This window comes from Beta vulgaris, chromosome 4 (genome assembly GCF_026745355.1).
Source record: "Beta vulgaris subsp. vulgaris cultivar EL10 chromosome 4, EL10.2, whole genome shotgun sequence".
In the NCBI taxonomy this organism is placed as follows: Eukaryota; Viridiplantae; Streptophyta; class Magnoliopsida; order Caryophyllales; family Amaranthaceae; genus Beta; species Beta vulgaris.
In genome coordinates this window covers 52,493,797-52,615,692 of record NC_079205.1, presented here as the reverse complement: position 1 = coordinate 52,615,692, position 121,896 = coordinate 52,493,797, and the positions used below count along the sequence as shown (strand labels likewise).

General features: G+C 36.3%; 10 protein-coding genes and 2 long non-coding RNA genes across 16 annotated transcripts in view; 9 read left to right on the top strand and 3 right to left on the bottom strand.

Annotated features, from left to right (window-relative positions):
• Window positions 1-265: 265 nt before the first annotated feature.
• On the bottom strand, window positions 266-5,384 carry LOC104890836 (protein AUXIN RESPONSE 4). Of its 2 annotated transcripts, none has more exons than XM_048641755.2 (2): window positions 4,091-5,382; window positions 266-1,040 (listed from the first exon to the last, which is right to left on the bottom strand). In XM_048641755.2, exons 1-2 carry the CDS (start codon window positions 5,306-5,308, stop codon window positions 783-785), a joined length of 1,476 nt encoding a protein of 491 aa, XP_048497712.1. In that variant the 5' UTR covers window positions 5,309-5,382; the 3' UTR covers window positions 266-782. The 2 variants fall into 2 exon arrangements, with proteins under 2 accessions (XP_048497712.1, XP_057250341.1); XM_057394358.1 differs by lacking the exon at window positions 266-1,040 and adding an exon at window positions 1,361-1,610 and having other exon boundaries at window positions 4,091-5,384.
• Window positions 5,385-16,208: 10,824 nt separating this feature from the next.
• On the top strand, window positions 16,209-31,357 carry LOC104890837 (aminopeptidase P2). Of its 2 annotated transcripts, XM_010676445.4 has the most exons (13): window positions 16,211-16,607; window positions 21,934-22,059; window positions 23,004-23,123; window positions 23,490-23,765; window positions 23,894-24,066; window positions 24,607-24,846; window positions 25,486-25,637; window positions 27,054-27,244; window positions 28,271-28,379; window positions 28,858-29,012; window positions 29,966-30,058; window positions 30,761-30,841; window positions 31,088-31,357. In XM_010676445.4, exons 1-13 carry the CDS (start codon window positions 16,278-16,280, stop codon window positions 31,160-31,162), a joined length of 2,121 nt encoding a protein of 706 aa, XP_010674747.2. In that variant the 5' UTR covers window positions 16,211-16,277; the 3' UTR covers window positions 31,163-31,357. The 2 variants fall into 2 exon arrangements, 1 of the variants encoding a protein (XP_010674747.2); XR_008969100.1 differs by lacking the exons at window positions 29,966-30,058; window positions 30,761-30,841; window positions 31,088-31,357 and adding an exon at window positions 28,588-28,708 and having other exon boundaries at window positions 16,209-16,607; window positions 28,271-28,505; window positions 28,858-28,994.
• A 1,750-nt stretch (window positions 31,358-33,107) lies between these two features.
• LOC104890902 (F-box protein CPR1-like) lies at window positions 33,108-34,235 on the top strand. Its single transcript, XM_010676519.2, has one exon. The coding sequence runs from the start codon at window positions 33,108-33,110 to the stop codon at window positions 34,233-34,235; it is 1,128 nt and encodes a 375-aa protein (XP_010674821.2).
• Window positions 34,236-52,856: 18,621 nt separating this feature from the next.
• Window positions 52,857-72,471, bottom strand: LOC104890838 (long chain acyl-CoA synthetase 7, peroxisomal). Its single transcript, XM_010676446.4, has 23 exons — window positions 71,921-72,471; window positions 70,012-70,072; window positions 69,807-69,884; window positions 69,645-69,716; window positions 69,454-69,535; window positions 68,382-68,487; window positions 68,221-68,297; window positions 67,593-67,637; window positions 67,399-67,485; window positions 60,374-60,463; window positions 60,221-60,300; window positions 60,057-60,150; window positions 59,775-59,863; window positions 59,604-59,692; window positions 58,981-59,110; window positions 58,741-58,859; window positions 57,762-57,885; window positions 57,593-57,679; window positions 54,775-54,878; window positions 54,612-54,697; window positions 54,131-54,217; window positions 53,964-54,050; window positions 52,857-53,445 (listed from the first exon to the last, which is right to left on the bottom strand). The coding sequence occupies exons 1-23, from the start codon at window positions 72,039-72,041 to the stop codon at window positions 53,350-53,352; spliced, it is 2,091 nt and encodes a 696-aa protein (XP_010674748.1). The 5' UTR covers window positions 72,042-72,471; the 3' UTR covers window positions 52,857-53,349.
• On the top strand, window positions 63,819-65,031 carry LOC125496287 (uncharacterized). The gene is made up of 2 exons (XR_007272956.2): window positions 63,819-63,943; window positions 64,895-65,031. It is a non-coding gene; the product is annotated as an uncharacterized LOC125496287 (long non-coding RNA).
• Window positions 72,472-84,349: 11,878 nt separating the features above from the next.
• LOC104890840 (mannosylglycoprotein endo-beta-mannosidase) lies at window positions 84,350-95,011 on the top strand. Of its 2 annotated transcripts, XM_010676447.4 has the most exons (11): window positions 84,350-84,817; window positions 85,660-85,798; window positions 85,996-86,223; window positions 87,157-87,215; window positions 89,082-89,130; window positions 90,005-90,235; window positions 91,254-91,423; window positions 91,517-91,721; window positions 92,532-93,185; window positions 93,275-93,502; window positions 93,850-95,011. In XM_010676447.4, exons 1-11 carry the CDS (start codon window positions 84,672-84,674, stop codon window positions 94,633-94,635), a joined length of 2,895 nt encoding a protein of 964 aa, XP_010674749.1. In that variant the 5' UTR covers window positions 84,350-84,671; the 3' UTR covers window positions 94,636-95,011. The 2 variants fall into 2 exon arrangements, with proteins under 2 accessions (XP_010674749.1, XP_010674750.1); XM_010676448.4 differs by lacking the exons at window positions 84,350-84,817; window positions 85,660-85,798 and having other exon boundaries at window positions 86,153-86,223; window positions 87,157-87,226.
• Window positions 95,012-100,086: 5,075 nt separating this feature from the next.
• On the top strand, window positions 100,087-102,804 carry LOC104890841 (pentatricopeptide repeat-containing protein At3g05340). The gene has a single exon (XM_010676449.4). It carries the CDS (start codon window positions 100,412-100,414, stop codon window positions 102,413-102,415), a length of 2,004 nt encoding a protein of 667 aa, XP_010674751.1. The 5' UTR covers window positions 100,087-100,411; the 3' UTR covers window positions 102,416-102,804.
• A 2,048-nt stretch (window positions 102,805-104,852) lies between these two features.
• Window positions 104,853-107,745, top strand: LOC104890842 (probable microtubule-binding protein TANGLED). Its single transcript, XM_010676451.2, has 5 exons — window positions 104,853-105,094; window positions 105,449-105,543; window positions 106,267-106,350; window positions 106,486-106,628; window positions 106,738-107,745. Exons 1-5 carry the CDS (start codon window positions 105,082-105,084, stop codon window positions 107,624-107,626), a joined length of 1,224 nt encoding a protein of 407 aa, XP_010674753.1. The 5' UTR covers window positions 104,853-105,081; the 3' UTR covers window positions 107,627-107,745.
• A 120-nt stretch (window positions 107,746-107,865) lies between these two features.
• LOC104890843 (uncharacterized) lies at window positions 107,866-112,963 on the bottom strand. Its single transcript, XM_010676452.4, has 9 exons — window positions 112,614-112,963; window positions 111,391-111,478; window positions 110,760-110,873; window positions 110,283-110,365; window positions 110,047-110,161; window positions 109,424-109,515; window positions 108,892-108,957; window positions 108,712-108,805; window positions 107,866-108,262 (listed from the first exon to the last, which is right to left on the bottom strand). The coding sequence occupies exons 1-9, from the start codon at window positions 112,895-112,897 to the stop codon at window positions 108,149-108,151; spliced, it is 1,050 nt and encodes a 349-aa protein (XP_010674754.1). The 5' UTR covers window positions 112,898-112,963; the 3' UTR covers window positions 107,866-108,148.
• Window positions 112,964-113,242: 279 nt separating this feature from the next.
• Window positions 113,243-114,076, top strand: LOC104890903 (uncharacterized). Its single transcript, XM_010676520.3, has one exon. The coding sequence runs from the start codon at window positions 113,243-113,245 to the stop codon at window positions 114,074-114,076; it is 834 nt and encodes a 277-aa protein (XP_010674822.3).
• Window positions 114,077-114,211: 135 nt separating this feature from the next.
• LOC130591188 (uncharacterized) lies at window positions 114,212-116,333 on the top strand. Its single transcript, XM_057394123.1, has 3 exons — window positions 114,212-114,220; window positions 115,618-115,709; window positions 115,835-116,333. Exons 1-3 carry the CDS (start codon window positions 114,212-114,214, stop codon window positions 116,331-116,333), a joined length of 600 nt encoding a protein of 199 aa, XP_057250106.1.
• A 4,125-nt stretch (window positions 116,334-120,458) lies between these two features.
• Window positions 120,459-121,896, top strand: part of LOC125496286 (uncharacterized) — a 2,800-nt gene continuing 1,362 nt past the window's right edge. The window contains exons 1-2 of one of the 2 annotated variants that reach the window (XR_007272955.2): window positions 120,459-120,832; window positions 120,943-121,094. This is a non-coding gene — a long non-coding RNA (uncharacterized LOC125496286). Of the gene's footprint in view, window positions 121,095-121,896 lie in introns of both variants that reach the window. The other variant, XR_007272954.2, reaches the window with a different exon arrangement.

Here is a 121,896-nt window from a genome sequence, read left to right as displayed (position 1 = left end):
GCAGCTAAAAAGTAAGAAGGGGTTATGTTTTGTAATGATGTGTGGTGTTAATCTCAGCAAAGAGGATGCAGCATGACCTGGTGTCAGAGTTCATACCACTATTTCAAAGAGCTGTAAAGCCCAGCGTCCCAGAGAATACACATCTACATGACTACATGCCTACATCCATGATTCAGGATCTGCTCAAAGCATGTACTTCAGTATTTCATGGATGTAGGCTGTGTAGTCATGGTTAATTTTGCATAGCCATAAAAGATAAACCAAATTAACCAAAACATCAGTATTTCATTCATCACACACGAAAATACAAGCTCATTATACAAACAACACTTCGAAAATACAAGCTCATCCCACACACGAAAATACAAGCTCAAACAAAAATACGAGCTCATTGTAGAAACTATCAATTTCTGTCATCCGTACATCAATCAGGAGCAGGGAAAATCCCACAAACCCTATCAACCTAGACAACCATTTAAGAAACCCAGTTGAAGATGCTGAGCACAAGTTCAAAAATGAAGCTCAAGAAAGAAAATAAGAAATAGTATCATAATAAACTAATTTGAGGATTATATATCAAGGTAAAAAAGGAGAGCCTATCTAGCATGTCCATGCTCTAGTATTTTGGATCTTGAATTTTGGCAAACAGTTAAGTCAAGTCATATTCTTCAGACTTACGTATCCATGATGGTTGAATATTAGCGACTTATGTTGCTTTTCAAAAATTTATCTCTAGGCCAGGATCATAAGACTTAGCAGTAATGGAACAAATTGAGTTAGAATCACATTTCCCATCCATGGCCATGACCAAGACCGTAAGCATCCATGTAACCTGCCTGAGCGCCATCACCATGACTATGCCCATCATGGTGGCCATGGCTATCATGGCCATGATGATGGTGATTGCCTCCTGCTTTTGCTTCATCGAGCATCTTCTGGATGTGTTCTGGCAAAGGCTCATGATCATCTTTTCTTTCTGTCTTCGGCAGAGAAGATATCAAACTAATGATATTTTCAGCCATCTCACTTGAAGTGTCATCCTGCAATAATAACAAAGGGTAAGTATTGCATGTCAGGAGAAAGGCTTGGTAACCAACGGTTTGAGTCCAAAAAAGACTCAAACACCCAAAATAAAACACAATGGTACCATTATAACCTGACATTGGTATCAAATTGTTATCAGGACTGGTACCAAGGTATCAATATTTTCGGAGAATGGTACCATTATAACCTAGCATTGGTACCAAGCAAATGTCATCTACACGCGCGTGAAATCTTCCAACACATAAAATGACCAAATTACCCCCGTTTGAGTCCCCTAAGAGACTCAAACGGTTGGTTGCCAAGACAAGCTCTGCATGTCAGTAGGACTTGAATAAGAGATTAGAACTCAGTGAATCTTGTCTATAGAGGAAATAGCATAGCTAAAGGTGGCACTAGATTGTGCCACTGATTCCCCATGCTAGGGCGAGCCAGCGAGACCCATGGCAAGGTAGGGTCATAAAGTGTCAGACTTCCCTGCCACCCTGTTATCTGGTCCACCTTCCATGCATGGTACTCAGCCAACGCAGTGGACCACACGCAGGCCAATACGTTCCAATGAGTTATTCCTACATGATAATACAGTATGGTCATTTGGCCTTTTAAATTCCCAGGTCTCCCTCTCCATGCATGTTCTTGCTGGATAACAAGTTCAAATAACATCATTATCTCTTGTTTCATCATGTGCTTACAGAAAATTTCTAACGCAGTTATTAACCTTCATTACTTTTCAAAACTACATAAGACCATGCAGTAAATCAGTCAAACATTATTTTAGGTACTTGATATTGTTTCTGTTATGTATACTACTTGATATTGCTTCTGTTATGTATTCTCTTCTCAACTACTGCTCCTAACCATTCACATACTTCAAATAAAGAAGTTGACAAAGCAAAACATCCAACAGTAAGTGAACAAGAGAAGAAACACGGAAAACATTCTTGTGCTTGCTCAAGGGCTCTGGTGAGAACATATATCAAACAGTTAATTTCTACAGCCACCCGATCACATAAAATTCGCATTTGACTGAACAAAATGTGATAAATGACTTCCTCCTTCCAACTAAGAAAACTTCTAATCAGGCTTTGAGAGAAGAAAAAGAAATAGAAAATCAACTAGGGTAGGCCATAACTAACACAGTGCGGTTCCAATCAAGAGGCCCGGGTCCGATATCAAACTTGAAAAAGGAGTCATTAAAAAATGCCAGAAACAACTTAACATTGTCTACAATCTCCAGCAATCTAATGGCGTCTAGCCGTCTACTACCAGCCAAAGAAGTGGAGTATGAGATGAGAAAATAAAAATAAAAAAAAAAACCAACAAAAGTGGTATAGTAAGTATGGCTATACCCCCAAGAAGCAGAACATACAAAAGAGAAAAACATGATGCCAATTAGGGCGTCACTATCTTCAGTACTTCATACAGGAACTGCTTATATTTTGATTTTCCTGTGAATAAATCTAAGCTTTTCCATGGGGAGCCAAGAAGAGATTGCCTAAGATTCATGGATTAATTTGTTAATGAAACCTTTGACAAAAGATAAGGCATCTATATCGCTACGAAGTGCAAATGTCAATTAGAACAGCTGGTGAGATCCTTGCAAGGTGATAACCAAAGTTTTGAGAACCACTTGTGGGTCTTTGACATACCCAAGATCTAGGAGGCTGGGTCACGAAAGCATCAACATTATTACGTTTCTGATTACCTATGAGCCCCCAAAAAGAAGTTGATAAGGAGTTCCTCAATCTGCCTACATGTATAGACGCGTTTCAATGACCAATCTGATGTGACAATGATATTCATCGAGTCGGCAGACACTTGTCAGGAAAAACAACATATGTATCATTCTAATGTGAAACCAGTAACTATTATTTCTAAACAAGAAAGAGTTCATGTTTGATGAAACAGGAAGGGTAGTAAGCGTTCATGATCAATGAAATAAAAAGGCAGGCGATCGTTCATGATCGATGAAATAAGAAGGCAGGCGAGCGTTCATGATCGATGAAACAGGAAGGCGGGCGAGCGTTCATGATCGATGAAACAGGAAGGCGGGCGAGCGTTCATGATCGATGAAACAGGAAGGCGGGCGAGCGTTCATGATCGATGAAACAGGAAGGCGGGCGAGCGTTCATGATCGATGAAACAGGAAGGCGGGCGAGCATATATGGCCAATAAACAGGACGGCGAGCAAGCGTTTATGGTCAATGAAATAGGACAGCGGGCAAGAGTTCAGAAACTAGTCGTAAACAGAACATATCCAAATACAGAAGACAATGAACATTTCCTCAAACATTAAAAATCTCATAAATCAGAGTAATGGAAGACACTTTAGGGAGGAGAAATTGGGCACTTAAAAGAGATTACACTGCCATCTATGTTAAGCTCTTCCTTTCTGAATCAGATAGATTCATATCGGAAAGAGGTTGACAAGTCTATATAAACTTCAGAAGATCCAGAATCCAGAGAGTTAGATTCATTTGATGATCCCAATCGATCTCATAATGTTAGGTACTAATCTGTAGTCTATAAGTCATCACATATATAAAGTCGGACATGGATAGTTCAATGTGAAATGAAGAAATTGAGAGGCCACAATTGCTAATATCTGATAGAAAACTGCTATATCAAGTTACCAACATTTTAAATGGAGCAAAGTTATAACAGAAGCAACGAGTTGGAAACTCTTCTTAACTAGAACTCCATTAACCGAGCAATCCTGTATACTATATACATTTTGCATTCAGCTGGCCAAGCTTTCTTAGAGGAGTCAAATCTGTCCCCAACTTACAGAACAGAGGATGTGAACTAAGTCTGACTAGTGACTACAACCCAATCTAAGTATCAAAGAAAGGATTTCAAGTTGTGGTAATATGTGATCCTTGAGTGACTAATCTAAGTTCATGGTAGAAGCTCTATGTGTCATTAAATGTGTCATTAAGAACCACTAAATTCTTTTTTAGCTCATCTTTTACAGCTTGTTTGAATAAGGCTTCAAGAAAGAAGTTGTGATTTTTGAACATAAAGAAGCAAAGGCACAGTGAGATTCTACCTGAGGCCACCTCCCACCAGCATGATTGATGAATTTAGCTTGAGAAACAACATCCGCGACCCGTTTACCCTCTTCATTCCACTCCTGTGACCAACTACCAGACCAAAGCACTTGCATTGGCATACCCTTAATTCCATCCATACTAGCCCATTCAGCCAAATCAAAACTCTCATTCAACTGCCTTCCCATTCCCACAATCGACTCCCTCCCATCTCTACCCTTCAAAAGGACCCTATGTGCCTCCACGCTCGAACCCTTGGAGCAACACGAATCGATCAATTTCCCAAACACAGAATCGAACCTCAAAACAAGCTCCCGAATCACCGGAACTTCCAATGCCCATATAGGCAATGCCATTCCCCTAGGTGTAGTATCAATGAGTGTAACACTCTTCAATAACCCTGTATTCTTTACCACCCAATTTGCCCCCATTAACAAAGCTGAATCATGTAAAACTAAATGAAAAGGAGCTAATCCCATTGAATCAACAACTTGGCCTAAAACCCTACCCACTTCTTGTGCACCCAAATCCAAGGGCTCAACAACCTCCTTCTTCGAAACCCGAACCCTAACCTCTTGATAAGGAAGCTGCCCCTTTTCAATCAAATTATCAAAACCCCAAAAAAGACCTTTCTCCTTAATCTCCTTGTACACCTCAATTAAACTACCTAAACTCCCACCCTCATTAATAACCTCTCTTTCTCTCACCACTGTTTTATCCGAAAAGCCGGAACCCGGCAAATCAATCGCCACAGCAAACAAACCCTTAGTAGCTAATTCATCAACTACTTTACGAAATGTGAAAGAATTACAGCCTAAACCATGAATGATCAACACATTTTCAGACATTTTTGGACCTTGTGAATAAGCAAACACTTCAATTGGGGGTTCATTTGGGTTGATCTGAACTTTTATGGTTCTTCCTTTAGAGTAGTGATCTTTGAGAATGGTGGGTAATCTTAAAAACCAGGTTTTGGGGTCAGGGGAGGAAAAAGAGGAGAGAGAAACGAAGAAGAAAGTGATGGCAGAAACAATTAGTGTAAAGTAGAACCAGAAGATAAATGGGTTATGGGTTGTGGTTGCTCTTGATGGTTGAGATTTGGGTTTTTTTGTGGGTTTAGATTGTGGCTTGGATTTTGGTTTGGGTTTGGGTTTGAGTTTGGAACGGGAAGTTGGTTGGTCAATCTGGTTGTCTTCGTGTTCAGTGATGATCGCCATTGTTGAGTTCTTCGAGTTTTATGTTTAGTGAGTTCGAAGAGCAAAAAATGAAGTGTTAGAGCAACTCCAATGGTGAACATTAGGGACTTGCTAGCAAATAAATAAAAAGTTAAGCAATTAGCCCAACCATTGGAGTGAGTAGCTAGAATTTCATTTGCTAGCCAATGTAGCTTAACTAAGCCAATTGGCTTGAGCTAAAATTGTGGGCCATGAGGAAATTTTGGTGAACAATTTCTATACTCTTCTCTTTAAAAAAAAAAACTATCTTACTTCAAGTGGGACCTACTCAAATTGGCTAACCATTGGGGGGGTTTTAGCTTAAAGTAGAGTTAGCTAGAAAAATCTATGTGGCACTCTAAGCCAATTATCATTTTGCTCTACCATTGGAGTTGCTCTTATAACTTCAAATTCTACTCTCTCTTTTCACTATCCGACGACCGCTTTTCAGTTTTCACTATAACAGGCCGAAAAAGTAATTTCTATTTTTAGGCACAAAACAGTAATTTAGAATTTATAAACGAAATATAGTACTGAAGGGTAAAATAGTACTTTTAAACAGTACCCAATTTCTAAGGACAAATCAGTACTTTCAAGTTTTTTTGGACAAACCTGTACTCCAAATTTCTAAGGGCAAATCAGTAATTTCGATTTTAAGGGTAAAACAATAGTCTCAGTTTGGATTATTTAACAAAATAATACAAACTTTTGCCCGTTCTCTCGCAATACTACAAACTTTTGATTTTTTTTAATAATACAAACTTTTGATTATTTTTTAATAATACAAACTTTTGATCAAAATTTCCTCAATAGAGCAATGTCTGTTGTTAACTTGTTGTAGTAGGTAACAAGTTGAGGTGGTTCAGGGAGAAAGAAGAAAGATCATTTTGAATTATTATTTTTGACCTGTTTTACCGATTACAAGTCAACTTGACCTACTGGAGGATTTTTGATGTAAAGTTTGTATTATTGAAAAATCATCAAAAGTTTGTATTATTGCGAGAGAACGGGCAAGAATTTGTATTATTGTAGATAAAAAAAATCCTTTCAGTTATTAAGAGCAAATCAGTTTTCGATTTTTAAGGGCAAAAGAGTAATTTCCATTTTTAATGTGAAACCATCAATTTCAAAATTTGAGTCGTGCGATCGCATGAGTACTAGGGTTCACAAAAAACATAAATGAAACTTTGTACCGGAAAACTGGTTAAAATGGGTGATTACCAAACCGGAAAATCTGATTGAACGATTCGGTTGCCAAATCGGTAAAAAATACAGTTAAACGGTACGGTTACGATTAGGGGCATTCATAAAAAACCGAAAAATATGTGGTGGTAACCATAACGATAAAAAAAAGTTTTAACGGTACCATTACTGAACCGGTAAAATTAACGGTTAAACGATACGGTTACAATTATGATTTTTGAGTTAACAGTTAATCGAAAAAACAAAAACAAAAATTCCTTTATTTAATTATTGTGAAACATTTTCCAACAACTACATTAATTCTAATATTTGTTATTAAGTACAACAACTAGAGGAAGTACTCCTATGTGATTATTATTCATAATTGTTAGTACTAATTTAAACACTATTATTAGGAAATGGAGTAAATTCTTAGTGTTTTTACTTTTTATGTTCTCAATGGATTTATTATCCACTTTATAATACATTTTATGTTAGAGTATATATAATATTCAAGTATATGCACAAAAAAAAAATATAATAGTTACATCAAGCAAAATATAATATAATAATTTGAATAATGGCTAATGATTAACCGAAAAATCGTACCGAAAAAAGGTTAATCGCTTAAGCGGTAACCGGTTTCAACAGTTACGGTTCGCAAAAAGAACGAACCAAAACTTTCGGTTATCGAATCAAAATATTGTTTCGGGATGGTTAACTACCCATGAACAACCCTAGTTATGGTTAGGGGTGTTCATAAAAAAAACTGAGACCGAAATATCGGTTAAAATGGGTGATAACCGTAACGATAAAAAATAATTTAGCGGTACGGTTATCGAACCGATAACATTAACGGTTAAATGGTACGGTTATGATTTTTGGGTGAACGTTTAACCGAAATACTGAAATATATTTTTTCTCTATATAATTATTGTGAAACATTTTCAAACAATTATATTAATTCTGATATTTGTTATTAAGTTACAATAATTAGAGAAAGTATATGATTATTTGTAACTCTAGTACTAATGTAAACACTAAATTAGGAAATGGAGTGGATTCTTAGTGTTAGTTATATTTTCCAATAGGTTTATTATCCATTTTATAATACATTTTATATTAGAGTATATATTATATGAAATATATGCACAAAAATATAAAAAATATATATGTACATTGAGTAAAACATAATAGTATAATTTATTTAACGATTAATGGTTAACCAAAAAAATCGTATCGAAAAACATTTAACCGCTTATGCGGTAACCGTCTAAATGGTTATGGTAACGGTTCGCAAAAAGAGCGAACCGAAACTTTCGGTTATTGAACCAAAATGTTGTTTCGGAACGATTAATAACTCATGAACACCCCTAGTTACGGTTATGATATTTTATAAAATGGTTAGCCGAAAAACCAGATAAATTTATTTTAGTTATTATTATTTTAATTTTTTATAATAAGTATATTAATTAATTATTTTTTTATTAAATGCAGTAATTTAGTAAGTAAAGTAGTGTAGACTGTATATATAGTCTGTAGACTCATTTATGTAAGAAAACATAAGTCAACAAGTAAGCCAAAAACCAAAAGTCCAAAATATGAGAAAGCTCAAAAGTCCAAGATAGAGTAATTAACTCTCATCACTTGATCAGTTATCAAATTCAGCTCTAACTCTCTAAGCCCTAACTTTCCACTTCGAGTTTCCCTGAGAAAAGATGAAGCAGAATTAGGGTTTCCATTTTCGACTCTCATCACTTCATCACTCTCACTTTCTCTCTCTCATGATTTTTTCTGTTTCGAAGATGACTGTAAGGATGCTACTCTCTGCCATATATAGTTTAGAGATGATTGTGAACTACTCTCATTGTGAATTGCTCACTGCGAACTACCAACTTGTAATAGTTTAGATTTTTGTGCTTGTCTTTTCTTAGAATTTTGAGATATGTATTCATTGTATTGTATGGTGTGGTGTGGAATGTTTTTAGAGATGATTGTCTTTTATAGAGAATATTAATGGTATATTATTTATGTTGAGAAAAATTTGAAGTCTGATATATAAAATTAGTAAAATAATTTGATAAAACTTGAGTAACGGTGAATGGTTAACCGAAAAACCGGTTAACCATTTATGCGGTTAACGGTTTGAACGATTACGGTCACGGTCACAGTTCACAAATATGGCGAACCGATGCATCCGGTTACCGACCCGATATTTTATTTTATGGTTAACCACCCATGAACACCCCTAGTTACCCGTTTGAACGGTTACAGTTCGCAAATATGGCAAAACGATACTTCCAGTTGCCGTCTCGAAATTTTATTTCGGTACGATTAACCACCCATGAACACTCTTAATGAGTATTATACTATTGCACTTACTACGTGGGTTTAGATTTCGTTATTTATCGTCCTAAAAATACGAAACATTGCCCTAATTTTACACTGCATTTTCCAATATACCCCTTCCACCGCTATTTCTCTCTCGTCTACAATTCTCCCTCCTCCATCTACAACCACAAAAATCACCACAACTCCTCCACATACACCATATTACCACCTACTTTGCACCATATAAACAAAAGCCAAATAATCACCTTACTTTGAACTACACCACCATTAAAAAGTGTGTTGCCAGCATCGGGAAAAAAGTGAAAGGAGAATATATATCTTGTGATGAAGGCAAGGAAATGATGTTGGGTCATTAGCGCTTGTAAATTTTTTAAGTAGTTTTTGTCGGAAGATTCAAAACGTCCGAAAAACACACTTGGACCGTGGCTAAAATGCCAAGACGTCTAGACCATGTGTATCTTGTGGGGAAAAAAGGTTGTCCATCTTGCACTCGTTTCGTTCTCCGGTAACTAAGTTATGGTGGTAGTGGAAGGAGATCAGAAGATGACAGGGTAAAGAGAATTTGGAGAGAAAGAAGAGAAAAGTGAAGAAAGTGGGAGGGACAATGTCGTTCAAGTAGGACGGAAGAGTGAAGAAAGTGAATAGTAGCTCACTTTACTAATCGAAAGTCTTGTGACATTGATGACATATATTTATGTTGCATGGAAATTTTATATAAGTAGCATATCCATTTTTGAGAAAAAAATTCGAAATTATTTCGAATTTCAAAAATCTTAAGGTAATTTTTTATGTCGAAATAAAATATCATCATAAACACTCATTACCTGTTTTTCTATTTGATTCTCATATCTAGCATATGTGTACATTAAATATGAAAAGAGCATAAGACTATAAACGAAAATTTTCTCCTTTGCAAACAACACTAACATCGATAAAAAAAAATTGAACTTTTTGCATACACTTACCATACACTATATATTCATAATACAACCTCTTCACGACGGAGTCAATTAATCTGATGTTGTCAGTGTATTCTGAAATGATCTCCCATTACATACTTCACCAATTTCAATTCACTTGCAACATATGGACTTTTACACTATTTATACACTCCTCTTTGGCCATTTAACAGGATTAATATGCAAGGTTAAACATAATATTGTGGGGTCATGTTAGATTCATCTTGAACTAATTTTCAAAGTATCAACTTTTAAAAAAAATTCACTTATACTTCATCCGTTTCAAAATAAGTGCAAAATTTCTCATGTTAGGAAACGTCAAAATAAGTGCAACATAACTCAAAGTGGGAAGTTTATTTTCATTTATTTACAAAATGGCTATTACTTAATTCCCACAACAATCCAATTTATTTATAATCCACCATCCTAAACAACATTAATTAATCAAACCCTTACCCCCGATCTCATCTCACCCACCGATCTCTCTCTTCAACTCCACCCACCCATCTCTATCCTCAACTCAACCCACCCAACCAATCCGACACCACTAGTCCGACATCACCACCCCACACCTCTCTTGTCTCCAGCCACCATCGTCGATAAAGCTATGAATTGAAAAACGTGAAAGTACAAATGTTGCAAATTAATTAGATTAGAGGAAGTAGACTGTAAATTGTGAATCAACATCTGCAAGAAAATTAATTATCTTGAAATTTAAAATCAAAGAGATATCAATACTAATATACCACCATTAGAAAGAGAAAAACAAAAACAACCTACTAGTAACAATTATTTGAAAGGTCTTGGAAGAGACCATCTTAGTTTGGGAGGTGACTCAACCCAAATGTCCATTTTCTACATTCCTCTTTCTTCTACCCTCATTTCTCTTTTTTCTCTCTCACTCCCCCTCTCTCTCTCTCTCTCTCTGCATGACCTTGATCGCCATCTTTGAAGCTTCATTGTCGTTGTATATTCACTAGACTGTCTCTTTCCACACTGTTTTCCACTGCCATTGACATTACTCACAAATCGATTTGATGTCCGATGAATTCTTCCATGGTTTACCATACCCAAAGAATATTCCAAATTAGGGGATTGAGAAAATGCGAAAGTGAGGTTTGATTTGAGAAACTACTTCTTCGAAGCTAAAGGTCTGAGTAATGAGTATATACAGTATATAAAAAACTGAGTTCATTCACTTCTACATCTATTGATCTCCTCTATCTGAGTTGAGCTCTAAAGGTTGGAGGAGATAATTTGTATTGGAAGAAGTGGAAGAATATCAAAACCACATTCATCTTGAGCGCAAGAGCGCTCGATTAGTGAGCTTTTACGCACTCTTTCAAGGGTGGTTGTTGAGCTTAAGAAAACATTAAGAACCTAGAAAAATTTAGAAAACTCAAAGTCTTTTATGGAGATTGAAGTGATGAGGTTGATTCTTTGACAATTGATTATGTCTTTCTCCTTACCTTTTCCCTTTCCTGATGTGGAGTCCATGCCTTCACAAAAATGATCTTTGTTGTGTGGATCCCGCTTCTAAACATAAGGGGGAGGGGCCAGCCTAGTAATATGGGAGGAGGAGAATCTCACTTGAAGAGTACGAGTGCTAGGATACTATTCTCAGTCATTAAATGTCTCTGCCAAGGCATTTTATTCTCTATTCAATAAGGCAACGGAGAGGGACAATAAACCCCCAATAAAAAATAATATCTCAACTTTACCCAAAAAAAGTACGTATAAAAACTCAAAACCATAAACAAATTGACTACTTTACATAGATTGTCAACTTTAATTATTTTCTTTTACAATTCCTAATTTAATGACTTGTTTGATTCACTATTATACACAAGTTTACAAGCTTCTTTTTTTTTTTTTTTTTTTTTTTTTTTTTTTTTTACAAATTAAACAAACTATTGGTTTTTTTGTTCCCTTTATCCTCTCTTCCCCCTCAAATCCCAATAACAATTAACTTATATATTTTTATACTTCCTTTGTATCAAATTAAATACAACAATTCAAGTTGCACGATCTCCTAGGCAAAACTCGTTAAGGGTTGATTAACAAAAGGGAGGGTAAGTGCTTAATGTAATTAACCACCACCAAGTACCACCATCATGCTGCCACCACATACTGCCGTCACCACTACCACCACCACCATCGAGGCACTACACACCACCGAAGCGCCACCACTACCACCAACACCACCGAAACACCACCACTAGGGGTGATAATGAGCTTGACAAGCTCGCGAGCAGCTCGGGCTCGGCTTGGTTAAAGCTCGGCTCGAGCTCGGACTCCCTCGAGACTTAAACGAGCCGAGCTAGGCAAAGCTCGTGAACAACTCGATTATTATTTTATACTAAAAAAATATTTTATATTATAAAATTGTTTATATATTAAAAAAATATTTATATATATTAAAAATTGTATTAAGTATTTATTTTAAGATATTAACTAAGGTATATAATAGAAGAAAGATTAAAAGAAAAGGTAAAAATAATTAAAAAGGGTATTTTCATTAAGATGTGATTGTTTGATCATTCTCACACTTGAAATAAAAAAAAGGAGAGAGAAAGAGAAAGTGGTAATAATTACTGAAGAGAATTCACGCATGGACAATGGGGAGCAATGTTGCAAGATGGAAGCAAGTGAGAAAGAAATTTGGCTTTCTAAAGTCCCACATTAGTGGAATAGGATGAGGGTGTGAGTTAGAGGCTTTACAAAAGAAATCTTTCACTCCCTAACTCTCTACCATTGGCCTGCTACTACTTGCTTGGCCATGCAACAAGTGTTTGTTATTGGGTCTTCGAACTACTAAATGTTCAGGCCTAATGAACTATGACCTTAGACTTGCTTAGGGTTGAACATTGAAGTTATATTCAAACTCGAGCCGAGTTGCAATTGTTGGACTCGAGCTCGAGCCTAGTTAGGTTTGGTTTGGCTTGTTAACACCCCTAGCCGAGCCTAAACGAGTTCACGAGCAAAGCCTAAATGAGCTGACAAGCCGAGCTCGAGCCGCAAATTCTAATCACGAGCTCGAGCTGAGCTTCCCAAACTCGGCGAGCTCACGAGCCGAGCCGAGCCCATGAAAAGATAAACGAGCTCGAGCCGAGGCTAGTGCTATTCGGGCTCGGCTCACTCGATAACCACCCCTAACCACCACCATCAAAACACCTTCCTGCTGCCCCCGAAATTCGAATCCAAAATGAACCAAAGGCGTTCCTAGTTCCTACTGCCTCCACCATCATCCACCACTATCAAAACACCGATAAAACCCATTTCCACCATCAAAACACCTTCCTATTGCCCCCACCACCACCCACCGTCAAAATCTGTTCCACCTCCACAACAACTTGAAGGTGAGAGAAACAAATCGAAGTGAGAAAAAGAGGAGCAGGGAAGAGAACGAAGGAAGATGGAGGTGAGAGAATGACGAGAAATGAGATCAAAGGTGGTAGGGTGGTTGTGTGGTGAGAGAAAGGAGATCAATGGAGGTTTTCGGTGGATTTGGGTTGTTGGTGGAGGAGATCGAAGATCGAAGGTGATGATGATAATGGTGGTGGGTGGAGGAGATCGAAGAACGAAGGTGATGATGATGCTAGTGGCGACGCTGGCGAGATTGGTGGTGGTGGTGGTGGTGGTGGTGGTGGTGTGGTGGAGAAGAGAACAATGATGATGAAAGATGAAGGATGAGAGCATGAGGAGAGAGAAATGGTGGTGGATGGTGGAGTGAAGGTGGTATTGAAGAGAGAGAGGGGTTATGTTTAGGTTGATTAATTGTGATTATGGACATTTTGGTATATTCAGAAGTAAAAATCATACCAAAAATAGAAAGAAGGAAATTGTTGCATTTAATTTGAAACAACCATTTTAAAAAAGATTTTTTAACTAGAATAATACAAACTTTGAGCGGTTTGCTCGTAATAATACAACCTTTAGATTATTTTTTAATAATACAAATTTCATACCAAAATTCCTACAACAAGACAAAACCGGAGGTAACTTGATAAACAGGTCTAAAGAGACACGTGTCACCGATAACACCACATCTCTCCTCCCCCACCTCTGAAAACCACCAAACACAGCCACCCCAGCCTGAAAAGCAACCAAACCAAGCCGCCCCCGCCCCCAAAAACCTTCGCTCTCTTCCCCCCATAATTCTCCTCACATTCTCTCTCCAACTTTCTACCGCCTTAGGGTGCGTTCTGTTCAACTTAAAAAATTAAGTTTCAGGTCCAATAAGTTCAGATAAGTTCAGATAAGTTCAGATAAGTTCAGATAAGTTGCAATAAGGTCTAATAAGTGCAATAAGTTCCAATAAGGTCTAATAAGGTCCAATAAGTTCCAATCAGGTGCAATAAGTTCCAATCAGGTGCAATAAGTTCCAATCAGATCTAATAAGGTCCAATAAGTTCCAATCAGGTCTAATAAGGTCCAATAAGGTCCAAATAGTCAATGTTTAATAAACATTTGTATTATTGTCCACTATTTTGTTATTCATAATTTCATATCACTATTAGCGGATTATGTTATTATTAGAATTTTAATTAAAGTACCACAATGATTATATAGTATTATACTTGTATTAGTGTCTATTATTTTATTATTTTTTTGTATTATGTCTATTATTTATTATTTATTTGTATTATGTCTATTATTTTATTATTCATATTACTATTAGCCGATTATGTTATTATTAGAATTTTTTATTAAAGTACCACAATGTATAGTATTATACTTGTATTATTGTCTATTATTTGATTATTCATATTGCTATTGAATAATATTATAATCATGGTCAAATAATTAAGGTTAACAATAATAATAATAATAATAATAATAATAATAATAATAATAATAATAATAATAATAATAATAATAATAATAATTACAATATTTTGCAATTCGTCTTTAAATAACTAGAGATAACATGTTTTCGTTACTAATAACTATGAAAGATATAAATGTTATCAATTGATTGCTTCATTATCATCACTGGAGTATCTTTCTTTATCGGAGTATATTTATTCATCTTCTACATCATCCTCTTCAATCAATACGTTTTCTTCATCAACAACCAACCATATTTCATCTGCAATTTTCGCCCGAGTTGAAGCTACTGTGACTTTGAACATTTTTTTCTCTTTCTTCTAGTAACATTCAAATAAATGAAAGGTGAAGAAAGCTGAAGAAATGAATGAAGGAGTTGTTGTTACCAATAAATGTTCAACTTATTTTCATTGATTAGGAAAAGGAGAATCAGGCCCATAATCAAGCCTTTTACAATGAAAGTTCACTGCCTTTTGCTCAGCTTAAATTAGTAATTACTAGTATTTTATAAAATTAATTTTTTGATTTTCTACTAGTGTTTTATAAAATTAAAACAACACTATTAGATATATTAGTGATGAAAGTTATGTATAGGCAAATATATAAATAGTAATTTTTTTGTTAAATTAATTATCATAAGAGATAATTAATAATCATTATTTTTTAAAGGACGAATTATAATAATTATTATTCCATAAAAAATTTTGAGGGGTAGTATTTACGTTAGTGGTAATTTTTATGTTATTCATGGTCAATGTTTTTGTCTAATAAGGTCAAATAAATTTCAATCAGGTCCAATACGGTCTAATAAGTTTCAATCAGGGTCAATAAGTTCCAATAAGGTCTAATAAGGTCAATCAGGTCAATAAGTTCAATAAGGTCTAATAAGTGGTCAATCAGGTTCAATCAGGTCCAATAGTTCCAATCAGGTTCAATCAGGTCCAATAAGTTGAATCAGGTCCAATCAGGTCCAATCAGGTTTAATAAGTTCCAATAAGTTCAGTTCAGGTTGAATAAGTTCAGTTCAGATAAGTTCCAATAAGTTCAGGTCCAATAAGTTGAATAGTACACATCACCGACGAAAAATGGGGTGCCACAAGAAGCGCGCCACCACCGCATCGTCTTTGAAGAAACTCTCGGCAAAACCTCCGCCACTTCTGCCGATTTCGACGCTGCAATCGAATGAGTCTCAGGCGAGGGGTTGTTTCGGGGGTGGACTGATGGGGGAGGTGGTGGATTGGTCAGGGGTTCTTTTCGGTTGGGCAAGGGTGGGGGAGGAAGGGGAAATAGAAAAAAAGCTTTTAAAAAAAAATTTACCTGTTTTAAAGGTCACAGGTAAACTTGTCTTGTTGTAGAAAATTTGGTGTGAAGTTTATATTATTAAAAAAATAATTTAAAGATTGTATTATTACGAGCGAACCACTCAAAGTTTGTATTATTCTAGTTAAAAAATCCTTTTTAAAACTGTTGCATTTGATTTGATGTGGTGGACTGCTGCAGGCGTCGCGTGTAACTTTGCCAAAAGGCCAAAATCTCAAGGGCAAAACCATCTTTTCACATGAAGAGGATACTTCATCAATAATCATCCCGTTATATCTCTCCTCTCCTTCACGTTACCACCCAGCAAACTCCTTCCTCACTCCATAACCATGGAAGCTCTTTCTCTCTCCTCTGCAAAGTTCGCTCTCAACTCTACTCACCTTCGCCCTCAATACTTCCGCTTTCTTTCTCTCTCCTCACCCCCACTCTATTACAGATTAAAATCCCCTCCTTCAATTTCCAGAATTTCCCCAAATTTCCCCTCTTTCTCTCTCATCAAATGTTGCAGCTCCTTCACTGCAAAACCCTCGTCGGAGCTCCGAAAACTTAAACAAGTAAATTCAACTGGTGATGCGAAGCTTCGAGAATTGCGGGAGCAATTCACTAAACCTGGCGTTGGTATCGATGCTTATATCATCCCTTCTCAAGACGCTCACCAGGTTTTTCTCTCTCTTCATTTAAATTGAAAATGTCTATTTATGCAGTGATGTGAAACTAATAACGGAAATTCTGAACAATAACTTAGCATTAATAACGCTTAAATTGGTCATCCCAAATTAGTACATACGTACGATGAACATGAAGGACTAGAGTATGGACATAAAGACCAATACTAATGAACATTTATCAATCAAGAGGACTAGAGAATGGACACAAAGACCAATACTAATAAATATTTATCGACAAAGATGTACATATGTTCATTTCGCTTGTTATTCATGTACATGTGTTCATCCGGCTTATTACCCATGCACATTTGGGTTGTTATTAATAGAATGATTATCTTCCTTGATTATTTCCAACGTACAAAGGGAGTTATATATACAAGCTAAGTAAGCCCTATAAATATGGCAACAAACTATTCTAAATATTATACAAGATATACAAGAATATTGCATATTCTATCACACCCCCGCAGTTGAAGCGGGATTAGGGAGCACGCTGAGACTGGAGCGGAATTCCTCAAAGAGAGGCCGGGGGAGCCCCTTGGTGAAGATATCGGCAAACTGATAACGAGATGGGACATGAAGCACACGAACGATGCCTTTAGCAACCTTTTCCCGAACAAAGTGGATGTCCATCTCAATGTGTTTAGTGCGCTGATGTTGAACGGGATTACCGGAGAGGTAAACCGCACGAACATTATCGCAATAAACGAGTGTAGCACGTCGCACGGGACACTGAAGCTCCAAAAGAAGGTTGCGGAGCCAACATGTCTCAGAGACAACATTGGCAACACCACGGTATTCTGATTCAGCACTGGAGCGGGAAAGAGTAGCCTGTCGTTTAGACGACCAAGAAATGAGATTATCACCAAGAAACACACAGTAACCCGAGGTGGAACGACGAGTGTCGGGGCATCCACCCCAATCAGCATCAGTGTAGGAGACTAGTCGGCTGGATGTAGAGGAATAGAGGTGCAAGCCCAAGTGAAGAGTGCCCTGAACATAGCGGAGGATGCGTTTCAGAGCATGAAGATGTGGCTCCCGGGGGTCATGCATAAAGAGACAAATCTGCTGCACTGCATAAGAGATATCTGGTCGAGTGAAGGTTAAGTATTGGAGTGCACCGGCCAGACTGCGAAATAAAGTAGGGTCAGCAACAGAGGGTCCAGAGCAGGCGCTGAGTTTGGCCTTAGTATCAACTGGCGTGGCCGAGGGCTTACAAGATGACATGTTAGCACGAGCCAGAATCTCCTCGGCATACTTCTTCTGAGAAAGAAAGAGACCACCTGCATTTTTAGTAACAGAGATGCCGAGAAAATAACTCAAGGGCCCCAAGTCAGTCATAGCAAACTCCGCATTAAGATGAGACATAATAGTGGTACGGAGAGCATCAGAAGAGGCGGTCAGTATAATATCATCAACATACAGGAGTAAATAAGCAGTGTCAGAGCCATGATGATAGATAAAAAGTGAATGATCAGACTGACTGTGATGAAACCCAAAGGAGGAGAGATATGTGGCAAACCGCTGGTACCAGGCGCGCGGAGCTTGTTTGAGCCCATATAAAGACTTGCGCAACCGACAAACAAAATCGGGATGCGTAGTATCACGAAAACCAGGGGGCTGATGCATATAGACGGTTTCCTGCAGGTGACCATGCAAAAAGGCATTTTTAACATCCAACTGATGAATGGACCAAGACTTACAGAGTGCCAGAGAAAGAACGGTGCGAATAGTTGCAGGTTTGACCACAGGGCTGAATGTCTCCTCACAATCAATGCCAACCTGTTGTGACCTGCCATTAGCAACAAGACGAGCCTTATGTCGCTCAAGAGAACCGTCAGATCGAAACTTATGTTTAAATAACCACATGCAACGAACAATATTCACATCAGAGGGACGGGGAACAAGCTCCCAAGTCGCATTTTTAATTAAAGCATTAAATTCGTCAGTCATAGCTACTTTCCAGTTCGGGTCACGAAGGGCGGCAATGGGGGAGTTAGGAATAGGTGATGGAGCGGTGGAGGTGGCGGAGAGGTTGAAGAGCCGTTTGGGCTGGAAAATACCATTGCGGGCGCGGGTCCGAATGGGAGATGTGGTAGGGAGAGGATGCGGGTCGGCTGGGCGGGGCTCGGTGGCAGTGGGTGTGGGGTTTGTGTTTGAGCTGGGGGCGTGAGCAGTAGGTAGAGGGTTAGTGTTTGGGCTGGTGTCGGTGGTGGGGTTGGGGCCTGGGCTGGTTTGGGGGGAAGTGGATGGGGGGGAGGGTGTGGTGACGGGGTCTGGCGAGGGAATATGAGGGGGATGGGGAGGTAAATCGTGGGTAGGCGGGATGGGTGTAGAGGTAGGATGAGAAGGAGGGCGTGGGTGTGGAGCTGGAGAGGGTGGCGGCGTGGCCTGGGCCACAATGGGCTGGGGGGCAGGAGGCGGATGAGGAGTGAGGAGAGGAGTAAGAGACTCCAAGAAAGAATAAGTGGTGGGTGGAGGGGTGTGTAGTTTAGCAAATGGGAAAGTGTTTTCATCGAAGGTGACATGGCGAGAGATGTAGATTTTATTGGAGCTAAGATCGAGACATTTGTAACCACGATGATGAGAAGGAAAGCCAAGAAAGACACATGGGGTAGTGCGGGCTTGAAGCTTGTTAATGGACGAGGAGGGAAGATGTGGAAAACAAAGGCAACCGAAGGTGCGAATGTGAGAGTAAGAGGGATCACGGTTATAGAGGATTTGGGTGGGAGAGGAGAAGGAGAGGATTTTGCTAGGGAGGACATTATGAAGATAGGTAGCCATTTGAAGGGCGTGAGGCCAAAGGGAGGAGGGAACGGAAGCATGAAGAAGGAGAGTGCGGATGGTGTTATTAATAGTGCGTATTTTGCGTTCCGCTTTACCATTTTGTGAGGAAGTGTAGGGGCAAGAGAGGCGGAAATACATGCCGTGTTGTGCACATTGTTTTTGGAAAGGATGATTATCGAACTCACGGCCATTATCACATTGAAAGCTTTTAATCTTACGTTCAAATTGTGTATGGATATATTCACGAAAAGAAATGAACGTTGATAAGACTTGAGATTTGTGGGTGAGAGGGAAAGTCCAAAGAAAATTTGTGTAGTCATCCAAAAACAAAACATAATAACGGTGACCCGTGGAACTCAAGATGGGAGAGGTCCAAAGATCACTATGCACAATGTCAAAAGGCGCAACTGTATTATTATTAGAAGAATAGAAAGGTAACTTGGTATGTTTTCCAAGCTGACATCCATAGCAAAAACAAACACCATTCGAATTACAAGAGATGAATTTATTAGATTTAAGAGAATTAAACACTGGAGGTCCAGGATGTCCTAAACGATTATGCCATGTAGTTGGGGAGAGAGCAGCGAAAGCCTGTGCGGAAGGAGGAGTGATGGTGGAAAGGGGGTAGAGGTCGCCCGAACTATCACATCTCATAAGAATAGTCCCCGTCCGAAGGTCCTTCACATGAAAACCAAACGGATCAAATTCAACAGACACATGATTATCAGTTGTGAATTTTCGCACAGAAATGAGATTTTTAATAATTTGGGGAGCATGGAGAACATGGTTAAGGGTGAGAGGGGATTGGGGGCGATGCGTGTTTGGGAAAAACATAGAGCCGTGACCATGAACCGGAATAGTATTACCATTTCCAACAACAATATTTTTATTAATGCTAGAATTAAAATAGGACGAGAGAGTACCTGAATCACCCGTCATATGTGAAGATGCGCCGGTGTCCATATACCAATTGTCGTCGGGTGGGTTCAAAGTCATGGTGTGAAATGCAGCATTGATATCCGTGGGGAGGAGCTCGTGTGAGCTGTGATCAGTCGTGGCAGCATATGCCTGAGTGGGCTTTGGGCCCAGCACGCCATGACCAGCGTGAGAAGGAGGACGCTGCTGCTGTCTTACGGGTCCAGTAGGATAAGGGCATGGGCCTGCTGCCCATGAAGGCCCAAAGGCTGGCGGGGGATAAGGCCAGGCTCCCTGGCCATAATAAGGAGATGGGAAGTATGGCTGCTGTCCGTAGGGGGGCCTGTAGAGGTGCTGCCCGTATTGTTGCTGCTGCCGGCCACGACCGCGGCCTCTGGTGGTGTTGTGGCGGCCACCGCGGCCACCCCTCCCCCGTCCACGAACAGAAGTGGTAGGAGGGTGGCGGTGAGTGGTGTTAGTAGACCGATCAAGCCCATTTTCATCGGCCGAATCGCCGTTTGAATTGTCATGAGTAGTGATCAAGGCATTGGTGGAAGAGGAGCCAAGTTGTTGTGCTTTCCTTGATTCTTCCAACGTAAGCATGGAGCGGGCTTTGTAAAACGGCGGAAGCGGATCACTTTGTTGTATAAACGAGGCAACGTTATCATATGTGTCGGTTAGGCCGGCGACTAGTTGAAGGACTAGTCGTTGATTGGACACCGGTGAACCTACTCCGGCAAGTTGATCGGAAAGCATTTTGAGTTTCTGACAATAAGAAGAGACATCCTTGAAGTTTTCGAGTTGGGTATTCGAAAATTGGTTCTCAAGATATACCGCACGGGAGTGCTTATTGTCTTGAAAAATGTCACGGAGACGGTCCCATGCTTGTTGGGCAGTCGAATCTGGTTCGAGGATGGTAAGCATTAGGTCTTCGGAGATTGTCCCATAAATCCATTGAAGTACCACGGCATCAAGACGACCCCATAGAGCTTGATCCGTGACGGTTGGTTTCTCAGAAGGAGGTATAATGTGATGAAGAAGACCGTGGGCACGAGTGGTGATTTTGAAGAGTTCGGCCCAAGAGGAGTAGTGGACCTTTTCCATGTCAAGGGTGAGAGGGACATGATGCTTGATGTTCAGAGAAAGAAGGCTTTTGGGGTCGGCAGCCATGGAAGCAAAGCTGGCAGTGGACAGTTGGGGAAGAAGGGTGGGACGGCTGCTAGGTGTTTAGAAGGAAGGAAAAAATAAACCTAGCTCTGATTACCATAATAGAATGATTATCTTCCTTGATTATTTCCAACGTACAAAGGGAGTTATATATACAAGCTAAGTAAGCCCTATAAATATGGCAACAAACTATTCTAAATATTATACAAGATATACAAGAATATTGCATATTCTATCAGTTATTAATGTACATGTGTGCACCATGCTATGTAGTATGTACTAGTGTGTGCACCATCTAGGTGTTGAATTGTTGATTTGTCATAAGTTCCTAAACTAATACAATACCATTTTAGGAATTGTATTTAATTGTGTATGTAGCTGAGCTGCATTCTGCATATATTAAATCGTTATTTTTATGTTAGTAAATAATTCGGATTTTGTCATGCAGAGTGAATTTATTGCTGAGTGTTTTATGCGAAGAGCCTACATTTCTGGGTTTACTGGGAGTGCTGGCACTGCTGTTGTCACAAAAGATAAAGCAGCATTGTGGACAGATGGGCGGTATTTTCTGCAGGTATGAAAGTAATTTTTTTCCCTGATGATTGCAGGAAGTCTGAATGATTTATGTGGAGTAGAGACCTTCCCACTTTCTAGAATATTGATTCTTCTATCATCAGAAATTCAAAATGATTAAGAAGATTGTATTAAGCTTAATGTTTTTTTTTTTTTTTCCGTAGCTCCTTGTGTTTTACGAAATTCTATGTTATACTCGACCTTTTTGAAATTTCTATGTTGTACCCCTAAGGTTTCTAAATATTACACAATATACTTATATACAAGATATCAAATAGTAGATATTGGCACTTTCACCCTGTAGGCATAGAGTAGGGCTTTTGAGCCTTGTTAGTTGACTGAGGTTTGGGATATGATATGAGAAATTAAATGCTAAGTGAGGTTTGGGGTAGGATTTTCTATTAGTAAAGGTATTTTTTGTGACGTTGAGAAAGTTTAGGGGTACAACTACAACATATAATTTCTAACAACACAGGGGCACAACGTAAGAAAAACCCTAAGCTTAATTTCTTGCTGGAAAGGTTGGGAGAATAACCACTGTTTTGCACCAAGAAGCCTCACTGCTCAATTTCTACAGTGCCACTGAAAAATATCTTATTTTGCTTCTTTGATAACTAAGCTATGGTCAGTTGACGATTGGGAAGGGAAAAGGGACTTGGGGGGAAGTAGAAAAAAGATGTTTTATGGGAATCTCATGAATTAACACTTCAGAAATCTCGATGGTGTTATGATCTAACTGGCTAGCAGATGCTCATTTCAATTCTTTAGTGCATTTCGAAACCTTTAATTGTGTACTAGTATTTTGTAGTTTGTTGAACTTTTTAAATTGTGGTATTTCATGATACCTTGTATCTCTTTACCTTATAGCCAAGAAAGATTATTTCTCAGTTTCATTCTTATACTGGAACTCCAATCTTCTTTTGTTTTGTTTTGTGTCGTGATCAGGCTGAAAAGCAACTGAGCTCTGATTGGATACTCATGCGCGCCGGTAATATGGGTGTTCCCACTATGTCTGAGTGGCTTGATGATGTGCTTACACCTGGCTCCAGAGTTGGCATTGATCCTGTAAGACCATTTTGTGATGTAACTTGTTTAATTGCTGAAGTTTGTTCTGCTGAGGAACTTAATTGATTTTTTTTCTAATTTCAAAAAGGATTGTGGTTGCATGTATGTTTATTTTCCATAGTAATATGGCATTTTTTGTTTGCATAATTGATAATTCTATATCTTGGAGTTGATGAGATCCTTTCTGGTTAGTATGTATTCGTTTTTTTTTGAAGGAATTTAGTATGTATTTTATATTGTATATGTCCCATATCCTCTTCTTCTCTTTTGTATAACCTGTTTACTTCTCTTGCCATTGGTATACAATAGTTAACAGATTATGCTGGTCTTTCATGATACTATATCTTGGTTCTGTGAAGGGAACAGTTCCTCTTTTCCTTTGATGCTGCTGAAGAACTCAGAGATGATATCTCAAAGAAAAACCATGAGTTAGTTCTTCTGTCCAAGACCAATCTTGTAGATGAAATTTGGAAGGAATCAAGGCCAAAACCTCCAAGCAAACCTGTGAGGTTGCATGAGTTGAAGTATGCTGGAGTAGATGTGTCTTGGAAGTTATCTTGGTTGAGATCCCAGCTTGCAAATGATGATTGCTCCGCTATAGTGATTACCAGGCTTGATGAAATTGCATGGTTGCTCAATTTGGTGAGATTCTCTGCCCTACTCCAGTTGCTAAATTATGGGAAATTAAAATTTGTACTGTGATTCTATTTACAAGAGCTACATAAATATAGTACAATTGGTGATTATAATTTTTACTGTATGAATTTCAGAGAGGAAGTGATATTCCTAATTCTCCTGTTTTGTATGCATACTTGGTTGTGGAGACTGATCAGGCCAAGCTATTCATTGATGAATCTAAAATCACATCAGAAGTGATGGACTACTTGCAGAATGCTGGTGTAGAGTTAAGACCTTATGATTCAATCTTGAAGGCAGTTGAGAAGTAAGAATGTATAGATGTTGGAATCGTGCTTGAATATGAAAATATATGTCTTGAGTGTTATCTTTGACCAATAGCCCCTTTTCAAATAAGTGAGAGTCATAAAGAAGCTACAATTATGAGATGTTATGCATCCCATCTTCTTATGTTTTGTTGTTTTTAGTGGTATTAGATGCAATACTTTGTTTAGACCACATATTTCATTTAGGCCATCAAGTTTTCTACAGATTTTTCATGGAGATCAGAGACACATAATCAAGTTAATTGTGATGTACTACATTTGTTGCTTATGGTCTATTTACTCGCTTACATTTTATGTTTTAAGTAGTTAGCTAAATTTTGTCATTTGGAGTCTGACCTTCCTTTCTGGTAAAACTAGCTATGAGTATGAACCATTTGTGGATCCTATCATATGATTTAGAATATTAATTTAGAAAGCATGTGCAAGATATCCTTAAAAACATTTGACATGACAATTTCTTTTTGAAATTTGGAAATCTGTTTCCTTTTGATTTCTTGAGTTTTCTTCTTCTTCTTCTACAGTTTGGCAGTTGATGGGGCTCACCTTTTGATCGACACAGCAACTGTTAATGCTGCTATTGTCAACACTTTTAAGCTGGCTGCTAAAAACTTTGACAAAAAGGAGCGTAAGTCTAAGTTATATGGTAGCTCAAATGGTGGATTTGAAAGAGCAACTGCTGTGCATAGGAGTTCCCCTATTTCCATTGCTAAGGCATTGAAAAATGACGCTGAAGTAGAAGGAATGCGCAATTCTCATTTAAGGTATTTTGGGTGCTCTTCTTATTGTTTAAACTTTAAACATACATGCATAGACTCATCACGTATACATAGCATGTGTAGATGCCACTTCACAATCTAGACCCCTACTTTTATCTCTTGTTGACTACACACGTTTGTCAATGCACTTTTCTGAGCTTAAAAGTCATTGTACATTAGTTAAATAACGATTGAAATATAGTAAAATACTATTTAGAGGAATCAAACAAGACCCCACATGACTATTTTTTCTTATATGTTGAGAAGAACTTGGAGATTCTCTCTATTCGTGAAATACTGTCAAGATTCCAAATAGGAAGAACAAAAAGAAACTCAAAGAGTACTACCTTTTTTAGGGTGGGGGGTGGGGGAGATTGAGGTTGTAGTAAGCGAGGGTCGAGGGTGCCTCTTTGACTCTTTACACTAAACTCTCAAGCATGCAGTTACATATTCAGATGCTCGTTTATATGCAGTTATGCACCCTTGGAGATGATTTTCCATATTCATTCTGTTTTCTTTTCTCTTCTTCTCTCCCTCTTTTACTTGTTGTCTTTAATAGTTTATGTGTGTGATGGATGTGCAAATGGTAAGGATGTGTTGAGAGCATAAATATGAACCTTTTTTCTGTTTAATATTCATTTGAAGGGATGCAGCTGCACTAGCACAATTCTGGTCTTGGCTGGAAACTGAAATTCACAAAGGTGCGACATTGACAGAGGTGGAAGTGGCAGACAAACTCCTTGAGTTTCGTTCCAAGCAAGATGGTTTTGTCGATACAAGCTTCGATACTATAAGTGGTACTACACCTATTGCTCTTTTGACTGCTGAAATTTCCATCCTTTTAAATAGCTCTATCTACTTCTTTGACCATATTATAACACATCAGTATGAGGAACACAAGATGGCTGATGTGGATAGTACCCTGAAATACATGAGAGATAGTAACGGAAAATAACAATGCTGCTACTGGATTTACGTTTTGATTAATTTTAGGTGGGAAAGAGAGCAGTTTCTTGAAAGCATGGAAGATATGACGTGACAGTGTTTCTATTAAAGCCTTTAGGGATTTTATCTTACATAATGACTTATCTAGTAATTTTTGAGAGATAATGTCAAAGCTGTACTTTATCTAAGACTACTGTTGTGTCTACACTCTACAGCTATCCTAACATGCCAGGAAAATTGCAAAGAAACCTGAACTAGTGCCACAAAGATCAATTCTGTATCAGATGCTTAAACTGTTGTATGATTCGAAAATGTTGATTCCATGGTGAAGTTTCGTCATTTCTGGCCTTGAAACTTTCTTCTTTTAGTGACAAGAAGGATATTTGACTATTTTTCCAGCTAGGATTAGAAATGTGACATTGCAGCCACCTATTATTGTACTTATATGACTGGGATTTTGGTGAATTTTCTGGAACTCATACATATAAAGTGCTTCATAAAAGGTTTAACCTCTTTTTTTTTTTTTTTTTTTTTAAATCTGTAATCTATGTTGAAGTTCATTGCTTTTGGAGTGATTATTCGTATTTCTAGTGTTTCTTTTTCTTCGGATTGTAGACTCATCCTCCCATCCGATCCTCACTCCTGTCCCCCAGAATTATTACAAGTTTTTACTCTTGTCCTGGAGTGCTTCCTTATATACTTGAATCTTGTATGGATGTAGGCAAATGAACAAAATCCTATTTAAATAGGCTTACGTTCTATTGATTGGTGTCAAATGCTTGTGTTGACATTTTGCCTTGGAACCATGCATATTTTTTTGGTTTACAAGAGGAAGATTCTTTCATCTGAAGGATGGTAGATGATAAGCTAACATTATGAGACTGTTGGTACATTTGCTTGGGAGTTGGTATCCTTTCTGCAACATGTGACCCATCCACAATTCTCAAGGAAGCTCAACCTTGAGAATTTTTTTTCCATGTGTCCTGGAAGTCTCGTGTAACTTTTCTCATCTTTTGGCCTTCCTGAAAGTCTTGTGTAATTTCTCTAATATTACGGCTTCGTGAAAGTCTCGTGTAACTTCTCCAATCTTTTGGCTTCCTAAAAGTTCCATCACACTTCTTGTTGTGGAAGTTTCTAAGAAAGGATATGTAAGGACTAGCCTCATGTCCGATTACTTCATAAAAGAATAAGGGTTGATAGTTTAATTTTACCTTTCTACTCCAACTAAAGTTCTTTAGACTTACTAATTGCATGGTGAATGATTTCAGGTTCGGGTCCAAATGGTGCAATCATACATTACAAACCAGAACCAGAATGTTGCAGCATTGTGGATCCTGAAAAACTTTTCTTGCTCGACAGTGGAGCACAATATATTGATGGTACAACTGACATAACAAGGACAGTGCATTTTCGTGAGCCTACCCCTCGAGAAAAAGAATGCTTCACCCGTGTTTTGCAGGTGCTAGATACGTTGTCAAAAGTTATTAATCTCTTATGAGAAATGATCACATGTTCATGCTCTCGACATTTTTAGTTATCTGCTGACCATGGCTTCCTTTCAACAAGTAATTTTAAAATAATGCTGAGAGATAATAATAATTATGCTTATATTATATCTGTGACCGATAAGCTAAAAAATTAGGTAAAACTTCCTAACGTCAGCCATCCAAAATTATTATTGAAGTTACCCTAAAATGATGCATGTATGGTATACTTATGATGGATAAATGCTAATAAAGCAGTGTAATCAATGATGTTCCTTTGTTCTTTCCCAATTCTTTGTATTGCCAACTTTTTCGGATGGAAGACTAACACACTACCAATATCACAATTAAAGTAATTTTTAGAGTTGATGTTTTACTAACTTCTTCTTCCCCTGGGCGAGTATTTAACTTCAAATCAGAGAAGGCGAGCCTTCACAAGCATATTTGGAAATCAGTTCATTATCATGGTTTTGATTTATTTCCTGTTATTCAAATGCTCTCTTTCATACTTTTATTCTACTCCTTCAGAAAAAAATAATTTTATGCTGAAAAAATTATTGAAACACTTGATATACCTATAAAGGTTACCATTCTATCTATCTATCATATCTCTTAATGTTGATTATTAATTATAAAAGAGAAGACACTTGGCAATGGAGGAGGAAGAAAGTCAAGTCAAGTATATCTATTCTTCTTTTAAGTAATGATATGATATGTCAATACCAAAAGGTGGCTTTGAGTGGCTGGAAAATTTGTCATTGCTTCCCATCTGTTCTACTTTGGAGTTGACCTGTTAGATTTCTATTTGTATGAATATTTAGAAGAGATTCTTCCTGAGATACATTCTCTTGTGATTTTGTTTTTTTGATGTGGCTCGTATTAGTGCTCAATTTTTTTTTTCTATTTTATCAACTATTATGTTTCGTATCTTATTTAAATTGATGGATTGAACTCCAAATTCTGCAATTATTGGCTAGTGATGCCATTCAGTTTGGTTGCAGGGCCATATAGCTCTTGATCAGGCTGTATTCCCTGAAAATACACCTGGCTTTGTATTGGATGCCTTTGCGCGGTCATCTCTTTGGAAAGCTGGTCTTGATTATCGCCATGGTACTTCCTCTGTCATTTCCTGCTAGGAATTTAGATCAGATTTGTACAAAAGAAAAATGTTAAACAGACTAATCGAGGGTAAAAGGGATAGGATTGAAGTATTATAGATCGCTGAGCTTGCAAAAGGTTGAGAGCTTTCCAATGGTCAATTTATCTCTCTACTTTCCTAAATACCCCTCTCGCTAACATCATCCCCTATTTGTTACAGCAAACACTAGAGCACCCATTCCTGCTAACTGCCTAACAGAATAATCAGCATCTTTGTCAAAGACACTAATAGCCCTTCCAGAGAGAACCCAATTAATTCCGTTCTTCCTCTGTCTTCTCTTGTAAGTTACTAGAATGGGTGGTCTGGATGGTTTCCCTTTTTTCCCCTTCCCTCTGGTTGTCTTCACTGGTTGTAAGCCAGTACTGTTTTCTCTCCTTGTGGAGGCAAGCTTACTATCGTGTTGTAAGAATGGTATTTTTTTGTGTACAGGGACAGGCCATGGTGTAGGAGCTGCACTAAATGTTCATGAAGGCCCTCAAAGTATTAGTTTTCGATTTGGAAATTTGACACCCTTGCAGAAAGGCATGATTGTTAGCAATGAACCTGGGTATTATGAAGATCATGCATTTGGCATTCGCATTGAGGTCTTGTTCTATCTTAGCTATAGCTTTTGCGTTATTGGTCTTTTGTATCTTATCTCACTTGTCCTGACATCGGGCTTTCTCTTTGTTATATATGTTCCCAACTAAGGGTATGTCTGGTATTGTGTTCGCTCTTTTGTTAGTGTGAACATGATTTATATTCTAGAAATATATATCTTCTTTATATTTAAGAGAATCTCTATCAGGACCATTATAAAGATCGTCAAGCCTTCTTGAATACAGCACTGATTTGTTAGTAGAAACATGATCTACATTCTACTTATCCTTTTCATGTTTAAGAGTATCTTCCTACCTTAAATATTGTAGGTTTGTCAAGGTCTCTGAAATTTGTTGTTCTCTTGATCCGGTAACACTTGTCTTTTTTCTTTTTCTTTTTATCTCGAAGGGGTCTCATAACTAGTGATAACACCTATCTGAACTTATAAACAGACCTATGTTAATATGAATATATTTTTAACCTTATCTGCAGTAATCTAAAAAATGCAATATTACAGTAAGTAAAAGAGAGGCCAACTTCATTATAGAAGCTTCCAAATTCAACATAGATCTAAGACTCCTCTATCACTGATACATAAGTAAAAACTGCGACCAGCAAAAAGAGTTTTATAACTGTTTTTATTTTACTTTTCATTGTATATCATGAACATACAACTCTATGGCAGTGTTTTTTCTTAAGCCAGGGTTTGCCACTGACTACTGTGAAGGCACATAATTATAATATTCTGTTGTTGATCACTATGATCAGCTTCACTATATCCCTTCGCTATTTAAAAGACCCAAAACTGAAGCATTTTATTCTATGTATGTCTCATGGAGATCATAGTTTATTTTTGTGCTTAGAAGCTATATTTAACGACAATCTATCTTATTGTATTTCACCTGGGTTATGTAACAAACATGACACGCCTCTCATAATAAGGATCTTTATCATGCAGAACCTCCTTTTTGTGAAAGAAATTGCTACACCAAACCGCTTTGGAGGTGTCGGGTATCTTGGATTTGAGAAGCTTACCTTTGCTCCTATTCAGGTATTGAACTTCTTTAGAGCTCATTTCTTATGAATATTATCAACCTGTATCAATTCGGCTTTGCCAATGTCTTCATATTACCTAGAACTAGAATCTCTATCTCTCCATTAAATTATATAGTCTGCAAATCGATGGGGGTAAATCGTAAATGTCAAATATCCGCCTGCTCCTTGGTTACATGAGAAGTGTTTCTTCATTAGGCTAGTATTTGCTGATGATGTTCTGCGTTCTCTAATTGTTTTCGTGAAGTGTTTACTTTATAAATTACTTGAGCTATACAACCTTATAAACTGTGTTGATATCTTGCTGTCAGTTGACACTCCTGCTGAAAACAGTAGTCTTCTTTAGGCGTTCTGAAGCCTCCTAAAGCATCTTACCATGTGCATTTGAAAGTTTCAGCTTTATATTGACCCAAATGGATACCTCAAAAGAAGAAAAAGTTTTGAAAAGGGTAAAAGCATTGTGCTACAAGATTACAAAATCCTTCCCTTTTCTCTTTTCTTATTCCTTTTTGAATTAGTGGTGAGGGTATATGCTGTTTGTTGGGAGTCCCTGGTTTTATTTATACTTGATCCTCTCCCCAATATTAGTAAACAATATGAGTGCCATGGAAATGGGAGAAACAGAGAAATCTATATTTGGAAATTGTTATCAGCAAATTATCATAGTGTGAAACTAATGTCTAGTGATGGCATTTTGCAGAGTAAATTGATTGATTTGTCTTTGTTTTCTGCTGCGGAAGTCGATTGGCTTGATGATTATCATGAACAAGTTTGGCAAAAGGTAATGCACATTGGAGAAGCTTTAAAATGAAATGAAACTAGTTTTTAGTCCCGGACCATACCCGGGTAATTATTATTTTTATTCATTGTTATCTTACTTTAAAATTATAAAACCAAACATTACTTGGTTTAGTAGCTAAGACTTTTAATATATTACTTGACGTCAGGGGATCGAATCGTATATCATGCATTTTCTAATTTTTTTTTATTGTATGTGGAATAAGTTGTATGGTCTTCATCATTGCAGGTGTCCCCTTTGCTAGATGGTTCAGCCCGTCAATGGCTGTGGGAAAATACAAGACCTCTTATCAAACACAGTTAGCTTATTGCGACGCTTTGTTCTCGTGGCACATACAGTACTATACAGTATACACTGGTTTGTACATAATGCTTGATGGGTACAACATGATCTGCGCTTTGGCTCACAGAAATACTGTAATTTGTACAGATGCTGCACTAATTATTTGTGACTATTTGTGATGAGATTTATGTTTTATTGATGTATTTTAGTTACTAATACTGAGGTTCTGTTTGGTTGGGCAAAACTTTGAAGAGTGTTTCCTGGATAAGTATTCTTTTTTTTGTTGGTAAAGGGTGGAAATAGTTTTTCCAATGTTGGAAATCAATTCATGTTTCTTTCTAAAGATAGACATGCCACATTTTCCTCTTTATTGTGGTATGGTTTACCTTTGTGTTTCTCTTCTATCATCCATCATTTTTTGTTCCCTTCTCCTTTGAAGTTTTCTGGTAAGGAACAAAAAAAAGGAAAATTACTTTACAATTTATGTTTTGTCTTGGAAAATATTATTTTCGATGAAAATGATTTCCAAGAGAATATACAATTATAAGGTAGTTTTCCTTTGTTTGGTTCCTTACAAGAGAATTGGAAAATGGAGGAGAGATGATGGATTGTTAGAAGATGAGGAAGGTAAGTAGTAGAGAGGAAAATGGGGTATTAATTCTTTACAAATAAATATATTTTCCATTAGTAGAAGAAATATTTTCAACCCTTTACAAACTGGAAAAAAATGTGGGAAAATTATAGTACTAAGGAAATTGTGTTGCTTACAAACATACCCACCACGAAACTCATTCTTCTTTCCTTGTATGAAATGAGTTTGTCTTGTAAGAGATCGCATACTTTTAAATTAAAATCAAGCAGTGGTATGTTCAATATTAAAAAGAGAATTAGCTCAATAGCGATTAGGATAATTTTTTTCAGTAACTAGTTCAATTCATTTAGTCACTAAGTCTACTTTTATATTAAAATTAGACCGTCTCTTTTAATAATTTTTGGAATGGAATATATAATTGTCAGTTTGGCAATACTTTTGAATTTAGCCATTAATTTGGTGGTTTAGGCTATATGGTTATTCCAGCCTCCAGGGTTTATATACTTTTTAAGCCAATTAGTAGAATGCTTGGTAAGCATCTAACAATAGTCATAAGGGAAAAGATAGACAACGCCTAGAGTCTGGAGTGAGTAATCAAAGGTGTGGGATACAAGGGTCGCGCTGAGCACGTGCAACATAGGCAATTGCATAGGGTTTTGGATTTTATTTTTTTAAAATAAAAACATGTTGAGAGGAGTTCATTCATCATATTTTTGGTTGTATTATGTGTATGGTTCTTCCAAGACTAATTTATGCGTACATGCTTGAAACTCTTCTTTTTAATATATTTTGCTCATTTAATTTGAATGATTTCAAATGAGAAATGAGCATAAAAAATAAAAACCGCATGCCAGAAATTTGGTTTTTTATTGTTATTAAGCAAAACCGCAACTCAAGTTAGCAGGGGGGATTTGAACCTGTGACCTATTATTCTCAGCACCTCAATTTTGACCATTAGGCCAAAACATCCTTGGTATTTACTGCTGGTTTGTTTTTATTATTAACCACTATTTTATGTAGCGTTTTGTTTTGCCAATAATAAAAAAAATAAGAAATTTGGCGAGCTGTTGTATCATTGTATGTGGACGGTACGTAGGAAATTAACTTTAACTTTAAAACTTCCTTCGGCAATATTTGGGGAAAATTTTCGGCAATTTTAGAAGGAAAAAGAAAGTTATTGGGTGGTTTTGACTCGCTGAAAATCTGAAAGCTTCTAAATTTGAGTAACTGATTTTACGCAAGTCTTTCCAATGAAAATCCCCTTAACTAAGTACTTCTTTGGGAATGTGATAGGTACCTTAAACCCTAGTTTCCCCTCAGAAAAAAGAAGCCCTGGTTTTTCATTCATTCGTCACTTACCAAATACCAATTACCATGATCACCAATTCACCACCTATGAGGAGATCAATACAATTGGTAAATAGATCTCTTTCAGAAATCCCATCACATATGTTGTTGGAAATACTTTGTAGACTTCCTATTAAAACATGTCTAACATGTAAACTTGTTTGCAAAGAATGGTATAACATCATCATCAGTCGTGATTTCTCTACTTTTCGACGCACCCATAATACCAATGTTGCTCGTCATACCTTCTTGTTCTACAAGCGTGCCAATTTTCGTGGACAAGATCAGTTGCAAGGTTTGGACTTTCACTTTGCCGAGCTCGATAAGCCCTCGTATGTCAATGTTGGTGTCGATGCATTGGTTCGTGTCACACCCAAGATTGCTGGCATATCTAATGTTGAATTGTATATGGCTAGTCATTGCAATGGTGTTGTTGTACTAATAAACAAAAACGAGTCGGATCGCAATTTTTATGTATGCAATCTGCTCACAAGCTATTATCTGACTGTCAAACCGTATTTTGATTCGTCTTACCAACTGAGGTATTGTATGTTAGGGTGCTGCCCAACGACGCGCCAATTTAAGCTCTTTATATTGGTTAGAAATACAAATAGTGGTGGTAGGAACGAGACGAGGATACAAACTGTGGGTACTAATAAATGGAGGAGAGTGGTGAATTCGCCGTGCTTGAAATGGGGAAGCAGCACATGTTTTCTCAATGGTGCTGCTCATTGGTTTGCAAGCAAATATATATGGTCCTTTGATTTTACGCGTGAAAAGTTTGTATCTATGCCAGTTCCTAGTGTGATTCGGAGCTACAAGTATAAAGATTTGACGGTTTTCGACTCGTGTTTATGCTTAAGCTGCCTCTCCTATCCTGATGATGGCAATTTTAGAGACATTTGGGTTATGAGACAGTATGGTGTGAAAGAATCGTGGGTGAAGCAATTTGTTCTTCAGTGGGGTGCATGCGATTGGGATGTACCTTTAGTACATATAGATGAGAAGACATTGTTGATTTCGCGTAAACGATCACGTCGTATATTGTATGATCTAAGTGGAAAAGAAGAGCACAAGAAACAGCAGCAGTTACCACAGCTTTCTTCATTTGATACCACCTCATGTGAGGATGTCGAGTTCTCCAAGGTTATTTGATGCTCCTACTCAACGTCAGGTATTCTAAATCAAACTAGCTCTTATATATATATATGTTCAAGAGTACTTCACTAATTGCCAGGACGGGAAGTAGAATTTTATTTGAAGTAAAGTGAAAAAGGAACTTTTTGTTGCAAAATTTAAGGAAGCAAATAACAATAATTTTTTAAAATTATAGACTATAAAAATGATAAAATGACGTAGTAGTTTAGAAAAAGGTGCACCATGCATGTATGCACTTGGGTGCATGTAATCAATGTGTTTTTATCAATCTCTAAGAGATCAAGAGGAGCTGAGTTTACTATGCTGATTATGTTCACTAATTATATCTTTTAATTAATTATTAGAAAATGCTTAATCCCATTTGACAAGGCAAGGCCTAATGCTGTTTTTTGTAATATCTTTCTAGTTCACATTCACAATTCTCAGATTCTCAGTCTAGAGACTTTGAGGTTACACCACATTTTGGACACTCCAAATAAAACACACATACTCAAAGCCTCCACTTGGCTCATGTAAGACTCATAATAGTTTTTAGAGACTTTACAGAAATATGCTGTTTTGTTTTTCTCCACAATTTCAAATATATTGGGTCATTATCAACTTCTGTTTGCGTTATTGTAGTGGAAGTAGATGTATTTGCTCCAGATTCATTCTCAGCCTCAGCACTGGACTCTTTTTGTGCCTCAACCTCCTAAGTAATGTGTCCACTATTGTGCGTCCACTATTGTGCCTCAACCTCCTAAGTAATGTGTCCACTATTAGAAAATATATAGGGACTGAAAATACAGATCAGAGACCACAAAAAAATGAAAAATACAGGTTATGAATTGAACTCGATATATAATCCTAGCTGTGGATTTAGCCCCGCAAGCTGATTGTATCTTCTTTGAAAGTGCATTTGCACGATTCTTTTCACTTCTTTCCTAAATATCATAAGACAATTAAATTCCCACTTTGTTAATATATCAAATACTAAAAACATAAAGAAACAGTTAACAAATAGTCTAAACATGAAAGAACATATGATCTAAACTCATGCATAGCTATTCATCTTATTACTCCTTTAAACAAATTTCTATCTGAACTAGAAATACTAACTGTACTAGGAAATAAACTCTCGAATACTAACTGTACTAGGAAACTCATGAACTTAGAGTTGATTACACAGACCAATCAGCAATACACCACGATTTTAGGTTTTTAATAAGCATGTACTTAAATAAGAAGCTGCACTATTTACCAATTTTTGAGTTTTCAAATAAAATGTCAGGTTTATCTATTCCAGTCATCCACAAAAGGAAAACAGAATCATTCTGATGGATTAGATCAAAGCGAATGTTTAGAACCAGTTTATATTTCCAGTAATACGTGAATTTTGCACCTGTGATGTCAGAATACATAGTCAGGCTGACCAACAATGGTATAGAAAAACTAAAAAGCAAAAGATCATTTCAGTACCACAATCAGCTCAGAATTTTCAGTAGTTAATCTCAAGTGCATTACATTCATAAAAATAACTCACAAATCAAAGGAAAAATCTGATGAACAAATGAAATCAAACTAATCACAAATATAATCGATTCATAAAAATCATTATCCAATCACTAGACCTAAATTCGTCTGATTTTGCGGGGAAAGTTAAGAAATCACTTACGAAAACTAATATTGCTGAAACAATCATCCATACGCATAATTTAAAAAGCGGAATTGAATGATTTACCTGAAGATGAGATCGAATTGGGAAATTGCGAAGAAAAATCTGCGAGAAACGTCCAAAAGTCGCTAGAATTCGAGGGACTGAAAAACCCTAAAACTTGTAGTGAAGATGAACGGTTCCCTTTCAATGTTCGATTGAAGATTACGATTGAAGATTTCTGCCAAAATCACTAGAGATTGAAGATTTATTCGGACAAATTTTGTAGAATGTTCTATTCATACTTTGTTGTTTGCGGGAAGTTCACGAATAGAACGTTAACAAATTTTGTAGAACGTTCTATTCATACCTTGATCTTTGTTGTTTTAATACTTTTTTGTCTTTTTTTTTCCTTGACTATAAGAAGGCAAAACTATATAATTGTTATTTCAGGTTATCAAAGAGGGCAAATTTTGAAATTTGTTGTTTTAGGTTAATATTAAAGAGGGCAAAATTTAAAATTATTGTTTTAGGTTAATATCAAAGAGGGCAAAATTGAAAAACCGTCTTCTTAGTTGATATCAAACAGGGCAAATTTGAAATTGTTCTCTTAAGTGATATCAAAGAGCGCAAAATAATGTAATTGTCTTCTTAGTTAATATAAAAAAAGGGAACTATTTTTGTCTTCTTTGATACTATTAAATAAGGCAATCAACTAGTTGCCCTATTTGATTCAAATAAATTGCCCTCTTTAATTGCATTTTTTGTAGTGTGAGTAATATAATAAAAAAATAAAGCTAAATAATATTTTAATTAGTAGACCCATATCAAATAAGGAAATGAATTTTTTTTTGGGATAGACATAATTGAAAAAAATGAGAACCCTCTTTAGAAATGGTGGAAGTAGTTCATATACCAACAAGTGGATTGTATAATTGCCACTAATATCTACTCCACTCTTTACTAGTATTACTGCGTAATTACTCAGTCAATACAACTTTGCTTCTAGGATAAATGTCATAATAGTTTGATATATTTTTAAATGCACAAACTTTCTTGTTCTTGTGTCCTTATGACAAAAAATTAACATACCTCAAAGTTGGGACTACTCAAAAATAATCTTTAGTTGAGATTAATGGCGAAATGTATATAGTTAGGATTGTTCCTATCAATTTTTCCTTTTTATTAATAAATAACTAAAAAAAAAAAATACTCTCGATACTAGTGTAAAATGCAAATACAAATTATATTAAGAAATGGAGGGAGTGCAAAGTCATTATAGTTTTATAGACCAATTGATAGATTGACTGGTAGAGTTATAGTTCTTGTACGAGGCAACTGGATTATGTTAATGGCATTGCCACTAAGGTCTGTTCTTCAGTCTTGACTCTTGAGCAGTATATCGCGTAGTTAATCAATACACTATACAGTCTAAGATGGATGTAATAAAAGTTTGATATATTATTAGATGCACAAACTTCCCCATTCTTGTGTGCTTGTGTTGCAAAACAAAGAATTGGTCAAAGTTGTATCAAATATAGTTGGCTCTAGTAGGGATGCCAACAGGGCGGATCTAAACACGAGATAATTGCTGCATATGTGCTGTTTTTACCTTGATCTTGGACTTACTATTTATTTAGTAATACTTTTCAATGTTATATGTTCTTATGAATTTCAGGAATTGACGTGAAATAGAAAAACCATGCAATTTGTCTCTAATTATCCAGCTACATTTGTGCCTTCTAAAGGCTGTCTCGTGATGCCTGTCAAAAAAATAAGAAAACAAAGGATATGTGGTGATGGAGGATACTTTTTTCAGGTGCTTTTTCGTGATAGCTAGAGCCCCGAAAATGGAATTCAAAGGGTTAAAAGATGTTTCACTTGTATAGTTGTATAGTTGTATGGGAATCATTTTTATGATATTTGGCTATGCTACATCTTCCTGCAATTAGATGATTTTGGACTTCCAATTATTCCGATTTTCACTTCCTAGGTGAAATCTGTTAACATAATAGCAAAATTACTGCTGGTTTGTTTTTAAAAGCAAGCTCCATATTTCATCATAATGTCTAATGAAGTACATTTTTGGGTAATATCTACAGCTACTCAGCTAGGTGTACCTAAACCTAGTTTCTAGTTACATGTACTCCATTTGTCCAATCGTCCCTAATTAAAGTTCACATTTCTTTTGAACATAAGAATAAATTATAAACTATGATGCATGGGTACGCCTCCTAGGCGGCGTTTCCCGTACCGGGGACGGGTACGTCCTTGGTAGTTCGCCTGTGATTCGTACCCAGAACGAATCCGAAAGGCTGGGTACGCGGGGAGTTTTTGGGGACGGCATGCTGAGGTTCGGGGACGGGTTGGGCACGCTTTTTAGAGAAATGCCACGTACCCACCAGGTTTAATGAAGTTTAAAAGGCCCAAAATCATTTTTTACGGTTTCGAAATTTTCAAAATTCTCTTTCTCTCGCGATTCTGCGAACTGCGAACCTGGACTCGTCGCCACCGGTCTTCTCGCCAGTCACCGGTCTCGACTTGCCGGTTTCTTCGCCTCGGTGAGCAACTTTTGAATTCTAGGTTTCACACTTTCACTTTCCTTGTTGCTTTTTTTCGTTTTTTCTGTTTCTGTTTTAGTGTTTATGTTTGGTTTTTATTTTTTTAGAAGGCAGTAAGTTGGGTTGCAACTTGCATTGTTGGGTTGAATTGTTGTTGACACTTGTGTGAATTTGTTGAATCTGTTGACTTAATTTTGTCGAATTGTTGTGGTGTTGTTGAATTTTTTTAAGAAGGCAGTAAGTTGTGTTGGGTTGAATTGTTGTTGACACTTGGGTTGAATGTGTTATTTTATTTTATTAGAAAAAATCTGACATCCAATCTCAACAAGAAGTATAATATTGGTAGCAGCAGGGATTGGGTCTGGGCCAGGGTCAATTGGTGCGGAATCAACGCAAAGTGATGGTTCTCCTCCATTGTGGAGGTTTGTAACAAGACTTGAAAAACAAGGGGCGGTTGGTGGAACATGGAAATATCGATGTAATTTTTGTAATGAAATTCGAACATCTAGTTATTCTAGAGTTAGAGCTCATTACCCTCCTGTGTAAAACATCCTTGCAATTTCTTGATCCATACGATCCCTAATTTCGATCCCAAAATATCTAGTAATAGGGGATGTATCAGACTTTCTTTTCTTAAATGTAGTATCGGAGTCCAAATTATGAGAAAGAGATTCACTAAGCAAAGGAACTTCTCTAGGGCCCGAATCAAGTTTCTTATTCTCAAGTTCATCATCAAGTTTTTGCATTTCAAGTTTATCAACACGAGACAATTTCTTACAACTTGCAATAATCCACATTATATTAGGGCCTTTACTTTTGCTGCCACCCATAGTATAGCAGGTCACAAACCTCCTGGTTACAACAAGCTTAGAACTACATTACTTGTACAAGAAAAAGCTAATGTAGAGACTTAGAGAGGCTAATGATACCACTAAAATCAACTTGGAGAGAAAAAGGGTAACAATTGTGAGTGATGGATGGAGTGTCCAATAGAAAACCTCTCATTAATTTCATGGCAACTTCTGGTAATGGTCCAATCTTTCTTAAAGCTGTGAATTGTTTTGGTGAAGTGAAAGATTAGTATATCTGCTAATCTCATGAAAGAAGTCATTCAAGAAGTAGGTCATCAAAATGTTGTGCAAATCATAACTGAGAATGCAGCAAATTGCAAAGGGGGGGGGGGGAGCTCATCGAGAGTGAGTTTCCTCACATTTATTGGACACCATGTGTTGTTCATACCCTTAATCTTGCTTTGAAGAATATTTGTGCGGCAAGGAATGTGAATAGCAATCATGAAACTTATGAAAAATGTAGTTGGATCACTGAAATCCACGGGGATGCCATTCAAATTAAAAATTTCATCATGAATCACAACATGAGATTGGCCATGTTCCAAAGGTTTTCTCCTCTTAAGTTGCTTTCAGTGGCCGAAACTCGCTTTGCCTCAATTATTGTGATGCTTAAGAGATTTAAGCTCATCAAACAAGGTCTACAAGCCATGGTTATAAGCTATGATGCACGGGTTGGGGACGTTTTTTAGAGAAAAGCCACGTGCCCACCAGGTTTAATGAAGTTTCAGAGGCCCAAAATCATTTTTTATGGTTTCGAAATTTTCAAAATCCTCTCTCTCTCACCTACGATTCTGCGAACTTGCAAACTGCGAACCTGGACTCGTCTCCTCGTCGCCTTGCCGGCGCCGGTCTTCTCGCCGGTCACTGGTCTTTTCGTTTCTTCTCTTGTAAGCTCGACACTCGCGGTTTGATTCTCTGTTTCTTCTACTTGGAAGCTCGAAGCCTCGACTTGCCGGTTTCTTCGCCTAGGTGAGCATCTTTTGAATTCTAGGTTTCACACTTTCACTCTCCTTTTTGCTTTTTTTTTCGTTTTTTCTGTTTCTGTTTCTGTTTTAGTGTTTTTGTTTGGTTTTTATTTTTTTTAGAAGGCAGTAAGTTGGGTTGCAACTTGCATTGTTGGGTTGAATTGTTGTTACACTTGTTGTGTGGATTTGTTGAATCTGTTGACTTGATTCTGTCTAATTGTGTGGTGTTGTTGATTTTTTTAAGAAGCAGTAAGTGTGTTGGGTGAATTGTTGTTGACACTTGGGTTGAATGTGTTTATTTTTCATTTTATTTAGGAAAATTGACATCCCAATCTCAAAAACGAAGTACTAATATTTTGTACAGCAAGGATATTGGGTCTGGGTCAGGGTCAATTGGTGCGGAATCAACGCAAAGTGATGGTTCTCCTCCATTGTGGAGGTTTGTAACAAGACTTGAAAAACAAGGGGCGTTTGGTGGAACATGGAAATATCGATGTAATTTTTGTAATGAAATTCGAACATCTAGTTATTCTAGAGTTAGAGCTCATATGCTTCAAATTAAGAATCAAGGAACTGCAAGTTGTAAGAAAGTGTCTTGTGTTGATAAACTTGAAATGCAAAAACTTGATGATGAATTTGAGAATAAGAAACATGATTCGGGCTTTAGAGAAGTTCCTTTGCCTAGTGAATCTCCTTTTCATAATTTGGACTCCGATACTACATTCAAGAAAAGGAAGTCTGATAAATTCCCTATTACTAGATGTTTTGGGATCGAAATTAAGGATCAATTGGATCAAGAAATTGCAAGGATGTTTTACACAGGAGGGTTGCCATTTAATCTTGCTAGGAATCCACATCATATGAGGGCCTTTACTTTTGCTGCTACCCATAATATAGCAGGTTACAAACCTCCTGGTTACAACAAGCTTAGAGCTACATTACTTGTACAAGAAAAAGCTAATGTATAGAGGCTAATGATACCACTAAAATCAACTTGGAGAGAAAAAGGGGTAACAATTGTGACTGATGGATGGAGTGATCCAACTAGAAAACCCCCCATTAATTTCATGGAAACTTCTGGTAATGGTCCAATCTTTCTTAAAGCTGTGAATTGTTTTGGTGAAGTGAAAGATAAGTACTTCATTGCTAATCTCATGAAAGAAGTCATTCAAGAAGTAGGTCATCAAAATGTTGTGCAAATCATAACTGACAATGCAGCAAATTGCAAAGGGGCGGGGGAGCTCATCGTGAGTGAGTTTCCTCACATTTATTGGACATCATGTGTTGTTCATACCCTTAATCTTGCTTTGAAGAATATTTGTGCGGCAAGGAATGTGAATAGCAATCATGAAACTTATGAAAAATGTAGTTGGATCACTGAAATCCATGGGGATGCCATTCAAATTAAAAATTTCATCATGAATCACAACATGAGATTGGCCATGTTCCAAAGGTTTTCTCCTCTTAAGTTGCTTTCAGTGGCCGAAACTCGCTTTGCCTCAATTATTGTGATGCTTAAGAGATTGAAGCTCATCAAACAAGGTCTACAAGCCATGGTTATAAGCTATGATGCATGGGTACGCCTCCCAGGCGGCGTTTCCCGTCCCGAGGACGGGTACGTCCTGGGTACGGTACGGATTCGCATGGGATTCGTACCCAGAACGAATCCGAAAGGCTGGGTACGCGGGGAGTATTTGGGGACGGCATGCTGAGGTTCAGGGACGGGTTGATGACGCTTTTTAGAGAAAAGCCACGTACCCACCTGGTTTAATGAAGTTTCAGAGGCCCAAAATCATTTTTTATGGTTTCGAAATTTTCAAAATTCTCTCTCTCACCTACGATTCTGTGAACTGCGAGCTTGGACTCGTCTCCTCGTTGCCTCGCCGCCGCCGGTCTTCTCGCCGGTCACCGGTCATTTCGTTTCTTCTCTTGGAAGCTCGACACTCGCGTTTTCATTCTCTGTTTCTTCTACTTGGAAGCTCGAAGCCTCGACTTGCCGATTTCTTCGCCTAGGTGAGCAACTTTTGAATTCTAGGATTCACACTTTCACTTTCCTTGTTGCTTTTTTTTCGTTTTTTCTGTTTCTGTTTTAGTGTTTTTGTTTGGTTTTTATTTTTTTTAGAAGGCAGTAAGTTGGGTTGCAACTTGCATTGTTGGGTTGAATTGTTGTTGACACTTGTTGTGTGGATTTGTTGAATCTGTTGACTTGATTCTGTCGAATTGTTATGGTGTTGTTGAATTTTTTTAAGAAGGCAGTAAGTTGTGTTGGGCTGAATTGTTGTTGACACTTGGGTTGAATGTGTTTATTTTTCATTTTATTAGGAAAAATCTGACATCCCAATCTCAACAACGAAGTACTAATATTGGTAGCAGCACGGGTATTGGGTCTGGGTCAGGGTCAATTGGTGCGGAATCAACGCAAAGTGATGGTTCTCCTCCATTGTGGAGGTTTGTAACAAGACTTGAAAAACAAGGGGCGGTTGGTGGAACATGGAAATATCGATGTAATTTTTGTAATGAAATTCGAACATATAGTTATTCTAGAGTTAGAGCTCATTTGCTTCAAATTAAGAATCAAGGAATTGCAAGTTGTAAGAAAGTGTCTCGTGTTGATAAACTTGAAATGCAAAAACTTGATGATGAATTTGAGAATAAGAAACTTGATTCGGGCCATAGAGAAGTTCCTTTGCCTAGTGAATCTCTTTCTCATAATTTGGACTCCGATACTACATTCAAGAAAAGGAAGTCTGATAAATCCCCTATTAATAGATGTTTTGGGATCGAAATTAGGGATAAGTTGGATCAAGAAATTGCAAGGATATTTTATACAGGAGGGTTGCCATTTAATCTTGCTAGAAATCCACATTATATGAGGGCCTTTACTTTTGCTACCACGCATAATATAGCAAGTTACAAACCTCCTCGTTACAACAAGCTTAGAACTACATTACTTGTACAAGAAAAAGCTAATGTAGAGAGGCTAATGATACCACTAAAATCAAATTGGAGAGAAAAAGGGGTAACAATTATGACTGATGGATGGAGTGATCCAACTAGAAAACCTCTCATTAATTTCATGGCAACTTCTGGTAATGGTCCAATCTTTCTTAAAGCTGTGAATTGTTTTGGTGAAGTGAAAGATAAGTACTTCATTGCTAATCTCATGAAAGAAGTCATTCAAGAAGTAGGTCATCAAAATGTTGTGCAAATCATAACTGACAATGCAGCAAATTGCAAAGGGGCGGGGGAACTCATTGAGAGTGAGTTTCCTCACATTTATTGGACACCATGTGTTGTTCATACCCTTAATCTTGCTTTGAAGAATATTTGTGCGGCAAGAAATGTGAATAGCAATCATAAAACTTATGAAGATTGTAGTTGGATCACTGAAATCCATGGGGATGCCATTCAAATTAAAAATTTCATCATGAATCACAACATGAGATTGGCCATGTTCCAAAGGTTTTCTCCTCTTAAGTTACTTTCCGTGGCCGAAACTCGCTTTGCGTCAATTATTGTGATGCTTAAGAGATTTAAGCTCATCAAACAAGGTCTTCAAGCCATGGTTATAAGTGATGAGTGGACTTCTTATAGAGAAGAAGACATGGGGAAGACAAACTTTGTGAAGCAGAAGATTGTGAATGATGATTGGTGGGATAAACTTTCTTACATTGTTGGGATAAACTTTCTTACATTGTTGATTTCACAAGGCCTATCTATGACATGATTAGGCATTGTGACATTGATAAACCATGCCTTCACTTGGTGTATGAGATTTACAAGAAAGAATATCGTTCTCATTCGGAGTTTAGTCCCTTCTTTTATGTGGTTTATGAAATCTTGGTAGCTCGTTGGGTAAAAACCAACACTCCTCTCCATTGTTTAGCCCACTCCTTGAACCCGAGGTATATATTCTTTGACATTCTTTTTATCTTATTATATTGATACACAGATTTATATTCTTTTTCTTTTTAAATATTGAAGGTTCTATAGTGATGAATGGCTAGTTGGAGCTCCATCTAGAGTTTGTTGGAGATTTAGAGTATATAGTTTAGTTTATTTCATGATGTGTTATTTGAGTTACTTGGTCATGGTGTTGTTGCTCAACTTAATACATGGATTATACAATGCTATGCAAGCCACGCACAAGGTCGCAGCATATACAATGCTATGCAAGCCACGCACAAGGTCGCAGCAAGCCTCACAGCACTTCGCACAAGCAGCATGCATTGGTCGCAAGTCGCGACCTATGTCGCACCTCGCGAGTGCTTTCGTCAGTGTGTTGTTCGCAAAGTAGAAGGAACGAGAAGGCAGAAGAGTGCTCGCGACTCGCGACCTGGGTCGCACCTCGCGACGGCACCCAGTCGCGACTCGCGACGCTGATTCGCGGCTCGCTGATGCCTTCTGCGGTTTTGCGTGGATTCGTGTATAATGACGGTTTGTCATTGAATGGTTTCGGTTTCTCAGAAACTATTGAGCATTAGTATAAATATGAGTCTCTCATATGATGGAGTGGGTGAATGAAAAATCACATTCTCTCTCTTGCATAAGAATCAAATCAAAAGTTCATCATCATTACAAAAACTTTCTTCCTTTCACTCATTTGACAAATCTCATAACGAGCATGATATTTGTTGTTCTTCTTTGTATCTCGGAAGTGAATTCCTTGTAACCCGTGCTCAGTGTAGGGTAGGAATATTGCTTTTGGGAAAGTGTCTACACACGCCTAGAAGATTCATTATTCATAGTAATCATCTTCATCACCCTTAATCAAGTTCTAACAATCCAAAAGCAATATACTTGAAGATGGCTACGGTACGTGAGATGACTTCTAATTTTCAGAAACTTGACAAGTTTGAAGGTGTGGGTTTCCGTAGATGGCAAAAGAAGATGCATTTTCTTCTCACTTCTCTTTCGGTGGCATATGTTTTGAGTACTCCAAAACCGAGTTTGTGGAAGATGAAACGTTGGAGGCCTCAAGGAGAAGGAACAAGTGGGAGAACGACGATATATATGCCGTGGTCATATTTTAAACGGTATGTCTGACACTTTATTTGATGTTTATCAATTTATGAATCCGCTAAAATGCTTTGGGATGACTTGAGTCAAAATACATGGCCGAAGATGCATCTAGTAAGAAGTTTTAGTTAGTAACTTTAATAACTTTAAGATGAATGAAACAAGGCTGTGATGGAACAATTCCATGAAATTCAAAGGATTTTAGGAAGTTTTAAACAACACAATATTAGTATGGATGAAACTTTTATTGTTTCTTCGATAATTGACAAATTACCACCAAGTTAGAAATACTCTTAAACATAGGAAAGATGATATAAATGTGGAACAATTGGGTGCTCATCTTCGGATTGAAGAGGGCATTCGGGTTCAAGATGGACAAAAGGAGGTAAATCCTAATTCTTCTACCATTAACATGGTGGAGGATGGAAAGTTCAATGACTCAAATCCTAAGAAGAGGGCTAAAATTTCACCAAAGGCAACAACTTTAAGAAGCCTAAGAATGGTGGAGTTGTTCAACAACGTGGTTGTTGGGAGTGTGGCAAGCCTGGACACTTCAAGAAGGATTGCTTCCTTTGGAAGAGGAAATGAACAAAAAGAATGAGCAAGGTGGAGGGAAAGGCGAGTCTAGCCAATCCCAAGCCAAACAAGGTACTTGTACACAACTTTCATGTAATTCGAGTTTGAATTATATGTGTATGATTTCTGAAATCTTTTGTGTACAGGATGATTGTTCATGGTACATCGATTCAGGAGCTTCAAGGCATGTGTGCAAGGAGCGGTCTTCATTCAAAACCTTCAAGGAGGTGGACAATGGAGAAGTTCTATACATGGGAATGACTCTACAGCTCAAGTTCTGGTGTAGGACAAGTAGAGTTGTCTTTAGTTCCGGCAAATCTCTAGTGTTAAGAGATGTTGTATTTGCTCCGGAACTTAGGCGTAATCTAGTGTCGGAGCTATCTTGAATCGAATAGGTTTTAAAATGGTTTTTGAGTCGGACAATTTATATTATCTAAGGGTGGTTTTTTGTTGGACTTGGTTATTTTGTAATGGTATGTTTAAACTCAGCATTTCAAATGCTTTAGAAACAATGTGTGTGTTATTAATGATAATTCTTCTCTTTGGCATTTAAGACTTGGTCATGTTAATTATAGAAAATTATATTCTATGGCTAAGGATGATTTAATTCCTTCTTTTGATCCAAGTATTGAGAAGTGTAGAACATGCATGCTTACCAAAATAACTAGGTGTTCTTTCCCTAATAATGTGGAAAGAGATACTAAATTGCTTGATTTAGTACATAGTGATCTTTGTGATTTTCATAGTACACCTTCTTTAGGAAACAAATATATATAACATTTATTGATGATCATTCACGATTTTGTTATGTATATCTATTGTCTACTAAAGATGAAGCCCTAGAAAATTTGAGATCTATAAAATGAAGTAGAATTGCAACTAAGTGACAAGGTTAAACGGTTTAGAACGATAGAGGTGGTGAATTTCATAATCCTAGTTATTTCCAAGCTTTAGGAATTATACATGAAACAACGCGGCTTATACACCACAACAAAATGGTGTAGCGGAAAGAAAGAATAGAACTTTACAAGAAATGGTAAATTCTATGTTATCCTACTCGGGTTTGAGTGATGGTTTTTGGGGTGAAGCGGTTTTAACTGCTTGTTACATCTTAATCGTGTTCCTATGAAAAAGAACAAAGTAACCCCTTATGAATTATGGTACAAAAGAAAACCAAATCTAAGTTACATTAGAGTTTGGGGATGTAGGGCAATAGTAAAGTGCCGGAACCTAAACGTAAAAAGTTAGGTGAAAGAGGAGTTGAATGCATCTTTATAGGATATGCTCTCATAGCAAATCCTATAGGTTCTATGTTATAGAACAAAACGACTTTTGGTCGGTTCACACTATTGTGGAGTCAAGAGATGCAATTTTTGATGAAAATAGATATTCATCGGTTCCTAGACCAAAGGATATAACTCCAAGTACCGAAATTCAAGAAATTGATCAAAATGATGATCATGAGTTAGATGAACAAATTCTAGATGAAAATGTTGCATCTACATCAACTCAACCAAGGAGAAGTAAACGGGTTAGGAAAGAGAAATCTTTTGGCCCGGATTTTCATGTATATTTGGTTGAAGGATCAAGAGATAGTGTTTGACTAAATTTCCATATGTCTATAATGTGGAAGGGGATCCTTTAACATATGATGAGGCCATGCAATCTCAAGATGCTTCATTTTGGAAGGAAGCTATTGATGATGAAATGGACTCAATCATGGGGAATAACACATGGGTTTTAGCGGACCTACCTCCTAAATGTAAACCAATAGGGTGCAAATGGATTTTCAAGAAGAAAATGAAAATCGATGGAACTATTGACAAGTTCAAAGCCCGGTTAGTGGCACAAGGCTTTTCTCAAAAGCCGGGTATCGATTATTCGATACATATGCACCTGTAGCTCGAATCTCCACTATAAGATTATTGATTGCCTTGCAGCAATTCATAATCTTGTGATCCATCAAATGGATGTCAAGACGCGTTCTTGTATGGAGAATTAGAGAGGAGTTTACATGAGACAACCGGTTGGTTTGTTGTCAAAGGTCAAGAACAAAAGGTTTGCAACTAATTAGATCTTTGTATGGGCTAAAACAAGCACCTAAGCAATGGCTCAAAAATTTGATGAGGTAGTGTTGTCTAACGGATTCAAATTGAACAATTCAGACAAGTGTGTATATAGCAAATTTGATGACAATGGTCATGGTGTTATGATTTGCTTATATGTAGATGACATGCTAATTTTTGGAACTGATTTATCCCAAGTTGATGGACTAAATCTTTTCTATCGTCTAAGTTCTCAATGAAAGATTTGGGGGAGGCGGATGTCATTCTAGGAATTAGAATTAAAAGAAGCAAAGGTAAATTGAGTTTGTCTCAATCTCACTACATGAAAAGGTTCTTAAGAAATTCGATGTTAGTGGTTGCTCTTTTGTGTCAACTCCAATGGACCCTAGTGAGAAATTAATCCTAATGAAGGTAGTGTGTATCTCAACTTGAGTATCAAGGGTGATTGGATGTTTGATGTATGCAATGACGAGTACTAGGCCGGATATCGCATTTGCGGTAGGCAAACTTAGTAGGTATACTAGTAATCCTAGTATCAACATTGGCAAGCTATTCGGTTGTGAGGTATTTAGGAAAACCAAAGACTATGGTTTATCCTACAGTGGATATCCTTCGGTTTTAGAAGGGTATTCGGATGCAAGTTGGATCTCTAACAAAGAAGATCATCTACACAGTGGATGGGTATTTCTACTTGGGGAGGTGCTATATCTTGGGCTTCCAAGAAACAAACTTGCATAGCGGATTCCTCCATGACTTCGGATTATTGCTTTGTCTTCCGCAAGCAAAGAGGCGGAGTGGTTGAAGAATCTCATGATTGAGATTCCTTTGTTGCCAAAACCGATATCGCCCATAGCGATTCATTGTGATAACGATGCTGCTTTGGCAAGAGCATATAGTCAAGTTTATAATGGTAAGTCAAGACACATTGGTGTGCGGCATAGCTACATCCAAGGACTTATCAAGGATAGTGTAATCACTGTTGACTATGTACGTACAACGTATAATCTAGCGGATTGTTTTACAAAGGCCTTGCTAGAGATAATGTAAAGAGATGGCAATCGGTTTAGGATTGGAGCCCCTCGAGAATCACGAATGAGGGAATCTTAACTTAACGCCCAATATGACGTTGGGTCTTAAGTTCAATAAGATTAATTTCTTCATTTAGATGATTGTAGAACTTTATTCATCCTAAGTTTGTAGTTCTATACTGTGTTGTATAAGGAGGTTGTATAACTTAATAGGTCTCTTGTTTGCTTTTCACAATAACATGTATTTTAGAGATCTACCTATGTAAGTGTGAAGTTTAGCCGCTTCAAGGAGCTATTGGGGCATAGCTTTGATACACTTATGAATAGATATGGACACAAGGCTTTATGTGTCGGTTTATAATGAGTTTAAGTAATTTATCTTGTGTGTATAGTATCTTCGGGTTTCCATTATGTATTAAAATTGGTTCAATCGTTATCGACACCAATTGGATACGGATACTTGGAACGTGTACTGTACTATATGGAAGTTCAAGTTTTATACACTTTCATTTATGCATAAGATTGTTTTGTTATGATGATGTTTGTGCATAACTATTATGTATACTCTAAATGGGGGAGGATTGTTGGAGATTTAGAGTATATAGTTTAGTTTATTTCATGATGTGTTATTTGAGTTACTTGGTCATGGTGTTGTTGCTCAACTTAATACATGGATTATACAATGCTATACAAGCCACGCACAAGGTCGCAGCATATACAATGCTATGCAAGCCACGCACAAGGTCGCAGCAAGCCTCGCAGCACTTCGCACAAGCAGCATGCACTGGTCGCAAGTCGCGACCTATGTCGCACCTCACGAGTGCTTTCGTCAGTGTGCTGTTCGCAAAGTAAAAGGAACGAGAAGGCAGAAGAGTGCTCGCGACTCGCGACCTGGGTCGCACCTCGCGACGGCACCCAGTCGCGACTCGCGACGCTGCTTCGCGGCTCGCGGATGCCTTGTAACGAGCGTGATATTTGTTGTTCTTCTTTGTATCTCGGAAGTGAATTCCTTGTAACCCGTGCTCAGTGTAGGGTAGGAATATTGCTTTTGGGAAAGTGTCTACACACGCCTAGAAGATTCATCATTCATAGTAATCATCTTCATCACCCTTAATCAAGTTCTAACAGAGTTGCTCCTCATAGAGATGGTGAAGTATCTCAAGAGAGAATGAAGTGCTTTCGTAGATTATTTGCACTTAGTGATGATGTTGGTAAAGTAATGGATGAATATGCACTATTTTCTATGAAGAGTGGACCTTTTGAGGATTTAACTTGTATTTCAAGGATGCATTGGATCCTAAGAGTTGGTGGGCAAACTTTGGAGCTCAAACTCCTCTCCTCCAATCTTTGGCATTTAAGGTGCTTGGGCAACCTACTTCATCATCTTGTAGTGAGAGAAATTGGAGTACATATTCCTTCATTCACGCACTTGGGAGGAACAAGCTAAATCCAAGTCGTGCGCAAGATTTTGGTTTTCATTATTCACAACAATCTTCGCCTTTTATCAAGGAATTCCGAAGAATATTGGGAGCTTTATACAAAGATGTGGGATATTGGTGAAGATGCATTTGATTCATTGGAGGATGTTGGGTTTCTAGAGTTTGCGGAGCTTTCACTAGATGAGCCGGATTTAGAAAATGAGTTGCTTCTTGAAGATTGATGTGTTGCCTTGCTTTATATACTCTAAGACATTAAATTTAGTTGTTGTTGTATGGTATTTTTTACTTTGAACTATTTATGTATGGATGCTTCATTTAGTTTTTTTTTTTTGCCGAATCCATGCTGTACCCGTTTTTGACAATTTTTATTTTGCCGTTTTCTGTCCCCGTACCCGTCCCTATATCCGTCGCCGTACCCGTTTTCGTGCAACATAGATTATAAATAGGACCTTAGTCAAGTCCGGTCCTAAGGTTGTTTTAAGGGAAAAACCGCCTAGTGCCCATGAATAGAAAGGGTCCATTTTCAGAGAAACTTGTATAAAATAAAGCAACAGTATTATATTCAATGAATTTAAGCTTGGCTTAGTGGTCTGCTATATATTTTGCTACTGTCTCGCTTTTTTTTTTCAAAGAAAAAGTTAAAAGCTTTCTAGTTAAATTTATTCCAAAAGCTTTTGGGCGTTGCTAGTAGTGTTCTAGGATATCATGGGTTTTGCTTACCTTCTTTTACAATGTTTCCATTTACATTATTCTTTTCTAATCCCTTTATCCAATAATAATTTTTACACTTTTTATTTTTATTTGTCCTACACTTTTTATTTCATTGATTAATAAAAAAAGGACAAACAAACCCCTTAGCAGTCTAATTCCTTCTTTGATTTTCTAATTATCTACAACTAGTCCGCAAATTGTTAAAATCTCCTTCTTTGGTTCTCTTTTTGTTGATAATTTAGGATTATTCTCATTATCTGTAAATGAAAGTAAGTTATAATGAAAAGAATAAAATTTAGATATTATATTAGAGGTGATTAGTGGTGATCGCCACTCACTGTAGACTCCTATGTTACTTCGACACGGGTGTCATATCTAATTAGGGATCGGAAGATTCGACACACTACTACAAAAAATTGGCCGATACGGTAACACAATCAAGAAAGTGTCTTGACCAATATTCTAGACACGTCTATCATTGAAAGTGTCAGAAATAATTTCCCGACACTTTATGTTGATAGAAAAATAATTTTAAAATTATCTCTTTTTCAAAATTAATATAAATTCAATTTTATTAAACACTCACAATATATATAGTATACGAAAAGTGAAAGAAAAAAGAAGAATGAATTTTTAAAAAGGAAAAGAAAGAAAGAGGATGAAATGTCACATGGGAGAAGGGAGTAGTTAGGAAATATTTTTTTAAAAAGAAGAACTCATAAGTCATAAGCATTTAAAATAAAAGTAAAAATGACGAAAGAAGAGTTGTAATTCTATTCAGCTTTACAGCTGTCAATGCACCTCACATTTATTTTATAGTTTTGTTGCAGCCCAAGTCCCAAGGACTAAAGCACTACACTATTCATCTTCCCCATCACGCCATCTCCTATCTCTCTTCTCCCTCTCTCTGGTTCTTCTTTTAACCAGTAATGGCAGAACTTTTCCGGCAAATTTCAACTCAACTCGACCGCTGTAACCGATAGCATGCCCTAAATTACAAATTTTGAAGGCAAGTGCAATGAATTAGATAATTGTTCCCCCTACTCTCTCTGCGTTTTTTTCTCATTTTTCCCAAATGGGTGTCTGATAGGCGACACTTTTCCGATACGCGTATCGACACCCATTTCCAGGCGTGTCGCGCGTCGTGTGCGCCGTGTCTAGTCGACACGCGAGGTTGAACAGAGTGTCAGAGTAACATAGGTAGACTCATAGGTAAGTGTTAGATGAAAAAGATACTTAGTGGCAATATTCTAGTTCCGCCACCATATATAAGGGGTTCTAACCTTTTATGCCGCTCCGGGCCTATAAGATGTCAATAACGACCCTAACATTGTATTTAATCATAACTGAAAATTTAAGTGAATACACACTATTCATGAATTGTTTATTGAGAAGGGAAAATATGGATCACTTTATAAAAGAGATCTTTCTTTTTTTTGACAGAAAAGCTGAGCACGTTATTCATCCGATTAACCTCCATACACCACCCCCATTACATCAGACGGAGCTTCTTCAAATCAGACGATAAGTTCATCATACTCTTAAGACTTTTTGTTGGCCAAAACATGGGCTACCTGGTTCCCTGATCTCCTAACACAACTAAAAGAAAAATTCATACAATGCATAAAGAATACTATAGATATCATTTAGAATCTGCCCAAAAGTAGATCTTTCCTTTGTCCTATCTTTGAGAGCAGTAAACAGCATCAGGCTATCAAATAGGGTAACTAATTCTTATGGAAAATAAAGGACCATACATACAAGTAGAATTGTAGAAGGTATCGACACCCTTATCATAATTAATTAATTACAACCCAAGAAGGGAAGGTACTCAAGTAACAGTCTGTAAAATCTTTTGAAATATACAATTGTAGAATTTTATTTTAACCACCAACTAGACAATAGACATGCATCCTATTACAACAGGCATGAATCAAATAACATTAACAAGCCTCACAACATAGCAGGCACTCTTATGATTTATGAGTATTAGCCACCTTCCAGAAAACTGCTAATATACCTTTCTCTTCTTTTCTCTTTTGTGTTTGGAAAGGTGAAGGAAGCCCACACAAAAAATAAATCTAATGATTATAACATCTTGGTCATACTAGAATGAAATACAACTGATGCTAGCATAATACAGGCAAATTTTCTCTTTCTTTCTTCTTTATATTCTGCATAAGATTGCATCAATTAAGTTGCTCCCGCTCCGCTCCGAATAGGTTATTGTCCTGAACTGTTGTTTCACAGAATCAATTTCCATCACAACTTTGACTGTGCTGGATCAACTTTTGAAAGTAGAGAGTACATTTCCCCTATTTCTCTCTCAAAGTAAACCTTTGCTTGAGGTCTCTTTACCTGGCAAAGTTAGACAAGGATAAGACCAGTCAAGAATCTAAGAAATTTATAGGTTAAGGTGCAGATAATGAGCCTAACTTGCTCGCAAATTACTCGAGCTTGAGTTAGTCAAAGCTCAGTGCAAGAAAGCTCACTGAGCCAAGCACAACAAAACTAAGCTTAATTGATCTCAATTCTCAAAGCATGTGAGCAGCATCAAATATATGAAATAAATTAGTTATGACTTGTGAGTTACGAGAAAAGAGTTTGTGATGAAATCTACATTTTCGCAAAAAGTTCATAATGGAAACATTGACTTTGTAACTCAAGTTCAGATTACTTAAGTTGACTTATGAGCCGAGCCTTATAGTTTGGAGCTCGCGAAGGTTAAGCTGAGATCAACTCATATCACCATATATATCAAAAATGAAAAAAATGAAAAAAAAAAAACTCAATGTTCGTGGATAGAAAGAATGTAAATTCCTATTTGTACTGCAGCAAACATTAACACAAATACAGAGGGGAAGGAAGACGACTACCTTAAATGTTGGAGTGAGAAGACCATTTTCGACAGTAAATGGTTCAGGTACCAAGGTAACAGCTTTGACGAACTCAAACCCTCTCAACTGAGTGTAGTGACATCAAGATAAGTTAGAAAAGATTCTCAATGGCCAAGTTGGACCAAACAAACAAGAAAGGAACTCACCCCAGCCTCCCTTCCCAAAGCATCCATCTCAGAAAGAACTGCAGCCTTTGCTCTTGGATGTTTACACAGCTGCCCTAAATCTTCATACTGCATCCGTGCATTTCAAATATATATTAGTGGAAAGATGGTAATATTGGCTTCCTTATCAACAAATAATTAAGAATATAAGCCTGTAATGTAAAATAACCATTGTCTCAACCCAACAATGGCTACTCAGTTACAGGAACAAAATACCCTACTATGTGACACACCAAATGCAATCAAAGACACAGTATCAGCTAAACCAGCACAATATGATGATTAAACAACTAGGTGCCAAGAAAGCATTTTTTAAGGGTACCACAACTGTGACGTAGTATCAGCTACAATATGATGATGCTAAACAGTCAAGTGCCAGCAACTCAGCAAGCATGATTTATTGATTTTATTGGCACTGAGTTTGCATCACTATGTCATGAAGTACAAATATATCATAAACTACCTTCAAGCCCTCCCCCGAAGCCCAATCCTTCAAAACATCTGGATCGACAGAGACAACAGCTACCAAACAGGAATTTAAGCTATCACCTGTCAAAAACGTCGTGCATAAGTAATGCCAATTTTCAACAATGCAGTTAAATAACAAGTGCCTCGTATAATCCTACCATAGACAAAGCACTGTGCTACAAATTTGCACTTAGCATATACGTTCTCAATTTTCTCTGGTGCTATGTACTCTCCTTGTGCTAGTTTGAAGATATTCTTTTTCCTGCCACAAGAAGAAAAACAAGCTCAATGGACAAAAGACAGGAAATATTTTTGTCGCTCCAGCATTATAATTGAAAAGAAAATGCACAGGCGGTGCAATGAAAGGGCTAATATTATTGACATGATTCTTTTGGCAAAGGTCAACTGTATCAAAGTAGAATTATGAGCCCCTAATAATCTTCATTAAGTTGTAGAACAACTAGATCCACCAAAAGCAACTTTTCAACATTATACATTTGAATATCTATTAAGCTCCTCTAGAAAGCATGGAGCTCTCCCAAAAAGATCCAGGAAAGCCATTCAACAAAAAGATGTAAGCTTTTTTATATATATTTGAAACTTTGACAATTCATAGCAAATGGCTAAATTCTCCAAATACACGCACATGAAAAGGATCACTGAAGCTTATAGGCGCAAGCATAGGTGATCGTATTAATTGTGATTGATGCTTCAGAGTATGTTCTTAAGTTGTTTTTGTAACTGTCATCTATAAGATTAGAGTACTAGGCTGTGTTTAGTGGGGAAAATAATTTTCTGAGAAAAGTGGTTTTCCCATTTACCGTTATTTGGATTTCTACAGGGTGAAAATAATTTCACACAAATCTCCCTATGGCGAAAATATGTTTCCTTCAGTAAGGAAGAAATGCCGTATTTTCCACCCTATTTCTCACCTTCCTCCTCTCCTCCTTTCCGTACCCTCCCCTACATTTCCCTATTTCTCATTCTCTCTTATACTCTATCAAGAAACCAGTCAGGTATGAAACCTAATTTTATTGTAATATACTTCCTAGAATATAGAATTGAATTCAAAATGCTTTCTTATGAACCAAACACAACCTAAGTCAAGTATTCCTTTCATAAGCCAACACTTCAAATTTCTCATCTCTATTCTCTATGCTTACATTTTTAATGCTCAGTTGGTCCTAACACGTGATAGTGACAGGTTTAAAGTTCAACACCAATAGCAGAGAGCCAGAGAGTGCAATGATTTGGTACAGTGAACTCTTCTTCTACCAAAAACTCTAGTATACCATTGATCAACTCTTAATATTTGCCGGATATGTGTTCAGATTTCAGACATATAATTTCAGGAATTCCCTGGTTAAATCCTCCATACTGGCAAGTGTGAAACTTTGCTGCACACTGACTCATTGAAAGGAAAATATCCTTTGAAGTGTATCAGCATGTCTTTACAGGTAATTCTCTGAAAAATCATCAGTCAAGATATTCCCTCCGTATCTTACAAAGGCTTTAAACTTTCTGTTTTGAATTTCGATACAAGCCATCTACAATACTCAATGCAAGCATAAAAGCCATTTCACAATATCCATGTAAGATTATAGGTTTATTATATTGTTAAAACAGCATTTTATATCAATTTAGATTACAGTGCAATTGTAAATTAAGTTAACAAAGTGGTCCTTTGGATTGTTATAAGACAGACATAATCAAGAAAGGAAAACTATTTTTTTTGTTTCGTTTTAGGGATAGGATTCGAATCTTCTCTATCATGTTTGGTTACCCAATGCTAAAGAAAGGAATTCAAACCCTCAGAAGCTTCCACCACTATTTCTCATTTCCACCCACAGTCAGGCTTCTCCAACACCTCCCCTTCTTCCACCTGCCCACCCTGCTTTTTTTTATCTTGCTCACTCTTCTTTATCTTCCACCACCATGTCCCTTCTTCTCTCCCTCCCACATTCCGCCATATGTACACATTGAGATGGGCAAGACTAATCTAGGCCAATTCGTTCTCGATTCCCATCTGGGAGCTCAGCAACAGATCAATGCAATAATTGATCTGAATGCGAAGAACAAAATGCGACATTTGGCTACTATGCTTTAAAAGAACAGCTTACCCCCAAATACTCAATACCAACATCAACCTCCATCTCTGCAGTTTCCAAACTCCCTCTTCACGTCCCCTACAGATTTTTGTCCACCACCATATCCATAACATCCTTGAGCAACCTACTATCCACTGGCCATGTCAGTGGAAACCCATCCCACAACAATGGCAATAGTTAGCCAAGCCAGCTCCATATGATTGCTACAACAGTATGACCATCAATACTGACTTCTAAATAATCTTTAAACCTAACACGTTTTGGGATTAGGCTGCCTGTAGTATTGCGCTTATAAGATCCATGACACCCACATTTTACCATATTGCTAAAGAAACTAATTTTCCAAATATTGTAAGTATCAGTTATTTAGTTTCATAAGAGAGTAAAATGTTGCCAATGTTATTAATAAGTAGGATATTGTCCAAGTTTGAGATATTCAAGCAGCGATTTAACAAATTAAGTTTTGAAAGTGTATATGTGCCTGATCTATTTTGTTGTTGTCTTATATCAGGTATAAATATGATCATATCATTTCTAAGTTCAACATAAAGACACTATATACTTAGCAATGTCCATATACATAATAATTTCCTATTATCTGTGATCATCACATGCTACACACAGCATTGTGAATTGTGAAGTATAGCCTGAACCAAAACTTGTTGACAGTCTTTAAAATAGTGCGAAATGGCTAAGGCCTATATTGATGAAATTCCTTTTTAGTAGTTCAACACACTATTACCCAACTCAAACTACAATTTGATACCAGAGGTATATGGTTATGAAGACAATTAACAACAAATACTACTAGCATAATATATTTTACAGGCACACCCTTCTCATTATGTCCTAAATTGAGCACACCCACCTGTCAATTATCTTGAGGCGGCCTCCAGGTAACCACAACCCTATATCTCCAGTGTAAAGCCAACCGTCATCATCAATTACTTCTCTCCTGAAGCAGTCAATTAAGTTGAGGTTTTCAAATATCAAGTCAATAGAACATAAAATTAAGCAGAAAAAAAGAAAATGCATACGTTTGGACTTCATCTTTAAAGTAGCCTTTGAATACGATGGGCCCCCGAACGCATATTTCACCACGAGGGTATGGCTGATCCTCAGATGTGTAATTCATTTCAGGAACATCGACCAATTTTACCTCTGGAATTGCAAAAAAATATCCAGTGCAGAAAATCATTTTTTCTTACAATACATAATGGTTCAAAAGACAATAAGTAGCTTAACATAGGTTATCATACACATATGAATATCATCAGGAAGATACTACAAACATAAGAACAAAACTTGAAAGACATTTGGCAATATTCCACTATGCATTAAAGTAGAGACATTTTTGTTTTATCATAGCCTCACAGCTCAGAACCAAAGAAAAGACAAGATAATCTCCTCCAATAAATGGCATATACTTCCTTTGTTTCAATATACTTGCAACCAAGTTTTTGGCACCCAGTTTTAGGAGGATGCTAGACAAGGGAAGCAGTAAATTTAATTTAAATAAGATACACACTCAACAACCCAATCACCATCGGTGTTCAAATTATTTTAATCAACTTTTTCCATCACCTGGTATATCATCCTCCTAAAACTATAAGCTGAGGAGCTTGGTTGCAAGTTCTGAAACAAAGAAAGTAGGAATGATCAAACTATTAAGGGACAAACCCCTGTTCATCTTTTTATCTTTTCTTGGTAGAAAGATGATTTGTCTATGTAATTGCAACTAATTTCTACTACCCACCGTTCCTTTTTGTTGGCCCCGATTTCCTATTTGGGAATATATCCAAAAGATTTCCCATACCAAAATTGACAATGGGGATCACCACTTTACTCTCTCTTTCACTCTATTTGGTCCCCACTACTTTTGTCTAACATCAACTACACCGAACCAAAAATTTCAAAAGTAAATAAAGTTCTAAGGGGCAAACAAATGGGGACAGAAGATGTAGCGGTCAGTATGCCTGTATTCAGTTGATGTCATTCAAGCGAAACTGAACTTACCACAAGCAGGATTAGGGGAACCAACATGACCTGACAAGTTGTCTCCTTCTTCCATCGAGCATATGACACAGGAGGTCTCAGTCATACCGTATCCTTCAATCACTTGGCAGCCGAAGCACCTAGAATTCGAGAGGTACAAAGGTTGGTATCATATTTGCTATAAGTGATACTAGAAACTGTATTAAAGGAGGCACTTAAATTCAGTACGTTTCACTCACTTCATAACCATTATTAACTTACACTTTCAGGAAGTCCATGACATCAGGCGACAGTGGTGAAGCACCAGAACCCATGAAGCGAACTCTGCCGCCAAGCTTCGCCTTAATTTTATTGAATACTAGCTTGTCCCAGATTTGTGATGGGTTTCTCCCTAGAGATATGGCATCCAAATAAGCGGCAATATGAACAAATAATTAACTACAACATCAAATTATTTACTTGAGTTCTCTTTATTTTTTGTAACAAATGAAATCATTGCACAAGGGACAAGCAAAAAGATTTACACAGGCACCACGGGGAAAGGAGTAAGATAATGAAGAAGGGGGAAAGAAGGGTTCTTGGGACAAGCAAGATAATGGAGCTGTAAGCCTATTGTAAAAATAGGGGGAAACACATAGGCCATAATAACTTTAGCTGTTCATCCAGTAGACCAGTACACAGCAAGGGTCATAGTATTATAGGTTAACGTACTAATCAGAAATGTTATCAACTATACTAATCAGTAAGATGATGAAGTATCCTCTTATTTTCGAACTCAGAAAACAAGAGCAATGTCCATTGTCAGCTATTGAAGAATTCCAAAAAGTCATTTCATGCCAAGTATATGGACATTTGGAAGGAGGAGAATTAGAAGTTCTCAATACCATTCATTATCGCTTGCTTCTTTGAACTATAAGCAGCATTGAAGAGCCTTTCTTTAAGAGCCCCGGAAGTCTTTACAGCGTTGATAATCCTAAAACACAGACTATATCAGAGAGACCTAGGTGACACAAGCCCAACATTAGGATTCCAGATGACAGTAGCTTTTAATTTACCCAGCATATATTCTGTTGTAGAGTCGAGGAACACTGCAAAAAATGGTCGGACGCAATGCCAGCAGATCATCCATCAGTTTCAAGTTGTCCTGTTTAGAAAAAGTAAACATAACAGCCAATATATCAAAAATCTGACAACACAATAAGAAAATGTCCTTTATGATTCAACACTCTTAAAAGAAACTAAAGATAATATCAGGAGAAGGAAAGAAAAATAGTAACCAGGACATTATCCAACATTCCCCAACAAAAAAAAAATGCTGAGAAGGTTATATCAAGTACCCCTTGATAGAAGCCGACAGCAACACCATAGTAGACTGACAGGATCTGGTTCGCTCGTTCATATATGTGTGCCAATGGAAGATAGGATATATAACTGTCAAAAACATACAAATGTAAGAAATAAAGAGAAATGATTAACAAACTAAGCCTATTCAGTTACTTACACATCAGTAGGATGAAATTTGGTGGGGATACTCATGCCGGCAGCACTTGCAATTAAATTTCCATGTGTCAAAACAGCTCCCTTCAAGTTGAACAAATATATAAGCCATCAATATAAGTATATTGTTTCCTCCAAGGGACAGAAAATTTTGTACCTTCGGTGTCCCAGTTGTGCCACTAGTATAACATATTGTAGCAATATCATCAGGGGTGGGAGGGCAAAACGGCTGAAGTCTTGCTCGGCCCTGAAAAGATGGATACATCAATAAACACATAACTATGCTGCTCAGTCATCAGATAAATTGAAGAAGATCACAGAAACCTATAGAACCAACAGATCCTATGTTAAACTTTTCAGGATACCAAAATGCTCATGCTGAGAGTGCAATAAGAAGCTCCTCCTATTAAAATTTTGGTCTAGAACCATCATCACCTACTACTACATCCGTTATCTTTTAATTGTTACAGTTCACTTTATCTATATATGGTAACATGTCACATCACATTTACTCACTTTTCTACCTCATTTGGCCCACCACCCATTTTATTAACCCACCACAAACTATCCCACCTACCCACTTTTCTCTCTCCTCCAATACTTTAATGTTTTTTTACATTTCCCAAAACAAAATCAGCTTTTCGTGCACTTCTGTCATGCTTTTTTGAGCCTTGCCTTTGGTTATCCCCCAAAGTTTAGTGTAACAATTAAAAACAAACGGAGGTAGTACTTCACAACAAATAAGAGGTGCAGCGGTCAGATAAGCTGACATCAAAGCCAAAGAATGATATATTGCTCGGCCCCCGTCAAAATGAATTCAAATTTGAAAGTTGAAATAATACAAAGGCCAAGAAAACCTGCACATTCTTATTGAAAATCAATTGAAATTATGTCATTATTACTCATTGTATATATTTCACTTTGTTTCAGTAGTGTAGTTTATTATGATGATTACCAAAAAAAAAAAAAAAAAGCACAGATCCTTAGTTACACTTATTAGAATATCAAAGTTGCCCATCTCTAAAGAGACTCCCACCCAAGGTGCAGTAAGGTGGTTCGGATGTACGCAGCCTTGCAGACACCTGAATATCTCCATTACGAAAAAGGAAAAAAATAAACTAGAAGAATTTCATAGAAAGTCCATGAAAAAATTCCTAAATGGCTATATACATCTCCAGTTGCGAATGCTGTATACCGAATACTGAATACTGAATGCAACTGTCTAACACCTGGTAATGGAATATATGCAACCCATGTACTATTGAATAAGGAGTATAGTGATTGCAACATCATTACATTTAAACAATAAAGAGATCAAAGCAGCATACACATACAACTAGGATCATAGTTTCATTTGAAGTAGAAAAGACTATCATCAAGCAGTTTATTCAACACAGACCAGCCAACATGCGGCATGAAACCTAGCTAAAACTTTCTGACATGGATTTTAAACCTATTTCACGGGAGCATTACATGTCACTTGATGCAAATTGAAGTAATGGCAGTGGCACGGTTGATGAGTTAGATTGGAATCAAGAAGCATCCCAAGAACTTATCTAGAAATTGGGATCATTTTTTCCGTTATCACAAAGTTTTTCTAAACTTGATCCTACTCCAATAAAAGTAGAATAAAGATAGGGGATCCAAGCTGTATTAGACTATAGGTTTTAATTATCTGCCGCGCTTAGGGATAGTAAGAAGGCCAATAGAAGCGGGTATTTTAGGCACAAACCATAGCTGGAAGGTTATAAGTCTGCCTAGATTAGTAAAGGGAATAAACGGATAATATTCTGTACTCTCCATGGACAGAGGGGCGGTGGTGGATTTGATAGAAGTCATGCCCATCCCTATGTGGGTGCTTGAATTTTTTATATACATATAAATATTAGATATTCACACATTACATATGAGAATAAAGAACCCATAAAGCACATCTTGATTACGGCCACTAAAGAGTCTACAATGCTTAAAATCGGCAATGTTACATTTAGAGATGTCATACTTTGGTTGCTTTCTCTAATTTTCTTTTATATTTCCACTTGCCAGAAATTTATTACACAAACTACCATAATTGGTAGGAATGCTAATTAGATGAGACAACTCGCAAGCTACTCTATCTCAAACCGAGTCACAATTTATGAGCTAACTCCAGACATGAATGAGTTGAATAGAACAACTAGTCAACTAACAAGTAGTACTCAGCACGAATAAATGGCGACAACCACATAATTTATACTCCCTCCGTTTTTTTTAGATGTAACATTGGACTTTTCACATTTGTCGAGGCACAACTTTGACAGATAATATCTCTAATTATATAAAAGTAAAAATTATAAAAAATATATATTTGGTTAGTGTATACCGTGACGAATCAAATAAGATCCCACATTACTATATTTTTTCTTATGTATAAATAACAATTAATGGTCAAAGTGTGTTGGATGAATAGTGCCCAAAGTCAATATGTTACATCTATAAAAAAAACGGAGGGAGTATATACTTCCTCTATTTTTCTAAATTCTTGCCACTAAACCTATCAAGAATCAACCTGACCCGTGATGCAGCCCAAATTTGATTGATTTGATCAACTTTTTGTGACACAGATTATGCCAACCTGACCGATCCAACAATTACTGGGTATGAGGAATTGACCTGTTTTCGACCATTTGACCCAAAATTTCGAGCATTTAGACTTTAGAGTAATAATATGAAACTCTTCTGCAAAAAACACTTCATTTATTATTGTCGTTGTATTGAACATGGTTTCTGCTGGCATAAATATCATTTGTATGGTTGGATGGACCATGACTATGTCTATTATGACTAGCTATTTGAAGCATATATTTTGTAAAAATGGTTGAGACTGGGCCGTATACTCGTAATATATCACACTAAAGAATGGAAAAGCAAAGGTGTCTTCAAACTTCTTTAACTGTTGGGTCAACCCAAACCACAAGCAACCGAACCAGAAAATGACCAGAAGTCATGTGACTCAAACATGGCCCGGGCGACCTGTTTGTCTACGCAAATCAAGGAAGAAAGAGAAAGTGGACAAGCATATCTCCAACTAACCACTTTCCCATCCTGCATAATTTAGTGGGCTCGACCCATATGCTTTTACCCCTTCCCCTTTCTCTCTTGTCCTTGATTTGTATATCATTCTACTTAGATTGCAAGTATTTGATTTGCATATCATTCTACTTAGGTTGCAAGTATTTAGAAACAAAGATATATTCAATTTATCATTTTTAAACTAATACAAATTTTAAATTTTTTTATAATATATATAAAATAATTTATCACAAGTGTGTTTCAATTCTAACTCGAGTTTCAGATATCAAGTCCAAGTCGAGCTTCAAATTATAGTTCACGAGTTCTGGAGTAAAAAGTCAAGATCAGCTTGATTCATGTAGTTAGCATACACCCATTAAGTGCTGAAGCAGGTAAGCTTTCAGCTATGTATCCATCAGTGGGGGCAAAGATTCAGCAGAGAGGTGGTTATTGTGGATGGGTTCAACAAGACAACAAGTATTCGAGTCAAATTCAATCAAAACAGATGTATTAGGTGTCGGTCTTGTAGGGTTCCAAGTGAGCTCAATGCTATGAACTGATATTTTAGGGGAGGGTAATTTAGGTATTATCGTAATGAGTAGCTTAGGGAATAAGCTAGGTAGTTTTGTTAAGAAAATTACTCTATATATAGGGTTAATTAGAGAGAAGAAAGGAGGTTAAAAAAATTGTTGAGAAAAATTGGGTGAGCTTTTTAAGTTCAATGGGAGAGAACAAGCCTCTCGAAAGCTTGTAACTATCATTTCATATTGCTGTAATTTCTGTTTTTTCAATCAAATACTCATTTTCTTCCTTAATTTCTGCCATTAAAGTGTCCAAGCTATGTCAGTTCATAGCAAATGGTATCAGAGCAGAACAATTCTGGGAGATTAGAGTGCTGATTTTTCGAGTTTTTCAAAAAAAAAAAAAAAAAAAAAAAAAAAAAAAAAAAAAAAAATGCAGCAGATTCGAAATCTGGTTAGAGAGGGATTTGCAAAAATTATGTGGAGCTTGAACCCTTGTTATCCAGATTTGAGGAAGTTGCAAGTCATCCGAAATGAGCTTCAACTTCCTTTATTTGATGGACGAAATCCAGAGGAATGGGTTGATGAAATGGAAATTTATTTCCATCTTTTCTGGTTCAGTGAAAAGGAGAAATTAGAGGCTGCAATTGTCGGACTTGAAGGCGAGGCATTGTCGTGGTTCCAATGGGAGCACCATCGTCGACCGTTCTACCGGTGGGAAGAATTGAAGGCGCTGGTTGCACGACGTTTTCGTATAACGTCGACAAAATCTTGGAAAGGGAGGTCTCATCAAAATAAGGCAGCAGACATGGTGGAGAAGATTCCAGAAATAGGGGCATCTTCAACAAGCTTGCTCGAAGAAGTCAAAACCACCATATGTGGAGGTGGAGAAGAAATCCACCACAATCAGATGAAGGTGAGTTCGGTGGTGAGCCTAAACCAAGCGGCGAAAAATAAATCTGAAAATGCTTCATTTTCCTTCCTTGGTGGATATACTGGCGGTAAACAAGCGGGGGTTGCCTCTGCATTTGAAGTTTATGGGGGTTCTAGTAGCTTCGCAAGGGAAGCAGCCATTGGAACATCATTTGAGCAAGGTGGTGATAGAGGTGGAAAATTGTTGAGAATATTAGGGAGCTTTTAAGAGTTCATTTGGGAGTGTGTCAAGTCACTCGAATACTTGGCAATCTATCTTTAATTTCTGTAATTTTCAGTTTATCAATCAAATCTTCATCTTCTTCCTCAATTTATGCATTTATTGGTATCTAAGCTATGTTGATTCATAGCAAATGTGCTATGAACTGATATTTTAGGGGAGGGTAATTTAGGTATTATCGTAATGAGTAGCTTAGGGAATAAGCTAGGTAGTTTTGTTAAGAAAATTACTCTATATATAGGGTTAATTAGAGAGAAGAAAGGATGTTAAAAAATTGTTGAGAAAAATTGGGTGAGCTTTTTAAGTTCAATGGGAGAGAACAAGCCTCTCGAAAGCTTGTAACTATCATTTCATATTGCTGTAATTTCTGTTTTTTCAATCAAATACTCATTTTCTTCCTTAATTTCTGCCATTAAAGTGTCCAAGCTATGTCAGTTCATAGCAAATGGTATCAGAGCAGAACAATTCTGGGAGATTAGAGTGCTCTTGGCCGGAAATTGCAAGTTTGGTGGTAAAACTGCAACATGTGGTGGATTGAATAGGGAAGAATATGGATTCTTCAAGGGCGGATCTGAAGCTAGTGGCTCCGGTGGAGGTCCGGGCTTCGCCGGCAGAGTTGCGGGTGGTCATGCTGGTGGTTCAACCGGCGAAGAAGAGGAGTTTATTACAAGCGCAGCTGGCAGTGGCCCGAGCGGTGGCGACGTGGTAGGTGGTGCTGTGCACCGGGAGCTTCAAGAAATTTTTCAGAAGATTCCAGAAATGGAGATTCAAAAAGAGGAGTATGGGAGAAGATTTGCTGAGTCATTGATCAGCTTGAGGGGAAAGCTAAATATAGATGATGCAATTACTAAGGGCAATACTGTAATTTCCCAAGAAAGCCCCTGCCAGTCAGCCAGAAATCACATGCTAGCAGCTACAATCTGTATAATTAATGTGATGGAGCCCACTTTGGAGGCCCAAATTTCTGAACCCATTTTCCCCCCTTTCCACCTACCTAATCAACCCAACTCAGCTCTAGATGTCAACCCTCCTTCTAATTTCATGCTTACCCCAACTAGTGTGGAACACGTTTTTGGGCCACCACACTTAAATCTCAGCCCAATCATCTTTAAACCCATTCTCTTTCCCAACTTGTCCAGTCCACAAACTCCCAACTTTCTGATTTTTTCTTCCACATCTAAATTCACCCATCTAGAAAAAAATTCTACAACCAAACCATTCAAGACTGCTTTTACTTTCCTCAACCCACCCCCTTTCCATCTTACCTCTGAAAATCCCAATTTCAACCACTCTTTACTTCTACCCCATGACAACTTCAAGGCTGACTTTTTCTTAGCTACACCACCAGAGGAAGAACAAGGACTCCACAATGAAGAGCTTGAACGCCAGTGGAAGCCGGGCATCAATTCTCACACGGACATTGCTAATTGTTGCCAAGGCCGGGAATTTCGTTCTAATTACTATCCACCTTGAGGACAAGGTGGAAGTTTGGGGGGCCGGTAATGCTATGAACTGATATTTTAGGGGAGGGTAATTTAGGTATTATCGTAATGAGTAGCTTAGGGAATAAGCTAGGTAATTTTGTTAAGAAAATTACTCTATATATAGGGTTAATTAGAGAGAAGAAAGGAGGTTAAAAAAATTGTTGAGAAAAATTGGGTGAGCTTTTTAAGTTCAATGGGAGAGAACAAGCCTCTCGAAAGCTTGTAACTATCATTTCATATTGCTGTAATTTCTGTTTTTTCAATCAAATACTCATTTTCTTCCTTAATTTCTGCCATTAAAGTGTCCAAGCTATGTCAGTTCATAGCACTCAATTCGTTTTTTTTCCTTGTACGGTCAAGTTGGCTATGGTTTAGAATCATATTACATATAATCAGAATTGTAGGAGGGCATTGAAACTAAAAGTTCTTCTAGATAAAGATGCTCTAAAACTAGCGCTTTTGGTAAGAATCGAGATATGAATCAAAACTCCTATGAAAATTCAGATAGTAATTTTGCATTTAGCTAAATTACTACTATAAGATTATAAAATTTATATTTCAATTTATAATTTCAGATCATATTAGATTACACACTCGGTTTTGGGTCAAGTATAATTAGAACTCAGGTTAAATCTGATAGGATCTGGTCATTTCGAGTACTCTTACTCAGATACATTCTCGGGTATCCAACAAGTCAGATCCCAGGCGAACAGGGTCTGCACACATTGCAAGCAACGGACAGATGGCTTTGGTGAAAGAACACTTGCAGAAATCTAAAAAAATTTAGTTCAGTAACACGGGCAAGTGACAGACATTAAAGAAGATGTTTCCTACTTTCCTCATTCATCTACTTCATCTCTTTATTTTAGATATGGAAAATAATCTATCACAAAAGGAAAATGAAATGCACGACTAAAGGACAAATGGTTTTCAAACAAAAATTACAATGATTCAAAAAATATGTAGATCTTACCTGACTCAATAGCTTTGAATAGGATATAAGCTTAACCCCTGATGCCTGAGGAAGTGATGGCAAGTGTTCATCCACCCCTCCCACTACCTGTGAAGATTTGGTAAGAGAGCTTCAAATATGTTTATGAGAAAACCAGAACAACCATATACTTCATCATCCAGAATAATGAAATCAAAGATTCTGTCAGAGCATACCACTATAACACGCGCAGTTGGAATCTCCGACAAAAAGCTCAGCAACTGCATTAACACGGATAACATAAGTTACTGTATTCATGTCTAATGCAAATTGTTACACATTTCAAAGAGAACAGAGAGGCAGTGGAGGCAAGGAGATAACAATTGATTCCTAGCAAACCTAAAATCAACTATGCACTTCCTTTGTATCTGGTAACCACCAAGAAATGTTGAGATAATCCAATCACTACTAACGTATAGCATACCAGCATATAGTTATGAAGCTGGTTAAGATAGATGATATATGTCATCTAGATAGCTTAGAAGGAGAGGTCGGATGTTTACATGATTCTCAAGTTAGCAATGTATCACTATAGACCATTTTGTGCAGACAATGAGCGTAGAATAACTAGTCTTCATTGTATAAGGTTAAGTTGGCTTTGAGAATTAATACATTCTCTTCCTCTTAAACTAGAACACCATCAATTGCTATGCTTCCACTCAACTTCAAATTCTCTTTATTGCACAGGAATTCCCTTGCACTACTTCTCCTAGATAATGTATTCACAAATACCTTTTCTGCTTTAAGTCACTACAACATTACAGTCAACAGCAATTGGTGAGTAAGATCTCAGAGCAGACTCACAGAATTCAATGTTTCTGGAACACAAAAGACGGCCTGCACATCAGCATGATTTACGATATATTTTACAGCATCTGGACCTGAAGGTGGTGAGCAAACAAATATCAAAATCCAACAGATAATTATAATCTAGAAACGTACAGAACAATTAGATAGATAGATACCAAGTGTATCATACAAGGGAACTGATATAAATGAATACGCCGAGCAGGCATGATCCACAACTATCCACTCTGGTCTATTGATAAAATAGAGTCCAACACTCATGCCCTGTATGAAAAATAATGGTCATTAATGTGTGTAACATAGGTAGAATTATTATTTAAAGAGCAGATTAATTGACGGAACTGAAATATTCACAGCTCAAGTATGAAGAGAAAGGATCAGGTGATAGTTGTGAATGAAGCACAAAGTGACAAAACCACGCATGACACAAAGTGCCAGAAATAGAGGCGGAACCTGTTCCTTCTTAGCCTCATTTTACCACTCCAACAACCATAATACATGTATATGACCCTTACGGCCCGTTTGGTAGTCGTTAATAAATTGCGGTAATGGGAATGAATTTTTAAGTGTAAATTTATTAGGGAAGCACTCTTAAAATCTCCATGGGGAGGCATTTTTTTCTCCATGGGCAAGCAATCTCACCCCTAAACTTGTGTTTTTGGCTCCAAAGGGAAGCAATTTTCATTACCACTCATTACCACCTACAAGGTGGTATTGGATGGGAATGAAAATTCAAGAAGGAAAGTGGACATTTTATGATAAATTAGCATTACCATGGGAATGGACAATGATATTTTCCACAAATTTATACACAAATTCATTCCCATTACCATCATTTATGACCAACTACCAAACGGGCCATTAGGCCTCAAGTTCTTGCTATGAACTGATATTTTAGGGGAGGGTAATTTAGGTATTATCGTAATGAGTAGCTTAGGGAATAAGCTAGGTAGTTTTGTTAAGAAAATTACTCTATATATAGGGTTAATTAGAGAGAAGAAAGGAGGTTAAAAAAATTGTTGAGAAAAATTGGGTGAGCTTTTTAAGAGTTCATTTGGGAGTGTGTCAAGTCACTCGAATACTTGGCAATCTATCTTTAATTTCTGTAATTTTCAGTTTATCAATCAAATCTTCATCTTCTTCCTCAATTTATGCATTTATTGGTATCTAAGCTATGTTGATTCATAGCAGTTCTTTTTTTTTTTTGTGAGGGGGAAGGGAGGGACTCACTTTCGATAGACCATAATTCTGAAGGGCAGATCCTATAGCTGAACGAGCATTACTAACTTCTCCATAAGTCATCCATTTGTACCTGAACAAAAAGAGAGTAATAAGATATGAGTATATGACAGTTGTTTTGGTGGATATTTGACGATTGGCACAACTCAATATGGAGTATCAGCTAGAATTAGTCAGCATACTCTCCAACTGTTCCATCCACTCGCACTCTTGTACCCAAGTACTTGTAGTCTGGGAAACTGTCAACTGCATGTCTGCATGAATGTCATACAACTAGAAATTGTTAGTCCTTTCAAAATACTCAAAACCCATCTACATACCACAGAGACAAGAAAGAATCTCACACAAAATTATCATGCAATGTCCCAATCTCTGGATGGTTTGGGAATCTATTTACAAGCTTCACGGGGGAGCGAGCAGACCTGTCTCAAAAGTATGATGAAGCCACATATCAGAAAATATATAAACAAAAACATGGTGAGAAGAAACATAATAAGAGAAGAATGTGCGATAAGAACAGATGAAATAAAATAGCACAAGATAGCCTACCGGTACACATTCCATTTTCCTGTCTGTAACTTTTCAGGAAGGACTACACTATACTTTTCACCTACATAAGTGCAAAGCATCAATTCAGATTGCTGAGATCTTCTGAAAAAAAAATGGACTGATAGACATTGTACAAATGTATGGGTATATTATCACCTAGATAAGAACTGAAGAAATGCAGTGATCAACACCTCTCAGTAAATAAAATAGTAGCATCTTTACCTGTAACGAAATCTCATCCAAATTTGAGAAGATAGATACAGATTTTTCACAATTTCCGAAAATCTATTACTGCCTAACAAAGCATCCATAGCCATAGGGCACATACATAGATCAAGTTCTTATTTTTCATTTCTTCCCTTATTTTTACTCCATAACATCAAGTTATGACATCAACTATGTGAGTTAATTTTTCAACAAAAAGATCTTTAAATTTACAGAACATTAAACTAATCCTTGCATAGAAGTGTATCAGCCACATATATGACAAATTGTCACAGTAAAACTTATAATAATATGAACTCTCGATTCCCCCTCCATGCATCACACAATGCAGTCGTATGCCAGTATACGGCCAAGATTCTTTGGCCATACACAAAAATTTGTCCCTTTGCTTCCTTAAACATCTGAAAGCTTGAAGCTCGTACACGACCCAATCCGCATACATTCTCATACTCCGTGTCAGTCAGTAAACTCTCCCTGAAGAACACAACATACTCGCTCCTCCTTAGGAACAAAAAGCAACGCATGACTAGTAAATTATCCCTCATTTTGCAGTCATTTCACCTGCATCTCTTCATTAGTTGTATAAACTTATCTAAGCTCGAGAATTGGCCTTATTTGGAATCCCAATGAAATTCGAGATTATCCTCCACAAGGAGTTGCATTCTTTATGACTCTTAAAATAGCCTGAGAAACTCGCTACAAACCAACTCATCCACTAGGGTTCCACATTAAATTTTCCTTATGGAAGAATTACACTACTTGTTAATTGATATTAGCACAATCAGAAGCCTTAAGCCGTATCTTCCAAAAGAATTAAAATTCAAAACTCATGACATGATAACCAGTAAAAGTGGTACATCTCAAAATGAAGCTTCACACTAAAAGGCCAAGTAAAAAGATAGGATTAACAAACTGTACAAAAGAAAGTGAGCCGATTATCCTGGAAAAGTGAGTAAAGAATTGTCAAGCTTTATGCCTTTATCCAATTAAGATTGGATGCTTTTCTAAAGAAAACAAAAAGATCTACAAACTCCCCTATAAGATGTTTTGATGTATAAACTGTCATTGTCACATTTCCAAATCTTTTAATGAACATTTTGATTCTAATTCTCATTTCTTATAAGCATTTACCAGTGACCCCAGTATCTTCAACTCAGAAACAACACTTAATCCCTACATTTTTTTTTTACAGCATCTAAGAAAAGGCATAAAAACAAGCCTTTAAATCTTAATAAACCATCAAAAAGCACAAATTCCATATTATTAACGACAGCACATTCCTAAACACCAAAAGTCACATTATTCAAAAGCTAAAAACCCAGAAAAAGTAACCTAACAAACTACTATCAGAATACCCAAAATCTGTTCAAACCAAATTAAGAATCTACAAGTACAAATTCCCCCCTTTTCATATTCCAACTACCAATTTTTGAACATACAGTTAAAAGACCCATCACATGAAGCTCAAAAGAAACCCTTATACTACCAAAAAAATAGGGCCCCATCTTATTCAGCTCCATTTACAGATTACTTCAAGAATAAGTACCATTTTCTCCCAAAAAAATTGCATCTTTTAATGCGCCCACTAAAAAACTGATGTAACTATGCATAAAAACACACATACTGACATATATAAATATTCATTGATGACTATAAATAAATTGAGGAGATAGAAAAAGAATACCTTGGTAAAATTCTCCAGCAGTTTGAGAAGGGATGATAATGGAGGCAGGATCATCATCGGTGGAAAAAGTAAGAAGATGGGATTGAATAGCTTTTAACCGACGTTGAGCAGAAGACTCCATTGATGTTCTTTGAAGTTCTTCTGGAAATGGGTGCAATGAAATTTTTTTTCTTTTTTGCTTTTAATTTGATTTGGTTTTATTTTTGTTTGAATGTGAAAAATTAAAAATTATCAGATCAAAAAAAAAGAGAGGAAGAAGAAAGATGGGAAAATGAGGCACGCAACTCAAGGGGATTGCTGACTACTATAATCAAACATTACTGCCCACCAAAAATTATGGATAAGAAAGAACAAAAGTTGGGAAATTATTGATTTTTGTTGTCAAGATTTTTAGAATTCTAATGAAAATTACTTTAAAGACAATTTTTTTGTTTTACCAGATTGATGTTTCCTTAAGGATTTGGTAAACATATTTGTCCGCTAATTATATTTTGGTGAGGTTTTGTTTCAAATGCAAATATAATGCAATACCAAAATAACCTAATAATGTGAATATAAATAATAAAACCTAACTTTTCAGTTTTCACCCACCTAATTTTGAACTTTTATATTCTTTTCTACAATAAAAGGTTTTGGTTAGTTTTTGTTGATATGATAATACTATAATGTTCTTTTGGATATACTATATCATGTACTTGATGCAATAGAATTATAGTAGAACTTTGCCCTTGTTTTGCTACTTCTTCTCTAGTGCCTTTTTTCACCAAAATCTTATTTTTTTTATTTGGTTTAAGGTTTGTCACCGACTTGTTAAACTTCAATTTTCCCTATTATCATACTACCTCTGTTTTTATTTAATTACAACATTCACCTATTTGCACAAACTTTAAGAAATGAGAAAAGAGAGTGTAATTGACCCACTTGTCTCTACTACTAGTATTGTAATTAAATGGGGAGAGTATGTAAAGTAAGGGTAATATAGTCAAATTATCTCAAAAGATTTCCTAAAAAGGGAAAATATTACAACCAATAAAAAAAACCTAAAAGTAGATATTGTTGCAACTAAATAAAAACAAAGGTAGTATTATCTTGGTTTATCTATTGTGATGCTTATAAAATTATTCATGTTAAGAATATTACTTTATATGGACAACAAAATGTAAGAAACAAGTATTAAAAAGTAAGATTTTAATCATCAAAAGTAAGAGAAAAATTCAAAAAAGTTTAGAGAGGTATTGTAAAAGGTAGATCTTCTTACTTTTTTCTCATGTGCCCTCTAGGAACACAACTTAATTAGACAAATGGGATAATTTCTAAGTCAAAAATCGTAATATGTAATAGATTGCATTTCCTCGACTTTTTTTTTTCAGAGAGTTTTCTATGTCTTTATTAACTCGTTTTGACATGTGGATTTTAATATTTGATTTTGGATGTCATTCCATCCCAATTTTTAAATCTCAAGTTGTGGATTATAAATGATGAATTTTTTTTACCTATCCTCCCCAACTCTCTATCTCTTTGACAATTACCTAATGTTGAGGTTAACTTACAAAAGTTGGGCACCTTCTCAACTTTAAAAGAAATGAGAAGATGACATCTGGCATGAGATCATAAGAGGATCTTTAATATTTTAAGCTTTTGTGAGGATTAAAAAATAGGAGAGAGAAATTGTTGGTCATTAACATAGCAATGTGGATAGTAGAAGTGTTTTGTGAAGGGTAAAAAATAAAGTTAGTGGACATAGAGATGGAGGAAAGAGTAGGTAACATGTAAGAATCTTATGATTTATTTTTTATTATTTTATTTTTACAAGTTTTCATGTTTTTAAACAAAAAAAATATATATGAAAATCAAAAGAAAAAAAAATAATTGTAGTTTTATGTTGTTAGTTTTCAAAGTTGACAATATTAATATAACTATGTCTAATCTAAAGTTTATTATGCCACTTATGTCATATGACTTTAAAATCATAAAACCAATATTGAAATCTGAAAATAAAACTGAACGAACCCTTGATTTTTTGATATTAGGTTTTATATAAATATGTCAACTCTCGATTTTTGTTTTGTCTTTCCAATGTTTTCTTGGTACTAAAAATGACTTTCATGGTGCTAATTTTAACTCGTACTAATTTATATTATTCTATAATGATACTACAAAGTGAGATATAATTGGTACTCCTGGTGGTACCAAAATATAATCTCACAGTAATAATTATTATTGTTAGTTTGCATAATGACCTTTTTACCATGTATAAATCCAACTATTATACTAGATCGATATGAGCTTAGAATTTGGTCTCGTTGGTATGAATTTTTCTAATCGGATCTAGTATGCTTTGGTCTTTTGGGGAATGTTCTCTTCGGCATAAACAACTGAATTCAACTGAATTAAATTATAACTAATAGTAATGATATTAAACTAGAAACTTAACTGATTGAAACTTAACCGAACATAAGTGAATTGAACTAAACTAAACATAAGATGGGGAGAACATACCCTTAGTTTGACTGAATTTTGACCATATCTGACAATAATTATAAGAAAATAAAAATATCAATATGGAATCTCATAAGATTCATCTCAACATATATATATATATATATATATATATATATATATATTATATATAATATATATATATAATATATAATAATATATATATATATAGTTTTTAGATATATTTGTTGCATTGTAGAGCATTTAGATTCCTATTTAGGTCCATATTATTGCAGTACATTCTCAAGTTATTCTATTCAACTCCTATTTGGTATGTTTTCATGTTTTTGATGAATATATTTAGGTTCATAATAATACATCATTGTCCCCATCAGACAAATCCAGATATTGTTTGTCACCTTCGTTATTATTCTACTAGCCTTCATATGCACGCGATGCGTGCGTTAATTTCAAAATTTGTTATTCTATTAGATACTCCATTCATACTTTATTTATGATTAAACTTAAATGTGAAAAATTCAACAGTTAGATGAATTTAGATATATTAATTCGTTAATGTAAAAAAATAAAAAGGTTGTGAGTGATTGTTAACATTACTTTTTTGTGAATGAATATTGAACAGAAAGAACAAAAATAATGAGTTGATTTAATTAAATTAAAGAATATCAAAGGTAGTGAATGTTCAGACTTTTCATGTGCACGTTATGTATGCCATCTTTTTTTTATAAGGTATAAATATTTTGTCCATTAAATTTTTGATTAAAGTATTTGATGCATATACCATTTTAAACTTGTTTTAAATGGCAAGTTGGAATGAGAATTTTTAAATGATTTGCTTTTATAATTTTTTTCATTCCATTAATTAGATCATTAAGGGTATTTTAGTCACTTCAAAAGAGGACACCACACCTCCTCTCTTGGCTTATATAATAGAGATTTATAAGTCCGAATTATGGATTATACCCTACAGGTCCCAAATTTACTATCTTGTGATCTTCATAGATCATGAGTTACTTATAATCGATTTAGAAGGTAAGATTTTTAAATGTTTACCATCTTCGAACACTTTCAGCAAGTGACAAAGATTTATAAAATGGGACCAACGTTTAAAAATCTTAACTTTTAAACCATTTATAAGTAACTCGGGACTTATAAAAATCACAAGATAGTAAACTTCGTACCTATAGGGAATAATCCATAGTTGCCATGGTATATCTTTTCTATGTATCATGCAGGATTCTACTTAAATAGTTAATAGCCTGCTCATGTCCCTTCTCAGATCATTTTCTTGAGTAAGGAGAATACCGATGGAATCGCAGGCAGATAGATATAACCTTAATGGTTTTGCATTTTACCTTGGAGAAATCAATACAAGAGGACTTGCCAAATCCTGTTTGATTTGGTTAAAAGCCTTTTGATGCTCCTGGTTCCATTTGAATTCTGATTCATGTTTTAAGCTATGTTTAGCTCACCTGAAATTTTATGATCTGAACATATCTGATCTAATCTGAACTTATTTTTTCTGATCGGATCTGATCTAAACTTATTTTTTCTGATCTGATCTGATCTAATTTGATCTGATTTACAAGATCTTATCTTTTATAAAATATATTATTACTATTATATTATTACTTTGTAAATCATTATTATGCAATACATTATAAGATCTTCTTATAGTATTACTATTATTATCATTTTATTTCTATTACAACTTTTACACAACTTATTATTAATAATAATAATTATATTATTATCATCATTATAAGAACAACAATAATAATTATAATCATAATATTATTATTATTACTAAAAATAATTATATAACTCAAGTCATTAATTTATAAGAGCACTTATACAATGTTTCACACTTTCCCTTAAAAAAATGTTTCACACTTGAGAAGTCGGCAAACTCAACTCTTTTTTTCCATATAAAATAAAATAAGATATACAAACAACTATGACTTGAGCAAAAAAGAAATAAATATCGTGCAACTTCAAATAGCTAGAGAGTTTGGAATTCGGTAGGAAGAGGTATACCGAATCTAAATTTATAATTTGTATCTCACACTTAGCTTATTTTGAAATGTAATCCGAACTTAGTAGTTTCGTTGTCATGAATTTGAGATATCATATTTTATATATTTCTTATTTTTGCGTCAATATTATGTTCTTAACACGTGGCTTTTAATTTTCTATTATTTAATAACAACAAAATAACTTAATATAATGATAACTGACATTTATAATGGTAACAACAAGATTAATAATAATTACCAATATTAATAAGTACAACAACAACAATAATAATTCTTTTGAACAAATGTACTAGTAAATAATAATACTCCCTTATTTTTTTATCTTTCTCACTTAGAATCTTGACACTATTCACAATTAGATAGAATCTTTTAGATTTTTCTCACTATATAAGAAAAAATATAGTCATGTGGGGTCTTGTTTGATTCGTCTCAATGAGTACTTTATTAATATTCAATTATTATAATTTTTACTAATGTGTAATGAAAGATATTTAATAATAATAATGAGTTTTTTAAATATAAGCATGATCTGAACTGATCTGATATGATCTGATCCGGTCTGATCTGATATGAACTTATTTTTTCTGATCTGATCTGATCTGATCTGATTAGATCTGAAATAAGCAAAAATAAGGTGAACTGAACATAGCCTTAATCTTAGTAAAGGTGAAACCTTTTTAGTTTTTCTAGCTAAATTGGTCATGAATCTCCTAACATAATTGACCTGTCCAAGAAAACTTTGTAATTCCTTCTAATTAGAAGGTGGGTTGGCTGTAAATACTGCTTTTGCTTTGTTTTGATCAATTTCCATTCCATTTTTATGAATGAGAAATCCTAAGAAGTTAATAGCTTTAACTCTGAATGCACATTTGAGTGGATTCATTTTAGGTGATATTCTCTCAGTCTCTAGTGAATGACTTAACCAAATGTTCTTTATGTCGTAAAAAATCATTTGATTATTTCACGAGTATGTCATCCACATATACTTCCATGATCTTACCAATCATGTCTTTAAAGATTGTGTCCATTGCTCGTTGGTACGTAGCTCCAACATTTTTTAATCTAAATGGCATGACCACATATTCAAACAAGTCTAATGATTTTGGACATATGAAGGTTGTCTTACTACAATTCTCTTATATGCAATCTGGCCTTAACTGGTGTTGTCTTGCATATCCATCCATAGAAGATATGTATTCATATCTTGATGTTGCATCTATTAGGAGATCAGCTATGGGATATTGGTCCTTAGGTGTTGCTTCATTTAGATCCCTAAAGTTAATGCAAATTCGTATCTTGCCATTTTTCTTAACTACTGGGACTATATTAGAAATTCAATCAATATGTTGGCAATTCCTTATGAACTTTGCCTTAAGGAGTTTGTTTATCTCCTCTTGTATAAGCTTTGTTAATTCATCAGGCGCTAATCTTCTAGGACTTTGTGCCACAAGCTTAAATTCTTTCTTAATAGTTAGTTTATGTTATACTATTTTCCTATCAATACCAGGCATTTCATGATGTTTTCAAGCAAAACAGTCCTTAAATTCTTTTAGAATTTCTACTATTTCCTGTTTTTCTTGGTTGGTGAGGAGCTTACTTATGTAAGTAACACGTCGATTTTCACTGTCTCCTAAATTTATTTCATCTAGTGGATCATAAACTTCCTATTTAGTATCCTCATTTTTAGCCCATACTTTCTCATCCTCTTCTTCTAAAGATTCAGTATCGTGTAAAGTTGAGCAACATTCATTAGAGTTTATAAGTAAATATTTTCTAAAAACTAAATCTTTCATAATTTGATCAACAATAGTGGAAAACCCATTAAAACATTTTTCTTGGTTTATAGACATAATAAACTTTTATAAGAAAGATACATTATAACTCTATAAGCTAACAAGAGCTAGTGGCTTATCGTAGTTCGACATCTGTTGAATGTTTTCAACTTCTAGGACGTGCTCGACTTCTTCAATGAGAATTGTACTTGAGTCTTCTATCTCTTGGTGAGTTTGTAACTCAAGTTGTAGAGCAACCTCAATTTTGATAGTAGGAACTGACTTTAGAGAGTCCCTGATCAAAACAGAATCAGGAGATGTGATTAGACAAACTTACTGTCTAAAGCTCATTCATCAGTGAGTCTCCATCCGACGCTAAGTCACTATCTGACACCAATAAGTCCAAATCCTCATATCCAAACTCGAAAATAGTCCTCATTAAAGCCATTCCCTGGCGCCTCTTCCATAAGAGAATCACCTTCTCGAGGTTGCTGACAATCATTCTTTGTAGATGGTGCACCATACTTTTTCTCTTCTAAAGGAAGCACTTTAGTGATGCCAGCTTGTAGAGTCTCTTCATCAATTCTTACATTTGTGATAAGGGACTCTTGTACATTTTGAGTGCTAATAATCTTGGCCCTCGCTCGCTGCAGTTAGGGACGGGTCTGGGTCGGGTCCACCTGGACCCATACCCAGACCTATTTATTTTTCACAAACCCATACCCGCCACAGATCCATTGGGTCTAGATTTTTCAGACTCAGATCCGCTGGGTCTAGTGGGTCCATGGGTCCTTCTTAGTTTTAAGTTTTCATCACATTTTTGAATATATGTAATTAAAAAATTTCGCCCTAATATATATAGGTTCTTGTATCCATGGTTAAAGCATTCTCTAAATAAAGTTTAAGAATTAAATAAAATATTAAAATGTTACAACTTATAAAGTTACATGTCTTAGTGGAGTTACAACAGTAACGAGTTCACAAAATCACAACTCATAAAATTTTAGAGTTTAGGTTAAAAAAAATTCTAATATGTAAATGGGTATGTGGGGGTGGGTCTAAGTCTAGCATATGTGGACCCCGGACTCGACCCATGCTCTTCGGGATCCAGACCCGACTGGACCCATTGGGTCTAAAATTTCTGGACCCAGACCCTTAAAATGGGTCGGGTCCTAGCGGGCCTGGGTCGGGTCCAGGACGCATTGTCATTCCTAGCTGCAGTAGCTTTTACACTCAACTCTTTCATCTTTAATGTCCTACTTTTAGGTAAGTTTTGGACATCTTGTAGTGGCGCTGCTCTCAATACTGATTTAATCTATATACCTCCTTGGTTTCCATGGGGATTTACCCTTCTTTTTAGAATTTTGGGTACAAGAGTTTGACTTGGCTCCCTTTCATTTCCTTTTGAGGAAGGGTGTGACCAGGGGTCATTGCTTTTCCTTGGTCCTTGACTTTTAAACCTTTTCTGGAATGGACGTTGATAAGCAGGTACATAGGCAGGATCATTTGGGATGATCCGAGTTCTAACCATTTTAAAGGTTAGGCTATATGCACACTGCGAGTACATTCCACTTCTCAGAGCCTTTAGCCTTCTAATTGCCCTGGTTTGCAATGAGAATTTTTGAGCAGCCTCTTTATAGGTCTTAGCTCTTCCTCAAGCATCGCCAGGCTTGGAGTTGGGTTGGAAGTTTGAACTAACAGCGCCTTAGCTTTGGCTAAGTTGGCCTTGTAAGCTTCTAACTTCATGGCATGTTGTTCCACTTATGAGACAATCAGTCTTTTGAGACTTAGTTGCCTAGTTAGGAATCTTTCTTCCTTATATTGGCTATCTTTGGCATAACCAAGATTCCTTCATCAAGCAATATGTTCAAGAGTTGGTTACCTATTTTGGTAACTTAAGATGCCTGCAAAGTGGTAGTAAAAACATTATTAATCTTTACCATACCACAGAATAGTTCAAATGGTTCGTCCATTCCAACTACATTAACATCTTCATCATCAGGAAACATGATATTTTTCTTATCAGTTTCATCCTGAATTTTATTTCTAAAAACGACACATTCAAAAGTGTCATGAGTTACTGCATCATATCATTTACGGTATTTTTTACCCTTAACTTCCTCAACAGTTCTTACCTTCCTACCAGTTTTATCTTTTTGTTAGATGATAACCATTCGAAAATAGCATTGGATTTCTTAGCATCAAAGGTATATGTCCTATTTTGCCCAGATTTCGAATTCTTTGGCGCTAGAAACTCTTTTTTCTCTAGAGGAGAACACTTATAAAATATAAGGTACTTCATGAATAATTTCTGCCACATCCAATTCTTATGCAGTTTCAAAGTGGAAGGGTTCCTCATTCTGAGCAAAGAAACTTCGGTGCCTTGATGCACTTGTAGGTTTCTCTCATATCTTACAACTAATTATGCTAATTCAACAAAATCGCCAAAGGCATGACCATCAAACCTTTTTCAAAATTGAATTAACATTCCCTCTTGAGCCATTTGTACAAACTCTCTTTTAGGAATACTGACATGACATCTAATCTTAGCCAGTTTGAATCTAGATAGGTGGTCTTCTACAGACTATCCTAACTTTTGTTAAATTCTGGCTAGATCACTTAGGGTCACTCCAAGTTCAGTGCGTGCAAAATGATTTGTAAATTGCTCATGCATGTCCTACCAGGAGTGGATAAAATTTGGTGGTAAATTAGTATACAACCAAAAGGTCGTCTTAGTTAGAGACATAGAAAACATTCTAAGTTTAATAAGTCGTTGTTAGTTGCTTTCCTACACTGACAATTGAACCTAACTAAATGTTCCTCAACAGAAACTCTGTCGTTGCTTGAGAACAAGGTAAAGTCAGGTATTTTAAAAGTTATAGGAAATGGATTGGCTCTATCAATCCATTCAGGGTAAGGTTTTTGACCTATTTGCCTCTGATTTCTCCTAGAACTATCTCATACTAGTCTTTGGACTGGTGCCTCAACATGTACTGCCAATGGATCCTGATGCCTCCATGGGTACCCCATATTTCCATTCCCCACACCTCTTGCTTGATCATATGCAGGATTAGGGTTAGGAGTGAAAGGTTGATTTTGATAATGTCCCATAGGGATCTCCTGGCGCTGCATAACATTAGGATTGACTGCTCCTTGTGCCATTTATGGTGGGAATGTATCCCATTTGTGGGCATCCCCTGCTGATAAGCGCCATTTGCTTGGGAAAATGGATGTTGGGGTTAACCTACCCCAAAATATTCCCACAAATGAGGCATACCAATCATGAACAAGGAATCCAACCATATTTGGTTGGTTATGAGGCACATATGCATACAGTGAGCTACTGTTGTTTGCAACAAAGCTATATTGCCTCTGTCCTCCTTGTAACGGTCCATATTGGTGTGTGTTGTCAACAATTTGTCCACCACCCATGAAAAACGAAGGTTGATGATGTCCTGAAGCCTGATGCCAGCTTAGCTCCACGCCCGCTGCCATTCCATCACTTCTCCTAAGGTTTCCACGATTACCCTCTCCAAGGCTCAAGGGTATTGCCCTTGTTGGGTGCTCATGAAGGAAGTTTGTGGATCATTTTGAGATTAATGGATCTCTAGTTTCAGGATGGGAGATGTACCCTTGGAGTATTGGAGGAGTATCTGGTGCTACGCCACAACTTCCCCTTGCTCTATTTAGTGGGATCTCTTCTAAGGCCTTAACCAATTTCTCGTTTAACTGATAATGTTTTTCGACTAGTGGTTCTAAGCGAGTAACTACTTAAGTAGTGAGAGACTTAGGCATTACCGTGAAAGTTGCACTTACAATATCATTGATATCTACGAGTATTCGATGCCTAGAGTTAATTTCTCTATTCTCCTCACTTATCCTTTGGAGAATCTATGTGAAGACTTTGACAGACTCATGGGCTAGACTTGTGTAGTTAGAATCAAATTGTTGTCCTTAACTCTTTCGGGCTTCCGACAGTAGAAGCTTAACTATCTCTGTGAACTTTTCATATAGTTGATGTATAAGTCCACGACCAGTAGTACTATATAGAGATGAGATTTTCCTTTTTGGGGTCTCTCCATTTGACTCTTCCTCACCATTGGTTTAACATTGTTACTTTGTATCCTAGTCTCCGAAGGGGTTGAAAAACTAGTTTCCATGTTTTGGAAACTTGATTCACCCTAAGCATTTCTTTATTCTTTCTATAACGTGTTTTCGACATTTTAATGAAAATGACAATAACTGTTTTCTATGGTTAAATTGTAAAAAGAATGAAGAAGAAATTTCACAATTTGATCATGAATCTTCTTCTCCCACTGTGGTCGCCAAAAAACTTGTTGGTGCAAAAGCAGTTTGTTGACCTTGCAAATAAGTCAATGCACATCTAATTGTTTGATATCGAATGTCACGGGAGGCTTAGTCTCAGGGGTTACCGATTTTGATTAAACTACAACTTCTATGAAATTCAGGCGAAATGCAAAAAATAGAGCAAGCAAGCAATAATTAATCTTATAATTATAAAACATTCTCATACATACCACAAACTTTAAGAAAGATTCTACGACACATACGAGGATAAGCCAAACTGGACAACAAAAGGGAAAGCACGAAGGTTGTTAGCTCCATGGTTTCTTGCTTCAATCAAAGAATTACATAACTTGGCGCCAGGACATGTTCTAAGTCTAACGGATTAAACTATAACCTCAGAAGGGGGTTGGCTGGACTAAGGCTAGGCGACGCTAAGAAAAGAGTAAATGCAAGTTGTTGCGTGATGTTTGATAGTTGTCCTTTGCTTGACGATCAACGTGTTATGTAACTTCCATGCCTTCTTGGAGGGAGTTTGAATCATCTCTGATTCGAATCTCAACCATCTTCTGGCGCTGAATAATTGTAGCTTTGCACATTCTTCCTTATGTGGATCCGTTTCGTGATTACTCTTTTAACCACCTGTATCTTTGGTATTCTTGAATTTCATCTCGTGATGATCTTGATGGCATTCTTCTATTGACTTTGACTTATGTTGACTTCATCCTATGAGCTTTATACTCTAGTTGGGCCTTTATATTGAGGTAAAATTAAACCTTATTTTGAGGTCTAATGCAATGTAACATAATAAATGCTATCATACATCTAAAAATAGTGAAAGCAATCCTATTATGACATTATCGAGGAGTATATTTTACAATAAAGTGCTTGATTTTTATTCTTCCTATATTAGATACCATTTATTTTAGCATGACCCCAGCTAATTCAAATCCTAATATCTAGAGTAATAGTTGATTTTTTTTCTTTGAGTAACTAAGGTTTCTGCTCTTCCCAACTTATTTTTAGTTTAGTTCAGTTCAGTTGCAATCAGTTCAGTTCAATTGTAATCAGTTCAGTTCAGTTCAGTCATTTAATTCTCTGATAATAAAATAATGATTATTTATTATTATTATTATCATTATTATTATTACTATTATTATTATTATAAATATTAATATCATGATTACAATTATTATTATTATATTATTGTATATTATTATTATTTTAATATTGCTAATTATTGTTTTGCTAATACTTTTTTTTATATGATTCGGCTAATTATATTGAAATGATGATTTAAGCCTAAGAAGTACACATTGCAATAATTTGTCATTGTTCAAAGTACAAACTTTTTAATAGATGACAACAATAATACTATTATAATAATAATAACAATGATACTTGTCCTTGTTGAAATGAAAAAAATACACATTTTGATAGTTGAATTACTTGGCAAAATAATAGTACTATCAAACATTAACTAGTTTTCGTAATCGGTTAATTATTATTTTATTTAATAACTTATTATTATTAATAAATCATTATTATGAATTTATTATTAATTAAATAGTATTATATTATATTATTATCACTATTATTAGTTCTAATTTAATTCAGTTCAATTACAATCTGTTCAATTCAGTTCAGTTGCAATCTGTTCAGTTCAATTCAATTGCAATCATTTCAGTTCAGTTGTTTTATACAGAAGAAAACATGCCCTAAATTGGTAAATTAAGCATGTTTATCTAAAGAATAATTATATTTCTAAAACGAGTATATAAGTAGCTTGATTATGTTACTAAGTAAAAGAATTTCAGAAATTGGTTTTAGAAATATGTCATTTTTTTTTTGTCAGCTTCAAGTTTTAAACTTGATTTTTGGAAAGCTTGTTTATGGATTTCCATCTTTAATGTCTCGTCCTTGTCTCGTTTTCTCTCTCTTCCGCGTGTCTTGAGTTGAGCTAAAGCAAAAGCAAAAGCAAAAGCAAAAGCAATGTCTAAGCCTTTTCTTCTTCTTGTCAAAGCAAGAGCTTAAGTTGTCCAATTGTTATATACTACTATATTTATACAGATAGATGATGATTATAGATTATATAGATTATAGATGCACAACAATTAGGGTATAAATGCAATGCAATTTCAATTGAGAAACTAATCAGTACTCAATTAAGGTGCAACAATGGCGGAAATTGGAAAAATTGTGCTTAATTCAGGATGGTTAGCAGCGAGATCCACTGATATCGAACTCACTGGAGAACAACTTACCACTACTCATCCACCTTCTGGTCCTTCTTCTCCTTGGATGAACGCCGTTGTTCCCGGAACGTAATACTTCGTTTCTCTCTCCTCTTTAATTGTAGTTTAGTGGTATGTTTTTTTGTTATGTTGTTAGTCTGACATTGTATATCTTGGTTGATTTTGGTGTGGTGTGGTGTGGTTTTGGTGATCATTGAATTGTAACTATTGGCTCTGTTACTCAGACTTGGTTAAAGCTATGTTGCTCGGACTATTGATTTCAACCCAAGTACCCTTGTTGGATCCTCGATACTCGGATGTAGGACACGTGGACACTTCATTTTTGGGCCACAAAATTGAAAGAATTCTAAAAAAATAGTCGAATCAAAACTTGGACACGTGCCCATGCCGGACATGGGTTTTCGAGTTCGAGCAACATAGGGTTAAAGTGTCTACATTGATATAGGTGTCTGACTGTTTATGATGTAGAAAAATGTCAAGTTTTGGTTTGAAATGAAGTATCCAAGTGTCATGTTGTGTCGGATATGACACGAGTGGACAAGCAACACTTGAAGGTGTCAAAGACTCTTAGTAATTAGTATTGCTTTAAATTGGTAAATGATCATAGGATAATTTACCCAATGACATTGTGATTTTTATTTGGACAATTGGGTTAGGATAATCCAAAGTTTGGCCTTTTAATAACAGTGATCTGAGGTTTGTAAATTAGTACTATTAATAGGAAGATTGAACTTATGTCACCATAATGCACCCAAATGAGACTGGGGTTGGCTCCGCTAAAAATGTTTTTTTGCTAATGTGGCAAGAGTAAGTACAATAGAGCACCAGTGCAGTTGTAGAACTTTTGTTGTTGTAAATGAAGATAAGTGGTCCTTGTGTTGATCGATTGTGTTATGTTTTCTATTTGGCAGGGTATTGGGAACCCTTGTGGAGAACAAGGTCGTCCCTGATCCATTTTATGGTTTGGAAAACAAAGAAATTGTTGATATTGCTGATTCTGGGAGGGAGCACTATACCTTCTGGTTTTTCACAAAATTTGAGTGTAAGCTGGTGCGTACAGATTACTTGATGGTGTCTAAATTGCAGAGGATTTCTTTATTTTTGATATTTATTGGTTGTAATAAATGAATTCTATCCCCACTTCTCCGCAAAGTTACAAAAGACTACTTCCTTTGACATGCTCACCTGGTGATGAACTATTATCTGAGTTACTTGATGACCAATGTTTTTCTTACAAACTTATGTAGGCTGTGAATCAGCATGTGGATTTGAACTTCCGTGCCATTAATTACTCTGCAGAGGTATATCTGAATGGACATAAAAGAGATCTTGGAAGGGGAATGTTCCGGAGGCATTCTATTGATGTCACTGATATATTGTCTCCTGAAGGTCAAAATCTTCTAGCTGTTATAGTTTACCCTCCGGATCATCCTGGGAGAATTCCGCCTAAAGGTGGTCAAGGTGGTGACCACGAGGTATTGTTATAGTTACATAGTCCTGCATGTTTCAATCCTAATTCCTAATAGGCTTTCATCGGAGGTATCTATCCTGCGAAAGTTATAGCAGTATCAGATGCTTGGAAGTCTTTAGTGATGCTACTTAATTTCACTAGACCGAACATGTGGCCATAAAATTTGTGGCAACATATGCTCTATTCATCTGTTTCTTCATTTGTATGGAAATTCATGATATGAATGCTATTGTCCATGGTGGCGGATCTCACTTAAATGCTCCTATATGTGGAGCTTTTCCTTCTTCCTTTTGCTTGTAATATAGTAACAGTAAATTTCGTATAATGCTGAAATATATGAGTTCACTTAGTAGTGTTTTAGTAATTGTTGGTAGCTTAGATGTTAGAGGAACTACTTTCTTTATTTCAATGATATCATCACATGGTAAATTATGTAGAGAAAGGGCTTTGATATAAATTTAATTCTGAATAGTAATTTGGTGCCAAAGCAAGTTGATGGTAAGATTCAATAGGATCAGATTTTCTGGTTGGCGTCGTGAGTTTGATAAATCTGAGCATCCATTATTCATTTCACTTTTACATTCGCTAAGATAAGAATTCCACTGAATGCATTTTGCTGGATTTGATGTGATGTCTGTTTCTTGAGTGAGTGAATGTAATTCCAGCAGTTGTGAAATGAGATAATAAACATTCTTGAATAGATTGGAAGTATTTATTTATGTAATGTTGAGCATTTCGGTAGTTGCTTCAATGGATGCTGCATGGACACCTCTATCTGACAAAGTTCCCTTTTCAATAGCATTTTGACTCACTCGTAAAGTGTCTGACTTGTGGTATGTTTATCTGTTCTATTTCATGGAACTATCTGTGAAACTTCCTAATCTATATACATAATTCCAATTTTATTTTATTTTCTTGTTTTTGTTCTATATGGTAGATTGGCAAAGATGTTGCAGCCCAATATGTGGAGGGTTGGGATTGGATGACTCCTATCAGGTGACTCTCATGTAAGACTATGAGAAATAATAGTCTGGAATTCATTTGCTTCTTCGTTTTCAACTTCTTTTCTTTCTCTTTTAAATATCTTTTGAGGTGAGGGAATCTGAGGGCTGGGGTCAGAGGATGTGTTGCTACTAGGTTCTCCCTTTTGGCTGTATTATTGGCTTAGATTTCGATGAAGTTGCTGCTTAACAATCTCATGTTATAGTTCATCTACTTCAAATGCATGAGTGGCTGCGTCTGAAAAATTCTTAGTGCTTAACAATATTACCGTGTTTGTGAAATCTCTGAAAATTCTATGGTGCTCCTAGGAGCACGGTATACACGGTGCACCTGTAAATTTGTTCCATTTTCGATGAGTTAATGTTCTATTTCAACAAATGTTTGTTTCAAGCATATTTTTCAGTGAAAAAATATGTTCTATTTTCCGTGAAAATTGTTCTAATTTCAATAAGCAAATGATCTGTTTCAACAAATGTTCGTTTTAAGCATATTTTCGGTAAAAAAAAATATGTGCTATTTTCTGTCAAAATTGTTCTATTTTCAATAAGTAAATGTTCTATTGCAATAAATGTTCGTTTTAAGCTTATTTTTTATCAGAAAATTATAATCTATTTTTCGTGAAAATTGTTCTATTTTCGATAAGCAAATGTTCTATTTCAAAAAAAAAATGTCCAAATACAGCTTATTTTTCAGCAAAAAAATATGTTATATTTTCCGTGAAAATATGTTCTATGTTTGCTGAGCAAATGTTCAATTTAAGTAATTGAATTCTGGTAATGTTCCACTTCAACAGTAAAATGTTCATTTTCATAATTGAATTCTCGTAATGTTTCACTTCAACAGTAAAATGTTCGTTTTGTAAGTGAACTCTTGTACCGTTCCACTTAAACAGTAAAATGTTCGTAATCGCAAGTGAATTCTTGTAATGTTCCATTTAAACAATAAAATGTTCGCATTCGTTTTCGTAAATGTTCTATTTTGCATTGTGGGAGCTATTGTGCTCCCTGGAGCACAATCCACGTATTATGAAATCTCTGCTCAAATAACTGCGGTACTTGTTAAATATATCTGGCTTGCAAGTTTTCATGCTAGGTACTACAATGAATGGAAAAAGAAAAAGTTACATGCTAGTATCAGGGAACTGAGCAAGTACAGTTAGACTGTCAAACATTTGAACATATCTAATAAACATAGTGTATGACAATCTGTTCCCGAGTCAATTAGTCATGTTGGAGCGTGAGAGGAGATTAATTTGTGTACTGTGCAGGATATCTTTATTAGATGTGATGTTTTAGGACATTGAACATTCTAACTGTAAAACTTGCTTGGTTTTAGAGGGGATATGTAATTTAGGCTCCGTTTGGATGGATGTAAAACATTTTCAAGGTAAAATGAATTTTCGTGTAAAACATTTTACATGGACAATCCAATTGTGAAGCTAATTTTCCTTTGTTTGGTTAAATGTAAAAAAAGTTACGGAAAAGAAATAAGTAGAAGGGGAAGGGAGAGGATGGATAAGAGGAGAGTAAAATGTTGCTAAGGAGAAGGGAGGAAAATGTGTTTTCCCTTCTTTCTTTAAGGAAAATAATTTTCACCTAGAGCTCCTTTGATGAAAAACTTGTTTTACACCCCTTACTATACCAAACAATGGAAAATGAGAGGAAAAAGAAAACTCATTTTCATGGAAAACATTTTACACCCTACCAAACGGAGCCTTAGGAAGGAGAGCGATGCCTAGTATGAAGTAGTATTAACTTGCTTCGGGTTTATGATAACATTTGCATCATCAGAAAAGGCTATGCATCAAATTAAAATCATATTCTTACATGCAGATTTCTTTTCTGTTTGATTGACCAACAGGGATCGAAACACTGGCATTTGGGATGAGGTTTCACTTTCAATCACCGGGGTCTGTATTCTGCCTAACATGTTTCACTTAATTTTGTTTGTGTTTAGATATTTACTTCTTCAGTCTTTTAGGAAATTTGAGGTTCATCTTATGACTAATTATCTCCTGCACCTTGGGAAATATTCTGGCTTGCTTTATACTCCACGATTTTCTGATTCTGGGCATACAAGTGCTTTACAGTGGACTTTCCTTGGCGAACGGATACACTCTGGAAGCTGTAATAGTTTGCAACAAATTTGCAAATTAAGAAAGAAGTCGTCTCCTTCAGGTCTTTAGATGTCTAAGAACATTTGAATATATGTCTTCTTTCCTTGTTAAATAAAATTCTTCTTGTTCCCTTTTCTTTACAATCCCCCTTTCTTGAACTTCATAGCAGTTGGAAACAGTTTTTTAATTGGAGGGGACAGATATGTATTTTTAACTAAATACTTCCTCTGTTTTTAAGTCGCAACCCTATCCTGTTTTGGATGTTTCAAACTAACAGCTTACTTTTCTTGGCGTATGAGTTCTCTCTCTTCCCTCATTACATGGGCACCTTTTTGATCTTTCCTATCACATTCACATGTGTCTCCTAAGATGCAGTCTCCCCTCCCCCAACCCCCAGGTTGCAACTAAAAATAAACACAGGAAGTATAAGATTGATCCAAATGTAGTTTGGTCAAGTTCATCTGTTTCAATGTCTAATCATACGCACCAGCAATTGCCAAGGGCTTTTTTTTGTGCTTCCTCTGGAATTTATCTGTGAATGTTTTTCAGTAGATTGACTCCATATGTTTACAATAGAAACTTTCCTTTCCGTCCTATGATAGTATATATTTTTCTTGCAATGAAGTATGTGAAATATATGATGTTGATGTCTGACTGTCTGGTTCAGCCGGTTAAAATAATCGATCCCCACTTGGTGTCGTCCTTCTTTGATGGCTATAAGAGGGCTTACTTGCATACTACATTAGAACTAGAAAATAGAAGTGGGTGGGTTGCAGAATGTTCTTTGAAGATACAAGTTACAACTGAAGTCGAGAATAGTATCTGCCTGGTGGAGCATCTTCACACTCAGCATCTTTCTATCCCTCCAGGAGCACGTGTTCAGTATTCATTTCCAGAGGTTTGTACTTATCTTTCTAATCTGAAATCATTTCCCCTAGTTATGATGCTAGTAAACATCCTAACTTAAATTTATATATATATATATATATATATATGTACATATGTACGTATATATATACTTCCTCCGTTTTTTTACTTGCAACACTTTCTACTTTTGTTTTTCCTTTCTCTCGATCTCTCTCCAATCACATGGGGCCCTCTCTTTTTTTCCTCTCTACCTCTCTCCTACCCAAATTTTGCATTGGAGTTGATGAGAAAAAAAAGTGTTGCAAGTAAAAATAAAACGGAGGAAGTATATATATATATATATATATATTATATATATATAATATATATATATATATATATATGAAGTTTCACTTAGTTTAGCTCAGAAAACATGCTCGTAGCTTGCGTAAAATGCAGATAATAATCATTGACTTGCTAATTTTGTGTATATATACAAAGTTTGACTTTGTTTAGGTCAGACAACATGCTCATAGCTTTCTAAAATGCAAGATACTAATCATTGACTTGCTAACTGCTTCTTTGTTTGTACTTGGTTAAGTTTGCGCTGCATATATCTAACAGTCTCCAGATGCGGAGCTGTTGGATTCTTGCTGGGTGGTAGCTATTCTTGCTGCAACAAAACATTATGCACCGCTTTATTTGTAATGCAAGACCATGGTACACATGCACAGCCTTTAAATCTATCAATTTGGCTGGATAAGGAGTTGTGGCACTGCCTCTTCATATGCTCATGGGCAATCGGCGCTACTTTAAATTTGTTGGTGCATTGGCATGATTGATATTGCAGTATTGCTCTTGCTTATTTCATCTTTAAATAAAGTTTCAAGTCTTATGTGGAGTTGGAAACAATTAAATGATCTGCCTTGACCCTGACACTAGTCCTAGATCTCTCTGGTCTTTGAACTTCAGAAGAATTTCCAGTTCGATTGATGTTGTATGGATGAAGAGATCGAAATTCAGAATTTTCATAGCATGTTATATGACCTCCACTCACTTCAAATGTGCAGCTTTTCTTCTACAAACCAAATCTCTGGTGGCCAAATGGTATGGGCGAGCAATCCTTATATAACATCACTATTGCTACAGATGTTGAAGGATTCGGAGAATCTGATATGTGGGATCATCTCTTCGGATTTCGCAAAATTGAAAGCTATATCGATAGTGCCACTGGTGGGAGGTATGGAATGAAGTTAACTATACATCATTATCAATTATTATCATACTTATTATAAATGCAGATGCAGGTAACTTACATCATTACCATTTACAGGCTGTTTAAGGTTAATGGACAACCTATTTTTATCCGTGGTGGTAATTGGATATTATCAGATGGTTTATTGCGGCTTTCGAAGAAGCGCTATGAAACAGACATAAAGTTCCATGCTGCTATGAACTTTAATATGATGCGTTGTTGGGGTGGGGGATTGGCTGAGAGACCGGAATTTTACCATTATTGTGATGTAAATGGCCTATTGGTAAGTCATGCTTTTTTTTTTTTTTTCTTCTGAAGACTATTAAGGCATATAAATCTTCATCTCTCTTTCAAATTGATTTTTGTCCTATTATTTTCTTTTCCTCATTAATTGATTTTCTTCCATCGGGAGATTAATGTGTCATTTGCTTGCCATTTGACCTTTCTTAACACGATTTGGTACTGAGCTTTGTTTCTTGGACTCTTCATTTGACCTCAACCCGCTCGAGACTCTGAAATGGGTTTGGGCACTTCGACACTTCATTTTGGGCCAAAATCATGAAATTTTTTCTTAAAATATGCGAGGCAGACACTTAGAAATGTACCCATGGTGTGACAGAAATACCTTAGTACCCAAGTCTGAATAAAATAGGTATTTGTTTTTAGACATTATGTTTGTTCTATTAAGATTTGAAATTGTTTTATAAGGGTGAAGCTGGTATAGCGTTCTGGGTCTATGGTCACCTGTGACGCAGGAGCTGTCTAACTCATATTCCTACTCTTTCCGTTTTCTAATATTTGGGGCCAGTTTGGTGGAGTTGAAGAAGAATAAAAGAGGTTTAGTGCATTTATTTGGGCCCTTTTGGCAGAGTAATTGAGAAAAAAGAGGCAATACACTGTGTCAAAACAGGATCAAAGTAAAAGTGAGTAGAACTTGCAAAAATGGATGTAAAAAGAAAGTGAGTAGAACATTAGAAAATGGAGAGAGTATCTCTTTGCAGTCATAAATTTTGTTGCATGTGGAAAATCTAAAATTTTAACTGCATTTGCGATGAATTAATGCAGTCACTGGCTTTTGTAATTTCTTCTGCAGGTATGGCAGGAGTTCTGGATTACTGGAGATGTTGATGGACGAGGAGATCCTATATCAAATCCAAATGGTCCCTTAGACCATGATCTCTTTTTGCTGTGCGCTAGAGACACTATCAAGCTCCTCCGGAATCATGCCAGTCTTGCTCTTTGGGTCGGTGGTAATGAACAAATTCCACCAGATGACATTAATGCCGCTCTGAAGCTTGACCTTAGACTCCATCCAAGCTTTGGGAATGACAATGGAAATGGCAGAGTTGTGGAAGATACGGATCCTAGTCAATATCTGGATGGTACTCGAGTTTATGTTCAAGGGTCAATGTGGGATGGGTTTGCTGATGGTAAAGGGAACTTTACCGATGGTCCTTATGAAATTCAGAATCCTGAGAACTTCTTTAAGGACAACTACTACAAATATGGATTCAACCCTGAGGTTGGATCTGTTGGAATGCCAGTTGCAGCTACTATTAGGGCAACTATGCCAAAAGAAGGCTGGCAAATTCCATTGTTCAAAACACTTGACAATGGTTATGTAGAAGAAGTGCCTAATGCAATTTGGGAATATCATAAATACATCCCTTATTCAAAACCAGGCTCGGTTCATGATCAGGTCTTACAATATGGAACTCCACAGGATCTGGATGACTTTTGCCTGAAGGTGAAACTCGCATATCCTCCTCTTTAGTCTTATGAATTTGTAGAGATTTAACCTTTATACAGTTCATGGATTGATATGGTTTGTCTCAGGCTCAACTCGTGAACTATGTACAATATAGAGCTCTACTTGAGGGATGGGCTTCCCATATGTGGAGTAAATTTACAGGCGTCTTAATATGGAAAACTCAAAATCCTTGGACAGGTCTGAGGGGTCAGTTTTACGATCACCTACTTGACCAAACAGGTGGTTTCTATGGATGTCGTTCTGCTGCTGAGCCCATTCATGTCCAGCTAAACCTTGCAAACTATTGTATAGAGGTATCTATCAAGTTGAAGCTTCAACCTTTATCCGAGTCTTGTGATTGCGGCAATATATATATGTACATATATGTTTATATACATACATATACACATATATACAATATACATATATACACACATATATACATTATACATATATACTGTATACATATATACACACATATATACATTATACATATATACACACATATATACATTATAGTTTATACATATATACATATATAGACACATATATACATATTATATTCCAGCTGCATGAGCTGAAATATGAATATTTCTCTAAATCAATATATGCAAATGATGCTTACTTTAAGCCTTTAAGGTGGAAATTTTTTCCCTTCCAGGTAGTTAATACTACATCAGACAAGTTGTCTGATGTAGCTGTAGAAGCCTCGGTATGGGATCTGGAAGGATCACGCCCATACTGCAGTGTCCACGAGAGGCTCTCTGTGCCTCCTAAAATGACTGTAACTATCACAAAGATGAAGTATCCAGAATCTGAAAATCCAAAGCCAGTATACTTCCTTCTCCTTAGGCTATATCGCATGTCAGATAATGGTATTTTATCGAGAAACTTCTACTGGTTGCATCTACCTGGTGGTGATTACACTTTGCTTGAACCATATAGAATGAAGAAAATACCTCTCAAAATTACATCCAAAGTCATCAGTCAAGATTCCACCTATGAAGTACTAATGAAAGTAGAGAACACCTCCAAGAAGCCAAATCTTGAGGACCAGCTGCACAAGAACAATTTCTGCCATGGAGTCGGCAATGGTGCTTTAGAGAAACTCACGCTTGATATTAATGAAAATAAACAGGAAGCTAGAATTCTCCAGAAACTTAACAGATTGTTTTCCCGGGAAAGTAACAGTTTGAAGCTTGTTGAAACCAATGGAGTTGATGTTGGGGTTGCTTTCTTCTTGCATTTCTCAGTTCATGTATCAAAGAATGTAATCAAGGAAGGGGAAGACACGAGAGTTCTCCCTGTGCATTATTCTGACAATTATTTTTCTCTGGTACCGGGTGAGATCATGTCAATAAAGATAACATTCGAGGTACCTCCTGGAAATACTCCACGGATTACACTTAACGGTTGGAATTTTTCTGAAGACATTACTGTTTTGTAATTGTCCATGAAGGTGACTAGCTTCGGGAATGGTCATTTTAGGTGCAAGCGATGATCTTGTTATTTGAGTGGTCAATCTTGATGGAAAGAAATGCTTAGGGATGGTGTTTGTCTGCTAAGAATGGAGAAGAAACCAATAAGCTAAGATCAGTTCATGTCTCGTCCCTAATTGCTTCTTTTTCAGGTCTTCTCGTCCCAATTCTTAGCAATCTGTATTCTTGATATTTTCTTCATGAGTTTTATTGGTTGATATAGAGTGTATTTAGTGGAAAACCCAATTGCAGTGTGGAGATTTTGTGTTAAATTACTGATTACCTTTTTTTTCTTTGTAATAACTATATACTTATGTTGTACAACATGTTAATAATTTTTTTAAACCAACTTGTGTTACGATTGGTGTTGTAAGAGACCGCCTATTTTTAGTTTATAAATTAGACAACGGTCGAAGGCCAATATTAAGGAGAAAAATAGAAAATAGACCACCTTTCTGAATACAATGAGTAATTTATTCTTTTCAGTGACCAGTTTAATCTTTTTAGTGACTAATTTATTTCATTCGGTAATCACATCCTTTAATTTGTTAAGTACCTAGTTTGATCCATTTTGTAAGATGGTCAGAGTTATTTTTAAAAATTGTTTGTTGTAGTTTGAGATTCAAAGGGAAACGAAGGAAGAGAAGAGAAGAGAAGACTAAGGGGGTGTTTGGTTTAGATAGGGGAAAAGGTAAGGGTATAAGAAAGAGAAACAAGGAGAATGGAAAGGAAAACCCTTTGATTAAAAAGGCTGTTTGGGATAAAAAAACTCATCTTCAACTTCTCACCACCTCCACCATGTTCCCCTCCCTCTCTCTCCAAGAACCACCTCCACCTACGTTACCCCCTCCCTCGCCTCTGCCACCTCACTGTTGTTAATAACCACCGTCCACACCACCGCGAAATTACCGACCCCCACCACCGCAAGTAACCATCGTCTCCTTTTCTTTTCTTTTTCTACCACCATTGAAGGAGAAATTTGAGATTTTAAAGGTCAAATTCAACCATAAAAGCTTCAGATCTAAAGTTTTCATGGCCGAATTTGACCCTTAAAGCCATAATTATGATAAGAGAAGTATTCATCCATTCTTACTCTTGAATTTTTTTTCTTTCAAGTTTTTAGGCTTCTGGGTTTTCAAGTGTTGTTGGTGGATTTTGGGTGGTTGTGTTGTTTGGGAGGAAGTGGTGATGGGTTTATGGGTGCATGTGGTGGATTTTTTTCCGGTGGTTTGGCGGTGGCGGTGGTTGGTGTGGCGGTGACGGTGGTTGGTGTGACGGTGACGGTAGTTGGTGTGGCGGTGACGGTGGCTAAGATGGTGGGTCAGTGGTTGGGTGGTGTACAATGTCTGGGGGTGGTTGTGGTGGTTGTGGTGGTGGTCAACCATTGGTCAAGGTGACCATGGATAGAGAAGGGAAAGGGGTGAAACCTTAGGGGGGATGGGTAATGGAAGTAGAGGACTTTGGGGTAATGAGGAGGGTAAAGGGAATGATTAAAATGTGTTAACAAACAACAAGTAAGGGAATCGACCTATTTGATTCTCTTACCCTTTCCTAAAAACCCCCAACCAAACGCCCCCTAAGTTTGTGCGAAATGTCCAATGATTGTGTTGGGTTACAATGAGATGAAATAAGCTTGTTGGAGAATGTAGGCTTGAATTTATCTAATTTCATATTAAAAATAACCGTTTGTTCTATTAATTTGTGTTTATGTTATGTTTGTTAACCATATCTAATTTGATTATGAATATGAAATATTAAATTGGTAATGCACAAACATGCATTAGAAAGGATTATACTGGACGTATAATGAGAACGATAGTATTGTTTGGATTGTTCTATACTTTATCCATTAACTCATCTTAAATTAACTATGAGTGACTTTTAGGTTTAATTTTCCTTTTTCTTAGAAGTGTATGGTATAATCTGACTAAGAAGTTTATAAAGCTAGTTAAGAGTAACGACAAAAAAAAATAGAGGATATTAGCTAAATAGGTTAACATGGGTAGGTTTGTGTTATTCGTTTAATAATTCCGTCGTGTTTTAAATTCTTGACCTGCTTATTAAACATGTCGTATTTGTGTTGTGTATCTCAACCCATTTATATATGACCCGAACACAACCTGTTTGATACATCTATGTGTAGGGTGATAATGATGGCACTAGGCCATGATGGGCCAAAAAGTTAGCCAGAGCGCGGTGTGGTAGACTCTGCATGTGTCGAGCAGATTCAAAAACTAAGGCCCATGCACGGACAAATATAGTCTATATAGTCATCGTATAATACCTTTGTGCCTACCTATCTGGCTTGAATATCATGATTTTGTCGTGTTATATTGTGTCGAAATTCTTGCTTCATATAGTGTCTTGCTTTTGCATCCAGATATACGCACCACTACACACAATATTGTGTCATGCACGAGTAGTTAGGCATGACTTATGCCTAGATCACGCTGTGTTCGGGCTAGCTTAGCGCATTGCCATCTTTAGTATTATTTGCTACAAGTCTACACTCTATATCAAGTGGGTCGGGTTGGGCCTAGTCAAGCCTCGGGCCAATTTCTCGCACCAAAACCTATTAATTCTGACGTGATCGATATTTAGCTTAAAATTTTTAGGTTGTCCATGAGCCATTTTTTTGCGCAAAATTCAGGGCATGTTGGACCCTAATTGCGGGTAGAAATATTATGACCAAACCCCATTAATTTTCGAACTGTGCTAGGTCAATATTGATCACCTCTATAAGAACTTTAAAAACTTTGAATCGAAAATAACATTAGGGTTACATCACATTTTATCGATCATGTTAAAGCAAGATTGAAATTGGCAAGTTGACGTTGTAAATTGTATGGAAAACTGAGCTTATAAGGCTTGGTAACTTAAAACTTTTAGCTTTTAATAGAGCTGATCAAGTATAGCCAAACCTAGATTTTTTTAGGGATGGGTTTTAGGCAACTCGGAAATGATTTTTAGTTTAAAATTTGCTCGATCCGATTTTGGCCCTAGAAGGCCGTTGTATTTTATCCGAAATAGCGGGCTTTGGGTACGAAAACGGACGCGAAGTTTGACCCGACCCGACATATGGGTGAAACTTTTTTTAGGTGACCCGACTGACCATTTGAACACCTCTAGCTTTCATCACCCTTTCAGCGAGAAATGTCAGTTTCGTATATTCGATATAAAATTCAATTACCTTTCACAATTGCAACTTACTTATTAACATTAGCCACATCTTTTAACTAACTTATTAACTTTAGCTAGTTTTGCAAACTTCATGTACAAATTTAAGCCATTTCTTTGAATACTCTTCTACTAGCATTTTTTGCACGCGATGCGTGCTTGAATTCTTTTCAAGACATGAACTCGATTTTTTTCGACTTATGTAAAAGTCAAAATTTGAACATTAGACAAACAAAGTATAATTATTTTTAGTTACAAAATTTAATTGGTTTAGTCTCTGTCACTTAAATTTCTCACCAGTCTCTTTTCTTTTTTTACTTCTCAAGGTCAAAATTCTATGAACAAAATAGAAATTTTATTCAATTTATCTATGATTTCTAATATTATAATTTTTTAGTTGATTTTTAAATTAAGTACACTACTTCATATATTGTGAAGAAAGTGGACACTTGGATTTCAAGTCAAATTTTTGTGAGTATGTATTGACTGTAGTATATTGGTTGTAGTTTGTAAGTTAATTTTTTGTTTTTGTAAAGTTTCATCATTCGGGTGATTTGTATAATGTAAAATATGCAATTCTATGGTTTAAGTTGACTTGTGAATGATTGTTATAATTTTATTTCCAGTATTTTTATTTAAATCTCCCTTTGGTTTTTAAGTGGATTTGTAATTTACAAAGGAAAAGGGGTAAAATAGTCTCTTCATTCGGGGACGCCATAGCCCCCCTCCCTCCCTTATATAATAGAGATATGTTGTACTTTAATTCTTGAATGATAATTTACATAAACCTTTTTACCTTGATAATTAATCGTTATTATATAATAGAAAGAGATAGGTCCAAATTAAGTAAAATTTAATTATATATAGGAAACACTATAAAAAGTAAATAATATTTTTTCCTGTCTAACTTCTAAATTATATTTCACTACAAATACACCTCAGGGTTTTTTCCTTGTCTAACTTCTAAATTAAGTTTGCACACATTGATATTTAAAAATTTTCATCGTTTTAATTTTTGTCCTTTTCTAAATTTTAACACTTTGAGCTTCAATTATATTTGAAATGAAATTTTGATTTTTTATCATACACAATTTGATATTGTATTTTTTTTTGTAGAAAAACAAAAATCGTTACTTTTCGCAAATGAATTTAGTTTTTTTTTTTTTGAAAATGGATTTTTGCAAAAATTGTTCGCAAAAAGTTTGATATTGTTTTGTTTTTCAAAATTTACTGAACATGGATTTTTTGCAAAAGTTATGGGCAAAAATTTTAATATTGGCATTTTTTTTAGAAAAAAACTAAATTTGTTTTATATGAAAATGAATTAAATTTAAGTCTAATTGTATAAAAGCCCTTTTGAACTCATTGTTGTCATCTCCATTTTTTTAACTACATAACAGTCAACTAATTTGCTATTGTTTATTTCAACTTATGTGAAATAATTTTGAAGGTTAAAAGAATTATTACCTTTTCGAAGTTCGCAAATTGCCGATGGATGAATGTGTGATATGCGTCAAAATCCTATGCTTTTCTCAAATTTGTGTTATATGTAACTTTTGTGTATGTAATTGTGAATGGTTCTTGAGAACAGTGATTTGTAAGTAAATTTTGTAGTAAACGTTTTTGTATGTATTGACGTTCTAGTTATTAGTTTTACTTTGTATGTTAATTTTAAGTTTTAATAAAGTTTCCTGATTATTTGAGCGATTTGCGTGATTTTTATAGCATGATTTTCTTAATTATGAGTGATTTGTAAAATTTCTTCTTTTAAGTGATTTGTGAGTGATTTGTGAGTGAGTGTTAAATTAATTTTCGGTAGTTTTTTGAGTCCCGATTCTAATTTTGAGATTCCTTTTGTAATTTAGAAAGGGAAGGGGGGCAAAATAGTCAGTTCAAAAGAGGACACCATAGTTCCCCTCTTCCCTTATATAATAGAGATTATGCAGACATTTAATAAATATTTGTAAGAGGTCTTAAGCTCTCCAACCACCAAGCTATCACTTGTCCACTTCTACTTTTGACAAAATGTCAATCACTAAATAATACATCATCTTGCCTTATTAAATAGCCCGCAGAAAATATCCTCTACAACCGTATGGTACAATCAAAACATTCTCAATGAATCAAAATATTTTTATTTATTTATTTTTCATTAATTACCAAAATCTCCCCTATTTTCCCGGAGCTGTGAGAGATTGTATAAGGAAAATGTTTGGGTGACCATGAGGGTAGGCTACCCTCATGAGAGACATAAAGAGAAACTAAATATTCATTTATTCAATTCAATATTTTGGAGAGAGAAAATATCCATACAACTATTGCATTTATTATACTTTCTCTCTATCTCTTTCACGAGGATAACCTATCCTTAGAATAACTCTATCATTCTCCATTGTATAATTGTATCGCCACATAACACGACAATTGCACCAAAAAAGTCTCCAGCATCGCCCAAACCCAATAACTAATTCCTTTAAGACCGCAAACTATTCCACATCAACGCCCATGTTCTCCTTCCCCCCAAATTCAAAATTGCGAGGAGAATAATCAAATTCAGTGGCTACATGGATGAAACCCAGATGGATTTCTCACAATCTGATCTCTCTCCTCCATCCTCTGTATTCTACTCTCTCATCTTTCACCAGAAATCTCACAACTTCACCATATCTGAACCTCACTCCATATGTTCTCAGCCATATTCAAATAAGCCGCCTTCTCTCCAAATGCGGAAGAGAAGGAAATCTCAATCTGGGTTCATCTCTTCACTCTTCAATCATAAAACATCACTATTATTACAACCCTAGAAATTGCAATGATCCTCGAACCGTGGTCATTGTATGGAATTCTCTGCTTTCTATGTATGCTAAAACCCAGGCAATAGGTGATGCACTTAAGGTGTTTGATGAAATGCCCATGAAAGATTCTGTCACATGGAATTCAGTGATTTCAGGGTTTTTGAGTAATGGGAAGTTTGAAATTGGGTTTAAGTATTTCAGAGAGGTGGTTAAATTGGGTGCTGGTTTAATTGATCAAGCCACTTTCACTACTGTTTTGTCATCTTGTGATGGGTTGGGTTTTCTTAGGGTGAGTAAAATGATTCATGGGTTGGTGATTTTAAGTGGTTATGATGGTGAGATTACTGTGGGGAATGCTTTGATAACGTCGTATTTCAAATGCGGGTGTTCTGGTTCTGGAGAGCAAGTTTTTAATGAAATGGGTGAGCGGAATGTTGTTACTTGGACTGCTGTGGTATCTGGGCTTGTGCAAAATGGACTTTGTGAGGATAGTTTGAATGTGTTTAGCAAGATGCGTGGCGGATTGGTGGAACCGAATTCTTTGACGTATTCGAGTTTGCTGTCAGCCTGTGCTAGTTTACAGGTTCTAAAACAAGGGAAGCAAATCCATGGGTTAGTGTTGAAAGAGGGATTTCATTCCGATTTCTGTATTGAGAGTGCATTGATGGATATGTACTCTAAATGTGGAAGCATGGAAGAGGCCTTACAGATTTTTTACTCTGCGGATAAACTTGATGAGGTTTCCATGACCGTTGTGCTTGTGGGTTTTGCTCAAAACGGTCTTGAAGAAGAAGCCATCCAAATTTTTATCAAAATGGTGAAATCAGGAATTGACATTGATCCGAATATGGTTTCTGCTATTCTTGGTGTGTTTGGTACAGATACTTCTTTGGCTTTTGGCCAGCAGATTCATTCTTTGGTCATTAAAAAGAGATTTGGTCCTAATCTTTTTGTTAGCAATGGCCTCATTAACATGTATTCCAAGTGTGGGAACTTGGAGGAGTCAATAAAAGCTTTCAGAAGGATGCCTCAGAGAAACTCAGTCTCTTGGAACTCTATAATAGCAGCCTTCGCTCGTCATGGCGATGGACTGAAAGCCATTCAATTGTATGAAGAAATGTTGTTGGAAGGGGTAGAGCCTACCGATGTTACATTCATATCATTGCTCCATGCTTGCAGCCATGTGGGCCTAATTGATAAAGGCATGGAGTTTTTAGAATCAATGAGCAAATTTCGTCACATTAATCCAAGAATGGAGCATTATGCTTGTGTCGTTGATATGTTAGGGAGAGCAGGGCTTCTTAGCGAAGCTAAGACTTTTGTAGACAATTTGCCAGTGAAGCCTGGAATTTTGGTATGGCAAGCCTTGCTTGGTGCTTGTGCCATCCGTGGGGATTCTGAACTGGGTAAATATGCTGCTGATCAGTTGCTTCTTTTAGAACCCGAAAACCCTGCTTCTTATGTACAGTTGGCGAATATATATTCATGTGAAGCGAGATGGAGAGACAGAGCAAGAACTATTAAGAGAATGAAAGAGGTGGGCTTATCCAAGGAAACTGGCATAAGCTGGATTGAGGTTGATAGGAAGGTTCATAGCTTCGTCGTGTGTGATCAGATGCATCCACAAACCGAGACCATTTATGCTGCCATCGCGGAGTTGTTTCTGCATATGGCAGATGAAGGATACAAACCAGATAAGAGGTTTATTTTGTATTACATGGGCCCGAATGAAGAGGAGATTCAACTTGAAGCCACTGATTGCTTGCAATCAACTTAGAGGAAGTTTTAGAAATACTTGCAAAGCTCGTCATTTTTGTGATTCGAGTTGTTACCTAATTTCAGTTCAAGAATATGTATGGAAATGCAATTCACATCCTAGTGTTATTCAAGTAGCCTAAGAGGGTACCACTTGCATATCAACTTCATCTTTATTTGGATTGCAGTTCACGGGGATTTAGCAAATTAGGTAATACTGGATTTTCTTGCTTAAACATCATCTTGAAGCAAGAAAATGAAGAAATGATTAGGGAGTGCCTTATGAAGTCAATGTATGAAGTAGACATTGCAAACTTTGCTTAAATTTACGAATATGTTTGTGGCGCACTTGGCAGAAATATTACTCACCTGACATAATTGGCAAAACGCAGTATTCACATTCTCTCCTTACTCCTATGTTGCATGTATATATTCCGTCATGACTCATGCCTATACACTACTCACTCTTTTTCAAATTATAAGGCATTTTAGTTAAAAGTTTTTGTTTCAAAATATAAGACATTTTACATTACTAATGTAAAATTAAATACAACTTTATACTATCAAAATAAGATTATAGATTATTTTCTATTATCAATACAATATTTAATGATAACTTTTATTCTATGCAAATCTAACTAAAACTAACTAAATTCTTAATATGTGTAAAGGTTTTTTGGTGTTTGCACCCGGTTCACCCTTCGGGCTACATCCGGATCGAGGCCAAGTTCGGGGTGGTTAGGTTCCATTCCTCTCCCAAAGATGTTGCGGGGATTTATAATTTGAAACAGAGAGAGTAATACACATGTCTCACTACTCCTGTATGTCTGAAATCATAGTCACCTTTCTGGGTCTTTAAAGTCATGTTTAGTTTTAAGCTTTGTTTTAGTTGTTGTACCTTTTGTCTTCCAAGGTACAACTCCAGGTTCAATGATTCAATCCTAACAAGGTTGGACTATGGAGCCCGGAGGGAAGGGGAATAGGCTTAGTTGGGTTGGGATCACCTGTTGTAGCGACCTGGCCCAAGCCTACTACATTACCTTTTTTTTTTTTTTGTACAAAATAGTTCCTTAATTTTCATTCTCATGGTCCCCATTGATCAAACTCCATTTTGTAAATATTTTGAATTTTTCATTATTGATATCATAACTTTGACCGCATTTTTCCCCGCTAATATATAAATACATAAAAATTTATAATTTTCAGATATCATTTATTGTTTATTATAGCAGATAACTAAAATATAAATGGTTAAAATTGTGAATTAGGAATCATAAAAGCCAAAATATCTATATATAAATATATTAAAAGGCGTTCTTAAATAAGGAACGGTATCCGTGGCGCTCTCTCTAAGTTCATGTAATCCATGTACAATAAAAAAATTAATAATTGCATAGTATAGGTTTTGATCCCATGACCTCAAGTTCATATACTAAAGTTTTAATTAGGGATGGCAATTGGGCGGGGATGGTGCGAAGGATGGTACCTCCATACCCGCACCCCGCATAAAGTCCTCATCCCCGTCGCACCACCCATTGCGGGGGGAAAGTTCCCAGACTCATCTCTTCCCCACCAGGTACGTATTTAAACTCATCTCCACCCCACCACCCGCATTGGTACCCGCACCCACTCCGTACCGGCACCACCTTCCTCATAGGTATCCACAGCCGATTCGTACCCGCATCATATACTACATATTTATATTTTGCAAAATAAAATTATTAATAATATAAGTATATAAATAAAATCTTATTAATAATTTTGCGGGGCGGGCGGGGATAGGACGGATATAACATAAAATCCACGCCCCTCCACCACCCATTGCAGGTACGATTTTAATCCCCATCCCCGCCCCACTGCTACCCCTAATTTTAACCACTAGACTAAGTTGTATTTAATATTATCGTTTTACATTACAATATTAGTAAATGTAGTTACAACTAAAAAGTCGGAAGGAAGATTGAATGACCACTTTATAAAACCATTAGACACCACTTGATATAGAGTGTTAGGCTTGTAACACATAATACTAAAGATGACACTACACATCTATTATCATTGACATATTGAGATTATTAAGTGGTTGTTCAGTTGATATGAGAAAACAAGAGAAATAGAAATTTTTAGGAATTGAAAAATTGGCAAGTTGTTTGATTGGCAACAAAATAACAAAATGAAAGAATTACAAAATCCTAGGAATTTTGAGTTCCCGTAAAATGGAGGAATTTACTTACCTAAGTCCCCCTAGGTAATTAGAAATTCCCATGGGAATTTCATTCCCTCATTGTCAACCAAATTAGTTAGGCTTTTCATGAATTGATTAAGTAATTTATTATGGATTGTAATTTTATGGGAATTTGACTTCTCATGTAAACCAAACTACCGCTAAATAAATTAGTTGAGGGAAATATGTATTGCTATTCGACATTTGGACTGATCAACCAAAAACCATAACACATCCGGGTCTAGTACGTGAAAAAGCCCAAAAAGTCAATAGACGGACCTTCCCAAGTAATTATAAAAATAGCCGTTAAAAAATCAATTTAAAAACTTTAAAGTCCCTTATTTAGCTTACACCTTTTTTCTGACCGTTTGAGAGTTTGATACCTCCTCTATCTATCTCATCCACAGCTCTCTCTCTCTCTCTCAATCTATGCTATTCAGCTCTAAAACAGCATAAGCAATTTCATGAAAATGGAAGGTCAGCCCACTAATTTTCTCTTCTTAACTTACCAACTTTTTACGATCTTTCTTTTGTTGGAATTTTGTGTTTCTTCTTCTTTATAGTTCAAGGCCTTCTATCTTCTGATTTGATTCAAAGTGACAAATTCTGCAGTGTTTGGTTTATTTATAAATTCAAAGAAGATTGATAATATGATAATAGAGTTAAAAGAAGTTATACAACTCATTTTGTTGTTAAATTTGTAAAAATAATGTATCTTTGTCAAATGTTTGTATTCATGTTTGGACAAAAATTATTAGGAATGAGAAAGAGGTAAATGTAAATCTGTCCTAGTGAATTATCACTGATATCAGAATTGTCTTCAATTTTCAGAAAGAGGGAAAAGAAGTGCAAATTCTACTGATGCAACTCGATTTTCGAATGTGTCCCAAGCAGTACCTGTTGATGATAACAGCCACAAATTTCAGGTAAAATAATGTCTGACTATTAGTCGGGGATACATCTATATACATATATTAAATTGCGTAATATATGGTTTGATTCCGAGACCTGAAATACATATACTAAAGTCTTAATCTTAACCATTGGACTAAGTTGTATTTAGTGTTATTATCATAAACTATTATACTAATAAATGAAATTTTTTTCTTACCCGGTCTAATAACTAGTTCATTATACACTTGGCATGGTATTACTCAAGACTATTGATACCCTTTTCTTATTTAGAGCTCCTTCACATTGCGCAACCTTCGCAATGAATAAGAAAGTAGACTTGGATGTACCAGGTTTAAGACAAAAGTCGCAATGAATAAGAAAATAGTCTTGGATGTACTAGGTTTAAGATAGAAGTCGTAAATAGAATGGCATTGCACCAGACAGTAAGCAAATTGAGTAATTGACGGCGATAATATAGGATCCAGTGTCACCTACAGCCAACACTCAAGATTAAAATAAATATACACCTAGTAGTTTCTATTTTAGCTAAGAGTGGTTGACAAATAACCACTCTCCAACCCCCAAAATTAATTCAAAAACTTGACCGTTGAAACCTTAAAGAAAGAAAAGGACCGTTACTCCTCCCACCTCAAACCCCCAGTTTCTTTTTCTTCAAACTCAAGTCTTTAGCTCTAGATTGGCTGTTCCATTTTTCATCTTAGAGTGACCCTTGTTATATTTTTGGAATGAAAAAGGTGGCAAGAACGCCAGCGAAATCGACGAAGATGATGACAGCTCCTCCCTTCAGCCCTACTCTTATCAGAGAAACCGTTAAGAAGGTACACGTTTTGCTGGTCCATTCATAAATTATTTGATTTGATCACCAATAAGTTCTATTATTGTTTGTTTTACAATATGCTTATAGTGATTATTTCTGAATCTTCTAACATTTCTTTTCGGATCGATTTTGGAAGGTGGATCAATGTATGGCAAGATTACAAGAACTTCAATGTACAGTAACAGGAGGAAACAAAGTAGTTGCTGGTGTTAAACTTAGCCCTCGCAGTACCAAAGTTTACTTGAAGACTAGTCTTAGATGCAAGCAAGAATCTATGAGGTAAATCACTTTTTTTGGTCTCAATTTTGCTGAAACATTTGACAATGTGAAATGTTCAGGGTCCAAATTTTTACTGTTGATATTAATGAGTAATTTCTGAAATGTGTAGAATTAGAAAGAATGCATCAAAGAAATCACCAGTTGCGAAATTACCAGTAAGTGTGGCAGGGGAATGGAGAAGAATGTCATTATCAGCAATGTTAGTAGGAGAAACAGTTGCAGAAATCCTCCAAGCAAGTAAAGTCACAAGAGAAATTATGGGAAACTCTAATATTGATGATCCAAAAACTCCTTTGCCTAGGAAACAGAAACCAAATTCAGAAAAGACCCCCCTCGAAACTCGAAGGAAGAGAGAAAAGCAGCATCAGTTCCGGATTATTCGAGCAGAATCAGGAACCCCGGCTCTTCGACGAGCTCGATCCAAGATCAATTTCAAGGTTTCCCCTGAGAAAAGATCAGTTGAGAGAAAAAACGATGGGAATAGTAGTAGCATGAGGTATATGGCAAATAGAGTATCACCAAAGCATAAACCTTGGGCTAAAAAGACCGTGCTTTTTCCAAATCCTCTGTTTCATTCATCACCCCCTTCAAAAAATCAGCAATTTTGCAAGACTAAATCTCCTTTAATTTCTAAGAAGAAAGAAACTCCTCACAAGTTTTTGGTTAAGTCCCCTGTGAAAATCAAAAGCCCACATAAGGGTTTGAATTCTTTTTCCCCTGCTACAAAGACTACACCTTTGAGTAGGAAATCACCACCTAAGCCGTCTTCATCAATGGCATCCAAGTGGAGGAGATCGCTTTCGCCTTCAAGGTTGGCGAATCGATTGGTTTCTCCATTGAAGGGGAGAAGGATTTCCTTGAACAATAGTAGTTCTGATGAATTGATGATGAATGGGCGGAAACAGAGGCCCCCTCCTTTGATGATGATGCCAATGCGATTCTCTGCTCCAAGACCTGTCAAGTTTGTTTCTCCTCAAATTGCTGCAGTTGGTGGGTAGAATTTCAGTTTTCGGGTTTCAAAGAGAAGCTTGTCTGTCCTCTTTTTACCCTGCCATGTCTTTTATATATGTACATCAGAAGTCTCTGCTATTATAATTATATTTTGAATCTTGTTCAATGTACACTGTGAATAATTATGCAAAAGATTCAATCAAAGTCACATATACGGTATACCAAAATTTTCTCGTGTACTGTATCAGCTGTCATTTTGATTACAGAGAGGTATTGGAAGGAATGCTGATCCAGTGGAATTTGGAATGTCTGTATACATGCCATATTTTGAATCTTGTTCAATGTACACTGAATATTTTATGCTAAAGATTCAATCAAGGTCATATAACAAGCTTTTGTCGTGTACGGTATCAGCTGTCAATTTGATTACATAGAGGTATTGAAAGGAATGTGCTGATCCAGCGGAATTAGCAAACTTTTCTCAGGTCCGGTATCAGCTGTCAATTTGATTACACAGGGGTATAGAAATGTGCGGATGCAGTGGACTTCCTGCGCCTTTTACATGATAGTTATTTTGATATTACTCTCATGAATCTATTTAAGGAGGAGAATATGCCTGCTGCTCTAGCAAAGAAGGATGGCCCTCCTTCTTCTGCCTTCTCTTGTACATCTCCGAAAATAAACTGCATTAGATACAAGCACACATTATTCAGGAAGAACACACTCTAACGAAATACAATATGTATATTCCCTCGAATCCCTCCTATTCACATGTGTCACATTTCTGGTTCTCTGAAATCTGAATCAAAAAAACATACCAGTATTCTGGATCAAAAATCATTTTGCCAATTCCAGGAAAATATCCCACAGTTTTCTTTTTGTTGCATTGTTTTGGCTCGTGTACTATTCAGTATTCATATAATATCCTTGACCCCAAAAAATCACAAATTTCTAGACATTGTTGGTGCAAGATGTTGTTGGATATATCTCAATGTATATTCTCAAAACATCAAATATGGTTTCTATTAGATGAATTGAGATATTTATGGTCAAATTTGTGTGTTAGCAAAGCGTGAAAGTCAGAATGTTGCAAGTTTTTTTATAGAAAAAATAGTGACATGCTAAAACTGACCTCTAGTTCTCCGGAATCAGGACGACTTATTAGTTCTTTTGCAAGCAGATACCTGCCTGGCCTGTCCTTATTATCATAAAACACCTTCCATAATCTGGTGATAAAAATAATACAGCAACACACTGAGTGCAAATCTGCAATAAATCAAGCAACTAAACAACAATGGCAGTCTATACTTACCCAGGATAACACCTGAACACTGCACCAGCTTGAAAAGGTCTCATTGAATAAACCACGGAAAAAGTGCTGCATCAAGTATGAGACACTCCTTAGTTATAAATAAGGTTCAACCAGTTGGACTAAGAACCTTCATCAAAACACATTTAGTCTTACAGGAGACCGTGCATATAGTTGAATTCACTTTTTTTTTTAAGATCCTTGAAGATTATAGAGCAAAAAATAAATAAATTGAAAGAGGAGAACAACGGAAACCAAGTGATTTTAAGATTGAACCTGAATTATCAGCTGTGATTTTGATTGAGCATATAGTTGAATATACTTTTAGTTTCAATCTCCTTGAAGAAAAAGTTTTAGAGCAAAAAGAATTTGAAAGAGAACATGGATCCCCAAGTGAATTTAAGATTCAACATCATTTATCAGCTTTGACTTTGATTGACCTTAACCTTCATGTATGGTACTGTTGTTGGTAATGTTGGTCAAGTGGGTAGATAATTGACAAATATTAGCCTGAAACACAAGAAAGAAAGCTTACCTCATGAAGGAGCGTCTTAACTTCCGAACATTGAGCCCAACTCCAACATCTTCACTGATAAGACGTGGATTCCACATGATGAGAGGCCTTGGCTAATAGAATTATAAGAAATTTAATGAGATATATGCAGTTTGAATGTTTAAACCTATATTCTAAAATCTTTCACACATTCATACTCCCTCAGTCCAGCATTACAGACTCATTTGGCCTTCTCGTTCAATATTAAGGATTTAATCTAATTGACCAACATTCCAGTCAAACCACCCAGGCACCCAATTCCCTTCATCATATCATGAAAGAGAGTCTAGACTGCACTCCTTGAGACTAGTCCAGCACTTATTGCATTCAGCAACTGTGATAAGCTGACTCGTGTGTTCCAGCAAAGTCCCAATTTATGCCTTAGATAACGAAAAGAAGGGAATCATAACAGTGATTTTCTTAGAAATATAAGTACTTATAATATATTGCTGTTTTAGAAATGTGAATTTTTTGCAGACATCCTAAAATATTAAGAGTGAAATCATTTCTACGTCGTACTTATTATCATATGATAGTTACAATAAAACAAATACATGACATCAAGACCCAAGCATTGCAAACTAGGTGTAAGCTAACATAGATACCGGGTCATCTGAGAGAAGAGTAGCAATTTTCTGAACATATTCCAGCATCTGATAGTCAGGAACCACCATTACAACAATCTCATCTTCATCCTCTACAGGCTTCCTATCACTTAAGCTACAAAGAAGTGTGAACATGAAAAGAATATCAGAACTATACAACAAAAACAGAATATAGGAATCAGAAAGCAATTTAAGCACGCAAGCAGCAATTAGTGTACACAGAAAAGAATCTGTACCTAGAGAATCCAAAAGAAGCATCTTTCCACTGATACTTCAGAAGTGCAGCAGCCCCGGTGTCTGGAAATATCGCTTTGACTTTCTGTTAACAAAAGTATAAAACTTAGTTATATAGAGGATGTGGAGGTTAAATGCCATGAAGAACCATGTAATTTACGCTTTTAGTAGGCTTTGAACAGTTTAATTTCTTTAATGTTTTCTGATCCGTCTATCTAGATTGCACCATATGATCAAAACCCATAATTCTATCTACAATTCGTTTAGATCTTGAAAGAACTAAGACCTATGCATTCTTCAGTGAACCAAAAATTCTATATTGACATTTTGAAGCTTACTACCTCTAGTCCTCTACCATGGTTCACTGCCCAAAGGGTAAGGACGATGTCAATATACCTCTTGTTCCATATAGAACGCTTAGGTATATAGCCTCTTTCTTTTGGAAAATGACTATAGAATAAGGCTTTCAACTAACCTACCTGACATCCTGTTTCCTCCATAAGCGTGTCTAAGAAAATCCTTGATAGTTCCCATAGTTCAGCTTGCGCACCTTCATCATCCAAAAATTGCAACTGAGGTATTAAAAGCTCAACCTGCCAAAGGCGAAAACAAACTTCAGCAAAAGCAAATAAAAAAAGGAAGCATCAAGCATCAGATATTCTTGATTATAGAACATATAACTCTGCATATCAGCAAACTGGATATTCTTCTGAAGGCCAAACTATTTCCTATTTGTCGTTTCAAGAAGTGGAACTATAAGATGAAACAATGAACAGAGATAATGTCCTACGAACTATTGATATGGTATATGTATACTCCTTTTGTTCAGATTGAATGTCATTCTTTCTGTTCTAAATTTCTGAGCCACTCGTTTCATAAAATGGAGTTAATATTTGCACTATATAATAGTGACATGTTTGTTGTAGGACTTCAGACTATTACTTAACTACTCACGCTGTCCAGAATTAGCTGTTAGATTGTCTCGATCTCTCATAAATAAGGATATCAGGATATGATATGTATAACATTATTTCCTCATCACTTAATTCAAGTAATACCCTACAAAAAAATCCAACCATAAACCATCAACAATTTCACTGGAACACCTACAATGGCTCTTGTTCCTCCAGCATCCACGAACGAAGCAGTAGCTAGACTTGATTGTCGAACTGCACCCTCCAAGTCAGAAGGCAAGCAACTGTCAAATAATTTTCATCAGACAAGCAATATACATCATATACAGGCATTACATGATCATTCAATCTATCTTAGTCACTAATCAGTCATCTGGTGGCAAATGAAAGCACAAGTCAAGTGCTCATATCAATTTTCTGACATGATTTTCATTCTAATGCTTTAACTTTCAAGCAAGAGCAAAATTCAGCTTGGCTAACTAAGGAAACAAAAGAAGACGATAAAAATCACTTGTACACTCAAACTTAAAAAACAAACTCAGCTGGTCAATTCAAATTCGCCTAAAGAAGCTCAAATCACATTTCTGATTAAAGTTGAAGCATACTAGCTAATTTTACCGCAAAAGTCATACTTCATCCGTTCCATATTACTCGCTACATTTCTCAATTCACGGACTCTTAGGCAATTTTTGGAGAAGAGAGAGGTAGAGAGTAAAAAGAAAAGGGATCCATGTGAGAGAAGAGAGATAGAGAGAGTTTATTGCCTAAAAAGGAAGTGTAGCAAATAATGTGAAATTTTCCATAATGGAAGATGTAGCGAGTATTATGAAACGGAGGAAGTATTATCATTGCTAGCAGGTTCTTTATGGATGTGTTTGGTTGGACGGAAAACATGTCTCACGGAAAATGGCTTTCATAAAATCGCGTTTAAGAGGAAAACTCAATTCTAGATTGGTTTTCCTTGTTTGGTTGCAAGGAAATAACTTTCGTTTGAACCCTTTTTCTTAGTTTGTGTTGTGTACCATTTGATAGAGTGAGGAAGAGGGTAGTTTCTCTTGCCTCGTTTGGGAAAGTAATTTTTCACCATTGTAAAATAAAATTCAACTTCAACCCATATTTTCGCCCCATTGATCCGGTCCAAATCAAACAAAGAAAAGTGAGGAAAATAGCTTTGATGGAAAATCACTTTCGTTCCAACCAAACACACCCTATATCTTGAGTCTAGTGTTACCTAATTCGCTAAATCCGCAAACAGCTACCATGTACTTTACTTTTGGGAATAACTTAACATCATTAGCTAGCGAATTACGTTCGAGTACCCATTTCTCATACCACAAATCAGGTAACACTCATGATAACAACCATAACTTGTTTTCATTTAAGATCAAAATATCCAATAACAACAAAGAAAAATCTTACTCATCATCATCTTGTTTCACTTCTTGAGAAACAAATTGTTCTTGTTGTTGTTGCTGTTGCAGTTGTAGTGGGCTGTCCTCACTACCCTCAAATTTGTCAAATTTGGCATGAGTTTTAGTTAGAATAAGGGAATGATTTCTGGGCAGTCGATTTGTGCAGAATCCATGAAAAGTAGAGAGAGAAATTGATGATGAAAAATGAGTGATGGGGTTTGAGTAAGAATTAGAGTTAGAAGAGCAGCAAATATGGTAGCTCAACAAGCTTGGTTGTGAAGAAGTGGCCATTTTGGGTTCTGCCAGATTCTGCTTATCGCAACTACATTAACAGAATATCACATGGGAATTTATAATAATTACTCAATGATAAATCCAATCTTGTTATGAAATATAATATGGATGCCCATTATACCCCCCGTTAATATATCCGGGATATTCTAGGGTTTTGTTCTCCAAGCAAACCCTAACTATTGTATTGTATATATATATACCGGACTACATGGAATAAGATATACAAGACGATTCTCTCTTCTATTTTCTCTCTTCAGTTTATTTACAACACGTTATCAGCACCAAACCCTAGCCGACTGAGCAAACAAGAAACCAAGAAAATCATCTGTGATTGAGTATACTATGTCGAACCTTACAAAGCTTGAATTTGCGGCCCTTGATATTACTGGAAAGAACTATTTGTCTTGGGTGTTAGACGCTGAAATTCACCTAGATGCAAAAGACCTTGGTGATACAATCAAAGCAGGCAATAAAGCAACAAGTCAAAACAAAGCTAAGGCTATGATATTTCTTCGCCACCACCTCCATGAAGGTCTTAAGATTGAGTACTTGACCGTGAAAGATCCACAAGTCCTTTGGAGTAATCTAAAGGAAAGGTATGACCACCAGAAAACTGTAATACTACCCAAAGCTCGTTATGACTGGTTACATTTAAGACTACAAGACTTTAAGTCTGTAAGTGAATATAACTCAGCTATGTTCAGAATTACTTCACAGTTGAAATTATGTGGAGAGAAAATCACTGATGCAGAAATGCTAGAGAAAACATACACTACCTTTCATGCGAATAATGTTGTCCTGCAGACACAATACCGTGAAAAGGAATTTAAGAAATATTCTGAACTTATATCTTGTCTCCTTGTGGCTGAGCAAAATAATGAGCTACTGATGAAAAATCATGAATCACGTCCAACTGGTTCTGCTCCATTCCCTGAAGCGAATGCGACATCCCATAATGGGAAAGAAAAATATCATGCCAACAATAGTGGACGTGGACGTGGACGTGGACATGGATATGGATATGGACATGGTCGAGGTCGTGGACGTGGACGTGGATACGGATATGGTCGAGGTCGAGGCCGAGGCCGAGGTGGTTATTTCCAGAATTCATATTCCCACCAGAAGGGGACAATAAAGATGATAACAAACAAGAGAAAGATAAAAATGAGAACGTGACCAATGTATGTTACAGATGTGGAGGAAAAGGTCATTGGTCTCGTACGTGTCGTACACCAAAACACTTGGTTGACCTCTATCAACAATCATTGAAGCAAAAGGGAAAGAAAGTAGAAACAAATCTTGTGTACGAAGATGGCGAAGGTGATTTTGATTGTGGCAATACAACTCACCTGGAAGTTGCTGATTTCTTCACCACCCCTGAAGGGAATAATTAATCCTTAGATTAGATTATGGCTTTTAAAGAATAAAACTTCGTTTTCGTTTATTAAGTTATTACTATGGATTTTTGTTTGGATTTATGTTATTTTATTTTAGATTTTATTTGTTAGTACTATGATTTTATATGACATTGTTAAATTTTGGTTATTTAGTTATTCTTATATATTATTGTTATTTCATTTATTTGAAGAATATGAATGCCCCTCAAGTTCAGTTAGCAATGAATGGTGAAGATTTATGCCTAGCAGACAGTGCAACTACTCATACCATACTAAAAAGCAAGAGATATTTCTCTTATTTGACAATGAAAGAAACTAGTGTGAGTACTATATCAGGTAGTACAAAGATAATTGAAGGCTCCGGAAGAGCAAATATATTATGCCTATGGGAACGAAATTTGAAATCATTGATGCACTATATTCTCCCAAATCTCAAAGAAATTTATTGAGCTTTAAAGATATTCGCCATAATGGATATCATATTGAGACAATAAGTGAAGGAAATGTTGAATACCTTCATATCACGAGTATTACCCAAGGCACTAAGAATATTTTGGAGAAATTACCTGCATTTTCCACTGGTCTGTACTATACTAAAATCAATACAATTGAAACATATGCCATAGTAAACAGGAAGTTTGCAGATAATTTCACTATTTGGCATGACCGGTTGGGCCACCCTGGTTCAATAATGATGCGAAAAATAATTGAAAATTCATGTGGACATTCATTGAAGAACCAGAAGATTCTTCCTAATGATTTCTCATGTGCTGCTTGCTCACAAGGCAAGTTGATAATACGACCTTCACCAACCAAAATAGATTTTGAATCTATCAATTTTTTGGAACGTATACAGGGAGATATTTGTGGGCCAATTCACCCACCATGTGGAACATTTAGATATTTTATGGTTTTAATTGACGCATCGAGTAGATGGTCACATGTATCCTTGCTATCAACTCGCAACCTGGCGTTTGCGAGACTACTTGCTCAATTGATTAGATTACGAGCACATTTTCCAGATTTCCCTATGAAGGCAATCCGCCTTGATAATGCTGGTGAATTCACTTCTCAAGCCTTTGATGATTATTGCATGTCTATTGGGATAAGTGTTGAACATCCTGTAGCACATGTTCACACACAAAATGGTCTAGCTGAATCATTAATAAAGCGTCTCCAGTTGATTGCTAGACCACTACTTATGAAGTCCAAACTCCCAATCTCTGCTTGGGGACATGCTATATTACATGCAGCAGCATTAATTCGCATCAGGCCAACGAGTAATCAAAAGTTCTCCCCTCACAATTGGTTTTTGGTCAGGAACCAAATATTTCCCATCTAAAAGTTTTTGGATGTGCTGTATATGTTCCAATTGCTCCACCACATCGTTCTAAGATGGGTCCTCAAAGGAGGTTAGGAATATATGTTGGATATGAATCTCCATCAATAATTAAATATCTAGAGCCATCCACAGGGAATCTATTTAAGGCTCGATTTGCAGACTGTCACTTTAATGAGTCAGTTTTTCCAACATTAGGGGAGAGAATAAACAGCTGGAGAAGGAAATCAGTTGGAATGAATTATCATTATCTCATCTTGATCCTCGTAATAAACAATGTGAATTAGAAGTCCAAAAGATAATTCATTTACAAAGCTTAGCAAATCGATTGCCAGACGCATTTACTGACCCAAATAGAGTAACCAAGTCGCATATACCAGCTGTGAATGCTCCAATCAAAATTGATGTCCCAGAAGGAAAACATCAAACTGCTAGTGAGTCTACAGCACGCCTGAAGCGTGGTAGACCTATTGGTTCCAAAGATAAGAATCCTCGGAAAAGAAAAGGAGCAGGAATTGATAATGGCCAGACCGAGGAAACAAAGAATTTTGAAGGATCTCCAGGAGAGACTTTAGACATGGCAAAGGAAGAAATTCAGGTACCTGACAATGAAGAGATCTCAACTGATTATGTCATGTCTGGAATAAAATGGAACCGAAATAAATCGACGTCGATGAAATTTTTGCATGCAATGTAGCAGTGATGTTATGGAAGAAAATGAGGATCATGAACCAAAGTCTATTGAAGAGTGTGCACAAAGGATATTGGCCAAAATGGAAGGAAGCAATTGAGGCAGAATTAAAATCTCTTGCAAAGAGAGAAGTCTTTGGACCAGTAGTCCGTACACCTAAAGGTGTAAACCAGTGGGACATAAATGGGTCTTTGTGCGAAAGAAGAATGAAGATGGTGAAATTGTGAGATACAAAGCACGTTTAGTTGCACAAGGATTCTCACAAAGACCTGGAATTGATTATGAAGAAACATACTCCCCTGTGGTGGACGCAACTACTTTCAGATTTCTTATTAGTCTGGCAATAAGAGAAGGACTTGATTTACGTTTAATGGATGTGATCACAGCCTACTTATATGGGCCACTGGACAATGACATTTATATGAAAGTCCCAGAAGGATTTAAACTGCCAGAAGCAGCAAATTCTAATTCTCGAGAACATTACTGCATAAAATTAAACAGATCTCTTTATGGATTGAAGCAATCAGGGCGTATGTGGTATAATCGCCTCAGTGAGTACTTGTTAAGTGAAGGCTATAAGAATGACCCTATCAGTCCATGCATTTTTATAAAGAAATTTGGGGCAGGATTTGTAATAATTGCAGTGTATGTTGATGATTTAAATATTATTGGGACCCCTGAAGAGATTTCACACACAGTGGAATATTTGAAGAAAGAATTTGAGATGAAAGATCTTGGAAAGACAAAATTTTGCTTGGGGCTACAGATTGAGCATCTAAAGAATGGAATCCTTGTGCATCAAACAACATATACGGAAAAGGTGTTAAAAAGGTTTTATTTGGATCAAGCACACCCGTTGAGTAGCCCAATGGTTGTAAGATCACTCGATGTTGATAAAGACCCGTTCCGTCCTCGAGAAATAAATGAAGAAATCCTTGGTCCTGAAGTACCATACTTAAGTGCAATAGGGGCATTGATGTATCTTGCTAGCCATACGAGACCTGACATATCATTTCCTGTGAACTTGCTAGCAAGGTTTAGCTCTGTCCAACTCGAAGGCATTGGAATGGAATAAAACATGTACTTCGTTACCTCCAAGGAACAAAAGATATGGGTTTATTCTTTTCTAACCAACCCAAAGAAGACTTAATTGGTTTTGCAGATGCAGGGTATTTGTCTGATCCCCATAATGCTCGATCACAAACAGGATATGTGTTCACAAGTGGTGGTACTGCCATTTCTTGGCGTTCCATGAAGCAAACCATTGCAGCCACTTCTTCCAACCATGCAGAGATTTTAGCTATCCACGAAGCTAGTCGTGAATGTGTATGGTTAAGGTCCGTAATTCAACATATACGAGAAGATTGTGGCATATCTATAGGGAAAGAAGCTCCAACAGTTATGTATGAGGATAATGCAGCATGCATTGCACAGCTCAAGGAAGGATACATCAAGGGTGATAGAACAAAACACATTTTACCAAAATTTTTCTTCACCCATGAACTGCAGAAGAATGGTGATGTACAGGTTCTACAGATTCGTTCAAGTGAAAATTTGGCAGACCTATTCACCAAGGCACTTCCCACCGCTACTTTCAAGAAATTAGTTTACCGTATTGGATTACGTCGTCTCAAAGATCTCAAGTTATGTAATCATGAGGGGGAGTAGATGCGCGCTGCACTCTTTTTCCCTTAACCATGGTTTTTCCCACTGGGTTTTCCTGGTAAGGTTTTTAATGAGGCAGCATCTTACGCGCATTAGAAATATTTTATTTTAAGAGAGAATTTTATTTTGTATAATGGACATCCAAGGGGGAGTGTTATGAAATATAATATGGATGCCCATTATTACCCCCCGTTAATATATCCGGGATATTCTAGGGTTTTGTTCTCCAAGCAAACCCTAACTATTGTATTGTATATATATATACCGGACTACATGGAATAAGATATACAAGACGATTCTCTCTTCTATTTTCTCTCTTCAGTTTATTTACAACAAATCTTTATTTGTATATTTAATTGTTTAGATTTGACCATTTTGAGTCGGGTCGAGTTTAATCAACTTGTTAGAATTTCAAGTCTAGCTTGATTTCGGATCTTGATTTTTAGTTGAATTTTGGTCATGGTTTACTCATCTTTACAAAGTTATCTTGTGTGGATGCAACAAGTTAATCTATACAAATACTTCTTCCGTTTCATAATAACTGAAACACTTTCCTTATATGGTATATTTACTATAAGTGAAAGCAAGTTGTTTTTGGCGAAAAAAATTCCTATTTATTACAATAGTGTCATTATGTAATTACCCCCACCAACCCACATAACACTCATTAATTACTTACCCACTCACCTAACAACAATGAATTCTCCAGACCTTTCCCTCCCTTTTTAACCCAACTCCACCAACCCCCATTAGATTTTTTTAAAATCCTCTCACTTTCTCGATTCTTCCTCACTTGTTCTTATTCCTCTCACTCTCTCCCCTCAATTACTGAAAAACCCTAATTTCTACTAACCTCTCACATTTTCACCTCTTCCCCCTTCTTTCCTCTCTCCTCTAAAATTGAAGAACCCTAATTTCTACTTCTCTCTCACTTTCTCGATTATTCCTCAACTGATCTAATTCCTCTCTTTCTCCCTCTTTCTTTTTGTCAAACTATCTCTCTCTCTCCTCTGAAGAACTTTACGATTCATTCTCAACTGTTCATATAAGCCCTAATTTTTTTGCGCCTCTTTTTTGGTAGCATTTGGGTTATTTCCACCACTTGTTTGTAGATCTGAGATGGCCACTAATGATACATCCGAGTTGTTTTTTGGTGAATATGAAATGGGATCAGAAGAAGAGTCTTGGTTGCTGCGTGAATTGGATATGCATAATGATTCTTCTTTGAACTTGGCTTATGTACAACAAAAGTTTGAAACACCGACTTCGAAGTTGAGAACGCCAGAGCTTCACTTCAGTTATGAAGATGAAGCCTCTGGATATGGGTTTTCTGCGAGGAAGCAAATCATCTTTGATGATTCAACTCCATTCAAAGACGCTAACACTGGTGATAGTGATGATGTTGTTGTAGATTTGGGAGATGGCGTTTTTGTAGATCAGTCTTCCAAAGAAGTTGATCTACCTAGTTCTTCAACGGGAAACCCTAAAAAAAAGGGTTCCCTAAAAAAATGATGTTGTCCATGTTCTTAAACTCTTGTCTTATTTAAATTTATTATGTTTAATCTTTATAATATGTTGATATTTATGATGAATTATGATGAATTTTGCCCCTGGGTTAGGATTGCTTGTAGATTATTAGGTGTTTTTTTAGTGTTTTATGATTGTAAAAATGTTGACTTTAATTGTGCTTGTGTATGAATTTTGATTGTGGATCAGTTGATTAGGGTTTTATTTTATGCTTAAGTATTTTAGGTGTAAAAATCTATTGACTTTCATTGTGGATTAGTTGATATGTTGGTAAATTGTTTAGGGTTGAATAGGATTGGAAATATGTTGCCTTTGACTGTGTTTTTTTTATGAATGTAGCCTATGGGGTGTTGTTATATGTTGGTAGATTGTTATGGTTTCTGTTGTTTAGGGTTTGTTATGGTTGCAAATATGTTGGGGTTTAATTAGATTAGTTAAGCTCATTGTTTAGGTGTTGTTTTGATGTTAGGTGATAATGGTTTGAGACATGTGTGTGTTTGCTTGTGATTTCATGTTGTTGTCCATCTGAGATAGGTACGTCCTTGTATGAGGTGAGATGCTCACATGGCAAGTGTTTGTCATTTGTTATCCCACCTTATTTAGGTGACGTATCTGTCATAGTGTGATGATGTTAATGTGGGGGTTGTTCTATGTGTAAATCAATGTATATGAATAATCAGGGTTTGATAATGTTAATGTGGGGGGGGTGTTATGTGTGTAGATCATGGTAAATGCATGTTTGGGTTGTGATGATGTTAATGTGGGGGTTGTTATGTGTTTAGATCATGGTATATGTATGTTTAGGTTGCGATATGTTAATGTAGGGGGTTGTTCTATATGTGTGATCAATGTATATGAATATGAATGATTAGGGTTTGATGATGTTAATGTGGGGGATTTTTTGTGTTTAGATCATGGTACGTAAATGCATGTTTCACAACAAGAATCCGCACTTTTAGCGTCTGAATTTACCATCCGGCCCAATCAGACGCAAATTAGCGTCCGTTTTTGTAAAATTAGCATCCGTTTTGAAACGAACGCTAATTAGCGTCCGTCTTTGTAAATTAGCGTCCGTCTTTGGAGCGGACGCTAATTAACGTCCGTCCTTCAAGTTTACCGTCTAACATGGCGGACGGTATTTAATGGTCATAAAGAAAAACACGACCCACCTTATTTCCAACCCTATCTCTCACCTCACATCACGATTCACAACCGTCCTCTTTCTTCTTCTTCTTTCTCGCTCTTCCTTTCTATTTTTTTTCTCTCTCACCGTCGACGGTATTCAATGGCGATCTTCTTGCTGTCTTTGCTCAGTACGAAATTATTAGCTTTCATTTGTTTCAAATTTTTTAGTTAATTTATATGTTTCGTCAAATTTTCAATTCGTTAGTAATTTTGTGTTTTTTGATTGAATTCTTTGCAGATATGGCGAAATGGTGGAATGTTAATCTTGTTAGAGAAAGTCCAAAGGTTTTGCGTTTGTGGCGTATGAGGATCAAAGAAGTACAACTCTAGCCCGCACTTTCTCTGATTTGAAGGAGGTTCGATCGATTTCTGAGCCAATCACCGTCGCAGGTATTCGTTTTAGGGTTTTTTCAGATCTAGTTTTTGTTGTTAATTTCTCAATTCTCCTTCAAAAATCCCATATTTGTAAAAATGACTTTCTGCATATATGCGTGGATTAGAATGAATTTCGACATATGAAATATGAAATGGGATTTTTTATTCCGATATTTCTTGGAGATCAGTTTCGAATATTCTTGTGTGGAAACTCGCTCAAAATCTACTAATTTAAATATCTAAATTCCACCTTTGACATTAACTTATTGGTTTCACATTTCTTGCGTACATGCCTTAGGTTTTGGCTTAGCTATATGGAATTATGGATAGATGTGATGGTATTGGCTTTTGGCTCTGTGTTTCTTGTTTCTCTGAGTTTGTATTGCAGTACTACAAGATAGTGAAATTTGAGAATTGTGGGGGTCTTCAGCATTTTAAGGAGTTGTGTTCTTGTAATAATTCTTTGGAAATCTGTTTCATACTTTCATATATACTTAATCTTGTATTGCATTACACTGAAATCTAATAGCCAAAATGATTTACTGAACTCTGGTGGATGCTTCAGTTTTTTTTTCATCCTTTTGGTTCTTGATTTATGGCTCCTGATCCGTTTTCTTTAAAAAGAAATGTGAGAGAATCTCTCCATTCGGCATTTAGATTACTTGTTGCTCTCAGAAAATGTCCTGGTGAGTTAGTTGTATGCTGTCTTATTACTAGTTGGTGACCCTGAAGTGGGAAGTCTTCTTAGCCCTGCTTATTGTTTGTTTCTCTCTATGTGGCTCTTCTGCTCATCCAGAAGGATGTTGATTTTTGCCTA

Bases quoted from the DNA above. Each gene is read 5' to 3' on its own strand.
- LOC104890903 (XM_010676520.3), top strand. From the start codon at position 113,243: ATGTCGAACCTTACAAAGCTTGAATTTGCGGCCCTTGATATTACTGGA.
- LOC130591188 (XM_057394123.1), top strand. The intron at 115,710-115,834 runs GTTAGGAATATA...TTCCAACATTAG, and splicing joins AAGATGGGTCCTCAAAGGAG to GGGAGAGAATAAACAGCTGG.
- LOC104890837 (XM_010676445.4), top strand. From the start codon at position 16,278: ATGGAAGCTCTTTCTCTCTCCTCTGCAAAGTTCGCTCTCAACTCTACT. The intron at 30,059-30,760 runs GTATTGAACTTC...GGCATTTTGCAG, and splicing joins TTACCTTTGCTCCTATTCAG to AGTAAATTGATTGATTTGTC. The intron at 30,842-31,087 runs GTAATGCACATT...TCATCATTGCAG, and splicing joins ATGAACAAGTTTGGCAAAAG to GTGTCCCCTTTGCTAGATGG.
- LOC104890838 (XM_010676446.4), bottom strand. From the start codon at position 72,041: ATGGAGTCTTCTGCTCAACGTCGGTTAAAAGCTATTCAATCCCATCTT. The intron at 59,864-60,056 runs GTACTTGATATA...TTTTCTAAACAG, and splicing joins CTGTCGGCTTCTATCAAGGG to GACAACTTGAAACTGATGGA. The intron at 54,218-54,611 runs GTAGTTTATGAT...GCACGGATGCAG, and splicing joins CTTCGGGGGAGGGCTTGAAG to TATGAAGATTTAGGGCAGCT.
- LOC104890842 (XM_010676451.2), top strand. The intron at 106,351-106,485 runs GTACACGTTTTG...CGATTTTGGAAG, and splicing joins TCAGAGAAACCGTTAAGAAG to GTGGATCAATGTATGGCAAG. The intron at 106,629-106,737 runs GTAAATCACTTT...TGAAATGTGTAG, and splicing joins TGCAAGCAAGAATCTATGAG to AATTAGAAAGAATGCATCAA.
- LOC104890902 (XM_010676519.2), top strand. From the start codon at position 33,108: ATGATCACCAATTCACCACCTATGAGGAGATCAATACAATTGGTAAAT.
- LOC104890840 (XM_010676447.4), top strand. From the start codon at position 84,672: ATGGCGGAAATTGGAAAAATTGTGCTTAATTCAGGATGGTTAGCAGCG. The intron at 86,224-87,156 runs GTATTGTTATAG...TCTATATGGTAG, and splicing joins GTCAAGGTGGTGACCACGAG to ATTGGCAAAGATGTTGCAGC. The intron at 93,186-93,274 runs GTGAAACTCGCA...GGTTTGTCTCAG, and splicing joins TGGATGACTTTTGCCTGAAG to GCTCAACTCGTGAACTATGT.
- LOC104890836 (XM_048641755.2), bottom strand. From the start codon at position 5,308: ATGGCGATCATCACTGAACACGAAGACAACCAGATTGACCAACCAACT. The intron at 1,041-4,090 runs GTAGAATCTCAC...TTATTATTGCAG, and splicing joins CTGGTGGGAGGTGGCCTCAG to GATGACACTTCAAGTGAGAT.
- LOC104890841 (XM_010676449.4), top strand. From the start codon at position 100,412: ATGAAACCCAGATGGATTTCTCACAATCTGATCTCTCTCCTCCATCCT.
- LOC104890843 (XM_010676452.4), bottom strand. From the start codon at position 112,897: ATGGCCACTTCTTCACAACCAAGCTTGTTGAGCTACCATATTTGCTGC. The intron at 108,958-109,423 runs GTAAGCTTTCTT...TACTTGATGCAG, and splicing joins TTAAGACGCTCCTTCATGAG to CACTTTTTCCGTGGTTTATT. The intron at 108,263-108,711 runs GTCAGTTTTAGC...TATCTAATGCAG, and splicing joins CTGATTCCGGAGAACTAGAG to TTTATTTTCGGAGATGTACA.